Raw genomic sequence first — 144,179 nt, forward strand, 5'->3', positions numbered from 1 at the left:
CTTTCATTGTATCTATTGGGATATGTTGTTTTAGATGAAGTAAATAAAGAAAATCAAGCTCCACACAGATGGGGGTATGGTAATAATCTTTTCACGTAATTGTTGCCCAGTCTTAATGCTGAATAACCGGTTTATCTGCCAGGGTTCCTATCACCTGAAAAATGGGGTTCTGTGGAAAAACCCAGCTAGTTCAAGTCGTAACTCAAGCAGTCACACCACTGCTGTTCCCTGAGACATCATGGTTTGATAAACAGTGCAAGAACTTTTATGCGACACCTAGTTTGCCACACACAATTTCTGAAAGGTGCTCAAGGGTGTCATTTAATAAAAATTAGTAATTTGTGCGCTGCATCAGACTCCCCTTAAGTGAGTAAGTGAACTGGCTTCACTCGGTTGTTACCACCGCACAGAGCCTGCTGCCACTGCCAAGCTTAGTGCAGAGGCAACACCACTCTTACCCGCGCTGCTTCTGTTCCATTGCTGGAAATTCACACAGAGGCAAAAAGCAAATAATGTTTCAGTGTTGTTATAAAAAGTTTTAACCTTGCGACCATGGGCACCGGAAAGAGTCTCGGGAACCCTGAAGAGGATGGCGAACCCCACTGTGAGATTCACTGAGCTCAGGCACGCTCCTGAACCAAAGGTGGGAATAAAGCAGTTTTGAGAATTAAATGAAATATTATTTAACAAGAAATAATGCATGTAAAGTACATAGTAGCATGCCTAGGATATAGCAAGTGTTTATGAAATGTTAGCTATTAATCGATCTCTATTGGGAGGGTAGAGCTATCATTTATAACAGCATAATGACAATCTTTCATTTTTCTCCCCGAACCCATGCCTCCAGTATGTCTCCAGTTCCGTTCCCTGCTCCGTCAGTCTCCTGCAGCCTTTCAGTGCTCAGCCAATATCTACTCCCCCACAAGCCCCATGGACCTGACCTCTGTCCTGCCTTCAGGCCATCCCTTCCTTCCCTTCTATTCCTGTGGCTGTGGCTTGGCTTTGTGGAAAGAAACTGCTGTGAAAGGCAGTTCTGGCTATTGGTATTTGACCTGTTTGAGACTCAGTTTACTAATCTGTAAGTGGGATTAATAGTCTACACACACACACACACACACACACACACACACACACACGAGGGCTGACAATCAAATTTGTGAACTTGTTGCAACAATGTTGCTAACCTTTTGTGATATTAGAGGGATTGTTCATTATGAATTTGTGCCAACTGGACAAACAGGTAACCAAGTTTACTATTTGGAAGTGCTGAAAAGGCTGCGTGAAAAAGTTACACGGCCTGAACTTTTCGCCAACAATTCATGGTTCTTGCATCACGACTGCACCAGCTCACACAGCACTGTCTGTGAGTGAGTTTTTAGCCAATAAACAAATATCTGTATTGGAACACCCTCCCTACTCACCTGATCTGGCCCCCAGTGACTTCTTTCCTTACCCGAAGATAAAGGAAATACTGAAAGGAAGACATTTTGATGACATTCAGGACATGAAGGGTAATACAATGACAGCTCTGATGGCCATTCCAGAAAAAGAGTTCCAAAATTGCTTTGAAGGATGGACTAGGCGCTGGTGTCAGTGCATAGCTTCCCAAGGGGAGTACTTCGAAGGTGACCATAGTGATATTCAGCAATGAGGTATGTAGCACTTTCTCTAGGATGAGTTCATAAATTTAACTGTCAGACCTTGTGTGTATGTGTGTGTGTGTGTGTGTGTGTTTGTGTACGAAGGGTGCCAAAAAAAGTATACACATTTTAAGAAAGGAAAAACCTATTAAAATTGTAATACTCAATAACAAAAGATGAATACAAGTCACGTTTGACGTCTGCAATTATAAGAGGCGCTTAAAGTGGTTACGATTCGTGTCCAGACACTTCTGATTACGGCGAACTACTGCTTGAGCAACGCTGACCAAAGTGTCCACTTGTACACATTTGTTTGGCACCTCCGGTATAAATTACACACACACACACACACACACACATTTTTTGAGGTTAAATGAGATAATATATTTGAAAGCACCTGGCAGAGCGCCTCGTTATATCATGAGTTTAGCATTTCTTTCCCTTTCTCCTTTTCTCATAGTTTTCCTTTTTTTTTTTTTTTAAAGTCTTTCTTCCTTTCCTTCCCCTCCCTAATCTATCTAGAACGTTACCACGGAATTTTTTTTCTCACAGCCCAGCTGGTTCATTAAATCAGTGCCCTGCACCCAGGAACGGCTGGCTATTCCTTACGCGCTGGCCTCTCTGACGGGGTTGCAGACTTAGGACGCAGACAGTTCTGTAGGGGAGACTTGTCCTCGCCTGCCGACACGTCTTTCCCATCTGTCCACTGCCCTTACTGCCACAGTCAACGGAGGGTCCGTCTCCTTTGGGTGGCACTCCAGGTCCTCCTTGGAGTGGCCCGGACTGGGCCAAACTGCACCCATCAGTCTGTGAAGTCACAGCCCCCCCAGCTTACTTCCATGTCACTGCCACCTGTTCCCTCTGTGGTGTGGGAGTGCCCTTCCCCCTCTCCGCTCCTCTTTCTGCCCACTGCCTGTCTGTTCCTTCACTCCCAGTTCAACTGGCTCGTGTGGGAGGCCTTCTCCAGTCCCCTAGGGGATGTGTTGCAGTTCTCTCACACTTCCTTCAGGTGCTTCTTAGGGGACCTGGCGTGTGCTACAGAGTCTCATGGCTAGTTCGGTACGTCCGGGTTCTCTCAACTACTCTGATCTCCCCAGGAAAATGCATTTCTCTTCCCAACCTCTGCAGGTCATGTGAGGGCCTCCCACCTGCAGTGACTCTCTGACATGTTTGTTGATGGATAAATGAAAAACGTTTACTCATTTTGTTGAGCTTGTGAACCAGGAGCCTACATCTGAGAGCAGCTGTTGTAAAACGAGCAACTACTTACTAGCACCAGCACCAGAAGGACCAACACATTTCTGTAGGCTGCCAAACGGCCATGGCCCACACCGTCTGCCCTTAGTAACAGTCCAGGGAAGACACTTCCTGTTGCTCCTGTTGATACACGTGTTAGAAGCGATTCTAACAGGAATCTACTGAGAACAGGAGGACATGTGATTCTAGAACAAAACAGCCAAGTGGATAATCTACTTCTGATCAGAAGATTCTAGAAGATAGCTCATTTTTGTAGGAAAACCGCTGTACCACTCTGCGTCTTCCAAAGAACAGAAAGTTGCATGGCAACAGCTTTGCAGTTTTGGGCTTAGCCTGGGCGCTGGCCTCTGTTGTATTTCCTGGATCTTGGTTCAGGGCTGTGTCTGTACAAATCCTGGGGTTAAGCTTCTTTGTATAAAATCTTGGTGGAAAGTCTGGCTGGACAGAATGGGTCTCACCTATAATTTGTGAACAGCTCTGGAAGCAGAGACAAGCCCCTCTAGGGCACTGGGAGACCACCGTATTTCTGTCATCAGAGCTCTTCTTGAGCCCTGCTGCAGGGGGAGGCTGCAGCCACTGATGAAGGTGTTTGCTGGGTCTGTTTTCTTCCTGCCTCACTCTTCTCCCCTAGCGGGAAAAGGTTCTCTTGCTTCCCTAAAGGTTAGAGCATCAGGTGCAGTGACTGGCTGCTCTCCCATGGCCAGGTATGCACTGATTCTGGGGGTGTGGGGCACGGTTAGCAGAAGGTTAAATGTGGGCCTGATGATCCCAGTGACCTTTGTCCTAGAGACTCAGTCTTAGACATTCTAGTTCAGACCATCGGCCTGATTCTAGGTTTGGAAAGTAATTGCTAAGGACACTCATAATTCACAAGGACATACTTGTGTGCCAAGGGCACCCTGAAGCCCTATGAGGGATCCTGAGGGAATGGGGAGTTGGAACCTGTCCCTTGGTCTTTGCTGGTATAGAACTGGATGCCCAGGAGGCTTCTCACGAGGCACAGGAGAGGCAGCAGGCTGGGAAGGGCAGGCGGGGTGGACAGCCGCTGGGGCCACCGCATTGCACTCCCCACCCTCACCCTCCTTGGGGCTGATGGCTTTGTGTGTGCTGTATCTCTGCCTGGGGCGCCTTTCCTCTTTTTCTCAGCCCAGGACCCTCCTATTTCTCCCTAAGACCCTGCATAAAAGCCCTGTTCTGCCTTTCTGACAGATTCCCATGGCCATAATAGATTTTGTCTTTCCCTCTGTAAGTTCCAAATTGTTTCTACCTACCTGTGCTATAGCATTTATCATGTGGCAGTAAAATTACTTATGGACATCATTGCCTCCTTAACGGGACTGTGAGTCCTGTCGCCCAGTGCTCCGTTTTATGCTTCTTTGCATCTGCCCCAGAGCCTACAAAGGGCAGGCCAGGCATGTCTTAGCGTCCTCACAAGCACCTTCCATTCCAGGAAACTCTCGACTTGCGGTAGGGAGTGAGAACTCCCAGCAAGTCCATTTATCATAGGACTGGAGTAAGTGAAAGGTAATCCTTTTTAAAATGTGAGTTATGGAGCTTTGTAATGTGCCATTTGTCTATGTCTGTGTGGAGAGGAAGACGCCAGGGCAAGTTTATTACTTACACAGAGTGCACTGGGTGTTGTCCTTAAGGCCCCCTTCCCCAGCCCTTGTATAGCACACAGTCATACTCTGACCCGATGAATTTTGATGAAAACATTGATTAAGCACCCAGAGTTGCTTGTTACCAAACGTGGAAGAGGTATTTAAACACATACTTGGCAAGCAAGGTGTTTAATTATTAGGCTTCTGTGTCTCTTTATACCCACCTCGCTTTAATGTTTAATATCTAATATATGTGAGGCATATTTTCTTGGAAGAAAGCTAAACAGCTTTCGGAAATTGGAAATCTTCTAGAACAGGCAGGTAAGTTTTAGAAGGATAAAGGGGATCAATACAGTCAAACCACAAATTTGAAAAGCCTCACTAAAAAAATGAAAGGAAGGATTCTTATATTTCGTTTCCCTCCCCTACAAATGGTATTGACATGTAGCCACAGACCTTGGCTGAACGGGACAAATGGCATGATTTGCATTCACGCAAAATGGATAACACACACCTTATTTTGTTCCCAGTTTTAAGGAGTCAATATAAACCAGAGAGAGAAAACCCATTGTCTCCATCTTCCTCTTTTTAAAACACTTGCAGCAGCTGCTGTATAGACAAACCTGTCCTCGTGTGTCTGAGGTGACTCCCCCTCATGGCATTCATGTTTATAAGGCTCACGAGAACAAACATTTGTTTAGTACTTGCTTCTCTAGCTCCCGGAGCCTCACTTGCCTTCCTAGGGCACTGGGCCTCCTTTGGTGTTTAGTAAGTGGGCAAAAGCTGCATGTCCACGTGGCAGATACCGGTATTCACAGAGTGCTTAGCGCAATCCCAGGCACATGGTAGGCATCTAAAACATATGACCGAGTATGAAAGGAAAACATGGACAGGACCTCAGGAGGTCGTGGTCTAACCACAGGTAGGCGATGGGCCTTTGGTCCGTCTACTTCCCAAGACAGAAATGAGTCAAGGCTTGGGGGAGACACAGGGAGTGCGGACGCATTAGAGAGCTTTGTCGTCCTTCCTTTGTAATTGCTTTCCCCTTCAGTCCACTACACAACTTAAGGGGGCCAGTCCTGGGCCAGGGACACCACTCTTCCTGGAGGGAGGGAGCCCCTGGCGGGTCCCACGGTTTCCACATGTCACTTCCCCTGCATTCCGATTTAATTAATTTTTATAAGTAGTTTTGAACGACACCCTTCCTCTTGCATTATGGTGAACGCCTAAAATTACATTTATAGGGAATTACATTCACTCAAACTTATATTAAAAGCCAAATTCCAGGCTGAAGCTATTGGCCAAATGCCATTAAAAATGGATATTAAATAAATTAGCTGATTCAAAACAGCTTCATCAAAGTAGAACACTGGTACCAACAGTATTAAGAGTTGAATTACTGATTTATTTTTAATAGCAGGTGGTACAATAACAGGGAGGAAAAGTGACTTCCTTTCCCTTCTCCTGTCCTCCCATCACTTTGGGGGTCAGAAGGGGACTAGTGACCTAGGGCTGGAGATCCTGGAAAGAGAGGTGATGGCATCAGAATGGAGGGTGGGGCCTAAGTAAGGGAGAGGGAGAAGTGGAGACTAGTGGCCGGAGGGAGCAGAGGTCAGACGCCTGCCTAGTCCTCGCGGTGAAGCGGCCACCTCTCGGCTCACCGCGGGCCAGACGGGCGCTGCCGCTGCCGGCCGCCAGGGGGCGCGGGCGAAGCCGGCGGAGGGAGGAGGGAAACGCGGAGAGGGGTCAGCCGGGCGGCAGGGGCGGCGGCGGCGGCGGCAGCGCAGGTCCGCTCCCCGCGCGTCTTCGTCCCCGCGTCCAGGCAGGGCGCTCAGCCCCGCCGCCAGCATGCAGCCGCCCGCCCGCCGCCGCGCGCTCCCGGCACTGCTCCCGCTCCTCACCTGCTCGCTGGGTAAGTAGCCGGCGGCCGGGCGCGCATCGGCGGGGCGCGGGCGATCAGCCTGCCCCCGGACCCCCGCGCCCGCAGCAGCGCCCCCTCGTGGCGCCCGGTGGACCCGGCTTTCGGCCCCGGGCCACGCCGCCCCTGCCCCAGTCGGCTCCCGGATCCCCGCCGCCGCCGGCCCGCCTTGTCTTCCCGCCGCCTTCCGCCCCGCGCTGGCTGTCGGCCGAGCGGCGAGCCCGAGGCGTCACCCCCCACAGGAAGCGCGAGTAAACGTGCGACTGCAAGAAACTTTGGAACGAGGGACGCGGGCCCGCCCCCTGCCTGTCGCCCGCGCGCCCCGCACCGCCCGCGGGGCCCAGGGATGGCGCCCCGGCTCCGCTGGCCCCTCGGGCTCCCTGCGGGGGCCGACTGTCGTGCCCTGACCCCCGAGGCGGCGAGGCTGTGATGGTGCCAACTTGGCGTCAGCACCCCCACTACGGATTCCTGGACGGGGAAGGGAAGAGCCGTGCCGCCGGACCTCGGCGTGTGCGGCGCTGCGGAAGCCTCGCCGAATCCTGGCTGGGTCTTTGGGGGGAATGAGACACTCCTGGGAACCGCTGCCATACTATGCTGCCCCTTCTCTCTTGTCTTCCATTCTCATAAGAGCATTTTCTCCCGTTTATCATAAAATGTGATAAAAGTTTTTTTTAAAAAATCATTGTAATTAACTGTCATGATGAGATTTGTTCAAGTTAGAAAGCTTCGGTAAAAATGATTCCTGATTTTCAGTGCCCTCAGGGTTAATGTCGTCTAACCTAGACTTGTGCCTTTCCAGCCTAAGGCAGGAATTTCAGGTTTTTAGGAACGGCAGAATGGTGCATCTTAGGGAGAGACGTGGTGGTGCCGCACGTCGCTGTTTGCTAGCCCACCAGAACCTTTTCTGCCCGTTTTTCTTTGGATTTAAGCTCTCCTAATAAGGACCTCATTTGCGAACCCCTGGTATTTCTATAGGTGCTCAGTAAAGTGTGGGAAAATCAAGTGAGATTAATTGGTAATTAATTGTTCATACGCATGATTAAGTAAGCAACAATGTAATTAAAAGTGTGCCGGCATCTTGGGCAGAGAAGGCTGTAAGGGACGGTGGGGAGCCCCTGAATTTGGCGGAGATCTGTTTTACTGGGAGGAAGTGCCCTGCTTGGGGGCGGTCTTGGGAGAAGGGAGGGGTGGGGGTGATGGACGAGGTGACTGCTACCTGCATCTGTTGGCTTGCTGCCTGGAAGTTTTGTACCTCACCAAACCCGGTGGGTGGTGGCTGAAATTGGCATTCTATTTATAGCCCTGCACTTTATAATGCTGTCCTGGGGATGTAATGTTGGTACATAATATAGTCAACATAAGGGCTGAAATGCCCGTTTGTATATTGCTCTGTGTACCTGTTTTTTACCACCCTTGAGGGAATATCTGCGTTGTCCAAACTTGGTAATATATTAAAGGGACACTCAGAATGAACTAAAATGTCAACACATTTTTAGAGATGTTGCTCAGCATTGTGAAGTCAGATAAGCACAATAAAATAAGACATAAAACCTATGAAAAGTTCCCTGAGATATGTGACTTTATGAAATGGCTTTCATGGGTTGGTACAGGTAGGAAGTTGTAGTCTTCAAGGTCTGAAATACATCATGAGTTCATTTTATTGAACTCTGCTTTGATATGGGGAGGGGGCACCAGGATGTAAAAAGTTGGGGTACCCACTCTACAAATCTTGAAATCAAGATTCTTGGAATCTAGCCGAAACATGGAATATGATAGGAGTTCTGAGGCATGTGAACACTCCTGGTAGTTTAAATATACCTTAAATATTCCCTTAGAAGTTTAGTTGGCCTGGCTGTGTATATTTTATTGTACCCACACAAACTATAGCGTTTTCAGTAGAGAAAAGTCAATATAGAAAATTTATTTTAAAGCCATATGATTATGCAGATAAAATTCACTGCAACTTCAGTTCTAAAGTTCGGTGCCAGTTCTAGAGTCAGAAGATGTATTCACGCTGCTAGGCCAGTCACTGTGCAGTTTCTAGTTGTTTCTCATATAAAATGAGAGGCATAGACTAGATCAAATATTGGAATTTTGCCATTGCTTAGTTTTAACATACCGATTCTATTGTAGCAGAGACTGCTGTCTGCCTACACGATAACTCTTAGTTCCTTCTTTTCCTGACTAGAAAGCCTTTTCGATAATCAGGACTGTTACGGACTGAAATTGGTACATTGAAGTCTTAAGTCTCCAATGTGACCGTATTTGGAGATGGGCCTGTAGGCAGGTAATTAAGGTTACAAAGTTGTAAGGGTGGGGCCCTAATCCATTAGGACTCCTGTCCTTATAGGAAGAGACCCCAGGGGTGCCTGTAGGCAGACCACAGGCCATGTGAGGCACAGTGAGCATGTTGTCACCGCAGCCAAGCAGAGAGGTCTCAGCAGAGGCCTCTGTTGGCACCTTGATCTTGGGCTTCCAGCCTCCAGAACTGAGAGATACATTTCTGTTGTTTATACCGTCCAGTCTATGATTTCTGTTACGGCAGCTCTAGCAGACTAATAATACAGGGGCTGAGGGGAAGGGTGGAGGAATGGTAGTGGTGGTGGCAGTGTGTCCAGTGACAAAACATTTCTCAGTGTCCCTTGCAAGACAGTGAGCTCTCCGTAGAGATTTTGGGGGGGGTCTTCTTAAAGCTTCTTAAAGGTGGCTGACCCAAATAGGCTGCAGGCCTTTTTTTGGCCTTTGTTTCATCCTTCTTTCCATGGTCGATTATGCAAATCTGATCGCCGTAGCCATGGTGGCCAGCTTGTGACCATGAGGTGACTTTGAAGACGAGAGCCAGCGGAAAGGATAGCAACCACCAGTGGATCGGTGCCGGGTGGATAGGAGCACCCCGCTAGTCCAGGATCGCCTATTTCCAGACACGTATTGCCTGGAATTAGAAATGAACCTGTGCTTTGTTTAAGTCAGTTGTTTGGGTTTTCTATTAACATAGCCAAACCTAATCCTAATTGACACATCTGTGAAATTTATTTGAACCAATGGTAAAATAACACATACTAACTTTTCTCTTTTTTATACCCGTTTTTGCTCTGTATGGGTCAAGATTGTATGCCTTAGCACCCGCCAAAATGAAGGATGGTTTTCATTCTGAGCCAGCTCTTGCTCAGATGTGTTTTGCTGTAGTGAACCAGACATTTCAGGATACCAAGAGTCAGGCCTAACTCCAGGTTTTTTTTTAAATTTTTGATTTTTAGATCCTCCTTTTACTGCTTAGGCAGTACTCAGATTACTGGCATAGATTTTAACCATCTGGGTGGACTCTTTGTCATCCAGGACCCCCAGGTTGGCTTGGCCCCCTTGGTCATGGACTTGACCCAACAGAGTTTGCCTGTAGCCAGTGGGCAATACCCTGTTTCAGAGCTCTGTTCGCTAAGCCACTCCCAGAGAAACCCTATTCAGTGTAGCTGCTGATTTGAACTACTAGTAAAGGTTAACAGTTTAAAAATGGTTAAAAGTTTCTTTCATTTATTTAAAAAGTGTTGAGTATCTGCTGTGTGTCAGGCATTGGGATATTGCAGGAAGAGACTGATCTGGTTCCCCTCCAGCCTGTGGAGCTTGCCGTCGGGAAGGGAAGGTGACAGTAAGCACATAGGACACCGGAAACTATATGCAGCTGTGCTGGTGCTGCTGCAGGGCAGGGCAGGGCAGGGCAGGAGTTCACGGTGCTGTGAGAGAACACGTGGCAGGGAGATGTGTGGCCTTTGCCTGGAGTCGGGAGCTGCGGTTCTTAACAGGCAGCGATCTTGCCCTCTGGGGAATGTTTGTCCTTGTCCAGAGACATTTTGGGTGTCATAGCAGGTGGTTTGGCCGGGGTGGTGCTGAACATTCTGCAATGCAGGATACCCCTTCCCCACAAGAATCTCCCAAGAATCAATGACCTGGTCCAAAGTGTCACATGTGCCACTGAGAAACCTTGGATTAAGAAAGCTTCCTAGAGGAAGTGACACCAGAGATCAGACCTGGAGGGGAAACAGATGCCTTGTGGGGGTGGGGGAGGGGAAGCTTGGTGCTGGAGGACTGGAGTGAGAAGGGACAGCACTGGAGAGATTGAGAGGGGCTGGCAGCACCCGTAGGGAACCGGTTATGCAGGGTCCTGGAGACCAGCGTGAGGGTTTTGACTTTGTCCTTAGAGCAGAGGGAAGCTGTTGAAGGACTGTCATAGGAAAGTGACACGATTTGGCTTCCCTTGTAAGAATCTCGCTCTGGCTGCCCTGTAGAATTAGAGGATTAGAGGGGGCCAATGTGAAGGCTGCTAGAGTCACTACGTGAGAGATGATGAAGAATCTCTGACAGGGTGACTGATTGGTACAGCGGTACAGGGACACCCACCTAGAGAAAGGGTGGGGGCAAGGAGGAGTCAGAGGCTTCTGTCCTGAGCTGTGGTGGACCGTGTTGCTGTTTACTGGTATAGGCACTAATGGAGAAAAACTGGATTTAACCAAAAAAAAAAATGTATTAGACTTAAATATATATAACGTAAAATTTATCACTGTGATCATTTTTAAGTGGATAGTTTTGTGGCATGAAGCACCCAGATGTTTTTCTAAAATTTACTTTAATTTTATAGGGGAAGGTGAGGATGATGAGCTCAGTTTGGACAAGTTGAGATTGGGGTGCATCAGGTGTCCAGGTGCCATATCAGGTGGGCAGTGAGATCTGTGGGTCTCGAGCTCAGAGAAGAGGTCAGCTCGAGAGAGACTTGGGGGCATATTGAGTAGGTTTTTTTCTTTAGAAAGCCTTGATTGGTAGAATAAATTCATTTAAGTCTTTATTCAAAATGTATGTGTAACAAAGATTTGATAGAGGTTGGGGAAGAAAATCTTTATCTGTACAACATAAAGCTGCAGGTTTAGGGGAAAAATGCATGAAAGTATATCAAATAAGATCTGGATGTATCTCAAATGTAGCAATGCCGTTTTCTCCTAGGGCTGTGACTGATTTTCTCTCCTAAAAGAATATTTTATGATCTGTAAAGGTGATATGTTTTCGTTTACATCATTGCTTCCTGTGAGAAGCTCAAGGTTCTTTATACATCACGCTGAATTTATCTTCTCCAGGGCCTTGAGGGTGGAGATGCAGGAGCTTGCTTTTCCTTTATGAGATGCAGGGAGGAAAGGAAGGTAATAAACGGCTTAGGTCTGTTGTGACAATAGCCCCGTTCAGTGACAATAGCCCCGTTCAGTCCCCTTGAGGGCCTGTCCAGCTGTGCCTGCCAGTGTGTTTTGGCCTTTTGCATACATGGGCATCACCTCAGTGTCTTAAAGAGGCCCCTGGAAGGTCCCCCCTTTAAAATGCAGATTCCTGGATTCCAGCTCTAGATTTTTCTGATTCAGAAGGTCCCAGATGAGACCTGTCGGTTTGCATTTGTAATGAGGCCTGGGTGAGTTGTGCGTGCTGGCAGGCCACCCAGGCCCAGGTGTAAACCAGGACTATTACTGGATGACTTTCATGCACCTCTGTAGAATGGAAAGAGAAGATTGCCGGTGGCTTTGTCTTGAAAATGATGTTAGGGCTGTTCTGGAGAGAGCAGAGTGCGGAATTGAGGCCTCATGGTCAGCCGTCAGCTGTTTTGTCTCCTTGGGAAAGGAACCGGGAACCCCAGCATTCAAACTAAGGAGTCTTCCTCTGGTTCCAGCATCATCTGACAGATTTTCAAATGCTACCAGAGGGACTGTGTGGGGGGCATGGGTCTCAGAAACTGGGGAGTGGGTTGTGAGAGCAAAGGTTTTTGGACAGGAAAGTTCCTACAGGCGTTAGAATGTGGCAGACTGGGCGCCACGGACCTAGCAGCACTGGCAGGGGTGCATTTCAGACCCACGTTTTGTATTTCACAAATAAGACACCCGGAAGTGAAGCATACGTTTTATTTCTCTAAGTTAGCCTGACAGCTAACGGTGCAGTAGTACTCCGGCAACGCGAAGGAACTGACAAGTCGCTGAATTCCTCGTTTCCATGTTTGTGCTCCAGGACCTCTGCAGTGTGTTCCGGAGGAGGCTGTGTCCAGGGTCTCTGTGTCCCATACCTGTGACTCAGTGCGCGGGACATGCTTGCCAGGGAGCTGTTTTGAACCTTTGTCCCCAGACTCTGAGTTGGAAGTTTCTTCTTTTCATAGCCTGAGGGGTATGGGGTTCTCACATCACTTGTTTAAATGAGATATGACTCAAAGAAGCAAAGGATCTTTTCCTTCTTAAAATATATGGTTATTTCGGTCATTTCCTATTTGTATCCCCTCCCCTCTCCAATTCACTGTCCCTGTAAATATGTAAATATGGCACATACACTATATTGGTCCTGGCAAACGTGGTTACCAAGTGAAGACGTGTCTGTATGCCAAACTCCAATTCCCGTTGACTTCTTTGATAAAACAGGAAATACGTTTCAGATGGAGCAAGGTCAAGTCTGGGTAGGTAGTAGGTTCAAACCAGGAGGCACGTTACATGTGTTTGCTCACTGCCCTACTTGGGTGGGAGGCCAGGCCTCCTTTCATTCCTTCTCTCAGCCAGTGGATCACGTTGTAAGTGTGGCAGAACCCATGGAGCGGGGATAGGGGACCCTCATTTGACCAGCTCTCTACCTGCCCTGGTAGCAGCATTGGGTTGGCATTTTCCCTGGTGCAGCATGTCCGCTCCCTGAGAGCTTGCTGTTGGCACCTGAGCGAAAGGCTCTGTGGCGTTTCCTGTAGGCCAGACCCTGTCCCGACCTGCACACGTATCGACTTACTTGATTCCTGTTTGATCCCCCATTACAAGGAGAGAGGCAGAGGCTCCTGAAGGCCACGTCACCGGCCCCACATGGCTTAGCTGCTAAGCAGCTGGGCCTGCACTGCCTCCCTCCTACGTGGCGTGAGTCTGTACTCTGAGCAGTGAGCTCGGCAGGCAGGCGGGGCCCAGTCACTGTGGTGTGGTGTCTTCCCACTGCACCGTGAGCTTTAGGGGAGAGCGTTCCCTAAAGAAGACCCCACCTGCAGACCAGGCTGCTGCTGGACATTTCCACACGCATGTCCTGAGGCATCTCAGGGTGTTGGAAACCAAACTGAGTTTTCCCACACACCTGCTCACACACCTGGCTTTATTCTCTAGCTTGTGATGGCAGCCCAGCCTGCCCAGTGCCGCCCACCCGAACCCGGAACCATGGAACCACCTGCACCCCTCTCACTCACCAACATCTGGCCTCTCCCTTCCCCGCCCCGCAGATGTCTCAAAGCCCGTCCATTCTGCCTCTAGTACCTCCAACACAAGCTCCTGCTCAGGCCCCCGCTGTGCCCAGGCAGGGCCTCACCTTCATTCCTTCCCATATCTCTCATTGCCTGGCTCCCTACTCCCTGAGCTTCCTACAATGGCTTGTTTGTGCCTTTTTCTGTCCTTGCACACTCCACCCCACTTGCTGTCTCTAAAAACTTCTATAAAGCACGCATTCAACATGGCACTCCCCTTCTTAAACGCTGCAAAAAGCTTTCATGGCACTCAGAATAAAACCATCTCTCTAATACCAAACCCTTTCATGACATGGCCCCTGCCATCTCTAACCTCATGTCTACCTCCAGTCACTCCTCCCTCAGGTGCTCAGGCCCCAGTCACTCCCCTCCCTCAGGTCCTCAGGCCCCAGTCACTCCCCTCCCTCAGGTCCTCAGGCCCCAGTCACTCCCCTCCCTCAGGTCCTCAGGCCCCAGTCACTCTCCTCCCTCAGGTCCTCAGGCCCCAGTCACTCCCCTCCCTCAGGTGCTCAGGCCCCAGTCACTCCTCCCTCAGGTGCTCAGGCCCCAGTCACTCCCCTCCCTCAGGTGCTCAGGCCCCAGTCACTCCCCTCCCTCAGGTGCTCAGGCCCCAGTCACTAGTCACTCCCTTCCCTCATGTGCTCAGGCCCCAGTCACTCCTCCCTCAGGTCCTCAGGCCCCAGTCACTCCTCCCTCAGGTGCTCAGGCCCCAGTTACTCCCCTCCCTCAGGTCCTCAGGCCCCAGTCATTCCCCTCCCTCAGGTGTCCTTATTCCGGGCAGGTTGGACTGTCTGTGGTGCTTGGATGCAGAGGTCTGGGCATAAGCCAGTTTCCAGGCCTCCTTGGTCTTGTACTTGGAGTCTCTGCTGCCTGGAATTTACTTCCTTAAGCTCACTGCTTCCCTGTCTGGAAGCCTCCCCTTCCCTCTGATGCCCTACCTGGGTGAGGTGCCCTGTGTCCTCTCCCAGGTGCTCCCTTAGTGACTGGTGTCAGGATTCATATCAGAGCAAGCACATCTAAGCTGGGTGTTGACTGGGGGACTTGTGTTGGACATCCCGGGGGAGCAGCTCATCGGGTCCATTCCTGGCTCTCAGCATCATGCGTGGCTCAGGTGCACATGGCCACTCTCGGAGCTTCTGTTGAACAGGTGAAACTGAATTCATAATGAAATGCAAAGCGCTGCTGTCCGTGAGAGAACTTAGGGAGTGCCAGGCCCTGTCCAGGGACAGCACACATGCCAAGCCATTCCATCCTCAGCCAAGGACGGTGCTGTTCTGTCCCCAGCCTAGGGCTAGTTACAGGGTCCCCCATCCTGTTGCAGGGGCGATGGAGCTGCTCTCCAGCGTGTCCACACCCGTGGGGCTGGTGGGTGTGAGGACAGGCTCCCTCAGTCCTTGTTTCTGCCCCCCCTGCCCATGGATTATCTGCATAGCAGGTACCTGGAACCAAATAAATTGCCTGGGCTGTGCATCCTGGAGCTGAAGGCCCCCTCCAGAGGTCCTGGAATGAAACCTGGGAAACTTCAGGGAGCCCAGCCACTGGGGCAGAGTTGTGCTTATATGTTTTATAAGTAGGTCACAGGAAAGGAAGTCAAGTCCCAAAGGCTCCTACCTCCCACTGTGTGTCAGAGGAAAGAGTATGTGGCCCTGAGCCCTGGGGGGCACCAGCTGCCACATCTGGGGGTGCGCTGTGAGCCTGTCCTGATGGCAGAGCTGGGCACGCGGTTTTGTCCCCCCGCCCCCACGAGGGTCGGGCACACCAGCAAGGCCGCAGCCACCTAAGGTCTTGTCTTACCCGCCCAGCCCCGCACTACCCCTTATGCTTATCTCACTAACCTGGCAGCACCCCTAAGGTCTTGGTGGTTTTCTTATTATTTTTTTTGTGTTTCATGTGGTTTGTGTGATAGACATGACTGGGAGAGTTTGGGAGGACAGATTAGGGAACAGGAAGAGGACAGAACGAGGAGTTCTGAGGCTCAGGCCTGTCCTGCGTGGGCATGGGGTCCCGTGACTCTCCTGGGAACAAGGGTGGGGAACAAGGGTGATTGGGGTACATGCAGTGAACTGAGTCCTATCCTGCACGCTGGGCCAGGCGAGCCTATAAACCCCAGTCCCAGGTCCGTGGTCAAGTCCCGACTGATTTCTCAGGATGGGTGTGCTGACACATTAGTTGGCTTACATTATTTTACGTTGTCATGAAAAAGGTCTTATTTCTATTGCCTGCCCTAGTTCCCTGTAGCAAGTCACAGGAATTCATGTGCGAAAAAAGAACAGGGAAAATTACTTTTAAACAGTAGTTTGGTGTGTACCTTGCAGTATTTCTCCTGCTGCACATTGAGGCTGAGCTTTTGAGAATATTTTTCCCCACCGAGTCTGGAAATCCCTGGGAAGACAAACTTCCTATCTGGAGCACCAGGGGTCCCCTCCATTTGCTGGAGTGGGGGCACTTCCCTCCCCCATACTCCCACCACACTGCCACCCTGTGCTCTCCTCTTAGACTTTTCAGAGGTTGACGGGTCATTTGTTACCTCCCGTGCTACTTTTTCTCACTTCCCTCCTCTATTTGCACTGTTTCCCCTTCATTTCCCCCAACTGTAGATTTCATTGGTAGGAATTCTGCATATGATTCATCATCTTAAGATAGGGTTTATGAGTGGTGTAGTGTGTTCTGCGTCTTCAAAATGCATTTGCTTCCTTGATGCTTTCTTTTGTTTTATTTAGATTATGGAAATAGGAAGATAAAACCAACTAGTATTTTTTTTCATAGTCATCCAATGGGGTGATCTTGCCATATGACTTGGTTTTATGCCTGAAAGTAACTCTGATGCGTTTCTTATGATATTGCTTTAGATATTGTAAAATTTATTTTTGGCAGGGGAGAAGGAGTTCTTAATTTCACAGCAGAGTAATGGGGAGAAATGACAGTTTTTCTTTTTAAGGATATGTAACTGTAGGCCTGTGCCTTTTTGGAGAGACTGCAATGTAGTTTGCCCTCTCCTCAGTTAAGCTGTGTCTGGATAAAGGCACGGGGGCCTGAGTGTGACAAGCTGGATATATGGGGGTCACTTGGTTTATTCGGAGCGTCTTCCCTCTAATTCCTACTTTAAACAGTAACATGGCCAAATAATATTAGCTGCTTATTTATGAAAGGGACGCGTTAGTCGTTTTCAGAACTAGTACCCAGTAAAGACACTTTATCTTCAGTGTCTTTTTCAGGGGCCGGGGCTTCTGTGTTGACACACATTTCTTTTTCAGTTAGCCACCCAACCTTGCAAAAAAGTGACAGAAGACTACCTGCTGGTTGTCAGATGACATGTCACTGAACATGTTAAATAAAGGAGGTTCTTTTTCTGAACAGGGGAGTGAGCTCCAACCCAGAGAGCTCTGACTGTCCGTGCTTGGTGTTAGAACTGACGGGCTTGGCGGAGGTGGATTTGGGCATCTAAGTCGAGCATTAAACAGACGAAGTTTTTAGAGCCCGCGTGTTGTCAGATGTGCCGTTTTCTGGGATCCTGTGGTGCCGACTGACGTTAACATGTTGTGACCTCCCTGTGTGATGTGTGTTGGTTCTATTTGTGATATCTTCTTCACGGTTGTAAATGTGCATACTAGGTCGAAGGTAAATAAAATTTAAAAAAACGCCCCCAAATTAAGTACCCAGAAGCAGAATTGAAATGGCTAAATGGTGTTTGACGTTAAATCTCTCCTTTCTTCTTAGAACCTAATGAGTGGTTTGGGCTTTGTGTTTGCTGTGTGTGTGTTTGTGTGTGTGTGTGTGTGTGTGTGTATGTGTAAAAAGTGAGAACGTAGGTCAGATCCTAGTGAACAGAAATGAAGGTGGGGGCACTTCATTCTTCGGGGTTGACGCAGCCTAGTGTCAGGAGTAGACAGCCCTTCAGTGATGTGACCCATCATGAGGCTTGCATTCATTCATTCATTCATTCATGCACTCGGTAAATATTTATTGACCTTCCTCTGTGGGCTGGCTTTGTTCAAGTTTCCGCGGCAAACAGTAAATAAAACCACATTCCTTTCTTCATGGAGCTTACAATAAACTAATACATAAGACAAACAATAGACAAATAATATATATTATGTCATTGGTGGCACGTGCTCTGTAGAAAAGCCCAGCGGGGGTGGGTGGGGAGGGGGTCGAGTGGGGGATTTACTGTCTAGATGAGGTGGTCTCAGGGAGGCCTCCTGTAATACCTGCTGTATCTAAATTCTGCCCGTAGAGGTTCATTTGGCTTCTAATTCAATTTCATTCTGCCTTTTGAAATGTCATCCTGGAAATGGAAATGATTAAACCGCGTTAGTCATTGTCTTCTTAGTGTGAATATGTTTTAGATTATTTCCCTTGAGCAAATGTTAGTGGAGACAGAATGGGAGGCAGTGGAGGCTGGGATGGGGCCGGAGGCGTCCGGGTGTGACAGTCGCTCCTGCTCCTGTCACTCTGGGAGCCCCACTAGGCACTGCTGGTGCTCGTGACTGCTCCGTGCAATTGTCTGTCCCACGCTCAGTACATGCTTGCCCGACGGCATTGCCTGTTTTTCCTGGGAATGCTAATTGGAGAAAGCAAACTCTGAAATGCTTTCGAGAAATGCACTGTACAATTAAGGTATTAAGCTTTGTCTGTTTCACCTTCCTGACTGGTTTCTCATTTTGCTTTATATTTTGTTTTGTTTTTCTGCTATATATTTTCAAAGTGTTATTATCTTATTATTTTTCAAATGTGGAGTCTAGATGTGTCCCTAGGGATATCTCTGTTTATTTATGGGCTCCAACTCAGAGTATTAGATCATTCTGAATGGAGAGTGATTTTAATTCCTCTCACTCTCCTGGCCCCATGGCTTCAGAAGGGTCCGCTAGCTCTCTGCATGCAGGTAGCAGTGTGTACTCCACACTTTAACCCACAACCCCACCACGGAAAGCTTGCTGTAGGTTCAGCTCTGTGGCTCCAGGCTCTCACAGTGATTTATGGGAGTGGGGTTTGTGCGTCTTCCCTCTGGGTTCTCAGGAATTCCCCTTTGCTTAATTAAGAAGTAACTAACTAACTAACCAGCTAACTAACTAAATAAATAAATAACCTGAGATGTCCCAAATTAAATTACAGCCTCTGGAGAGTGAGAGAAAGAGACAAGAATAGTTAATTAGTTAATAGCTGGGGGCCAACCAGCAGTAGACTGCTCACAATTCCTGGATGTCTGTTGGAGCTTTGAATCAACTTCCAAGGATCTATTAGAGACCTCCAGAGGCCGCCACATCCCGCTTGTACATGAACTTGCAGGGCTATTGCCTGTACCCAGTCAAAAGCAGTAAATACAGAGGTGCCAAAAAAATGTATATACATTTTAAGGAAGGAAAAAACTATTACAATTAAGCCGATGGTAACCACTTTGAGCATCTCTTGTAATTGCAGAAGTCAAACGTGACTTGCATTCATCTTTTGTTATCAGTATATATATCGAGTATTACAATTTTAATACAGTTTTTCCTTTCTTAAAATGTGTATACCTTTTTTTGGCACCCTCTCTATTTCTCCCTTACAGACCATGCCCTTAGCTTAGAACTGCCCCGCCTCACCTTCTCCCATCCCCTTTATCCATAGCCAATGTCAATTCTTTCAAAACAACTACATCTTTCTTCCCCAAACTGTTGGCATAAAAGAGCCCGATCAACCCCGGGACAGGGGACTTGTTGCTTTCTCCATCCAGCCCTGCGGCTGCTGGCTTAGACTGCATGCCCCAGGACCGGGCCTTTCTGGCTAGCATGTGGCTCCATAAACTCTTTCAGAAAAGTTTTTGGCTGTGAAATTTTTTTTTTGTGTAACATACCGCACCGGAATTGAGGTTTCTAAGAAGTTGTATTCTGTGTGCATCTATTTTGTGGTTTATACCCGCGGGCATCAATTGTATAAACAGATTCTAACTTCTTTGATGTAGTATTTCTCTAGCTTGTTGGCCTCTCCCTGATAAATAATTTTAGGTCCAGAGATGAAGGCGGCGAGTGGCGCTGTTTTGTGGCAATGTACCTGCTTTTAAAAATGAGCAAAATGCATCTTGTTAAAGTATCATTTTTTTCTCTTTTTAAGCAAAACTGTTCAATGTCAGAATGAATCTTAATTGCTAATTTTAATATAAAAATGTGTCCTTTTTTCCAGCTTTGGCTTTGGCTTCTGAAGATGTAAAGAAAGAGATCACACGGTCTAAGGTACTGATTCTGATGATCAAATCTGTTCTTCTGATTTGACATTCGTTTGTGTTTTCTTTAATGGGAGATGTAATGATTTTATCTGTCAGTAGTTACCAAGTTTCTTTCTTTCTTTTATTTTTTTTTATGAATTAATGAAATGTTGATCAACATAAATTTTGAATCCATAACAGCAACCTATATACGGTCTGGCTTTTAAAAAAATCCTTCAATAGTTAAAGCAGATCCACTACGTTTCAAATTTCATTTTAAAAGGGGGGTGGGAGGTGGGAGAAGAGGGTAAGGGGGATCAAATATATGGTGATGGAAGGAGAACTGACTCTGGGTGGTGAACACACAATGGGATTTATAGATGATGTAATACAGAATTTTACACCTGAAATCTATGTAATTTCACTAACAATTGTCACCCCAATAAATTAAAAAAAAAATTCATTTTAAGAAAAAAGGTGTTTTAATGTGGAGTTAGACACCTGAGAAGTCTTGCTTGGGTACGATGATTTCTTCCAGTCTTACCACATGTTAACCTTGGGCTTAATTTTCTCAGTCTGTGAAAGGATTATGCTGTTTCCAAGGTCACACGTGCGTGAGTGTCCCTCACCTTGAAGGTGGCAGGCACTATGAGAGGGCATCCTGAGGACTGGCTGAGAGACCCAGACTCCTCGCACAGTCAGAACCAGAAACCGAGACCTGGGGGTCCGATGGAGAGGGGTGGGCACTCACCCAAATGGCGGGGCGCTTTCCTTTCCAGCATTTCAGCATTGGTTGCATTCTACAACCTCATCAATTTTACCATGTGGGCTTTACGAAACATCTGTGAGGAGAAACAATATTTTAAAATATGAGTTGTTTTCTGTTGTATTAATTAAGGCTCAGTTGACAATAATTTTTACCCCATGATTGGTGCAAAAGCATTTTTTAATAGAATGTTTCTTTTATCAATAGAGTATTATCTGTGCTAACTGTACTGTGGGATTTCTACACAGGGGAAATAATAATAATTCCTTATGGTTTTCAGATCCTGTATGGTTAATTAAGCATTTTTAGACATTTCATTTAATTTGATCTTCTCAGTGAGCCTGTTACTGCATAGCAAACCAGATGTTCTATGCAAAACTGAGAAAATTTACCCTCAGAGAAGTTAGTGGTTTGAATGACTATGAAAAGGTGAAGTCAGAATCCAAATTTTCTGAGTCCTTGAATTTTTCATACTGTAATTTTATATTACACAGTCATGTGCCTTATAACGTGTGTGTTTTTGCCACTAATGAGGCTCATTTAGAATGAATTTAAAGTGCTACCCAAGGGTTATTGAAATGGAAATAAAATGTTGAGTAATGAATTTAGAAATTATAGCACATACTTTTGAATACAGGTTTTAACTAATCTTTTCAAATGAGGAAATAATTCTCCTTTGCTTTAAATACATATATAGAGAGATAAGGTGAGTCCTGTATCTTAGTGTCATTTTTCATGCAAAGGTATGAAAGCCCTTGAAAAATGTCATTAACCCCATCAGTGCTTTGGCCACAGAGCCAAAAAAGCCATTAATCCCACGAGGAGAGGCAGGGATAAAACATCTCCTGTAGACCATACCCGAGACGGGCCGATGGAAGAGTCAGTTTGTCCAAGGTCGTCCAAAGTCTGTAGGTGACCTGGAGACAGGAGTTACAGCTCTTAGCAATAACCACGTTAACTTGGGGTTCTCAGTAGTTTATCACTCTCAGAAGACGTGACCAGGATCTGCCCCATCACTGCTGCTCAGAAACAGCCCCCTGTGTCCCCATCACCCCACTGCTGGCTCAGTCACACGACCCAGGAAGGGCTGGGGGCATCCCCAAACAAGGCTCAGATTCACTGGCTGGCGTCAGGTGACTTCACATCAAAATCGCGAGTGCTGTCAGTGCCCTGTGGTCCTGCTGGGACCTGGCCTCTAGGCCCAGCCTCTCTTCAGGGCTCTGGTCCCTGTACTGTCCTGGGTTGTGACCTGCCCCAGCTTTCAGGGGAGTCTGCCCACCCAGGCTCGTGCTCCAGGCCCTGGGAACAGCCACGGCCATTTGCCTGTTCAACCTGTAGTTTCGCTCAGCTTTATGTCCTGTGGTGGCTTGTGACATTGTGTCCTGTATGGCGGGGTTAGAGCTGGACACTGGAGCTAAACTGCTGCGAATCACATCCCTTCTCCAACACTGACCTGCTGTGGACCTTACTGGCCCCTCTGCCTCAGCTTCCTCAGTAAGACGGGATAAGAAGACCTGTCTCCAAAACCTGTTTTGAAGAGATAGATAGATGATAGATAGATAGGTGATAGATAGATGGATAGATAGAATGTGTCTGTGCATGTGCACGTGTGTCCACCATGTACCAGGCGCTGTTTAAATGTTTATGTGACATGACAGCAAGAAAGGTGTTATGCAGCCTTTCAAAAGGAACCTAAACAAGTCAACGTACAGAAAAGATCACAGACCTTCTGCTTTTATTTCATTGGTTCACTTCCCTTTATGTTGGCATTTGACTTCATATGAAGTAGACGATGACGATGGGAAATACTGAGTATTTGCTTTGGGCAGACACTACTCAGCCTTATATGCTCTAATTAAACTCTAACCACATCCCTGTGAAGTAGGTCTTGTAATTGTGATTCCTGTTTGACAGAGGAGACACTGAGGTCGGGGCTAGTAAGGGGTGGAGGCGGGAAGAACACAGACCCAGTGTATGGCCGAGCACCCAGATGAAGGCAGGCATGCGGGTTAATTCGTTTTACTCAGAGTCTGCGGGTGACGGGGAAGAAGAGGCCATTTTATCTGTTCTTAAAAGATTTCATATCACATGCTGTTGAGGATGTCTACTTTTCTTTTAAAGGATTTATAAACGAAGGCTTACATAGATGGGTTGCAGGTGTTCAAATCTGTTGCGCCTTAAAAAATAAAACTGGACCAAGGGTGACTTGGATTAGTCCTTTCCCGGCGATGGGGAACGCTGTCTGCAGGGCAGATGCATTGGTGAAAAGCCTTTTCTGATCTGAATAGCAGCTCAGTTGACTTATGAAATGTTGACAGCGAGCACATTTTGACTGATATTGATGGTCAGTGGAAGAAACATATGGCAACAGAGATAATAAAACAAATCGTGTTTATTTCTTGTTGGGAAGAACTAAGCCTTTTCATGACGGAAGCTGGAGACAGAATTTTAAATGTTCTGTCAATTCGTTCATTTAGTCTAATTTTCTTTCTTAAAGGGAAAATTACTCAAGACCGTTCTGGTTTGGTTTCAATTCATGTAGTCCAACTGTTTCTTGGATATTTTGTTTTTGCTGTTTACAAATTGAGCCATTTGAAGTGGCTAATCACTTCCTAGCTCTTGTGCCAGCCAGTCGGAGGGGCAGTGCTTGACGACAAAGAGAAAGAGGTATAATTTTGGTTGCTTTTCTTTGGTTTCACAAAGATCTCTGATGGAAAGTCCAGCGGTGTTCTAGCTTGTGTCAGTTACAAGTCTGGAAACACTGAATTCAGGATATTTTTCATCTTTCAACTTGTTGATAAGGTAGGTGACTGCTGTCATAGGTATTATTTTTAGGTTATTCTCAAAATTTGTTTATATCTGATGACTCACATTTTCTGAAGACCACCTCTGGAGGAAGACTGGACATGCATTTTCACGGGGGGGTATAAGAAAAGGAACACTGAGAAGGAGTCAAAAAAAAATCTCAGTTTTAATCATGGTTTTGTGGCTAGAATGACTGTTGGATATTAGGAAAATCCTTTATCTTTTCTCAGCCTCTGTTGTCTCATTTGTAAAAGGAGGTTGTTCGATTGGATCATCTTCAATGCTGTTTTTTTTTATTGTGATAAAATACACACAACATAAAGTTTAACCACTTTTAAGTGTGCAGTCCAGTAGTGTGAAGTACAGTATTGTGTGGCCAGTCTCCAGAATTCTTTTCATCCTGCAAAACTGAAACTCTGTCCCCATTAGACAACTGCCCCTTCCCCACCCCAGCCCCTGGCCACCACCCTCTACTTCCTGTCTCTATGAATTCGACCACTCTAGGGACCTCCTGCGAGTGGAATCACACAGCATTTGCCCTTTGGTGACTGGCTGATTGCTATGTTAACCTAAAAATAGGCAAAGTGAAGAGGCTACATGCATTTATTTGAGATCATTAAGAACAGCTATTCAGGATGCACTGATTCAGGCAGAAGCCCAGGCAGAAGCCCAAATAGTGTTCTGATTAGGACGGAAGGCAAGGGGTATTTATGGGAAGGGGAGGAGAACAATTAATAGAAGGAAGGCATTGTTGTTGGTGCAGATAAGGTAACAAAGTGATGCAAATTCTAAAGACTTGTTTTTACTTTTCAGTCCAGTAGTCCTAATATCAGCTTTCTTGTTATTTTTGTAAACACTTGTTTGGCATACAATGTTGCCTTAGGCCCAGTGCAAAGGTTATTTTGCCCTGTTTTAACATCCAAAGGTTTGAGGCGTAAGACATGCCAGGTGGTTCCGCTGGGATGACAGGCCCTGCTCCGTTTATATTATTTTTTACATCACTTAGCATAATGTCCTCAAGGTTCAGCCACATTGTAGCATGTGTCAGAATTTCTTTTTTAAGGCTGAATAGTATTCCATTGTATGTACATACTATATTTCCTTTATTCATTCCAATGCTATTTTGAGAGCTAAAATTTCCTGTTTTCCATGAGCCCCAAGAAGAAGACAGCAGATGAATGGTGGGAGCTGAGAGACCCCCTCTGGATCCCAGGCCAGCACTCCTTCCCCAGGAGCAGGATGTTCTCTGGGCCACGAGTGGCGTTTAGCGTATGGGAGACACAAGGACTCCACACATGCTGACTTAGGATGGTCCTGCCTTTGATACCACATTTACACAAGTGGGTTGAGCTTTCCAGTCTTTTTTTTTTTTTTTTTCTCTTCCAAAAAGTACGTGTTTTATCAGGAGTAAGTAACATGTCAGTTGATCCTGGGGTGAACCAAACGAGTATGTAGCTCTGGGGTTCTTTTCTTCACGACTCAGTTGTATTTCTGTTCTTGAGACAAAAATCATTTCAGAAAATGCTACCAAAGGCAGACACGCTCCTGTGTTTCACTGTCTGCCCCTGTCTGTTGTCACGGTCCCTTTAGCATTCTAAGAGACTGCAGCTGTGTGTGGCTGGCTTGGCGTTTAAGCTGCTCCCGGTTTGTTGGTGAGGGCTCAGCATCGTACTTCTCATTGCAGCCTGTGAAGAAAAGGGAAGGATATTTGCCACTGTCCAGCTGTCGTAATTATAGCATATGGCAGTTGAAAGCAGGAAAGGGCAATGAGAGAGAAAATGACTTCCTTGTCTGCCGGAGAAAACAATGGAAATGGCAGTTAGCTGCTGTCACTTGGCACTTTGTCAGAGAACCTCCATGCTTCTCCCTGATTTCCCTTGGATCAGGACCAGGTGTTTCTGTGCCCACATCCAGATTCTGTGTGTGCAGCGCTGCAGCCCTAAGACACCCGGTCTGGGCCTGTGGCGACCGTCCCTAGGGCCCCCGTGCCGCTCCTCAGGTGGGAGAGAACACCGCGCTGCCGGTCCTGCTGGTACCGCTCCACCTAAAAGATGAGAAGAACAGTCATTAGCAGGGCTCATCTTCACCAGGGCGCATTACCAGAACTAATACTATATCCGCTATGTTTGCAATACTTTAGAGTTTACAAGGGTTAAAAATAAAAAAAATAATAATAAAAAAACAAAAAAACGGAGCCACTAAAAAGTGGAGCTGGAGCTGCCATGCTGTAAGAATGGCCTTGCAGGTCTTAGGCCTCAAACCTTGGATGTTAAAACAGGGCAAAGTGACCTTAGACCTGGGCAGCATGAATGTGTCCCAAAGAACTGTTTGCAAAGAGAACAAGAAAGCGCCTATTATGACTATCGTGCTGATGACTACCGGACTGAAAGGTGAAAACATTCTTTAGAGTTAACATCACTGTGTCACGTTATCTGCACCAATAGCAGTGCCTCCCTTCTGTTGATGTCACTGTCCCTGTCCCCTTTGCATAAATACCATTGCCTTTGTCTCCTTCTCGGAACACTATTTGGCTTCTGCCTGAATCAGTGTGTCCCAGTAGCTATTCTTTTGGATCTCAAATACATGCTGTTGCCTCTCACTTTGAAAGGCTTTTTACTATATTTTGAGGTTAACGTGAGATTTCTAAATTAATCTCTCGAGAACACTATGAACCAATTACGCATTAGCTCCACGTCACAAAGGAGGAAAGAGCCTCAGCTCGATTAAGTGATGGCCAGGATCACAGAAGGAAGGGACAGTCCCTGGGAGGCGTGTGTCACAGTATGGAAGCACATCACTGCTGCTTTTCCCCCCTTAATTTTGGCCTGTGTTTTTAGGCAAACATTTCTAAGCTCTTATCTTCCATTTCTTCCCTTAATGTGTACCATACATATTTACTCGGTGTATTGTTTGTGACGTGATGAGATTTATCTTTTTCTCTTTTGTTTAAAATGCAGAATTTGGAGAAAAGTGGAATATCCAGGAACAATGACATAGGTCAGTAATGATTTTGTTTTTAACAAGTGTATTTCTTGTAAATTATGTTTCAGTGAAGTGCATTTTTCTTTCTGATTTTGTTTATGGTGTAAATATTATTGTCCGAATACGCTGTCTTTGGCCTAGCCCAGCGTTTGCCCCCCTGAAGACACAGGAGAACACTTCTCACATTGACATTCACATGTGGTATGTATTGAATTAACATCTTGTGTGCTGGATTTAGGTCCCTCTGCCATCAGTTATTGAGTTTCCAATAAGGGCAGATTAGCTGTCAGGTGGGCACTCTGGGGATGACAGGAGAGTCAGACATGGTGTCTGTGACTGGGGCGCACACCAGCAGGAGGAAAGGACATGCTGGGGCCTGCTCATGCCCTTCTCTGCCTGGAGCCCGGCTCCCTACTGTAGACCCACAGATACCCCGGGTGCTGCGGTCAGCCCTCCCACATGTCCTCTGTGCGGTTCCTGATCCCAGGTGCAGACGCGACTGCTCACTCCTTTGCAGACACTTCACATGCCTGTCACCGTCCATATACACTCTTATTTGCAACCTCTTTTAAACATCTCTCTCTCTCCACCAGTATATTGTGTCTTCAGGGACGTGGCGAAGAGTTAGTCGTTTTTGTATTCTGTGGGAAACATGCCCCAGTGTGTGGATGAGGGAGGTTAAGGCCACAACTCTCCCCAGAGGGTGGGAACCTTGTCACCATCAGTCATCCCAGGGTAGGCATGGGGACCTGCAAGGTGGTCCTGGACAGGAGGAAAAGGTACGCCTTCCTTTCTAGGCCTTATTTCCTGGGCCTGGATTCTAAGGAGTCGGGAAGGCAGGAAGGCCCCTGGCGGTCGGGGAGGATGGGGTAGTTATCTCTGAGGCCTGGCACCTGGGGGAGCACAGGGCCATGGGTGGGGGTCTGCGGGCTCTGAGAGCAGCATTACGTGAGGGGACACATTTCATCATTCTTTTTCTTCTCTCTGTGGAAACATTCTGCATGGTTCAGCCACTCCTTCCCGAGTGGAGATTTTCTCTCTGCTGCTAACCCTGTGGGTTTGGGCATTTATCTGTATATTTATTTTATGGGAGCTGATGGGTCTCCTCGTAATAAAATGGTTAATAAATAGAGTAATGACCATCGTTGGGAACACGGGCTTGAAAGAGAAGTTACCTGGGCCAGAAATCTACATTCTTGGAATTGCGAATGGCCAATCTGGTGAACAGTTCATCTAAAAAAGACCCTAGCGGGGCTTATTCGTTTCAATTCTTATGAGTCTACAGGACCGGGGCTACTAAGGCAGTTGCCAGTGGAGTCCGAGTGTTCAGATCATGTCTCAGTACTCAGGGCTGGGTGACAGCCTTCCAGCGTGGGAGTCTTGTCTTGTGGCTCACCGCCTAATCCATACATTCACTAGTAACATTATTCTCACCAAGTGACACGTGATTGGAGAGACTCTTCATGTGTGTGTGCCTGTATGTACATTTGTCCCTTAAATCATGAGGCTGCTTGTTATTCAGCATTTATCCAAAGAATGCCACATTGATGTTCATCAGAAGAACACCAGCCTGATGAGATCCGTGTTCCCAGATGATTTCTCACCAGGAGAGACCAGCGCTTTCAGAGTGTGTGGCACGCGAAGGTGCTCAGCACTGCAGGAATAGCGGGCCTTTGATTTCTTCACCTCTGCGGAAGAATCTCTTCTCTCACAGGCCGCCTTTCTCACGTCCCCGGTTCTGAACCCTTCACGTAACGCTCTTGGCACCTCAGCGCTGGCTTCGGTCCCTTCCGTATCCTTGACTGATTTCTTTATCTTTCCTGTCACACTCATCATTATTGTCAGGCACTTAGTGTACGACTCATTTGTCGCACTTTCCTGGAGGAGAAACAGTGACAATCTGTCTTGACTTGTGACAGTGTTTGGTGGAAGCAAATTGCACTGAGTTTAGGGACGTGCAAGACCAGTGGAAGGAGGCAGTGGGACTGTCCTATTAGGTCCAGAGATGGGGCAGTGGGAGGCGTCAGCAGAGAAAACAGCTACCCAGGTGAGCTGGGATCTAGACGCCCCCAGGAGAGGGAGGGCGTAGGGTGCATGTCAGATAGTATTTCTCGGTGCTGATACAGAAAGGCAGCAATTTGTGCACAGACGCTCTTTTCGGCACTAAGTGGTACCAGCCTGGTTCTCCTCTGAAAGGGGCTAGGGCTGAAGAGCACAGAGATGATTTTCTGTCATTCCTTATTATCAGGGTGTTGGGAAACGGATGCACCCTTCTTCCTTTGCCTCACCACTGGCAACTCCCCTATAAGCATCCTGTTCCTTAGCCATACCTAACAGTTCCGATTTTCAGGGCTCTGAATTCCACTCGTTATCCCGAACCTTTGCTGCTCTCTCTGTGGGGAGGGTCCTCCCCTGTCTTCTCGGGGTGTCCCCAGGACTGTATCCTCATCTCTTCCTCTGGGAAGGCTCCACCGTCTGGGGCCCCAGATGGCTCCTGAGCCCTTCTCCATTTGAAAGCGATTAGTCTGGAGCCCCAGCCTCTGAGCGTAGCCTCAGAACCCTTCATGATCTGGTCTGGCTGACCCAACCTCCGTCTCTGACTTTATGGCTGACCGTTCCCTATGCCCGGTTCTCAGCAATGCCCGACACACTTCCTGCTCACCACTCAGGGATGCTGCCGAGATAAGGCCGGCTGTGGGCTCGGTGATAACCCCATTTCTGTCTGCCGCTGACCCTCTGAGCCCGAGCCTGCACAAACAGCTGCTTTTCAAAGGCAACTCTGCTAACACCTCCCCCCAGAAGCTCGTCTTGCACTACCGCCCCCCTCCTCTGTGTCCCCAGGGTTCCCCAGGCAGGCTCTGGCTTTGCATTCACCCCTTTGTGTGATGGTGGCCTATCTTCTTTTTAAAAAAATTTTTTAAGTTTTACTTTTTTAACTGGAGTATAGATGATATACAATATATTAGTTATATGTATTTCAGGTGTACGATATAGTGATTGCACATTTTTCTTCCTTATAATGTGATCGCCTCCCTAATCCCAGGAATCGTCTGGCGCCGTGCACACTCAGCACAGTACTATTGATATATTCCCCTTCCCCTTCTCACCCTTCCCCCACCCTTTCCCTCTGGTAACCGTCTTTTTGGTTCCTGTTTCTGAGTCTGTTTTGTTTGTTTGTTATTTTTTTTTTTTTTGAGATTCCACATAAAAGTGAAACCATGCAGTATTTGTATGAGTTATATCACTTAGCATAATACCCTTTAGGGCTATCCATGTTGGTGTAAATGGTAAGATTTCATTCTTTTTTATGGCTCAATGATACTGCACTGTACATATGTATCACCTCTTCTTTATCCAGTTGTCTATTGACAGACACTTAGGTTGCTTCCGTATCTTGGAAGCAAATTCTGCAGTGAACATATTAAATTCTGCAGTGAACATAGGGGTGCGTTGTCTTTTCAAATTAGTGTTTTTCTTTTCATTGGCTAAATACCTAGAGTGGAATTGCTGGGTCATAAGGTAGTTCTGTTTTCAAGTTTTTGAGGAACCTTCACACTGTTTTCCATAGTGGCCTCATCAATCTGCAACCTACCCCCCACAACAGTGCATTAGACTCAGGTGCTGATGTGCAGGGACTGGGTTTGGTCACCTTTGTGTCCCAGAGTGTTGCACTTGGTAGAGTCTCGGGCGGAGATGTTTGCTGAACGAATGCACGGAGCATGTGTGACCGAGGCTCCTGGGCAAGGGAGGGGACGATGTCTCAGTCACGGAAGAAACACGTACAACTCACAGCCCATGAGCCAGGTGTGTGACAAACGGGGCAATTTGCTTTTTCTTCTCTTGTAAAGCCTCTTCCCTGCATTGCGCGAGCTGGGGACAGTGGGAGCTTGGCTGAGCTGGCAGGAGTGGCAGGAGCTGGTTTCTGTGCTGAGTGCTGGGGTGACCTTTGACAGATGGATCTGCCTTGTTAGAAATTGCATTATGAATTATTCTGAACATACAAAGCTACAAAGAGTAATATAATGGACCTACCTACCACCTCGCTGAACAAATGAAGCGTTGCTCACGGCTGGAGGCCTTGAGCCCCGACCTGGGTGTTGTGTATGAGTCCCGTTGGTCCTATACTCTCACTTCGTGTGTACACGCACACACGGATGCGCACGCATGTAGCACACGCCCACTTTATGCATGTTTGTGTTCATCTTTGTACACCAGTGACTTACATCATGGTTCCGTGGCACCTTGCTTTCCTGAGCCTTCTGTCTGTACGATTCGTCTCCAGTACCACCTGGGCTGACGTGTGTAGTGCTGCTTAATTTTTGTGACTGCAGAGTATTCCGGTCAGTGTATCTCGGTGGTGGGTATTTGAGTTGCTTCCAGTGTTTTCCTTTTACACAGTGCTGCTGGAAGCATGCTTGTTATGAATCCTCTTACATGCGTGGGGGTTTCTCAAGGACGGTTCATAGCATTGGGGTTTCTGGGGCACTCGGAATGTGCCTCAACTTCACTACAGTTTGCAAAATTATTCCGTGAGATTTTACTTCATTCTTAACAAAAGTAGATCTTTATAACTTGCACGTGTCAGTTTATGTTAATATTTCAGGCATAGTGGATGGAAGATTACAGTTTAGCTGAACTAGAAGACACCATTTAAGCCTTACTGGGGGGTCCGATGCACAGAGCCAAGAGCTGATTTAAAGCGGAGGTAGACACGTGCAGTCTTTATACTTACATAAACTCCTACCGAAAAACACTGAGGTCATATTCAGTTGGTTGTGCAGCAGTTCCTCTTACATTTTTTATGCAGTTTTAACCAAAGAGCATTTTGGATTATTTTTAGATCTAGATGGCTCACTGTGGAACGATTTGTTGTATGAATATTTGAGAGAGTGAATACATGAATGAAACTGTAGAACTGAACATAAGAGCAATAAAATATAGTAGAATAAAATTAAGACCAAGTTAGTGTTCCGGAGTTGAGGTGTGACAGGGAAAGGCTATGGTGGGGGAGGTCCCCACATTCGTTTCCTGTAAACCTGGCTGGAGGCTGCAATGAATGTGACACCTGCCTTCTGCCAACGCCCCTGTCTGGTGGCAGGGTGCTGACACACGGCTGTTTCTATTTCTCTATCACAAGCTCCAAGCCAGGGGAGGCCTGATGTGCTTCTCCATGGTGGCACCTGAGCAGCCGTGTCCCTCAGGACAACCTCCGATAGTCCTCCCAGTCAGGTGGGTGTGACATACCAGTGTCAGTCATAGACTCTGCTTGCTAAAGCCTGGCTGCTGTGGAATTAAGACTGATTTCCTGAACAGAACATTCAGTTCTGGCTGGGTGCCTTGTGAGGGTGGGCCGGGAAGACTTGAGTTATGTATTCGCAAGTTCTAATAAATGCCTGGGACATATGCAGTCACTGTTGAATGTCACCTTGAGGGACCATCCAGAACATTCTGGAGGTAGTATGTTAATTTGCTAGGGCTACAGAAACGAAGTACCACAAATTGTGTGGCTCAAAACAGAACTTTGTCTAATGGCTCTGGAGGCTGGAAGTCCAAGATCAAGGTGTCTTCTAAGGCTTCTCTCCTTGGTTTGTAGATGGCCGTCTTTTCCCTGTGTCTTCACTTCACTTCACATGTCCTCTGTTTATAAGGACAGCAAATACATTGGATCAGGGCCCACACTAACGACCTCACTTTAAGTTGATCACCTCTATAAAGACCCAGGTCCAAACACGGTCACGTTCTGAGGTCCTGGGGCTCAGGACGTCAACATAAGTTTGGGGGACACAAGTCAACTCCTAACAGGGAGGGGCACAATGTAGGGTTGTGTGTGCGTTGTTAAAAGGCTACTTGCGAACAAGATTTTCAGCTGTTGGGGGGTCAGTGTTCTAGACATGGTCATACTTTCCCAGGTTTGCAGTTGCTCCTTTTCACAGATGCAAGAGCAAATTCAGTGCGACCACAGGTGTGCTCTAATACGGGGAGCTGGTTTGCTTGCTGACTTCTAGGCAGGAAGTTTCGGAGATCAGTTTAAAAACAGATTTTATCATTGGAATTCTGTATACATTGATTTTTTTTTTTCCCCTAAGAGTTTTATTGTCTGAAGCCTTGCCTTATAGCTGTCTTGTTTTTAAACTTGTTTTCAAGTTTATTTCAGTTGTTAAAATATAAATACCTTTGGTGAACACACAATGTGATATATAGATAATATATTACAGAATTGTACACCTGAAATCTATGTAACTTTACTAACAATTGTCGCCCCAATAAACTTTAAAGAAAAGTAAAATATAAATACCTGAAAATAGTTTTCTTTTTTTAGTTCTAGATTTGAAAGGAATTGTATTTGTCATCCAGAGTCAAAGTAATTCTTTTCACGCAAAGAGAGCAGAACAGTTAAAAAGAAGCATCTTAAAGCAAGCTGCAGATCTTACCCAGGTATGTGGAGATGGTTTGGGATGTCCACTAATATTTATTGATACATTTATGTTCTCCAGAGCACTTGGTCTGTAGAGAATCAATTTTATTTAGATGAGAATAACTCTTCTGACTTGTTTTGCTTATTTATATTGACTGTTTATGGTTTAAAATGCACTAGTTAATTCCTAATGCTCAAAACATCACATTCTAAATTATTATATATATTTTTCAATTTAAGAGAATTACATAATTATATAGGACTGTCATGGTTTTGTCATAAAGTATGATAAAAGAAGTGGAAGAAATAACTTTTCAAAAGCAGGGCTTAAAATAGCAGAGATAATTAACGTTCAAAATTTTGGTAACAAGTTCTAAGGCAATTTTCATGTTGAAATACCATTTTGATTAACCTTAGTGTGAGGTTTCCTCTGTGAGTCTCTTAGTCTGTTTTTTAATTGGATATCATTAATTGAACTTTTGATTTGATTTATAATGTATTATCTCAGAAGGATCACGGAGAGAAAGATCGACACGTACAGGTCTATTTTAGTAAAGTTTAAAAGAGGCATGAAATGAATTTAATGCTGGAGGTTTGGGGCAAAGGGAGCTGCACCTCGAGTTGCCATGTTGGTGCTTTCTTCTGTAGCCAAGAGACAAAAATTCCTCAGGCTGCTGCACCACCCTGCTGTGGCCTCCGGATGGAAGTGCGTGTGTGTGGATGCGTGCCAGCCCTGGTCGCCTCGGCAGGCACGCTGATGGGAGGTGTGTGTGCATGATGGATTGCTATCTTTCTGTTGGTGGGGGCTGGGAAACAGGGTTGGACGTGTCAAAGGAAAAATGAGCCGCCCTAATGATACTGAAGGCTGAGACGCTGCTGGGATTAAGGCTCGTTGTTTCATCCCGAAATGCTTTACGTACAAGATTCATCCACCCTCCCCGTGTCCTTGGGAGGACAGGGCCCTGGCTCCCTTGCTTGCAGCATCACACCTTCTCAGGGGGAGGGAAGAATTGCCTGCTGTAGGCAGATGGCTTTTTTTCGGTGGAGATTGGAACAGCTGGATGAGTCTGGAATTCTCTATCTGGAAACCCAGCTTTTAGAGAGTTCTTCTATAAACCTTTCCTGATTTCCTCAGAGAGGCAGACATGCCGCCACCTTGACTGGCTGGGCTTCTTCCGTTTGTTCTACAGAAGCAGAATCCCTAGTGGATGGACACAGGAGGCCGTTGTGGGGGCGGGGGGCAGCCAGTGGCCCACACAGTTCCTCGGGTGGTCCCGGCAAGCACTGATGGAATGTGGGTCCATTGGGCCTTGGCGGCTACACCACTGCGTGCTCAGCGACGACATCAGGACAATTATGTGTCACTCACTCCTCCATGAAGGAAGGTCTGTGCATCCTGGTGTACCCATGTGTGTCCTTGCTCTCAGAAGTACCTTCTGCCTTGGACAGGCAGGTCCGTGTGTCTCAGATTGTATACCTTCCCCACTGAATCCGAACTAATCGTCCTCGACACTCAGGTGGAAATGGCAGCCTTTGCCAGCAAAGACCAGGCGACAGAGAGTGCCCCATATGTCCTCTACAAATGGTCCCCTTTTTTATGTTTCGGACTTTTTTGTGCCAAGGGGTACTAACGACTGGCTTTCTGCCTACCTTGCCCCCACACTCTTGGGAAGCGTGGCTTCCAGGGACCTCGAGGCCGGCCGTACGTACTCCCAGGACTGGGCTCAAGTGGGAATAAGGCGTGTGGGTACCTGTTGGTGGGAGCATGGACATTACAACATGCTCTTCCTTTTCGTCCCCTTAGGGAAAGTGAGACTTGGGAGAGCGCTGCTTCTTCAGGAGGCTCGGGACCTCCACAGAGGGTAGGGCCCAGGTACAAGATTCCTGGATGCTTAGGGCTGGCTTTAGGCTTGGCAGGGCGATGGTCACAGGTCACAGGTCACATGTAAGCTGAGCTTGTCAGTCGTGGTTAGGAGTGGAGGACAGTGTTGGCGAGAGCTTCTCTGTGTCTCAGGAGTGCAGGCAGGAAGGCGGGCCGTGGAGGGCGTGGATCCACAGAGCGCTGAGGACCGGCAGGCTTGCTGCCTTTCACCAGGACAGCCACACCAGAGCTTGTGGACCAAAGTCCCTGTCTCTGGGTCACCTGGCACTTTACTTGCCAGTCATTTAAACTTGTGACTGTTCCCAGGATCACCTTGCTCTGCTGGCCTCTGTGGCTTTGGCAGATTGTACACTTAAAATTTGTTAAGAAGATAGAGTTCATGTTAAATGTTCTTACCATAATAGAAGAAAAAAAATTCAATAAAGATTCAGTACTAGCTAGGTTCGGGGTGGGTGGGAATAGGAGAGGGCTTTCTGGATGGGCAGCCAGGTAAAGGCGGCCAGGTGAGAAGCAGGAGCACGGTGTGTGTGGGCGCTGCCTGCTGTCCTGGGGTGGGGTCAGGTGGGAGGTGGCAATGAGGGCGGCCAGCCTGGACGGTTAGGCCGGGACCTGACCACAGAGGAGCTGGATGTCCTCTTGAGGACCCAGGCCTTTCCCAGGGGCATTTCTGGTATTTTGAAAGAAATGTCTTTGATGTCCAAGACACTGAGTATGTCTGGCCCCTGGCAGTATGCGTGGGAGCACCCCCAGCCCTGTTAGTAAAAGTGCTTCCTGTGAGAATTACTGCTGGGGAGAGCGTTAGGGCTGCAACCTTAGATTTGCAGTTTAAAACCGACACTCTGGTGGCTGTGAGGCGGGCAGCTTTAAGAGAGCCGGGGGAAGGGGGCGTAATTCTCAGGTGGTGGTGGTGGGGTGACGTGGGGCCAGAGCTGGGGGACATCGGCCCGTGTGGGGCTGAAGGAGAAGTCAGGACATCCAGCGGGCACTGAGGGCGGGTGGGGCCAGCCACCGTCTTCGGTTGCAGGTGACGGGCTCTCAGGGTGACAGGGTGCCGATGACTCTGATGTCTGCAGATGAAATCTGAGTGGAGGGTCAGTGGTGGGGGCTGCATGTCTGAAGCTCAGGAGAAAGGTTTGGCCAGAAGATGGTGGGTCTGGGAGTCGGCTAAGAGCTTGTAGGTGCTGCTTCCAGGGGAGCGGTGGGACCCTGGGGACCCGCGTCTGGGGCTGGGCAGAGCAGGCGCAGCCCACCCAGGACACAGAGGGCAGAGAGCAGGGGCCTCGTGCGATGGCCTGCAGTGGTCAGGCCTTTTCCCCGAGGACTCAGGAGGGGCTCAAGCCGTCCATGGCACTGGACAGTCTGTGTGGACTCCAGCCTGTATCCTCACCTCAGCAGCGGGGGGCGCCGTTGTCACTGTGGTGATTATTTTCAATTGTGGTAAAAAGCATACAACATGAAATTGGCCACTTTAACCATTTTTAAGTTTTGTTCTGTGAGGCGCATTTACATTGTGGAACCCGTTTCCAGAACTTTTTCATTTTCCCAATGAAACTCTGTCCCCACTAAATAATTACTCCCCATTTCCCCTCCTCCAGGCCCTGGGGACCCCCATTCTCTTGTCTGTCCCTATGGATTTGAGGACTCCAGGGGCCTCATGTAAGTGGAATGACACAGGGTTTGTCTTTCTGTGACTGGCTCTTTTCACTGAGGACGACGACGTCCTCCAGGTTCACCACCCGCAAAGCTGTAGCATCTGGCTGCGTTTATCGTTAGTGTTGCTTTGACCGACTCTCCTCCAGGTCCTGCTGTCCTGCTGGTGACCTCCATGCTCATTTGGGGCCCCACGTGGGTGCCCCGTGTGCCCTTTGTCCTTTAGGGCGTCCGTCCTGCCCTCGGACCGCTCTGCGCCCCTCTCCTCCCCCGTCCCCCAGGCCACCTACTCGTACAGTGTCAAACACAGTATATCAAACAACAGGATCTTCGCTGGTGCGTTATTCTCGTCTTTGAAAACTTAGAGAACAGCTCCATTCATCTGAAGTACTTAACTTTTCTTGCGCTTCGTCCTAGGCTACTTAGTTGCAATGTGCTTAGTACTTAACTTTTATTGTCCTTGCCATTTATAATTTTCACTTCAATCTGTTTTGTAGGTGACTCACGTTGCCACTAGGTGGCAATATTGGTTTTGCATTTCCAGACTCGTAATTAAGCAGTATCATTAAGCAAACCCCTCTCCCCTAGCATTTAATTTCTGTAATAATAAGAGGAATATGGACTAAAGTAGTAAGGAAACCGCTCTTTAGTGATAAGATAGTCTGCTTTCCCTATTCTGAAATTCTTTCCCAGGACGGAAGCTAACTGAGCACTAAAGTACTGTAAGTCCTCACTTAACATCGTCCATAGGTTCTTGGAAACTGTGACTTGAAGTGAAAGTACGTACAAGGAAACCAGTTTTACCCTAGGCTGATTGATAGAAACAAGAGTTAAGTCCCCATGGCATATTTCTGCTCACAAAAACATCGCCAAACTTCTAAATAAAGGTCCAAAACCCTTCTCATATTAAGCACTGAAACCAACGTGAACTCTACATCCACTTAAGAAAGATGAATAAACACAAGATTTTCCAGCCCGCTATTCCAGTTCAGGGTTGCAGTGAATGGAGCCCATCCTGGAACCTCAGGGCGCCAGGCGGGACCCACCCTGGACAGGACGCCCTCCCGTCACAGGGCCTCGCACCCACTCACACGGGGACAGTGGGATGTGGGGACAGGGAACCAGAGTTCCTGGAGAAAACCCACAGGTTGTCTCTGCACACAGACAGAGGCCCTGGCAGGGAACCGATATTCGATATTCGGTTCTCATCAATATTGTTACAAAACATTGAACAGGCAGCATTATTCGAGGACCTGCTGTAGTTTGGAGAAAATGTCATCCCTCAGGTTCAGTTCACTCAGTAGATCCGAAGTATCCTGTTATGACTTAGATCATATATGTTTGGATTAACAGGTCTTTGGGTAGTTGAAGTAGCCCAAAAGATTTTAGAGCGGGCAGCTGTATTTGGTACTGGTTCCTTTCTTTCTCTTTATAGACTTCTTTATCCTACATGTGTGCTTAAAAGTTGAATTGATCCCACAAATAGCATTTTAGAGATCCAAAGAGTGTTGACAGCTAACACAGGGGCTGCAGACAATACTTGGGGCGATGATGAGGTACCCTGACCTAGATCTACATGCAAATAGAGAAGTGAGATTGAGTTCTGAGATGCACAGAAGGAGGATGCGTATTCTGGAGGAAGAATGGACAGCTCGGTCATCAGCCATGGAAGCTTTGAGACTTGGAGGTGGAAGATGGCAGGGCATCCCCAGCACCGTGGCAGGGAGTGCTGGGTTCTTCGAGGAGGGGACGGTCCCATGGTTTGGCAGGTGTGCACTATATTCTAATAAGCAGGCTGTGTGGAGCCAGAAGGCCTGAACCGGGAAGCCTTCAGGTAGCAGTTTTGGGTTTCTCCATTGATTTGTCCACCACGGGCATTCACAAAAGTGGCTCAGTCGGGGGGGGCGGGGGTGCAACAGCAGTCAGTTTGATAGTTTGAATATTTATCTGATATCCCAAAATATCTGTTCTCCCACACTACCAGATGTCTGGAATTATTGTTTGTTTATTCATTACTGTGGTCAGGTTGTGCTTGACTACAAAGTCTGCCCCAGAAATGAAAGTGCAAAAATGTAATGATTTCTGTGATTATTCATCTGCTTCTAGATGGTCTCTTTGCTTCGTCAAGTAATTACCTGTGCCCATTTGGCCTCAAGGCACCAGAATGTGGTCTTACTAAAAACACAAACATTTTTCATCCTTATAATGAATGAATATACAACTTTCTATGTGAAATTTAATCCTGTACTTGGAGTTGTTTCTAGAGTGGTGAAAGCGTTTTCGTTTTCTGAAATAATTGGGGTCATGGTAAGTTGTTATTCTCGTCTCCAGCTTTCAAACTGGAGTTTATAATGGCTTTGAAGTTGATAATGATGTGTTTCTTCCAATCAATAAGCCAGCAGACTTCACTAATGGTACTTTCGTGTGTGGAGTACCATTCTGGATTGTAGTGGAGCAAAGGGTTAGAGAGGAATTAGGAAAGATTCTAATTCTTTGAATTATTGACAAGATAGATGGTAACTCTTTCACAATAGAAAGGACTATGTCACTGAGTAGAAATTAGAAGTCCAGAGTAAGTAGTATGTGAAAATATTTATTCATCCAATATTCATTGGGCATCTACAGTGACATAGGTACTGTTGAATGTGAAAGGGCATCTCTAGGTAACTCATGGGGCCCTCGAGAAAGACAGTGCCCATTGGAAGCTGTTTAAGGAACAGAACGATACGTAAAAAGCACGAATTAGTATAGTGCTGACTGTGTGTGAAACCCAAGAAAATACAGAAGGAGGACTTGTCAAATCAGGTGGGAAAGACAGTGGACATGAGCTGCAGGTGTTGGTTTGGAGCATGGACCCGGGCCTGGATCATGGGGATGTGGATTGTCAAGAGTTTACTTTTGGGGGCCCAGGCAGAACTGGTATTTGAGGAGGCACAGTGTGGGGACAAGTACAGTGCATGTTAGCAGTGGAATGGCAATCTTTTTAGAGTGGAACAGAAGGAAAGCAAAGTGGGTGAGACGGGGAGATGTGGGGGACAAACATGGGGTTCTTAAGTGCACATCTGTAGATGTAAGGATACAGAGTTTGAAGAAATGCTGTTTTTGTCCTGAGCTTATGTCCCCGCATGACAGGTGGAAGGGCCATGTGATGTTACAAAATTGACTAAGGGTGCGCGGACACAAAGCCACTCGGATGCGGGGATCACAGAAGTCTGTAGGAGAGTTCCTGTGAAGACCTCCAAATTAATCAGGCACTTAATACATTTCATTTTAAATGCCTACTATGTGCATATAGCATCTGGGTGTCCCTTATGATTTGACTTCTGTTTTCTGAACTTAAAAAAAATCCTTTCCTGAGTAGATGTTTGCATGAAAAATCGTCTGTTTTGTATGTTACACGAAGTGGGCGCAGACAGCTCAGAATCTGGCGAGCTCTCCAGCACAGTGTCTTATGACGATGGGGTGGAGAGGTTGTCACAGGGAGAGTCTCTTTTACCTTCTGGGTCTTGGGGTCCAGTAACCAAGGGGATCCTACACTGAGAGAATTTTGACTGAAGCTTCAGAAGTGTGTCAACATTTGCCTAACATTAAGGAAACCATTATTGTCTCCAAAGGAGTTTCAAAATATGATGAAATCGGAAACAATAAAGGAAAGAAGATGAAGCATCATTTTGTGTGTGTATTTTTTTTAGTAGGTCCTAATAAAATAAGGATTTGTGCACCATTTTGAAGACCCTGAAGTGTGACCTTTAACCTTTGCACAGGGCAAGGGTCATGCTAGGTTGGGAAATCACTTTGTTGGGGAACAGGGAGGTGAGAGCTGGCAGAGGGAAGGATGGAGTCTGGAATGACGCAAGACCTGGGATAGGCCGGAACCACAGGTAAATTATGGTTCCATTTTTAAGGCAACCTGCAAATACAGAAAAACAAACTGAGAAGTGGGATATGCTTATAAGGTTTTAATTCTGGAGGTTGGTACAGCTGTAAATTACATTTTATGGTAGGTGTTGGAGTACATTTTTCGCTTTAGGCCAAATGGAGCCCGGCTAGCTGCTGCTTAGAAATCTTCCCCCTCTCTCACCACCCCCGACTAGAGAGCTTCAGATGGGAACACCCACTTCTAATTTTACTGCCTTTTTCTGTGGTATGAACTTTATTTAAAACCTGGCAGACTCTTAACCTTACAAATAAATGATTCTTTTTGCTTGCTCACAGAAAGTTTTGGAAATCACTATTTTCTTGAGAAGAGTTAGTCAGGCCTTGACTTGTTAGTTTAAAAAAAACCCCTCATTTCCATGAAATAAGCCAGGAAAGGGAGAGCAAAACCTTTATAGATCATAGAGCAAAGAAGCTTGAGAAAGATGGCCTTGTGTCTTCTATTTTTAGGGATTTCTTAATTGGCAAGGAGGCAGCGTGAGGTACTCCCTTAAGAGGTTGGCTTTCAGAGTCGTGTCATTCTCACTAAACTTTTCTTTTTAGGTGAGAGTAATTAGATACTTAATCACTTCCTAAAAGTTTGTTTTTTGTAGTCACTGATAGTTAAGTAATCACATTAAGTTATTTGTTAAATTGGAGATTTGATGACATCGCCGTTGAATACAAATGGTCATCTATTCATTTAATAAATCTGTATCGGGTATTTACTTTATGCAGAGGCTTGGGAAAGCTGCCCCCAGAGGCGGAGCAGTGAGACCACTCCTGGGGGCAAGAGTCGCTCAGCAATAACGATTGTCTGCTCTGTGTGGAAGGCGGTGCCGTGAGTGTCCGTCTTTTTGTCTGCCCAGCATTTGAACCCCTCTCCGGACCTGAGAACCTGGCCCCGTGTGTTCTGGTGGGGGCTGGGGCTTGGCCCACTAAGAATGTCAGAGGCCAGACACTGGTCTCCCCGAGCTCGGGAGGGGGCCTGTGATGGAGTGCGTCCGGGTAGACATTATTGCCACCCAGGATTCTGAGTCTGGAGCCAGGGACCCAAAGAAGCTGGTCGCTTTAGAACTCACTGTAGTGTCAGCTTGGTTTGGACATTTGAACTGAGCCTGGAAGAAACAGTAAGAGTTTGCTAGACTCCTGCCAGGGGCACCTGTGTGGACTGGAGCCAAAGTACTGGATGGAGGCTGTCCCTTGTGGGTCTCACCACTTTTAGCGAACGGTGCCTGCCAGGAAGGTGAACTGCTGTGTGAGCTGGCATGATGGTTCACGTTGGGAAGGTGGCCTCGGAGGGACGAGTGAGATGTCTCGTGCGTGGGGCCCAGGGCTGGAGTGGAGACAGAGACTTGGAGCCGGGAGACATCCCGGCTGGCTGTCACTGCGTGCGTGTCCCCATTATTATTTTATTTGGTGCTCAAAGCCACACAGTGCTGAGCTGTTTTCAAGCGTCAGCGCATGTAAGTCTGTGAAGTACTTACTGTTATCCTCCCCATTTGCAGAGAGGAAGCCGACTGAGTGACACGCCCATGGTCACATCACTAGTGAACAGTGCAACGGGCCTGTGTGTCCTTTCCGAGTGGCCCCAAAGCCTCTTCTGTCTGTGCGGCTGCCTCCTGACACGTACCTGGGGCTCTCGTCACCGGCCGGGCCAGAGATCAGTGCAGCGGGCATGTGCAAAGAACTCCACGCTGGTTAGGTGACAGTGTCCTGTTCATGCCACCCCTTTACCTGGCTTTATTTTTCTTATCCCATTTGTCCCTGACACTATCTTTTAAATTTATTTGCTTATTGCCTGTCTCCTTCATTAGAACGTGAGCTCCAAAAAGGCAGGCACTTGGCCCTGTCTTTTCACAGCTGTGTTCCTAGAACAGTGCCTGGCACACAGTAGTTGCGCCACAAAATAGTGTCAAATCCATAATAATAACAGCTGTCACATGCATAGCATGTGCCAAGTGGAGGCATGTGTTAACTCGCTGTTGTTATTCCTATGGTAGATGACATGAGACGATTTGACAGAGGCACAGACAAGCCAAGAAACTTGCTCAAAGTTGCACAGCCCAGAAGAGATGGACTGAGGATTCTGATTAAGTACTTTGGCTCCAGAAATCAGGTCCTTAAATACTAGGCTTTACTCCCTTTCATGAATGAATGGATGGTTAGTTAAACAGATTTATAGGAGCTATAAAAATGTACGTAGTAATGCGTTTCAAAGTAAATACGTAGTTTATAAAAATAAATTTTATAAATAATGAGGTCATATTTTTCTCTTGTTAAGAAAGGACAGTTAATGACTAAGGTCTGTCTCTGGAAAAAAAAAATTTTTTTTTTTTTTTTTTAAAGATAGGCTCAGATTCCTGGAAGATATGTTATTATAGCATCATATGTAATCTCCTGGTCCATAAATAATACTGGGTTTTTAAAGGCTAGTAAATCTGTCTGATCCATGCTTCAAACAGCACGCCCCACCTCTGTGCTATCATCCTCGGAAGATACACCAACTTCTTAGGGAAGAAATTATAACAGCAAACAGATGTTAATTTTCATCCTAATTTATTTGTTGGTCTAAAAGCTCAGTTCAGCGCCTGAGAAGTATATCATAGCTGGGATTTAGAAATGCAGTTGAACTGGAATCAGTCTTTAAACTGAAGAAATATCTTGACGTTTGCTTTCTAATTGAGTGCTTGGTCTGAATGAGACTGAATTAGCTCATGTACTGCTAAGCTTATATTTTAAATTAAGGTTTGGACAAGTTATAAACATTGGGAAACAGTCTGTGAAGAGGGGAAAGGCCAGATAATGGAGTTAAATGAGTTGAATTCTTTCCAGACACAGGAAGAAAAACTAAAGTGGTTCAGAACCAAACTTGGCCAACAATGAAACTTACTTGTGATATTTTCGATGTTAATCTATTTTCATCCACGTTCAAATGCTGCCTTTTTTATTCATAGTATTTATATTTCTAGCTATACATATTCATGGTTTTTCCTCCTCATGAAGAACAAGGGGCTGAACATTTTTAGAATGCTCAGTTATGGAGTCAAACCCCTTTCTCTAATGAAGATAATGAATGTGTGTAAGAACCAGGTACTGAATTAGAGTGTTGGTTGTGAGTTTGCTTGTTTTCGGTAATTATTAGCAGCTTTAAATGTGAATATGTGCCTCGATAACAACTAGGTTCAAAGAAAGTCCTGACTGAAAGTCCAGTGGGCTTTCTGAGTTCAAAGTGCTTGTTAGGACACAGGATGAAGCTGACGATGGAAATAAAGGTAGACTTTAGTTCAACGGGACAGGTGCAGAGGCTATAAGAAGTTCAGATCACTGTAATCAAGTTTTTCTTGTTTTTTGCCTTTTCTGTCATTTACCCACATGTGGTCATTTGCATTTTTAGCTCCTTTATGCTTACCTCTGCTATGGCGTTACCTCCTTGTTGAAAGGATTTTTCCTTACCTTTCAGTTTAGAAACAGTTAAGTGGCCTGGTTCTGTTGAACAGGCATCGTTTATAAGACAGGGCTGCATGCCTGACTGTCCAAATCTCCTACACCTTTTCTTCCTTATATTCCCCTTGATTTTTCATTTGAAAACTTTCTCAGTCATTCTAGATAAAAATGCTTCACCTCTAAAAATGCCTTACGGGGGTGATACGGCACCTTTACAGAGGTCTGAATCCTGTCGTGGTGTTAAGACAGATGGAAGGAACATAAATTATGACCATTCCAAGTGGTAAGAACTGGGATAAGATCATTTGATGGAAAATTTCACTGTGACCTTTTAAATTATTTTGTCTTAGAAGTGCTAATATATGAGCATGTCTGTAAGTATTTGAGTCTTCTGTATTCACAGAATTTATTCACACACACACACACACACCCCAAACAAGAATAAAAGCTCGTGGGGCTTTTTGAGGATTAGTAGACAAAAATCTGTTTATAAATAAAGTGACCGTGGCTTCATCAAGAATTGATGAAGACCAGATTCTGTGTCAAGGGAGAACTTACTCTGTACTTCTGAGACACAGGTATTCAGACCCCTGTGGACACAGCTATGAACACAGTATACTAGTTTTTGAAGTGTTTCTATTTAGAGATAAAGAGGTACAGAAAGCTCGATTGCCATTTCTGTGTTTACCAACTGAAGCAAATATGAAATCCAGACATACATGGTTTTAGTGAACAGGAAGTAATGGAGAGAGGAATGGCCATAATCCACTCGTTATCCACAGACTTTATTTTAGCTTAGACTTCAACTCGCCCTTGGTGCTGACTAAACCTTTGCTGCTGCATTTCCGTCGTGACAGAAGTTGTTCTTAGACCATCTTTGTGCCTCTGCCTTTGTGCCCTCAGGGCCTTTTTGCTGATGTTACCTGTTTAGGAGTGATACTAGTTTAGGTATGGTACCTGTTTAGGTGTGATGCCTGTTTAGGTGTGATACCTGTTGACATCACTTACAGTTCCTCTAACTAGGAAGGATATAGTACTTGTTTGGGAGAAAAATTTTGAGGTGCATTTATTGTTCTTCAAAAGCATTTTAAAAACTAAACCATGATTTAACTACATTAAAGGATTTTTAAAGCTTATATGTAATAACTTTTGTCATCTTGACACAAAAATTTTAATTTTCTGGCTCCTTTCCAGTCTCTTCATATGTGAATTTGTTTTACATTAGTTAGAATCGTGTCTGTTCCCATTTAACATAAAGATATTTCTGTGATTATAAAGTCTTCATTATATTTCAATTGCTACATAATAGCCCATTTACTACTTATTTTCTTATAAAACTCTTTTTAGTATTTACTATGTTTCTTTTCTAGCTAGTTCATATTAGCATGCTCCCATAATTATTTGAAGTTGTATGCGTTATTAGTTATTAGTTTATTATTAATGTTAGCGTTATTAGTTTTCTTCACACATGAATTTTGTTCTTATATAATCCCTCATGAATATATCTATATATCCATCTATACATATGTGTGTATATATATATATATATATATACATATATATAGATGGATATATATAGCAAGTTTTTAAAAACAATGAAAATTGTGGCATAATCCAATCAACAGTAGTAAAACCCTGGATTACATTGGGTAATTGCTAATTCAGCTTTAGGTTTACTTTTTCTCTCTAATATGCCATGTTGTCAGCCTGATTTCCCCTTTGATTACTGTTTTGCATTTCATATTTGTACATGGAAGTTAAAATACAAAATAAAGAAATGAGGCTTGTTTGATATCCAACTCCAAAGATTTATATTAAAAACCATTTTCTTCTTAAACATAAACTTATATGAACTTTAAGACTGTTGTGGAATCTATATTAGTGCAGTAATATTTCAAATAGTTAGACATTTGTTCTTAAAGTCTCTTGACTTTAACATAGTTACCAGGAAATAGTATAAAACACAGAATACACTGATGTTTGCTGGGGGAGGTGTTAAGCTTATTAGATATCTGACTCTTGGCTGGTAAAAACTTGAAATATATTGACTAGTGTTTTACTTCAACGCTAATGTGCATAGCCTTGAAATTATGCATCTCTCTTTTTATGTATGTGTGTGCATGTGTATTTAACCACAGTTGTGTCTCACTGCTGAATATTAGTTCCTCCTATATTTATAAATTTTGAAATTCTATCATTGTGCTATAACTATTGTTTCTTGAATACTTAAGGATTATATTTCTCGTATTTATACCCCAAATTCTTTATGACGGTGTTTTAGTGCTTTTATGGCCCTTTAAAAATGTTTTTTCCACATGAGGTAAATTGGATGTTATCTCCTGTGGTTTAGCCAAAGTGTTTCATCCTCCATGTGCTACCTGTGCTGTGTATCTGGTAGAAACTTTTTAGGCCTCTGAGTTTTCTCTGACTACTTTCCTTGGGCTCTTCCCTTTCTGTCACCTTTGCAAATACACAAATTTCAGGTCAGCTCCAGGATCACTGAAGACCCTCCCCGGTAGTCGCCACACTGCTGGGTGTCTGGATGTTGGAGCGGTAGTGTGAATTCAGGCACACTCTTTTATTTCTAGTAGCTCCAGAAGAGAGAAAGAAGAGAGTAGTGTGAAGTGTAAACTGTCAGGTCTCTAAAAATTCCTGCCTTTTAAAATTGTCTTTTATTCTTTTTTAAATTGGAGTGATCATGTTGTATTGTTATTTATTTATCTTCTTTGGTAATGTTTCTTTAGGAACTCCCCAGCGTCCTTCTTCTCCATGAACTGTCTAAGCAGGAAGGTGCCTGGACCATACTTCCGCTGTTACCACAGTACGTTTACCTCAAAATGTGTCAGGTCTCGACACTTGTATGATCCCTAGTTTTGTTATCAAGAGGGTATGTTTTTTCTCAGAGCCAGTCAGTGAGGTAAACTTGAACTCCACTTTTTATGATTACTACATGAACCAAATTTCTTGATGACTGACTCCTAATTATGAGTGGCTTTTATTTTTGAATATGTCCTTATTAAAAGATAAAATGTCTATATATTTGATATTTATATTTGAAAATAATCTAACTTGAAGAACTCTAGCTGTTGTAAAACCATTAGTATGTGGCTTTCTTATAACCTGAAACTATTAACTGAAGAAAAATATAGGGAAACAGTGTAGATTTCTTGCCATTTTATATGTCCTTCCTCCATTTCCTGCCTGTTAGTTTTAAACCTTATAGTGATCTCCCTTTATAAAGTGATTAGTATCATCTGTTTCCTTTTGTCAGCTTTTCTGTAACATATAGCAGAAATTCATCGTGGATTTTCTTCTGTGAAGAAGAGACAAGAATACAAGTTCCAGAACTCTTAGAAGTGCTCAGAAGATATGACCCATCAAAGGTGAGTACAGTTTCAATACCAGTATTTATCTTTTGGGGAAATGCTTAAAAGAAGATATAATTTTCATTATGAGGTTTTTCAGCCTAATGAAAACACTTAATTTTAAAGGAAAAAGAATGGAATAATAGTTGACTATCTGGAAGCAAAGTTCAATAATTCTCTAAATTTTGTAGCTTTTAGAGGGCTGGAACTTACAATGAACTATTTTTAAATGAAAAAATATCTGTGCTAGCAATTTCAGAGAATTTAGAAACTGTAACCCAGTTTAAATGGGTTATTTCTCTTTATGAACAATGACCACATATCATTTTAGGTAAGAGACAGTTTTTGAGTGCCAGCTGTGTACCAGGCGGTATGATAGCAGTGTCTAGGACACACAGACCTGCCCACCTGGATGGAGAGGGTGCAGGAGAGGACGGCCCATTAAAGCAGCAGTTACAGTTCAAAGTGAGACATCTTGTAATAAGGAAACAGAGGGTGCTGTTAGAAGCACATAGCCAGGCATCACATTTAAGTTGGGAGGGTCACGAACGAAAGTGACATTTAATCTGAGTCCTGTAGAACAAGTAGGAGTTAACAGGAGAGAAAGAGTGTTCTGAGCAGAGGGAACACTATTTGAGAAGGTCTGGAGAAGGGATGCATCTTGCATTAGAAATGCACAGCTCCTTTCATATTTTCAAATTTGATTTTGTGCAGACATAACATTGTGCAGATAAGACATTGGGTCTTGTTTACCTCTGAATCCCTAGCACTGATCAGAGTGTTGAACACTTAGTAGATGGTCGATAAATTTGAACACTTGTAGATGGTCGATAAATATTTGTGAAAACTGTACAACCCTGTAATGTCAGCTTTCCTGTGGGGCTGTGATCAGCTCCTCAGGAGGTTCAGGAGGTTTCGAGGGCTGCCTTGGAGATATGTCAGGTGTAAACCCAGCTTTTCCATTCTCTTGGAGACGCCCAGGTCACTTTTTAGAGTTCTTTCAACTTGGAATAAGCAGAATGGGTCCTTTCTGGTATTGCTGGGCCAGCTGTCCTACCCAAGTTCTGATGACCATTCAGAGCTGGACCAGGTTTGATGAGGACTTGGGGAAGAAAGGTGGCCTCTGGCTACCTGTCTGGTGTGTTGATGTGATGTGGGCACCCAAAGTTGGGCGACAGCGAGCACCAAATTGCTTTCTCAAACTCCGCAAGTGTGTTGTTGTCATCAAACCACCACTTTCGATGTTAAATGCTTGAAGGATGCATTATGATTTCTCTTCATGCCTTTGCCTTCTGGGAAGATAACAGATATCATTCAATGAGAAAGTTGTTAGGTTAAAAAAATAATTCCTTCAAAGGATAGAAAATTACGACCATGTCTCATCCCGTCGTCTCAGATGATGCTAACCAGCATCTATGCACTTTTTGCCATGTTTTATGTAAAACATTTGTTAGGCTTTTATGTTTTCTTTTGACTTGGGAAAAACTCCCAAATCTTTTTGAGGATGTAGGAGTTTTAATCTCCTCCTAGTGTTCATTTCACCTGCAGATTATTTTTCCATTATCCAAAGCTCTAATTCCGTACAGTGAGTGACTCACTGTGCTTTTTAATGAAAATTGGAATAATAAATTCAAAAGTTCAAAGCAAGTTCAGAGGCAAAATGAGATGTTCCCCCCTCTTTTCTGAACTCTCCCATGTGAAAAAAAAAACCTAGGATGCTTTATTTCTTTTGAAACTAGTATTTGGGAATAAAAATTACATAATGTTGAAATTTTAGAAAAGGAAGTATAAAGCAAACCTGGCTTTGATATTGACACAAATAAACTACATAAAAATAATATGATGCAGTATGTTAGAGTATCAGTTATTTTGTTTGAATCTGACATTTTTCCCTTCAATATCTTTCTGTCATTCTTACTAATACAAGTTTATGCTGTTATACACTATTTTAAATGGAAAAATGTAATCTTTATTAAAAGTAATTAATCTTTGTTAAATTGCCTTTCTAGGTGATTTCTATAAATTTCTATAGCTTGATGAAGTCTTTCTTCCTCCCCACCCCTACTCTGCTTTCAATATAAGTGTGTATTTACTCACATGTCTTGACTTTTTTGTTATTAGTAGAGGTGAAACACAGGTCTTGGTAAAGTAATTCTATGGTACTAAGAGAACATTGTCTGAGTTATTTTATTACAGTTTATCTTGATAATAATTGTCTTTGTTATGAAGTTATTAAGAAAATCATTAAGAAAGATGGGGTTTTGCCTCTTTTCATAGATTCTATATCAATCTGTCCCTTAATATAGTTTATAATATAGTCCCCGACAAAAATGTTAAAAAAAATCTTTTATACTAAATAATAGCTGAAAACTGCCATTAGCAGTTAAAACATAAAAACATGTTCTGCATAAAGTGATGTTTGGAACAGGAGATGATAAAAGTGAAAGATTAGTGAAAAGGGTGCTGAAATACACTGACGTGTGTCTTTTCTTTAGATAAGCTATGTTGACATGGTATGTTAAATGTGATGATTTTCGTACTGGTTAATGTTTAGTAGTTTGACAAAGTGCTATATTATTGATTTAGAAAAACGATGTTGAATTGTCCATCTCAAGCCAGGGCCATTTGCCTGGTAACTATCCCTCTTGCCTAGTGATGACTTAATATAGTTATAGATAAAGTACCAAGAAGAAAACCATCAGGTGGAACTGTGAACAGGTGGACTGTGAACCTAAGTGTACAGGTTGTGTCAATGGCTTTCCCGCCTCTTCACTCAAGACCTACTGCTGAATTGACCAAAACTAAGACTCTGGAAGGTATTGGGGACACAACCCCAAGCAGAAGGAGGCTCTTAAGAAATAGTACTCTATGCCTCCTGCTCTCATTTTCTGATGAGGAATAGGGAGTGAGGTGGTGATGGTTGGATAAGAGAGAAAATAGGTAACATTTTTAGAACTTAGGGTACTTGGTTTAAATTATATGCTTTAGTTTCCTTCACTGGGGTGGTTGCCCTTTTATTTTTTTCAAGTGTTTTTTTCCAGGACCCATCAGCTGCAAGTCAAGTAGTTGTTTCAGTCTAGTTGTGGAGGGCGCAGCGCACTGGCCCGTGTGGGGATCAAACCGGCGACCTTGGTGTTATGAGCACCGCGCTCTAACCAACTGAGATAACCGGCCGTCCACGGGTGGTTGCCTTTTAAAGCTTTCCTGGGCTTGCTCCATTCGTTTCCAAAAGCCAGTGAGCGCCTGGGTGTTGTTAGCTATTCTGGGGATACAGCAGTGAGCACAGCGGACAACGGTCCTGCCCACAGCAGGGGATATTCTTGTCGCAGGGGAGGTAAGCAGTGAGCAGATCGTCGCGAGGGCTGCGGAGACAGTAGAGCAGAGTGAGGGGTGACGGGCAGACGGGTGGGCTTGCTGTTCCATAGCGCGTCAGGGGCCAGCTCCTGAATCAAGGCACATCGCAGCAGAGTGTGAAGGAACGAGAGGGACGGAGCCTTGTGCTTCGCCGTCCTCCCCCAAACGCCTTCTTCATGCCTCCACCTCTGTCTAACAGGAGCCTCAAACTCACCCTGTTCAAAACGGAACTTTTACCCTTTCAACTCCTTCCATCTTCAGTCTTCCTCATCTCAGAAATGGCATCACCATCTATCCAGTTGCTCATCTGAAAAACGTGGGACTCATGACTGACTCCTCTTTTTCCATCAGCCCCCGTTGGCGTATCCAGTTGAGTCTATCTCCAAAACACACCTCTCATTCATCTGCTTTCTGTATTCAACACAACTCAGGTCCAGGCTACCGTCATCTCTTCCCTTGAGCATTATTAGCTGGTTTCCGGGTTTCCACTCTTGCCCTCCTAACAATCAAGGTCTCTATAATTCAGATGATAATCATTCACCTGTCCAAAAACTTCCAGGATTTGCCATTCCACCTAAGATAGTTTCACTAGATACAGCATTTTCGGTTGGCAGCCATTGTCTTCTATCCCTGCAAAGGTGTGCTACTGTCTTTCATATTCTGTTGTTTCTCTTGAAAAGTCAACTGTATGTCATTTTTGCTCCTTTGAAAGAAATGTGATACTGCCCCCCACACTGCTTTTTAGATTTTCTCTACGTGGTTTTTCAACCAACATGTACCTACGTGTAGTTTTCTTTGTACTTGTTTCGATTGGAGTTTACAGAGCTTCTTGAATCTATAGTTTGATGACTTCTGTCAGTTTTAGAAGATTCTAAGCCTGTATTTCTTCAGGTATTGATTCAGCTCTGGTCTCCTCCTCCTCCTCCTCCTGTTCTGCACTTCCAATTTAGACTTTTTCACTGCGTCTTACATTGCTTTTATGGTCATTTCTGTATTTTCCTCCTTTTGTTTTCTTTTTTGTGTATCAGTGTGGATATATTTTTACTGACTTGCCTTCCAGGTCACTAATCCTCTTTTGTGTCTAATATCCTTTTGAATTCCATACTTTAGTTACTGCATTATTCAGTTTTAGAATTTCCATGTAACTCTTATTTATATATTCTAGTTCTTTGGTAAAATTCTTTATCTTTCATTTATTTTCTTAAACACATGAGTCATAGTTATGTTTCTGATAACTACAAAATCTGATTTATCTGTGCGTCTTTCTATTTTTCATTTTTCTCTTTGTTTTCAGTTTGGTCTTGTTTCTTGGCATGCCTGGTCATTTTCTACTAAATGTCAGATACTTCATGTAAAACATTGAAGAGGCTGTGGATGCTGTCCCTTCCTACCGGGGGATTTCTGTCTGTGCCCTTCCTCGTAGCCCCTCTGCCCCCCGCCCCCCGCACTTCACCCTTGGGCTCCCCAGCATCCCTGCTGACATCTTTGCTCAGCTCTTTAGCCTCCACACTGCTGCTTTCCACTTGGTTCTTGGTTTTTCCCCTGGCTTTTGTACAGCCTAGGAGTTGAAGGGAAATCACATGTAGAATTTTGGACTCACTTCTTGGAAATCCTCTTAAATCTCTACCTTTTTGGCAGTCTCCAACTCCAACCTGTCCAGGGAGGTGGCAGAGTCCCCAGCTACTGCTTCCTGTGGTATGCTCTTCTCTGCTCTGGGAACCAGCCAATTCCTGAGGGTAAAAGGAGGTGAATATGGGGTTTCCAGGGAAGGGTGCCCCTTTTCTCTGGGATGTTAGCCCTCACTTTCTATCTGTCTTGTTTTCTGCCGCCCTCAATCATTTGCTATAAGTAATTCTCCTGCTTTTGTACTTGTTCTTGGTGGAGGAGTAGGTCTGATCCAGGCTGTTCTGTGGTGGCCGAAGTGGAAGTCTGCCACTTCACTTAGAATGCAAAGTCTCAAAGTCTACGTTGCTTTCCACTGGTGTCTAAAACCCACTGTGGTCTGTCTCCTGTTGCTCTCTTTCATTCCATGTCTCCTTACACCCACGCAAGTCTAGCCACACTGGATTACTTTTTCCGTCTAATATATCAAGCTCTTTCCCACCTCAGGGCGTTTGTATTAGTTGCCTTGACTGTTCCAGCTGCCCCTGGATGTTGTTTACTCTTCAGTTGTTACCTCTTTCCAGGGCCGCCTCCCATTCGCCTGTTCTGTTTTCATCATAGCACATCGCAGTTCTATCTGAACTCACTTTATTTGCTTGCTTGTTTCATGTTTCCCCACTGTTGTGTAAGCTGTGTTTCTGTCTGGTGTGGAATCTTTGTTAAATGCTAATTGATAACAATAATAAATTTTAATTGAATGAATGAATGAATGAATAAAATAGCACTGCTTCTGGAAGGAATCTTTCAAATTTTTCTTTGCAAACCTCAGTGGGGCACAAAGGAAACTGTTTTCTTTACCTTCAAAGTATTTTGATATGGAATATTGTATAAAATACCACTTTTATATATTTATGTTATAATAATGACTAACATTTTATTCATCCTGATGATATTAAATTACTCTTTTTATATACAAAGATTATGTTCTGTTCATTAGCATATGAGTATCAATTTTATTTTTGTTGAAAGTTTTAAAAATATATAATCTAATTTTTTTATCACCTAGAATATGTAAAACTAAAATTAATGATATGACTTTGTTTTGGTCTTATAGGAAGTGGCTTTTTAAAGAAATGACATTTCATATCTTTATTTAACAGGAATGGTTTTTAGGAAAAGCATTACACGATGAGGAATCTACAATCATTCACCATTACGCCTTTTCTGAAAATCCTACAGTTTTTAAATATCCAGACTTTGCTGCTGGCTGGGCCCTTAGTATTCCACTTGTAAACAAGTAAGAATTTATTTGATTTTTTTTTTTTTTTGATGTGTGGATCAACGTTTATTTCTCTGTGTGTTATAATTGATGGATCTGAGATGAGTTTTCAGCCAGAGCCGTGTGTGCTAGAGCAGGAGCGGTCCGGTCCCTGAGGGTTCTCGCTTCTGCCCCGTCACCTGCTAGTCCCATCAGACTCACCCCGCCACCTGTCTGTGCGTCCTCTCACTCACCTGCAGATTACGGTGAATAGCAAATTGTGACTCTGAGGGAGGGCACGCAGATGGTCTGAGAACTCTACACCCAGTGGTGTTGTTACTATTGTTCGTGGACTAGTTAGCAACAGGTATGACTTTGATGGTCGATACAATGAAAACTGAACCTGACACACGCGTGGGGCTGGGAGTTGACACTAGTCTGTGCGTGGGTATTCACGTTTAAACACAGGCCAGGTGGGAGGGACAGCTCCCAGGAGGCACTGGTGATATTCGTACCTGGTTCTTTGTGTGTATAATCGCAGTCATGCTTTTTTAGATGTAAAAAGTGAAGATAATTAAGCTGTACTGCAGGAGAAATGTGGTTGTCGACCGGCCCTGTCAATCTGAATACTTCAGATTAATTATTACATGTTTTTGTTCTTTAGGGAATGGAAAGTTGATAAAGCACTTGTGGCCTTTAATGTCTTTAAAGGTGAAAAGGTTTCCATTATTTCTTACATGATGTGTGCTGTTTCTAGGATTTGGAGTCTTAATAACTTTTTAGCTCATTGTAGGTACACGAAGTAGTAGATCCCTTGTCATTCATGGCTGGCCGAATGGCTGGATGACTTCTTTGGCATTTGAAAGTTCCTTACAATGTAATCCCCTCCTTTCCACTTAGAATCCAGAAATGCCGTCAGCACCCCCGTGTTGTCCAGGCTTCCTTACTACTATGGGACAGCCTTGGGAGGCAGGTTCCAGTAGGTGGATGTGCCCTGGAAAATTCTTTTTAGGCACTGAGTTATATCGGGTTCCATTTGGATTGAGAGGGCACGACACAGGAGGGGTCGTTTGGGGGCTGGCCGCTGAGACAGTGGCTTCCTGATGGTGGCGGAAACCACAGCTCCTTGCCACCCATTTCTGTGGTATGAATCTGGGGATTGTTTTTACAGTCTCAGTCTAGAGTCTCTTTCCAGTAATTCTGTGAGCCATCTATATGCCTTAATAAATGCATTTTGTGCTTAAACTGGTCAGAGTGGACTCTCCAACTGAAAATTTTGTCCTGTGTACCCTGTCCTGAGACAGCTGGGCAGGGCTGCCCTGCTCCCAGCCTGTACCAGATTTGTCCAGGAAGGTGCTACAGTGTCCTGCGCCATTCTCAGGAGGGCTGGGCCGGGGAGGGACCGAGGAGAGAGCTGTCATTCTCTCTCAGCCTCTACTGATGTGCCTGGCCCTGCTCTGTCAGAGCGAGGGGAATATGTGGTGTCCGCAGACCAGGGTCATGGTTATTCTCAAATTAATTAAACTTGTGCTTGCTGGCACTCGAACATCAGGTGCTACCAGTACTCTCTTCCCATTGTGTCCAGCGGTCTGGTGCCAGGGGCCAGTTCAGTGCCCTTTGTTTGGCCTGAACCCTTCAGAAGCTGTGAGCATCGTGTCCCACACTGGGCTCTGTATCTTGTCCCTTCAGGAGCCCAGAAGCAGCAGCAGCAGCCGCAGCAGGCTTCCTCTAGTCCAGCCTCACTCTCTTTTCACTTCACTTCGTAGTGTGGATTATATGGGCTGCCTTCTCTGCAGAAGTCCCGGTGGCCGTGGCTTCTGTGAAGCTCTGCTTCACTGTTTCTCTCCCTTTTCCTGGAGAGCCAGCTGAGTCCCCTGAGAGAAGGACAAGTCCAGCTATAGCCTTCCCCTGACATTCAATGAGCGTAGACAGCGCCTTCTCTCCCAGGGCTAAGAGGAAACCAGCAGACCCACGGAGACCTCGGACAGCAGTCCCGGGAATACAGCCAGGTGTCTGAGGCAGTGTGAGCTCCTTCTCCATCCCTCCCTCCCTCTGGTCCAGGAGGCCTCTCATCCTGAGGCAAACCCTGGCGGTCTCAACTCTCACTTTTCTGCTTCCATCCCAGTTTCCCCATCTGGCAAGGACCTTAGAGACCTCTTTTGATGCTGAATGCAGTTCACCTTTTATTGAGCTAAGTGTGAGAAATAGCGAGAGCTCTGGCTTCCCTTTGGACTTATTTTTAAATCATGTGGATGGGAGTGATGAACACGCCTTTGTCACCCAGGATCCTCGTACAGGACAGCTGTGTCCAATCCTACTGCTTGTCATGCTGGCATGGAAGCATCGCCTATCCTATGAAACCTCTTAGGTCTGTGACTGCCCTCTGGGTGCAATGCTCATAGGTATAGAGGCCACCAGGTCCCGGCAGGTGCCATGGCTCTGGCTTATGCTCACCTCATAACTACCTTGTGCTTATCATGTGAGAGCTGCCAGAGGCTACACGTCCTGCACCAGCCAAGATATTTGTCTTGTTAAGGGGACACTTTATGTTGTGGATTGCCTGGCATTCTGTAGAGATAGTCCCATGGGCACATCATTCTCTTTCTTGTCGTGTTTATGAGGTCATTGAAAACATCTGTTGACAAGTGCCGACTCACTCCCTTTCTGGTCAAGCTTACCAATATTTTCCTACAGAGATATGAGAGAAGACGGAGGGCCTCACATCACTGCAGTAGGGTGTATAAGGAGCCATAGCCAAGGGAGTTGGGGCCAAAAGACTGATCTTTTGCACGAGTTCACAGAATTTCCAGCACTTCCCCCACAACTGCTGCATGATCGAAGAATGAGGCACCACTTAACCGTCTGCATTGAGTGTCATCTGCTTTCACGGCACTGAATAACTACCTACAAACTGTAGAATATTTGCATTTAATTACTATCCATGGTCTTCTCTGCCTGCCGTCCCTTTCCCTTGCCAGCAAAAACAAAACAAATTAAAAATGCAGACTCTACCATAGGACCAAATTAAAAATTCTGTTTATCTTAGACCCTGTTTCCTTTTTCTTATGATATAGACAGGTAATCAAACAAAAAAATGATATAACCCATCTAGAATAGCAGCTGTCTGTGGCCAAAATATTATACACCTAGTAGGAGATTCTTACTTATTCTTTAAGAAATTGGTATTATACTTTGAAGTAAAGGAAGTGTAAGTACCAGTTAGCCCCACCAACTGCAAAGCTGGGTCTTCCCATTTGGTCTCTCCGCGTTCCAAAGCTGATGTGCTGACTTAGTTTCCTCTTGTTATTGGGAAAGCTATCAGTCTGAACACTGAATTAAGGACATACTATTCCTGTACTTGGAAAGTGAGGTCTGTGGTTTGGTTGTTGCAGAAATCCAACAGTTACTGTGGACCCTGGTTCTCTCTGTCTCTCCTGCTTCAGACACAGAGTCAGTTCATCCTAAATCTGGTTTCCTTTGTGGTTTCAAGGCAGTAAGGGCGACATGTGTTTATTTATGTCCAGCAGTTGAGAACCTCTCTAGCCATGGAAGGTAAGTGCTTATCTTCAGTCTCTAGTTGGATCTTGTCCAGTTGAAGTTGGTTGGATCAACTTTAGGTGTGTACCAACCCCTGGACAATTAACAGTTGCCAGGGAATGCCATTATTTTGGTTGGGATCAAACTAATTCCGATTCTGGAGCCGTTTATTGGGCTCAAGAATTAATCAAAATTGGACTTCTCTTTGGAAGAAGGAAAGGGAAGGAAGTATTGTGTAGGCAACTCACAGCGCCCTCTAGAGGAATGCTGAGTCTCCTTGTCAGCATTTCTGGACTTTCTGAACTACTTAGTAGGTAAGACAATTTACAGTTATACTTATGAAGGTATTTATCCTGCTCAAGTCACCAGAAAAATTGGTTCAAGACCTTTCATGACACACTCTTTCTTATACTGTTTCCCATCAAAAATTTTATTGGCCCCAGCAGTCACCCATGAATTTTGAATTAATACGGCTCAGCATTTCCTGGTGATCCATCTGTGTGTCTTCTAACACTAGCATCAGTAACAACACGCTTGTATCTTCGGAAAGACCGTCTCTAATTTCCAATAAGGTGATTTCTTTAAATAGGTGTTATAACAGAACACTTACTGGTTTGTCTTTGTTTTTGTTTTTATACCAGCAAACCTTGTTTAGGTTTCCCTCAATATCCCACTCTGTTGACTGGCTCACAAGTGGACTAGAAGTCACCTAGGAAGATTTCCTGGTAGGGAGTTGGAGGGGCCCTATGTAATATGCTGTTTCCCCGAAAAGAAGACCTAGCCGGACCATCAGCTCTAATGCGTCTTTTGGAGCAAAAATTAATGTAAGACCAGGTCTTATATTTTATATATATATATATAACATAATACATTATATATAAGACCTGATCTTATAGTGTAATAAGACCAGGTCTTATATTAATTTTTGCTCCAAAAGACCCATTAGAGCTGATGGCCCGGCTAGGTCTTATTTTTGGGGAAACGGGGTAGTTTCCATTCTAGCCGGTTGTGTCATTACAACTGTGTTATTGAGACATGACATACTTCTTCTAAAAACAGGGAAGTTGAGTATCAAATGTCATATTTGCCAGGAACTGAATATTTAGTGAGGAAATATTTTATCTAAGCAATTGAAATTTCTGGCATTAATTTTTTTTTTTTTGGCACTTATTGGTTACTGAAATTAGCATTTAAAAACCCTTGTGCCATCTTGCTTGGTGCATAGAACAGTGAAACCTAGTTCCCACTGCTAGGACTAGCCCTTTAAGTTAGGACAGTGCCCTGCACACTTTTAGAACTTGAACTCATTTGCACGGTGACTGCCTTCGGCTTGGGATCTCACGTGGTCACATGAGGCGACCCACCAACCTGAAGTTCATGATGTTGAGGTAACCATCACTCCATGGGCTGTTAGACATCACCACTTAAAAATGTCAGTGTGTGCGTTTGTTTGTCTTCAAATCAGTCATTATCCACCTGAAAGGGCCTCTACCCATGGTCTTCACTGTTCCCCTCTCTAAGTTTCTCCCAAAGGAAAAGTTTCAAGAACTGAATGAGAAAGAAGCTTAAAGACAAAGAGCAGACAGCACACTTGGGCTAACAATTCAGAGGTGTGTCTGTTGTGTATTGAGAAGGGGCATGGGAAGTGTGGCCATTCCCTGTGGATGTCACATGCGATTGGGTTCTGATCACAGCTTTGTGTCCCTTGCCTGTGACTGTCGCCCAGGTGTGACCTTTTCTGTTTTTGGAGTCTGGATGTGGTCTGCTCGGATCTTGGAGGCACTTAGCATGAGTCCACATTCCAAATTTAATATAAGACCAGTTAGTTTATACAAACTGGCTCCGAGTGAGCAGAACTTGAACTGGTGAAGACCCCACTCCGGGGCCGAGTTGTCTTACCATATGTCGGAATGTGTCGGGGAATTGCTGTCTTCGTGAACCCTCACACTCCGACTCACAAATCTGGAGGCAGACACCTAGCAAGGTGACAGATCCCACGGGCTTCCTTTGGAGCTAGCTACCTGTCACCAAGCTACATTAATATCAACCAGAAGACAAATGCTTTAAACCAAACATCAATTATAACCCGAGTCCTCCTCCTTTCTCTTCCCTCTAATAAGGAATAAATTATTAAAGAAACCTTTGTGGCTCAACCAGGCTAAAAACTCAGTACAGATGTTTGATACTTAGGACTATTTTTCCTTTTAAAGTCAGTATTATTTCTTTATAGTGAAAAAATGTAGTAGGAGGTTTGTAACTGAAACTGCTGGCCTCATCTCTAGCCCTGCAATGACTATAGGGCCAGCGGTCTTGGTAAGTATGTGACCCTACCTCGCTTGGCTTGGAATCGGAGAATACACGGCCCCTCTAATCGGGCTGCTCACTGAGCGCTTGTTTGGGCGGGGTGGGCGGCCCTGGCAACACCGATTATAATGCGTGTAACACAGCTGACGGGGCTGTGCTTCCTCTGGTAGCAAAGGAACTTTCCATTTCTTCTGATGGGCAAGTCTGGAAAGGTTTCACAGAGAAGGTGCCCTTGAGTCTGGTCTGGAAGAAAGTTTGCAAAGTAAAGGTTGGGTGCGGGGGTATGTGGGTCCAGGGCCTGACGGCTTTGTTCTGCATTGCAGGAGCCACTGAGGATTTTTCAAGCAAGAAAATGATGTGAAATGAAACTGTTATTTATTCTTCCCCGAAACCACATGTTCTCGCCCCCTAAAAACTCCACACACCAATTTAATTCATTTGGGTGGTTAAAAGTAGGAGAGTGGAAAGGAGCAACTTTGGGTTCTCTGTCATACAAGATTTTTGCCTTTCTTTTTCTTTCTCTGCGTTATTTAGTGTAAGGATTATCAGGAGTCGACAAACTTAGTGGCTTTTTGTAAAGGCACTTAATGTGTTGTATTGTTCTATGTTGCATTTGATGTTAATAGCCAGATGTTGTAATAATGAATGCTACATTTGCAGCAGGCCTTGCCATCATATCCCCGTCAACATGTAATTGCATTTTCACAGCCCTCTGCCTCTAGGAAATTAAACTGTTATTGTTTATCTGAAAATTTGTATTTTTGCCTGTTTTCAGACATTAGAACGTCTCAAGAATGTGTTATTCTTGTTTAACCCTTTTTCTGGTTTCAGAAAAACCCTCAAATTGTCTCTGTTTTTTAGGCTTACCAAGAGGTTAAAGAGTGAGCCCTTGAAGTCCGACTTTACAATAGATTTAAAACATGAGGTATGTTATGGTTTGTTTGGTTAAAAGTCTTACTAATCAGGAATTCATATCTTCTGATATAACAGGTGTCCTGTATTCCCTAACATGGCTCCGCCCCCCCACCCCCAGGCATCTCGTCCCCAAGGTTGTTCCACTCCCCAGAATCAAGTCCTTCTCTGTTAAGCTCTTTTTAGTCACATGGGTGGAAAAGGATCAGTGAAAAAGACTGCATCTTGTGATTCTTGATTCTTAGTTTTAAAGCTAGGTGGATGGGTCCAGCGGTGGATTTCTAAAAACATGCAAAAGTGTCTTTAAAAGTACCTGTGGTCTTATTTGGTGCATTGGTCGTACATGAGGCCTTCGTCACACCCCTGTGCTGGATCTTCTGGGGCAGAGCTGAGCCAGTTGGTCCCAGGCAGGAGCCGTGGCATGCCAGTCTGGACCCTCAGCACCCCTGGCATTAACTGGGTGTCTGTGACCTATCGTCCTGGAGGCAGGGGCAGGTGTCCCATTATTGATCATTAAGGTCTGTGTGCATTCATTGATGGGCACGTCTGACTGCCTACCACAGACAGCCTTTCCCTCTGCAGGAATCTGTGTCTTAGGACCCTGGGGTCCATCTTGACACGTAATAGGTCCAGCCATGTTGGCAGCCTGCCAGGAGCAAAACGGGAGCTGTGCTGTAGATCCTAGGTTCTGGAACCTATTAAAGATTGAATGCATACAATCAAGCATTTCTAACGTATGTGAAAGGGATAAGGATTGGGCAGAATGTCTGTGTGGTCCCAGATTCCTGAACCTGGGTCTGTACCACAGCTGACTTTTGTTACAAATCTCGGCAGGCCCTGGCTTCCCAGTCGTCATTCCTTCCTTTTTGTGGAAGAGAAGACTGATTTTTCATACATGTATTTCTCGTCAAATGAGTTATTTCCTCATGTAGAAACAGCCAAGGAGTGAACGTCTTGCACGTGCTCTCTTGCTAGCACAGTCGTTGCTTCTGTGAGCATTTTGATGTGTGGCATGTGGATCGTCCGCAAGGCTTTCTCCAGGGCAGAGGCTTTTAAACTGTTGTTTTGACTGTGACCCCCTTTAAAAAAATACATTTTTATTTGTGACCCAGTATATTTGTGTGTTGTACTGTGTTTTGTTACTGATTTCTAACTTACACTTATTGTGGTCTATGTAACAGTAGTTTGAAATATTTTTAGGCTTTATGGCTTAGTTTGTGTTCATGTTTCATAAATGGAGAAAGGCATGTGTATGCTCTAATTTGGGGGGTATAATATTATTTTTACATCAGTTAGATTAAAGAAAAATGTATTTAATCTAATAAGTTAGCCTGTTAATGCACAATTAATATTGTGCTTTGTAGATACCCTTCTTCCCTCCCTTCTTCCTCTTTTTGTCTGTCTGCTGGATGTATCATTTCCTGAGGGAGGAATGGGAAAATCTCTCGTCATAATGGTGGATGTGACACCGTCTCCTTGTGGAAGTGAACACTCTTACTTTTCATGTTCTAACTATGTTAGTTATATGCGTACAAGTTCAGAATCGTTACCTCTTGGCGAATTATCTTTATCTCTAGTAATGCTCTCTTTCTTAACGTTTGTTTTGCTGATATGAATATTTCTATACTAGCTTTCTTTCGATGTTTGCTTCATAACTGTTTTTCATCTTCTTCTTTCAACCCTTTTGTGTCCTCATCTTTTAGGTGTGTCTCACTTAAAGAGGATACTGTTGTTGTTGTATTTTTTAATTTAATTTAATTTTTTAAATTAGTTTCAGGTGCGCAAAACAAAGTAATACTTAGACGTTTATCCTTTATATCCCTCACACTGTGTGACCCCCCTGCCCCCATCCACTACCCCTCTGACATCACACACAGCCATTACATTTCCACTGTCTCTATTCCTAATGCTGGACTCCACTTCTTGTAAGTACATACATATACATATATATACATATATATATAAGCTTGTAGTTGACATTCGTTATTGTTCAGCTTCAGGTGTACAGTGCAGTGATCGGGCATCTACATCTTCCTTGAGGTGGTCTCCCTAACGAGACAAGTGTCCATCGGACACCCTACAAAATCTTTACAACATTATTGATTACATTCCCCAAATTAAATTTCAAAACCCCGGGGCCATCTTGTGGTTACTGACTGTGCTTTCTAATCCCTCACCTTCCCCCTTATCCCCACCCCCCGCCCATCTAGCAACCCTCAGTTTTTCAAGAGGACATTGTGTTTTAACTCCTACTTGGACAATCGTTATCTTCAAACCAGTTGGCAAATGTACATGTATGTTGATCATGATTACCAACATATCTGAATAAAGCACTTTGGTTTACCCCTTTCCCCCCATTGTTTCTTTTTCTTTTTAAAACTTCCTTGCTTTCTTTAGATTTTTCTTTTTCTTTTTTCCTCCTCTGCTGTGTTGGAGGTCAGTATTTATGCCTGTACTTATTGGTTATTTTAAATATTTTAACATGCATTCTTAACTAATGATGGCTAATTAATCAGTGTCCTGAAAATTCAAGGGCCTTAAATAATTTAACCCTGATTACCCCATTCCTAATTTATATATCTTGTTGTCTAATATTTTTGTTGTCTTTTTTAAAACCCGGCAACTTAAACATTATCATTACTTTATGGTTAACATTTGTATTAGCTTAACCATGTACCTGCCAGTATCTTTGCTCACTACTCTGTCTTGCTTCTAAACCTTCCACCTGGGATCATGTTTATTTTTCCTGGAGTAAGTACATCCTTCAGAATTTTCTCTAGTGAGATGGTTAATTCTCAGTTTTGTTTTCTTCAAAAAGGTTTATTTCTACTTTTTCTAGAAAAAGTTACACTGTGTATACGGTTGTAGGTGTCACCACCATGGTGTTACTCCACTGTGTAGGCTGCTGCTGTTGCTGTAGTTAGGAAGTTAGCACGGTGTCATGTGGTTCCTTTGTGCGTAACGTGTCCTTCCTCTCTGCCTATTTTTACGATTGTCTTTGGTGTTCGCCGTTTCCCTATGAGATGTCTAGGCATAGACTCTTTTCTCTAATCCTGCTTAGGATTCTTTGGCCCTTTCTGTAATAGGATATTTATGCAGTTTTTGGAAATTTTCAGCCATTGTCTTTTTCACTATTTTCTCATTCCTGTTCTCTCTTGTTATCTCCTTCTGGAATTTAGATGCTGCTAGCAGTCTGAACTTCTCTTTCACATTTTCCATCTTGTCATGCTACATTTCAGATAATTTGGGGGCTTTGTCTTTTAGTTACTTGATTTGTTTTTCAGCTGTGTCTAATACATGGTTCATCCTGACCATTAAGTTTTTCATTTTAATAATTATTATTTTTCATTTCTGGAAGTTCTAGTCATTTCTTTTTCAAGTTTGCTTTCCTGTTTTGTATAATCTTTTAAAAATTTGCTCATGTTTTAAAGTTTTTTGTTTCTTTGTAAAAACATATTAAACGTGGTAATTTTATAATCAGTGTTCGGTCATTCCAGGACCTCAAGTTTTTGGGTCGGATTAAGTTGTGTTTGCTGGTGCTTGCTTGTCGGCTCAGTTCTTTGCGCTTCTCTGAGTGCTGCTCCTGTGCCTTTGGAGTTTTAGCTGGAATCCTCTGAGTCCTGCACTGAGGTCCTGGCTCCTTAGTGAGGACTCATACTTGCTTTTGCTCCCGAGGGTTGTGCTGACATGGAGCCGCTTTAAATGCCTCTGTTTTAGAGGCTCAGACCACATAGGTGGCACAAGTAGGGAGGCCTGGCTTTGGTTACAAAAGCCCAGAGGAGGTTTGGAGATGATTTTCCCTGCCATCAAGCTCCGGAGTCCCAGCTTCCTGTGGGGTTTGCTGTTAGACACCCCCACTTTGGGGGTCCCAGGCAGTGTCCTCCTAACACCTGCCAGAAACTGAGCATGCCCAGGGCTCAGCTGATGCTGACTGAGGAAAGCTGCCTCTGGCGCCCTCTTGCCAGCTTCTCACTCCTGCATTTTTGCCGTCAAAAGTGCCACACTTTTGTGCCAATTTAGCCATTCATTTAAAATGATTTTAAAGATATTTTGTCCAACATTTTCGATGTTTCCAGCAAGTCGGTTAGTCAGGATATATCTTTTCCATACTGCAGGAGACCAGGGCAGTGATACGTTTTATTTCATCTTACTCTGTGATGTTTGAGAATTCCTAACACAGCTTCCCCACAATGGCTTATGACAACTTTGGAATGTTTTGGAGGTTGAAATATTGATTCTTAGTTAATTGTTTGTTGTTAGTAAAAGGTAGATTGATGATTGATTGACATGGGATTATTTTTGTAGGTAAAGAAAACCTGTTGAATATTGACAAATTAACATGGCTGTGTGTAATGTTCTGTATGGACGGTGTGGCCACTTCTCCTTGAGATGTTTCGTATCTTCTCATAGGTGGGGTGCCGGTTACATTCTTTTGCTCACTGTCCCCTGTCCCCTGACAGGTTGCCCTCTACATCTGGGACAAAGGTGATGGGCCCCCCCTTACTCCAGTGCCTGAGCTGTGTACAGATGGTGAGGACACCCACTGTGCTACCGCATTCCACTCTTTCCTACCCCTTTGTGTAAGTAATTGGAGAAAAACTCCCTTGCCCCTCAAAGGACAGTGCCTGCTGTGTATACCAGCACTTTACACGCCGAAAAAAACTAACATTTGCCCTGTGCCAGGTAATAACCATATATCACATTTCTATGAATGAGAGCCCTGTAAGGTAAGCACCACTGTCACCCCATTGTACGCAGGACACGACACAGGCACTCAGGTCACACAGATTACACAGCGAGTGGGCCGGAAGGGAGCCTGTGACCAGTGCAGTGTCCCTCCATGGCCTTTGTGCAAGACCGCCTGCCGAGCTCTCAGGGCGCCCGGAGGCATTTCTGTTGTTGATGATGTGGTTTGTGTGTCTAGGGGAATATGAGTTCCATCTCCGCACGTTTCCCATGATTCCCAGGTCTCTCCTCAAGCCCATCTCATTACCCGCTCAGCTGCTGACCTTGCTTCCATCTCACCTGAGGCTTTCTAGAACTTTCAGAATGCACTACTCGTTAGGGCAGACCCTTGGTCCAGTCCCCAGGATGAGCCTGAAGACCCCGGAAAATCACTAGGTTGTTACCAGTTCTTTCTTCATCAGGGAAAATTGACTCACCAGACTCAGATGGTGTCTGTTATTCTCAAGTCAGTCACACAGAAGTCTTGTGAGTTGCATTTTCACACACACACCCCACAACAATGGGGGAGAATCTGTAATGTTTGCTCACTTCCTGAAGGAACACCTGCCTTCCTAGGCCTTATGCCTGCTTGCTCGTTAATGCTTTTCTAGGGAATCTGGGGGTGGGGTAGGGAGGTAACCTCCTAATGTCGTGAGTGACATGATCAAGCTGTGTTAGATGTCACTATAAACCACCCCCAGGTGATGTAGGAGTCAGGACTGAATTTTAATAAAGGCCAGAGACAGGTGACGAAGGGCTCATGACACCACATGCCAGTCCATGGCCTTGGGTGCGGGCTGCCCACAGATCTCTCTGTGTGCCCGCTTTTATCTGAGTGATCAGCTTACATTGGAGCTGGCTCAGGGCTCCAGGACCCCCCGCCCACCCCCTCCCCGCCCCAGTGTTTGGAGTAATCCCGCCACTATAGCCTAGACTTGGGGAGACCATACAGGGGCCATGAGAAGACTTTAGACGTCAAGGTAAGGCCAGGCCCACCAAAGGGGGGTCATCTGTCATTTTACACTACAACGCTCCCTCAGTTCTTTCTCCCTTTGTCAAAATCTTCACCAGCTGGGAAAAGGAAAGGGAAGGTTCCTAAGAGTTATTGGGCACCTTTGACACACTTAATAAATAGTCGTGATAAAAACAGCTTCACTGGTGGTTATTCTTCCCGCCTTCTAAATGGCAGACTGCAGGTCAGAGAGTGAAGGGACTCGTTCACATGACACGGTGTGAATGGCAGAGCTGGGATCAGGCCCATCCAGCTGGCAGGAAAGGCTTTGTTGTTAGCTGGATGACAGTTGCTTTTTCCCCTAAAACTTCATCCTGGAAACAGGCTTGATGGCCCTGAGGTGCATTTGACCTCTAGCGCATAGGACATTTAACGTGGGTATGGAGTTAAGATAACATGGACTCATGTGCATATATTTTTCCTTGTTTTTTAGGGAAGTCCAGTGAAGAAGGAGGATATTTTTGTTGCAGTGAAAACGTGCAAGAAATTCCATGGTGATAGAAGTATGTTTTGGGTTATTGATTTTTATAGAACTTTAAAAATCCATACTGCCTTTTCAAAAAAGTATAAACTCAAGAAAGGGATGGTGACACATGCACAGTGGAAGTGAAAGATGTTCTTATTGAATCAGTATTCCTATTCCTTGTCACCCTACTTCAGTCACCAAGGCCAGTTAGAAAGAACAGTTTTATACTGAAACACGGCTGCTCGCAGCCCTTCAAATACTGTTTAAAGCTCAGCTGTTGCAATCTTGGAGACAATGTGTGAATAACAGTCCATTTTGCAAAACAATGTCCCATTAGGTCGCTGTACAGTCTCTGAACTGCATGAGAATGTTAGGGGGGATTTCAAGGTGACAAAATGCCAAGGAAATGTTTTTTGAAGACTGTTCTTTGTTTTTACATTTATTTCAAATGCACACATTGGAACTCTTAAATAAAGCTTTGTATTTGCTCATGAGTAGATACATAAAAGGGAAAAGGTGCCTTATAAGCAGTGGTCCCTTGTTAAGGAAATTCTGGCTTTCAAATGGATGTTGTTTTTACTCAAGTTTTTGGTATCATTATAGAATTTTACTAAGTTATGGTAAAATGTGGAAAAAAGCCCATCCTAAATACTATATATAGACAATTTCTCTCCTTTCACCTTATTTCAAGCAGCACTTTTCTGAAGTTGAAAATTAGACAGTCTCTTGCATTTGCTAATTTTAGCACATATTTAAATCTTTTTCCATGAAAAGACTGTCAATTTCACCAAGAGTGTGATATTTATATAGGAGAGATTTCTAACTAATGTCATTTTTGTGGGATTGGAGTTATGGGGGAAATTCATTTATATAATTTATGTGAAAACATGATACTTACAAATTGTATTTTAAAAGGGAACATATTTTCCAAATAAAGGAGTATTATAATTTGGGATTAAAGTGTTGTCTGAGACACTGGCATCAGTTAAAATCTGCTTATAATCAACAATATCTTAAAAGTACATTAACTATAAGCCTTTAAGTTTATCAAAAATAGTCATGTTAAGTTCCCAGTCCAGTTAAATCAGCCTGTATAAACATATGCATTCATTATACCATGCGTCCTAAAATGCTATTAAAAATCAACATAGCAGTTAAAATAAAAATTTCCATTTATCACAAATTTAACCTAGATTTAATATCCTTTTGCTTTTTTTAAAAATCTGGAAGCTTTGTGGGACAATTTTTGGCAAGTATCTTTTACAAAAAAGTATCAAGGGAAATTAACTGGCTGCTTTTTTTATTAACAGCAAGCAGAAGTGTTTGAATTGATTTCCTTGATCTTGAAGCTGCACTTGGAGCAGTGAGTGCTTTCATAATATTGATGTTAATGGTGGTGGGATTTTCTCTTTTGAAACACATTTTTCAAGTGACAAGAAAGCAGTAAAATTAGGGACTGTCCTGTCATATTTTTTGTATTCTACGGAAATGAAAAAAGGTTGCTGATTTTAAATTAGTAATTTCAAAGTTTCTTGTTTTCTTATTTGCAGAAGGTTGAGGTCAGCTTTCAGATGTCCATGGAATGCATTTATATTTTGAGTCAAAGCTCTTTAAAATGACAAAATCTTAAAAGCTTGTTAAGAGCATTACCCCCCCCCACCCCACTCCCAAGCCAGCTGGGTTGATCTGCTGCTATTAATTAGGTCATTGAAGCCTGAGACCTAAAAGCTATTGAGAGGCTTTCACAGTTGCCTTTCTGTGGCAAGCCATCTTGAAACTCAGATGTTTGTTTGAAAAGATAGTGTAAGGCAGAGGGTTTCTGGGCTTTGATGTCCATTTGGCTGGACAGACGTGAAGCCTGCCAGGCCCCTGGGTTCTGCCTTCCTTTTGGAAGTCTAGTCCAAAGCCACCAGCGGGTACAAAGCATTACCCAGTAACCATGTTAGTTATAGTGACAACGCACGGTAACTGCTCTTACTGTTGTCTTTTTCTGGTGTGCTTCTCGTGTACAGTCATACAGACGCGTACATCTAGCTTCATGTTGACAGCTCCTCGCGGTGATCGTTAGTGTTACTCACGTGATACTGCAGAGAAGGCCGAGCTGGGCGGGACACAGCTGGCCCGACTTCCTGTGGATGGGAGCTGGGCAGCTGTGTGACCACAGAACAAGCGTTCTTAGTAAACGGCAAAGGAAGGAATTCGGGGACGCACCGAGTAAGCCACGCAAACAAAGCCAGGCAAGCAGTGGGTTTACTAAGAGAAAAGAAACAGTACAGTACACTCTCAAGCTGGCGTGACAGCAGGCAGGCCCAGAAGAAGAGCAACTGCCCAAGAACACAGACGTTTAGTGTTATATTCAAATGAGGGTGCAAAATATTTAGGGGTGGCATTACAGGTGTTCCCAGGGCGAGTCTTTGTTGAGCACGCCTTCCCGTCGGGGGAAGGATTTTGTTCTTATTTGGCCCTCGTGGGAACTGTCGTGCTGACACAGGGAGTGGAGATTTTTCTTGGCTGCCATGCTAATACTAGAATCCATTATACTTAGCTCAAGTTCACCTTGAGGGGCAAGGTGGCGTCCTGGGTCTGCTCTCGGCCGCCGGAATCCAGTTCTGGCCTGTCTGGTAGCTGCACCTTTTCCTAAGGATGGTCTCTTCTCCTTCCTGTGTCCCCCTCACATCCGTCTTCCTCTCCTCCCCTCTCTCTCTCCGAGGCCCTCTTCTTTCTGTCCATGGTAATAGCTGGAGCTCAGGTTTCCTGGCTCCACACCCCATGTTCTTTCTGCCGTGCCACAGCTATATTGTGATCTTGGATGTGTCACAAACCCAAGACTTGATAAATAGTATTTGATATTGGTGTTGACGTTCTGCTCAAGGTCACTCTTGACTTGGCCGTGGAAGTAGGCTTTTCGTTTTCAGCAGCGATGGGGATAGGAAGGGATTGAAATCCTCAGATGGTCTCAACTGTGGATCAAGCTGGCAGTTCAGACTGCCACCCTCCCCAAGCACATCACTGCTCTACTTGGCAATACATGGACTGGTGTCTTTGTTTTTTTCCTTTTCTCTTTTCCTGTGCATTCCGTGGTAGAAACACTTGAAGTTACAAAGGTCAAATGACAATGAAGTGAAAAAAAACATAGAGAAGACTGTATGTATCTTTACAAAATTGGCAGTGGCATACTGTGAGTGGCAGGTTGTCACCTTGGGTGTGCTGAGCACAAGGTACTGAGCACAAGGTGACACTAGCAACGGCCTCCACTCCTGGCTGCTTACAGTGTTGGCCAGCTCCAGGGAGGAGGCTGAGGGACGGGACATTCTGTCCAAGGCTCTAGTCAGCGCAAGGGGAAATATACATTGAAGTCATTGTTTTATACTCTCATGGAAGAATTGAGAATAAAGCCAAGTTCCAAAATGAAAAAAAAAAAAAAAGATTATTTTACCTCTTGTACTTTTTTCTTTTTTTTTTTGCCTTACAGTGAAACAAATGTTTATATAACTGCTTTTGGCTGGATTCAGATTTAAATGGAAAAAAGAAGCAAACATTCTTAGGACACAGTGAGCCAAAGTATTTTCTGTCTTCTAGCTTAAGGAAGGAACACATCATGACACCATCGAAACAGCAGCACTCTTCTGAGATGCAAGCATGTAGTAGGGTTTTAAAGAAACTTTAAAAGTATTATATAAAGCAAGGAATTGGGCTGAGCATGTCAGATTATATTGAGGCAAGGTTGTCTCTGGAGTTTAATATTGAGCTTGATCACTTCCTCTCGGGTTCTGTGTTTTTCACTGTGTGATGTAGGCTGTCAGAAAATGTGAAGATGTCTCTTTGCACCATTTTGCCGTGCAGCTTTTGTGCCTGTCTCAAGTATCCTGGGGCAGCCGCTGTTTCTGTTCATCAGATGGTGAGCTGTGAGAAGCCCTCTTCCTGCTGTCTCCCTCTAAAGAGGTTAAATTGCTCTTTTCTCGGCCTTTAGTTCCCTTTCAGCTTCCTAAGCTCCTAAAAATAGACACTTTATTCCTTTTACTGTAAAAAGACACCTGTTTGATATCTTTACTGCAGTGATCTTGTCTAGAAGAGGCAGATCTGAGCTGATTTATTAGGAGTGTGTGGTAGCTATGTTCTCTTTGATGAGAGGGGCTTACAATCTGCTTATTTAATATGAGGCTTGGGTGAAAATGCAGCCCCAGGGGAAGTCTCCCCGTGTGTTAAATGGAGTGATTAGATCAATTAGTAAAGGCAGGAGGGAGTCAGGTGTTGCCTCGGTCAGTTTTCCCCTGGCTGTGGAACAGATGAAGGTGTCCCAGATTGCCCTGAAATGTTTCAGATTGGCTGTGAGGGGTGCTTTGCAGTCTCAGGTACAACTCCTCTCTAAAATCAGGAGTTACGGCACACTCTAGGCAGCTGTGTCTCTAACCCGCTCCTGAGAAGAGACAAGCAACCAGGGTTTTATTTGCGGTCACTGACTACCATGCAGCAGGTCCATTTGTCAAAAATGGCAGAGTCCTTAAAATCACGAGTCAGTCATATTTGATTGTGTGGGGTTTTTGTACAGTGTTCAAGTGTCAAGTTCATGAACATTTGTAATCAGTTTCACGGGTAGATTCACTGGGGGGGTAAAATGTGTGTTCTGTGCCTCATAACGAGACTCGGCTCCTCCTGCTTCGAGTCTGTACAGCCACGTGGAAGATTTATACCTTCTGAGTATGGGTTTTTTTTTATAGTCCAATTTTTACTTTGCTCCCATTTTAAATGGTTTTGCAACAAACCTTCTTGAAAGAGGCATTCACTATTTTATTATGTGGTAGAAAGTGTGCTTCTCTTTATCGAAATTGAAATACTAGATCATGTAACTATTTTGAAATATTTTCTCAAAGTTTAATGTCATTAGGGGTGCAGTCCCTCAATATAGTAATATCAAATATTTTATAAATAACAGAATGAATTCAATTTAGAATTCAAAATGCTGATGAAATAGGCCAATCATTTAACAGTGTTAAGTAATTTAGAATCAACCCTGGTTGAAAATAAAGCCTTAACCTGCTGGTATAGAAAATAAGCGTTAACTTGAAATTCTTTATAGCTGGTAGAGAGGACAAATGCACAGGACTTATAGTGACACATGACACAAACTGTTGAATGCTTTTGGTATTATAGTACCATAACACCTCACTCTATTAAAATGGTTAGTCTAGTTTTAAATGATGGGTAATGGTGGTACCCTCTTGTGCCAAAGGATGAATTGCTGGTATGAATAAAACCTTCCTTTCATCTAATTCCAAAGCTAGCCCCAGGCCTCTGGTTGGAATTCCTAAGAGATTCAGTCCTCATTCAAGTATTTATTGAGCACCTACTACGGTGTCCCAGGCACTGTGCTGTCGGGGAACCAGTCATACAGTAATTCTTACTTTTCCTGAAATTTCTGTGTTGACTGTTTCAAAGGAAAACTGGACACATGTAGTTAGGTATATCAAAGACCTAACTCACACTTGATTTTGACTTTAATTTCATGAAGTTAGCTAACTGAGAAGACACACTTGTGCTATTTAATAAAGCCATTAGAACCAACAGGAGCTGACAGCTAAGGGCTGAGGAAAGTGGAAGCAGAATTTGTAAGGCTTATGGCCGAGTAACAGTCCATTGTGTATATATACCACATCTTCTTTATCCAATCACCTATCAAAGGACACTTGTTATTTCCATGTCTTGGCCACCATAAATGCTGCAGTGAACATCAGGGTACATATATTTTTATGGATAAATGTTTTCAATTTTTCGGATAGGTAGCCAGCAGAGGGATTGCTGGGTCATATGGTAATTCTGTTCTTAATTTTTCGAGGAACCTCCATACTGTTTTCCATAGCAGCTATACCAATTTACATTATTACCAACAGTGTGTGAAGATTCCTTTTTCTCCACAGCCTCTCCAACACTTGTTATTATTTGTCTCGTTGATGAAATACTGCCATTTGTGACAATATGGATGGATCTTGAGATTATTATGCTAAATGAAATAAGTCAGACAGGAAAAGTCAAGAACCATGATTTCACTCATATGTGGGATGTAAAAGTGAAGGCAACAAAGGAACAAGACAAACAAATAAAAAAACAAAAACTCATAGACACAGATAACAGTTTAGTGGTTACCAGAGGGTAAGGGGAGAGGGGGGATGGTAGATGAGGGTAAGGGGGTGAAATATGTGGTGATGGAAGGAGAACTGACTCTGGGTGGTGAACACATAATGCAATATATAGATGATGTAATATAGACTTGTACACTTGAAACCTATGTAGTTTTGTTGACCATTGTCAAACCCCAATAACTTTTAATTTAAAAAAAAGAATTTACAAGGCTTGCAGGACCCAGTGCTGGGGACCCAGGAGAATTCTCGGCCTGTGCAATGGAGCACATTTTACCCGAGTGTGAACATTTAGTGGCTGCGAGCTGTAGGGAGCCTTTTCTGGGGTAAGTCCTCCTGCTCAGTATGTGCCACGTCCCCTGCCACCACAGCGGGAATGTGGGAGTGGAACAAGGGAGGACTTCCCCCACTAGCAGCCTTACCATTATTTCCTGAATGTGTGTCTGTTTTGACATGTGAAATCTCTATCTGCCTTTTTTATGATTGCAGAAAAATTATATTGTAATGTATAAAAATAACATTTAGAGGTTAAAATAGGCAATTTGGAGATTATCATAGCCAATGTCCAGAATTCATAGGTCTTTTTCTTTCTTAAAAGCTGGTAAGTAATGGACTATAAAATGGTGCACTTTTGTATTTTATATACAAGGGCTGTCAGTTTGACTCACATAGCCAAACACTTAAATTTGGCATTGCATGGGCAGTTTTTGCGTATGATTTATTTTTATTTGGGCTGCAAAAAAGGAAAAGATAAATGATCTGATAGAGTCTCAAAATACTGGCCTAAAGATTTAGTTCATCAGAGTTGAGATTCTTGACCTAACAGGGTATAAAATCTAGATAGGGTGATCTTTTCTACGAAAACAACAACAGAAACCTTTTCTTTTTAAAACTTAGAGATGTACAGACAGTACCTTTTAAAAAAAAAAGATATACAAGAAAATAATTATTCAGCTCACTGCTCTAAGTGAATTAATATCAAATAGTGATCAGGCAGAATTCCACGTCAGGTGTGGGTACAGAGCTGTCTTTTTTTTTTTTTTTAATTGGGGAATATTGGGGAACAATGTGTTTCTCCAGGACCCATCAGCTCCAAGTCATTGTCCTTCAGTCTAGTTGTGGAGGGCGCAGCTCAGCTCCAAGTCCAGTTGTTGTTTTCAATCTTTAGTTGCAGGGGGCGCAGCCCACCATCCCATGTGGGAATTGAACCAGCAACCTTGTTGTTGAGAGCTCGCGCTCTAACCAGCTGAGCCATCTGCCCCCCCACCCCCACCCTCAGCCCCCCGTCCCCCAGAGCTGTCTTTGAACCTGTCACCTGAAAACATAAAAAACAAGGAAGGTTTTCCATTGTTTGTGTTTATTGTATTGAAACAATTTATCTGTTAATGATAGAGGTTTACAATCTGCAATGCTTCCCAAGGTCTTATTTCCTCCACCTTTTCGCAAAGTGCAGCGCAGTAATACCAGTCTTGGTGTGCGGTGAATCTCAGGGGTGGGGTCATGCCCTTTCTACGGTGGGTGTCCTGTTGGAATCTGCGGGTGGGGACTGTAGAGTTTGTAAAGGTAACCCCCTCCTCATGCCCTGGCCCATTGTAAGAAAAACGAATTTGCATCTCAGAACCACAGAGAATATTCCACTCCTTGGAAGTAATTCTATTCCCCATCTCCCTAAAAAGCATTTTGAAATTCCAGTTGTGAATTTTAAATGAAGCCTGTTGGGAAAAGAGAAATATTAGTTAAAACTAATTTAAATGCAACAGTAGAGTCAGACTGTTGATTATATACTGATTAAACACAATCAGTATAATCAGAAAATTTATGATATGGAAGCAAGTGTATTTGTCACCAGGAATGGAAAGTACTTGGCTCTAGAGTAAATTGAAAATGGCTTAGGAAAAGGGTTTTATTCATGTGCATCTGACATTTCTCAGGTAGAAAAGGGAGCTCAGAGGCTTCGAACACCTGAGGAAGAACAAGTCACGGTTCCCTTTCTTTACAGGTGCTGGCCCTTTGAGATTCCAAGCTTCTCCTTATAACTGTGCCAGTGACTGTCATCTGTCTCATTTTTTCAGTCCCCATTGTAAAGCAGACGTGGGCCGGTCAGGCAAGTCGCATTGAATACTACAGTGATTATGCAGAAAGTTCCATTCCTACAGTGGACCTGGGAATTCCTAATACAGACAGAGGTGAGTCCTTCATTCTTAGCTCCTCTTATTCAAATGTGCATTCTGTAAAATACAGTCCATTCAGTTAGGATAGAAATAAATTTGTATACATACTTGAATTTTTGCCTTCCTCCCCCAACATCTTTACCCAAGGATATGGACCGATTCTTTTTCGATTAAGAGCTGTGTTATAAACACAACGAAAGGGTCTAAGTTTTAGTAGCCATGTAGATGACTGAGCACATCACAGTGACAGTGGAGTTCTGAAGCACATCCGACCTTCAGAATGCATCATGGCGCGGATGACGTGCTCAAAGTTAATCATCTTTTCACACAAAGCTTCTCACTTAGTTTTAGCCATTTCACCAGCCAGGATGTTGTCTGACGGCTGTGTGCCGGCTGCTGTTGGACACTGGGGGAAGTAGGAGTGAAGCTGACAGTTTCTATCCTCAGGAAGCTGATGGTCTAGCTCTCATTTTGTGTGTGCCTCTGAATGACAATCACATTCCACACTGGGTATATGTGATATAAGCACTCTCTCTCTCTCTCTCCATATATATATTAAAATACTAAATATAATAAAAATACTCCCATATATCTTCCATATATGGGAGTATTTTAGTATCATTGTTGGAAGTACACCAGCTTTTTTCTTCGGATTGCAGGCTTTCTAATCGAAAACATTTTTTTATTTCACAAAATGGATGTAGAAATTTGGCCAGCTCACCCACAGATGCTCTTTGTTCATCTTAATTTTCATCCAGTGTTTCTGCCACATTTTTTCTTTAGTTTTCTGGATCCCCGAACCCGTTAATGAATAAAAAACATAAAAGTAGTAAGTTGATTGTCTAGTTCGATAGTCATTTGTCTTGATGAGTTTATGGGAATGTCACTCCTAATACCTTGATTGGTTAAATACGTATAGACTCAGATACACTGTCCCCATGGCTGTCGGTTCTTTTGACAAAGTTGAATATATTACTGAGTCTGTTGCTGTCTGGTTTGGAAAAATGATTTTAGATGAATTTTCTTTTTGGTTAATCTTGCTTTTTAGACTTTAATTTAGCTCGGCATTAATATGAATTTCTTGATTCATGCTTTCCTTATTGACGTCTTTATTTTTAGCCCGACCTTATTATTGCTCATATTTATATTCTACTTTATTCCAAGAGGAATTTGCGATGGCTTTCAAAAATATATACAATATGGTTAAAAATACAGAAAGAGATCAAGAATAACAAAAATAAAGGTGAAATTGAGTGGCTTAATATTAATTAATATTAGTTTGTTCTCTGTTGTGTCACCAAATACTTTGTTGAGATGAGTCAGGGCATCTTTCTATTGATCGACTTGAGTTCTCTTCCCTAGCGTTTTATTCCTATCTTGGCCCAAGCATCTTCCATTAAGGCAGCGACGTTTATCTGATGGCCCCTGAAGGTCTGTGACTGTCTTAGCACTGTCTTTAGTGCATAGCCTAGAAACTACCGCAGTACCTGGCATATGAAAACTTAACAGCAAATATTTACAAAATGAGTGAATGAAGGTATAGTATTCCACTTTTGCACCATTGTTTCCCTATGGGTGCAATCCTTGGCGATCCTTATGCTGACAGTTCCTTCAGAATAAGTATATCTAAGGGAAGATGCCAGACTTGTAATTTCTCTGAGGCTTACAATGTTCCTGTTTGTCTGGAGTGAAGATAAGTCTCCTCTCTGCCTCAGATTCGCTACATGACCTTGTAATTCCCCTCATCTCTCTAGTCTCCCATTTCCTCGTGTGTAAAATGAATGGCTTAGACTTCATGATCTCTAAAGTTGCTCCTGGTTATCTATGTCTATGAAAATTAGAAAAGTCTAATTTTTAAAATTTCAAATTATTAAGGCACATGCCAGCATTTAAGCTTTTACTTTTAAAACTTTAGCACTAACAAACATATGTTTTTAAATGAGTTACGTATATTTTAAAGAAAATAATACATTGTAAGTTTTCCTTTCGCCTTTCCTAGGTCATTGTGGGAAGACATTTGCTATTTTGGAAAGATTTCTGAATCACAGCCATGACAAAATAGCATGGTTAGTCATTGTGGATGATGATACCCTAATAAGGTAAGAAGTCATTCTCATCCTAGGGTGACTTGAAATTCTCCATATATTCGTATTTTGAAACTATGTTGGGTACTTCTGCTTCTGGCCAAGATGGGATAAGGACTTGATTTACTCTCACATCTGAAACATCCCCCCAAAAGGACAAAATATATGAAATGAAGGTTTTTAAGATCCTGAATATAGGCAACAAAGAACAGTGATTTATGAGACACACGCAGCAAGTGAGGTGAGTCCTACACCTGCCTCGGCTAAATGCCCTAAGAAGGTGCCCAAGTCACTGCTCAGGGAGGGGAACCCAGAGGAACCTGGCCAATTCCTTGAGTTGAAGAGATGAAGCTGAGGGTCTGGGAGACTGAGGCCATTGAAGTTTGCAGGACAGAGCAGGGGAGAGGACAGAGCTGCACAGGAGAGTGCGGGAGAGCTGTGGAGGTGCCCCTGAAGTACTGGTCGTACGTGTGTACGAGGAAGCTGCCGGAGGCTTGGGAAAGAACCAACAGAAATGATGAGAAGGAAGGGGCCCGACATCACACAGGGCTGAGCACAGTACCTCTTCACAGCAGCCAGCCTGGAACACCCTTCGTTCACAGGGTCGTGCTCTAATAGTGGGGAACGGCTGACCCCGCACTAAGCACTGCTCTGGTCCTGCCAGACAAATCTTAAGAGAAGGATCATGAAAGACCAAACTATTCCCAAGTAACAGCCCACATCCGAAAAAAAAGCTTGAGAGCATTTATAGAAGTATCAAAATATCCAACTCTCTACAAGGTAAGGTTCACAATGCCTGAAATCCAGTCAAAAGTTACCAGGCACGCAATGCAGCAGGAAAATTCACCCAACAACCAAGAGAAAATTCAGTTAATTGAAATTGTCCCAGAAATGATGCAATGTTAGAATTTGTTGTTATTAAGCTGTTACTAATAAATAGTTAATTCTAACTCCATTCCTTATGTTCAAAAAAGAGATGTGGAAGGTATACGTGAGACAGATCAAACTTCTAGAGATGAAAACTACATTGTCTGAGGTGAAAAATCCACTGGATGGGATTAACAGCAAATTAGATGTTGCAGAAGAAAATATCACTGACCTTTGACACTGCAACAGTTGACTACCCAAATGAAACACAACGATAAAAAATAATTCTGAACAAATGAACAGAGCATCCCTGAGCTGTGGGACAATTTCAGGTGGCCTTGTATAGATGCAATTGGAGTCTCCCAAAGAGAAAGGGCACATGACAAATATTTAAAGAAATATTTTCCAAATTTGATGAGAATGATACAGATCCAAATTTGATGAGAACCCACAGATCCAAGAAGCTTGGTGAACCCCAAGCACATCTGTGAGCATCAGAGCAGCGCATGACACCTCCAAGGATGGCGTCCTCGCTGACGGCGTCTCGTGCATCTGTAACCGCATTACTTGTACCGTCAGTCTTCACCTTATTCCACCTGGAAGTTTTTGCCAGATGTTCGTTTAGTTTTTTTATTTTTTGTTTTTTCCTTCTTATTAGCAATACTTCTAACTGCTCAGTGATGTCCTAAATATGTTTTTGAGTTTGAACCTTGTCACCTTTTCCTTTTAAGACTCTGGCGTCATCCTTGATTGCCATGAACACCCTAACTTTTCTGAAGTCACAAGGCTGAATAATTGCAAGTCCACTCGGATAGAATTGGAGATTTGCCGGTTTCGGCCACATTTCCTCCAACTTTTAGCAAATATGAAGTATGTGATAGTTTTCACACTCAGTTTATGTTTCTTCAGCTTTAAAATAATATTGTGAATATGGAAACGGTTAATGTCATCAGGAGAAGAAATCCAGAGGAGATGCTAACTCTCTTATTTTAACGTTAGAAATCGAAGGTTGAGGGTTGAACTGATAATTTTATAACATGCAGGCGGAAGAGGAATACTTTTCATTCCTTCACTGGTCAAGAAGTAGGCATAAATTGGCCCCAGTGGGTTTGAAGTTTTACAGAGCCTTTTACCAACCAAAGGCTGCAGTTTCCTTGGGGACCTTTAAGAGTCCGTTCTCTGTAACTGAATGGTGTTTTACAGGTATCCACACACTAGCCTTCCTCCACGGAGCTATTTGTTAGATGACTTCTTCAAGATTGATTCCCAATTAGGTGTCTAGAATGTTTAACGTATGTGCCCAAAACAGGATCGTTCCCAAAGATAACACTTTCTGGTCATTCAGAAACTGTCAGCATCAGAGCAGCGCATGACACCTCCAAGGATGGCGTCCTCGCTGACGGCGTCTCGTGCGTCTGTAACTGCATTACTTGTGCTGTCAGTCTTCACCTTACTCCACCTGGAAGTAAGCAATGACCTGCAGACAGCTATCAATCCGATTCGTACACTTGTAGACTGTTTCAGCACCACACTCATAAAGGATTTTTTTCATATAGTTAATTTTTCTTCACTTTCATCCTTAGCCTTATGAACTGGGATACTTTTGTAAGCTGCACGAGCATGGATGGAAAAGATCTCCTTTTGTACATCTCTACTTTGTTTTATTAAAAAGAGGGACAACATGATGCTAGATTGCTAGGTTCTAGATGTTAATATTGCTCTGTGAGAAAAGAATTCATGATTAATAATTTAGAAAAATGTTTGCTGTCCTATCTCCCTCATGGAAATGGCATGATGCTCGTGAATCACAGGCTTGAGAAAGATTTATTTAGCCAGTTAAGAAAATGTAATCCAAAGTTATGGACCATGTGAAAGCTTTTTTTCAAGGAACACTGATTAATATCATGAGGGAACCTAGGATTGGGTGGTGTGTGCCCTGGAAAGCCCTAGTTTAGATAAAATACTGGAAGGACTTTGTAAGGCATTTGTAAGTGGGGTAGGCTCTTATCACGGAAAAACTAGGCTTTCTTAACATCAGCATTTCTGTTGCCTTTAAAAAGTTACTTCTAGATTTTATTTTCCCATGAAATTTTTTCATCCTTAAAGCAGCTCTAATTTAGACATTTTCTGAGCAGCTCTCAAATGTTCTCGTTTTGCTTTGTAAGCTGTCATTGTTGACACATGACGAAGAAGAATTGGGGCCAGAGGTATAGACAGACAGACATAAAAAGACCATGGACCAGGATGGCCTTACTCTAGGGAAACCTCAGCAAGGCCGTGTATCACAAAGGGAAGGTCGCTGGAACAGCACCGCGCAAATTTCCTTCCTCACCTGCCGGCCACATCCTCACATGGCCTCAGAAGTTCCATTATTAGCCATTAAAAATTAAACAAACAAACAAACAAGTACATCTGAGGAAATGTGATGATTAGTTCACACTCCCTGGGCAACAGACCTAGTAGAAGTGAGTTATCTGGTACACCTGCCACCTTTACTTCCACCCAAACTGGGCAGCCACGTGCCTGCAGGGGCTTGTTAAAACTGCGGAGGAAGCCCCTTGTTTCTCAATTTCTATCCTGTTTTCAGAAATACATAGTGTTCATCAATTTCTTTCTTTTTCTTAAAAAAAAAAATCCATTTCTTCTGTGAATCACTCGAATGTCATCACCAAGTGATTTCAGTATCGTATTGTATAATAGAAGCAGTGGGGTGTAAGGTCCATAAAATAGTTCCTGAATTAGAGTTATTGCTTCTGTCCCCTCTGGGATCCCAGCATCTCCAGGCTCCGGCACTTGCTCAGCTGCTACGACTCCGGCGACCCGGTGTTCCTGGGAGAGCGCTACGGCTACGGCCTGGGCACTGGCGGCTACAGCTACGTCACAGGAGGCGGAGGGTAACTATGGGCGTGGTAACTATGGGCGTGGCTTTCTGCGCGTGCTCGCCACAGTGCACTTCCGGTTCTGGGTGCCAAGCTGGGCCCCTGGCGGGGGACGGGAACTGATGTGGGAGCGCTCTGTACGTGGTAGCTGTTACTGCAATAGGAAGGTGAACGTCACATTTGTAAATATCAAAAGAAGCCCGTGAAGAATATTTTACCCCTTGAAGAGACGATATAAAAATGTATGTCAGGTACTCGGTAGAAATGTCCCTACAGCAGTGATTGCTTCTGGGTAGCCAATTAGTTTTGATGGTCTGTTTAAATGAAAAAAAATTGGATGTGGATTTTATTTTCAGAAAGTAAGTCATTAGACTTAAATTATCCGGTGCTTACAAATCACATTTGGGAAAAGAGTAGTGTAGGAGTTTAGACTCAAGCAATTAAGTGATATTTGGGTAGGATTTATAGGTTTCAAGTAACAGTTAAAAATCAAATGTTTTTAAATGAAACATCTGCCACATCTCTCAGGGGGAAAGATTTTAACTTGATTTATACGGGTAAATCCACCGAGCAGTTGTTTCTGCAGTCTTTGCTATTGAGGTAATTTAGGGAGGCTCTTCACTTAGTTAACTGTAGCAATTTAAATCCATCCCAGAGGAGTCTGTTGAATGTCCACTCTGTGCTGGGCATAGTGGATTATAAACTTGTGAAGGGCTAGGACTTTCTGTTTTTACTTTGTAGTCCCCTAGATTAGAATGGTTCCTACCGAAGGGTCTCAAGAATCACATTCCGGGTGTTCCAGGTTGGTCTAGCCAATTCAGTGGCCTGTGTAACACAGTCATGGGCGTGGCCCTTTCACAGTGATAACCAGGCGGGGGTGGGTGCTCTGATCTTTGCTGAGCAGTGGCATTCGTCCACCTGAGGCCATAGTAATAGGACATGGGCATCCATCAGGCCTTTGAAAGGACAGTAAAGGGTGAGGCCAAGGAGTATTGACCTCTTCAGTAGAAAAAGCTTCAAACTGCTCGCAGCTTAGGTCACCAACATCTCCTGCATGGTGGCTTCCTGCCCCAGCCTGGTCCCCTACGTCCCATGCTGTTGTCCGCATGGTTGTCAGACCTTTCTCCAAGCACATCTGATCCTCCCCCTCCTGCTCAGAGGCCATACTGGCTTCCCATTTTCCCCCAAGCATGTGAACCCTTTCCTACTTTGGCCTTGAAGACTAGGAGCTAACCATTCGGACTTCAACAAGAGCTAAGCTGATCAGGGATAACGCTTCATTTTAGTCACCTCAAGTTGGTCTAACCACAGTCTCCCACCTGTGAAGGCCTCTTGCTAGGAATTAGTTCATCTAGGTTTCCTATCATCCATCTCTTCAACAAAAATGTGATTTTTCCTGTTACCACAGGGGAGTAAGTCTTTTGCTTCCTTTTATAACTTCCCATTGCTTTTAGGATAAAGTCCACACTCCTCATCCAGGCTCCCAGGCCTCTCTTGGCAGAGGCTGTGTACCCTTCTAGCCTTGTTCATCTGTACCCTCAGCTTAAAGAGTCCATGCTGAATTTATTTCAGGTGCTCAGAGGCACTGTTTTTTCCTGTTCTTCAAGATACAGCATCTGCTGGCCTCGACATAGCATTGTTCCCCCACCCCAACCTTCTGCCTCTGTCACCTGGCTAATCCTTCTCATTGGATTCGATACAGCTATCATTTATTTGTTCCTGGAAGCCTTCAGCCTGGTGTATCCTCTCAAATCTGGGTTGATGCCTTTTTAATGTGCTTTCATGGCATATTATGCAAACCATTATCATTTAATTGCCTATTTACTTTTCTGTTTTCCACCTAAATTATGAATTATTTGAAGGCAGCGCCTGTGTCTCATTTCTCATGATATCCTCACTTCCTAGCATAAGGACTCATTTTTCTTCTTACAAGGTACAATGAATAAACAAATGCAGATCACTGGGCATTGTTCCATAACTAATGTTGGCCAATGTAATATTTGTTTTTTAATAACACATTTACAAAGATGCAGAAACATTCTTCGTGAGATTGTCTTATATCAGCCTTCGAAAAAGCTGCAGACGCAATGTTGAATAGTTTTTCTAGTATTACGGTAGGTGTTTCTGATGGTCTAGTTGAAGACCAATATGTCTGCAAGTCAGGATCAATAATGGTTGTAAAGCCAATGAAAGGATCATGGCCATCACTTTAAAATAATGTGATATAGAACGGAATAGAACGAACTAGTACTAGTGTAATACATGTAGTTAAGGGCAAGTATTGTTTTGTGAACTTTCTGTTTCAGTTTTATACGCACACAACACATAAATGGTTGCAATAGGAAATGTGTTCCTTGTTTCCTCACCGTGGTTTACAGTCAAGCAAGTTTCTAAAAACCATTGCCTTAAACCATCCCTCTGAGCCCCTCTGGTTTGAGCTAAGTCGGGAGTGTGGATTCCAGTGATTTACATGTAGATTTTCTGTATTGTTTGGAAAATGAAACCTTGCACTATTTAAATCCATGTGTCTTGTTTTTCACTTCATGCTTACTCCTTGAAAGTTTGGGCATTTGGGGACAACTGGTTCAATAACTGTTTTCTTTTTTGAAAATACTTATATACACATGTTTGGGTAGGAAACTGGTCAATATTTCATGATTCTTCTGGGCAGCCTCTTGGAAGGGGCTGTGGTTACCCAGGGTTACCCAGGGTCATGCCATGACCATGACCTTCCACCTGCTGGAGGACAGCGGGGGCACACGGTTCTGAGGCGCTTTATCTTCTGCAAGTGTTCTTGACTCGGTGGTACACCCTCACACAAGCCCCTGCCTCCCAGCTCGGTTTTTCTTAGTTTTAAAATTAGTGTTTTACATATGAAAGGAAACCACGTTATTAATTTTAGAGCCTTTCAACATCTTTTTAATATTTAAAAGTTGGCAGACAGAGCAGACATACCCTGATATAACTGGCAATTTTCCATTTTGGGGGCCAACTTCATCCTGAAAGAACCCATCCGCATACTAATAAAGCAGTGATATTAAAGGCCCATGTGTTCCGAGTTTATGTGAATAATTAATGTAAGAGTGTTCTGTGTGAGTAGGCACAGTAAAAATACTTACCAATAAATATTTCACGCTTACATTTTACTTTCTGTAAAGTTAATTTTCTAGAAAGTGGGCCAAAATAAAAGGCCTTCCTTTTCTTTCTTGTCCTACTAGATGCTGGCAAAAGAAATAAAGTATTTTTATTTAAATTGGGTTGCCGATGACCGAGATTACAGTTCTGATTGGAGTACAAGGAGTAGCATTAGGAAATTTTCCTCGAAGTGGCATCAGATAGGTGCCATTTCAGGGGACTGTGTTTGTAGTCGATGCATGTCCCCTCACACAGACCCTTTTCCTGGGGTAGTTACATGAGCTGGAGTTTGACTGGGCCACGTAGGTATAATGCCCAGGGTCGTGGGTGGACACTAGACTTTCTAAGAGAAAGACAATTTATGGTGAGTTTCACACCTGCAGCTTTGCTCTTTGTAGAGTTCATCTGGTACAGCCACATTTTCTCATATGATCTTAAAGAGCTTCTTCTGTCTGCTCATATTTTATGTCATTGTATCTTCTGACATCTTAGGGAGAGTGTCTTTGTGTCGTTGTGTTGCTAGCGTTTGGTTACTCGTGTGAGTTAAACTGCTTGCTCTGACCTGAGCCTGGAATCAACATTTTTGCCTCAACGATTGTGTCCAAGCTCTTTGTCCTTTCTCCTTGGCTGCTGAATCATGGAACTCTTCCTCCCTCGGGAAGAAGGTCTTTGCAAAGGCAGCTTCATTCTCACTTACTTGATGCATCAAAACTTTGAGTGCTTACTATGTGTGAGGCCCTATATTTGGCTGTGGGAAGATATGGATACATTTTAGACAGTTTTGCCTTTGAGACAGTTATTGCTTATTGGAAATGAACTTGTGAATGAATCGTACTTGTTTCATCAGCCCTATCAGCTAGTGTGTTATTGATAATATGAGAAGATCCATTACTACCCTAGGACTAGAGTGGAAACCAGAAACCAATCTGTATGTTAAAAAGGGGATAGTTGATTGCAAGAACATGGTACAAAAGTATTGGAAAGCGCCAGAGGAATGAAAGGGAGAGGTGGCTTTACTTAGAGCTCGGTGACCATAGAAAGCTGCTACTGCCCCTAAGGCTGGAGAAGGTGCTGGAGCCCGTCCGTGTGGGCTGCTGTGGCTGCTGCTGCCAGTCATAATGCTGCATGTGGGCAGACCAGGACTGGCCCGTCACTCCTGCTGTGGGACCGCCATTGATGCTCTGTCACTCCTGTGGGCTCTGCTGCAGCCTGTGGCTGCCCGCCATCCCCTGTCCCCGCTCCAGAGACCACCAGAGCCAGAGGTGCATGGCCTCCCCCAGTGTTGTGCGAAGGAAGCCAGGACTGGCTGGAAAGGCAGGAATGGGCTAGAGTTCCACCAGGAAGTACCTGACACTCAGGGCAAGTGCTGTCAGAGCACGACTTGAGGCAAACCAAGCTCCTTCCCCTCCCTTCCCCTCCCTTCCCCTCCCTTCCCCTCTCTTCCCCTCCCCTCCCCTCTTCCCTCTCTCTCCTCTTTCTCAAAATCACCTCATGGAAGCTCTGTAGACTGACATCACTTGGACACTGCATGGCTTTTCAATTCGATTTGATCTCATTGTGGGTCATCACCTGTGTGAGTGAGGTACCTAGTATTTCTGGGCCCTTCTACCTGTTGGGACTGTAGCAGATTTTGTTGTCACTCTGACAGAGTGTTGAAAGTAAAGAATGGTTTCAATCCATTGGCATCTCAGAAAAAGAACATGGCGTTGTAGTATTAGAAAGAGATATGTAAAGAAGCAGAACTACCTATTAGGTAGGTAAACATCTCTTAAGTGATTTCCTTTCAGAGAATGCACACAAACATTTTCCTCAGAATTTATATTGAAATATAAATGCTACTGGCGTCAGTGTCTTTGCTCTTTATCAGAAAGGTGGCCCCTGGACACTGCTTCTTCACTCAGATGGCTGGAGTCCAGGAGCGGCTCTAACCCCTTGTCTGCTCTGACTTCCCGCTAGAATGGTCTTCAGCAGAGAAGCCATCAGGAGACTGCTCGCCAGTAAGTGTCGCTGCTACAGCAATGACGCCCCCGATGACATGGTCCTAGGCATGTGCTTCAGCGGGCTGGGAATCTCCGTGACACACAGCCCACTCTTCCATCAGGTGAGGAGGTGGTTGTCATTTCTCTCTCGGGGGAAGGCTCATTTCTTTTCATGTCAGGATCCTGCATCTTGCCCTTCACATATTTTCCTGGAAACAATCCTAAGAACTGGGTGGACAGGCCTTGTGGGTGTCCTTACAGACCGCTTGTCCAGAGGTTGGTGTTGTACCATGAACCGCATGAAGATGAAAGGCAGAAACATCTAGAAAACGGAATGGTGTTTGACCAGTATCCTGGCGTGTAGGACTGGGAAAGCCTGTTGTTTTTTTCCCTTTATTTTGAGTTAAAGAATTGATGATGTTTTAAAATTATTAAATACTGTCTAGAAATATACAGAACTGACCCAGTACTGTCCTGCGGGCCACCAGATGCATGTACTTCTACACTGTCCTCCGTTTTGACACTGTCCATTGGCTGCCTTTTTATTGGGCTTTTCCCGCTTTGGTGCTATTAAGCTGAGTGGCTAAACTTTATTAAATTCCAACATAGTATCTCAATAAGCGTATATTCTGGGGTCATAGAAGAGGAGAGATGATGTTTACCAGGGCTGGTTGGTGCTAATAGCTTCACCATTCTGCAGTTTGGGGTAGAGAAGTACATTTTTCTGTGTGATTTTTAGTTGCTTTTTAAGAATCAGGTCAGTGAATGTCTGACATTGTAGGAATAAAAGCAGACATACAAGGTGTGACAATTAAGTACGCGAACTCATTGCAATGATGTTGCTAACCTTTTTTGATATCAGAGGGATTATTCATTATGAATTTGTACCAACTGGACAAACAGTTAACCAAGTTTACTGTTTGTAAGTGCTGAAAAGGCTGCATAAAAAAGTTAGACGACCTGAGCTTTTCGCCAACAATTCATGGCTCTTGCATCACGACAGTGCACCAGCTCACACGACACTGTCTGTGAGGGAGTTTTTAGCCAGTAAACAAATCACTGTATTGGAACACCCTCCCTACTCACCTGATCTGGCCACCAGTGACTTATTTATTTACCCGAAGACAAAGGAAATAATGAAAGGAAGACATTTAGATGACATTCAGGACATCAAGGGTAATACGATGACAGCACTGATGGCCATTCCAGAAAAAGAGTTCCAAAATGAGTTTGAAGGATGGACTAGGCACTAGTGTTGGTGCATAGCTTCCCAAGGGGAGTATTTCGAAGGTGACCATAGTGATATTCAGCAATGAGGTGTGTAGCACTTTTTCTAGGATGAGTTCGTGAACTTAATTGTCCAACCTCGTACTAAAAATAAATATAGCCCTCACCCATTCAATACCTTCCTTCAAGCAATTCAGAGCTTTTTGAAATGTATGAATGCATGTGTAAGTGCCCTCCCTTCTATTGAAAATACTATGGTTTTCATGCTTTAGTTAGTAACTAGCAGCAAATGCTGTCACAACAATATAGAAAATTAAGCGTGACAGAAATAGCTCTATAGAAAATAATGTGAAAAAGGTGAAGATGGCATTTGTATCATCAAGAAAGGCAGAATCCATTTCTGTATTCTACAGGACCGCAAGGGGAATAGAAACAAACCTTTAGTGATACAGAATGTATGAGAAGCCTCCTTCCTGGTACGAGGCAGAAGGCGCTTATCGATTTTTTTATACCTTGAGAGTTCTAACCTGTGTTGAGCCTGTGTGTTGTATTATGATGATTTGCAAAAGCAAGTTATTCCCTCTTGCTCTCTCTCTCGTGTCTCATAATGTTTCATAGAGAAGGAAGGGTGACTAGGACTGTTGGTGTATAAGGGGAATAATTTATCATTCTTACTATGACAGTCGTTGGTTTTTATGGCAGCCTTTTTCACTTAGGGAAAGAATACATTGATAAACAAAATGATAAGGAGAAAAGAAGGAAGATAATCCTTAAGCAAAAGTGCTTTCAAGATAATTTTTTTAAAAAGTTGTTTTCCATGCTTTAAAACTCTTGATTTCTCTAATCCACATAATAAATTTTAAACTTTTCCAAAATTGTAAATCTTGCTTCAACTCTTCCAGCAGGCAATGTGGTGTCTTTCCATTCTCAAGCCCCTTGTACAGAGTTTGCTGTGATTTGGATGTTACTTTCTATTTGTAAGGCATGAACCCTGATCCAAACAGTGTATTTGTTCATACTGGGAAAGAAAGATGAGGCAAAGAAGAAAATTTAGGATTCCTGAGGAGTTAGAGTAGGCATTTGGAAGCTGTCACAGAGGCAAAGTTGCCTGGGCCACTGTGTTTCTTGTATCAGTCAGGGAAGGTTATGGTGAAATTTTAGGATTATTTCAAGGGGGGCTTCAAGGAGTGTCTGTCCTAGTATATCCCTTTGTTAAAAACAAAGTATCCAGAGCACATGGTTTTCTGTTCTTCCGAAATTCTTTGCCACTAAGGGTATGGCAGGGTGCATTGGCCAGTGAACCCTCTGCACAAAATTGTCAAAATAACCATTTCCCGACTCTGGAAAAAGCATTGAGAAGCATTTATCCATGAAAAACTGCTACAGTTTTGGGTAAGAAGCCCAGTGTCTGAGGCCTTCTGAGGCTTCCTGCCTAAAGTCTGCCTAAAGCCCCTGCTCCCCTCCGCCACCGGCTCGGTCGGAGTGAAAAGCAGCAGTTTCCCCAGTGTGGACCTGGCTGCAAAAAGCAACAGCTGTGCTTTCAGAGGGGCTGGGCTTGATTTGGGGAGAGGAAGGTGAAACGCACGGATATGTCAACTAAAGTGATCAAATTTGGTAGGAAACAAATGAAAACCTGCACCTTTACTGACCTAACTTTTAAGTCTCAGACACAGTGAAAGGTTTATTAGCCAAAGCTGTAATAGCTAATACCCTTGAAATAAAAGCAATCGTGGGCCTCGGAAAGCTCTCCACAACTCTGTGGCCCGCTAGGAAACTGTGCACGCACGTGGGGCAGTGGATGGGTCTGGCAGAAAGTAAGAGCCAAAACAGATTTAAAACCCACTGAAGCTTTGAATGTACTTTCCAACCCACACACAGGAAGAAGTCTTATGGACTCGAGGTGTTTGAGTGCAACTTCTGCCAGTATCCTAAGTTGACTACTAAGCTATTCAGATGCAAGGGTGACTTCTAGAAAGCCAGGCTGAAAAATAGAAATAAGAGCTAAACTCGAGTGGCTCTGTCAGCAGTCACACCCTGCAGGGAGAAAACATTCTACAGTGCACGTCCAGCCAGTTACTTTTAAAAAAGTACTAAAAGTGAACTGCTTTGGGAATTGCTCTAATATGTTATGAAAAATAACTAATTTCCAACAGATTCTCATGAGACAGGCAGAGACGTGCTCAGGGGAAAATGTAGTCAGTAGAAACTGACTCTCAATGGGACCAGATGTTGGAATCGATAGACCAAGACTTCAAAACAGCTGATACAACTATAGTCACAGCATTAAAGCAAACGGTCGTCATAGGATGGAAAGAAAACATGATGACAATGACTAAACAAATAGCAAGTCTTAATAGAAAAATAGAAACAATTATAAAAAAACCAAATGAAAATTCTATAGTTGTAACAACACCCAGTAAGTGAAATGAGAAATTGTCTACATGGACTTAACAGTAGGTTTGAGATGGCAGAAGAAACAGTGAGTGAGTTTGAAGGCAGATTAATAGAAATTACCTAATTCAAAGAATAGAGAGAAAAAAGACTGAAGGAAAATGAACAGAGCCTCCTCAGAGACGGGGTACACCATAAAGTTTATCAATTTTTTTTGAAGAAATAAGGGTTGAAACTTCCCAACTGTGATGAAAAACATTAATCTGTAGACCTAAGAAGCTCAACAAAGCACAAGTAGGATAATGATGAAAAGACTCACACATAGACATAAGTATAGTTGCAAGGCAATGAAAAAGTGAAAATCTTAAAAACAACAAAAATCCTAATGAAAAGGGAAACAAAAAATAAGATTATTGGCTGATTTTTCGTTAAATAGAGACCTGAAGGCAGAAAGAAAAAAAGAAACTTGATGATTGGATATCAACGAAAACTATCCTTCCAAAATTGAAGTGGAATAAAAACATTCCCGAATAAAAAAAAAGTGAGTGAATCCTTTACTAGTAGACATTCCCAATAAGACAAACTAAAGGAAATCCTTTGAGCTGACAGGAAATGACAGCATGGTAACTGGAATATATAGGAAGAATGAAGAGTACTGGAAAGGGTTAATAGGGAAAATGTAAAAAGAATATGTATGTGTTTGTGTGTATGTATGAGTATATGTATGTATATATGTGCATATATATATAACTAGGAGAAGAAAAAAATGTGTGTATGTATAAACACACTTAAGCACATATTTATGGACTGGAAGCCTCAACATTGCTGTGGTGGCAGTTTTCCCTGATGAATTTTAAATACTCTAATTTTATTCATTCATTTTATTCTTTTAAAATCAACGTTATTTGTTATATTCTGAATGCCCACATGACATGTTCTTGATCAGAGACAGATTTATAAGTTAATACCTCACAGTAAATAGTAAGCACATCTTGCCCCATCCCTCCTGCCACTGTCCCTCTGTCCTCGGGCAATATAATTAGAGCCAGGTCAGTTGTCCTGTATTAGTGGCTAGATACCCAAAGCCAAGGGACATGGAAAGGTTATTTTCTCTGCTTATAAATGTGAAGGAGGCAGCTGTTCCTTCCCTTTCCTTACTCCAGCCCTTTGGAAGGAAAATGAAATATCTCTAGCCACCTCATTCCTTCTTGAAGTATAGTTGTGTCCCAGGGTCTTCCTGGCACCTTGAGGCTTAACCTAGGGACCTAGTTCAGGCAGGTGACCATTGGCCTTCTCCAAGAGATGAGGCAAGTTTTCCTCTTATTTTGATTCAGAGCAATTAACTAGACAAATGGCTACAAATCTGATTCTCAAGGCTTTTTTTTTTTTTTAATATACTGAAACAGAAATTTTTTCTACTGAAACAGTTTTAAAACAGAAATTCAGGGATGTTTTCTTTCCCCACACTCCCCAAATTGGTCTACACATTCAGTGCAAATGCATATCAAGAACATAGCAGGCTTCTTTATAAAAACTGACAAGCTGATCCTAAAATGTACATGGAAATACAAAACAAGTTTTAAAAAGGAGATCAAAATTGGAGGATTTACACTTACATGGTTTGGAAACTTACTATAAAGCTACAATAAATAAGACAATGTGAAATTAGTATAAGGATAAAATACGTATCAATGGAACAGAACAGAGATTCTAGAACGAAACCCTCCTGTTTACGGTAAGATGCCAGGGCACTCAGTGCTGGAACGGTTCTATATATATCCACACAGGAAAACTGCAGTCAGAACCCCACAGCACACACAAAAATTAACTCAACATGGATCATAGTGCAAAGTAGCAGAGTCAAAGCCATAAACTTCTGGAAGTAAACAGGATAATTTTTTGTGCCTTAGTTTATGCGAAGAGTTCTTATGGCATCAAAAGCATGATCCATAAAAGGAAAAATTCATGAATTGAACTTCATAAAAATCAAAAAACCTTTACTCGTCAAAAGGTATCATTAAGAAAATGAAAATTAAAAAATCCAATTCGTAGACTAGGAGAAATATTTGCAAATCATATATCTGATAAAGGACTTTGGCCCAGAATATGTAACAATCTTTCACAAGTCAGGAAGAAAACAGACCACTCAGTTTAAAATAGGCAAAAGATGTGAAGAGACATTTCACTGAAGATGCTATGTGAACGGCTCAGGAGCATGTGAAACGGTGCTCAGCGTTCTCGGTCGTCGGGGAGCTGGTGAATAATATCGCTGTGAGGCGCCCCTACGTCTGCTAGAGTGGCTCTAAGCAAAACGACAGACGTGCCAAGTGTGGACAAGGGTTGGAGGACACAGGCTCATCTGTTGCTAGTGGGAAAGTGACCGTCACACGCAAACATTCTGACTGTTTCTTAAAAGTTAAACATACGCATGGTAGGCAGTCTGTGACGTGGCTCATGGCCGTGTATGGTCCTTCCCTCTGGAGTGTGGGTCAGGGTAGTGTGGCGATGGAGGTGGGACATCTCCTCTGTCATTAGGTTACAAAGGCTGTGACTTCCATCTTCTTCGCTGACTCCCCCAGGACCGCCTTGGTCACACGCGGTGAAGCAAGCTGCCGTAGGGGCAAAGAAGTGAGGCCCTGGGTCCACCAGCCCGCAGGGGACTGCCTGTCCCTGGACCACCCTGTGAGGATGCAGCTCTTTTCCTAGTTGAACCTTCAGATGAGAGCGCAGAGCCGTGGCTGACATCTCGATCGCCACCTCGTGAGAGCCTGAGGCAGAGGTCACAGCTGAGTGGTTCCCAGATTTCTGACCTGTGAAAGCTTTGCCGTCAAGAGTGTTGTTTGCGTTGTGTCCATATAGTATGATACTGCTCAGCGGTAAGACTGATGAACCACAGACACACACAGCGAGGCTAAGGGAAGGAAGCCAGGCACAAAATAGTCATACCCTATGATGCCATTACGAAGAAACTTCCGGAACAGGCAATGCTATAGAGGAAAAGCACATCAGGTTTCCTGGGTCCGCCCGTGGAGATGGGGACTGACTGCAAATGCTTGCGAGGGATTCTGGGGTTAATTACAGTGTTCTAACCCTGGATTTTTGTAGTTCTTACTCTGGATATTTACTAAAAATTTTCAACTACCATTACTCTGCATGAATTGTATGAATGTGTGTGTAAATCATACCTCAGTACAGCTGTAAAACGTGTGTACCCAAGGAAATACAGTTCTAATCTCTGTTTGTTGTGCTGTTCAGTGTGCTCTCATCTTTCCAGATACAAAGGTTTCCGTTTTGCCACAGTGTCCTTCTCGTGCAGTTTGAGCCATCTCTTCCTGCACGTCTGCCGCAGGTCCTCCTCCCTCCTCACCCTGCCCGTTAGTGTTTCCTTTGGGCCCCTTGGGCTCCGAGATGTGCTCACTAGCGGAGTACAGACTTCTCAGTGTTTCGGATCCGTGCTGGGATGCATCCCACTTGTCTGCTTTGTCTGGTTCTTTTCCATGACCTCATGTGTCAGAGACGGTTAGCACCTTCTAGTGCTCAACAAGCCAGCTCTTCACCTGCATACATGGCGCCTGAGAGGCAGTCAGTCCCTTCTGGAAGGTACATTAATAGAGGGAAAGATGTGATGGGTTTATTTTTTTTCTGTTAGGTGTATTTATATCTGCACCCTTTCTTTTTTAAATGTGGAAAACAAGCAAAGATTTGTTTCCATTGCTTTTCTTTCTTTCTTTCTTTCTTCTGGGGCCATTATGGAATTATCTGAGGACTGAGAGTATGTTTCTCCTGGGTTTTTTTCCCTGACAGTAAACTCTCAGAGGGCCTTGCCAAGAAAACATTGCGTAAGATATGAATTCCCTCAGCTAATATTCAGAACGTTCCCAATTCAATTAGAGTTTGTTTCAGTGTGCATTTTTACTCTGTCTCACTGTATGGCCTTTAAAATTTCCTTCTTTAAATTTTAACTCCACGAGCGCTTAGAATTTTTAAAGGGCAATATAATGGCCAGTGTGAAAATTTCCCCCTACATTATTTTGAAGTCTTTCTCACAGATGTTATTGTTATTATAATTGTGCCACCAGTGAATAACGGAGGCCGGGGTGACTGAAGCAAGGTCGATGTGCCAAGCCTGTGCCCTGAGGACCCGCTGCAGGTGCCTTGGTGGGACATGAGACCAGCAACAGGGCACCTGCTGTCCCCGTTCCAGCACGTGCTAGTCATGTCACCCCAGGGAGTCAGAACTGCTGTGAGCTCCGGCTTCCTCATCTAAAAACGAACTCTCTTACAGGGTTGTTTCAAGGACTGGATGAAATAAAATTGAACGAAGGTATTCAGTGAACCACTCATGAGAGTTTGTTTAACTATTCATATCAAAAATTTGAGCAGAATATAATAAAATAGTAGCCTTGAGAAGACTTGTTTTTTAAAGTGTATCCTATCTACTTTTAACTAAAGTCGAGACTACTTTAGAATTGATAGCCCAGTGAGTTACGGTATAACACAGATGGGCTGTATGTTCATAAACAAGATAAGCAGTGAGAGAAGATGGACGCTTTGCTCAGAGCAAACAAAGTAGGATCTGGTGACAAGTTTCCTTCCAAACCCTGCAGGTTACTTCTTCAGTCTTGTCGATCCAGATTATGTCTGATTCTGTTTAAATTTCGTTTCTTAACTTTAGAGAATTTTGAAATGATGATAATGCAAAAACCTTCAGTCCCTCTTGCAGACTGTTCTGGTTACTCAAAATGCCCGTTCATGCTTCTGGAACGAGCTGAGAAATTTAGGTAGGAGGAGAGAGAAGTCACTTGATTCTTCTCCCTGCTGAGTTCCACGTTTCTTCCTCTGAAAGACATATTTCTAATGACATGTGAGCAGTGGACGGGCGGAGGGGACCCGAGAATGGCCTTCCCCACCCCACGCAGCCCAGTATGGCTAGAGTTCTTTTGACAGACTGGGAAGTGATGATTTTGTGAGCCTTTTAGCAGAAGTCATAACAGGAATTTAAATGACTTACCACGGAAAGCCTTTTATGTTTATTACCCGTGGTTGAGGGGTCTCCCATAGCTGTGACTATGGAACACAGAAGCCAAAAGCGATGCATTTGGGATATTAAAGTAACTGAGATGTAACAGCAAGAAGCCTGCAGTGAGAAGGGAGGTTTTAGTGGAAAACATTTTCCTTCTTGCTTCTAGGTTTCCATAACCACTATCAAATATTGAAGGAATGCAATCGCATCGTACCTTCAAATGCTGTTCTGGGCAAGACGTCCTTGATGAACCAGCATAACTCTTCTCCCTGCAGGCCCGGCCCGTGGACTACCCCGGCGACTACCTTGCCCACCATGTCCCCGTGTCGTTCCACAAGCACTGGAACATCGACCCAGTGGAGGTGTATGCCACGTGGTTGGCACCCCGCGTGGAGGACAAAGCCAGACCCGTGACACAAAAAGGCTTTAAAGATGAGTTATGAAGCCTGGTCCTGGATACACAGTCTGGGCAGGACCCGGAAGTGGAGACGGTGGCCTCGACCAGCGGTGCCATCATGCCACTGTGTACCACGTGGCTTTGGGACCTTCCTGACTTCCGGTGGAAACAGTGCATGGTAGTTTTTGAGGGGGGAGGAAAAGCAGTCATGGGGGCAACAGATTTTTTTCCCCCAGGAAAAATCACTTGCTTTTTTGTATTATGCATTATTGTATTACACAGTGATTCCTGTGTGGTTCTCCAGCTGTGACACAGCAGATTTATTACTGTCATGGGAAAATAAATGGCACCAGAAATCCCCTTCCTGTTCCTTCTCTTCATTGTAATGAAAGTTTCAGGTGAGCACGAGACTGGAGAGATGCGACTGTCTCATTCGATGTGTAGAGAGAGAGCAGAGGGAACGCCGACTGATGTGGATGTTACACTGGGGTGAACTTTTTAACCATATTATTGATGATGAAAATGACATCCCGGTCACTTGGTGGGAATGATGCCGTGCTAAGGAGGATTCATGGAACATCATCCAAGTCTCGCTCTGAAATTCCCTGGAGTCTGTAGTCGGGGTGATGTTTTATCTAGTTTTTCTGTTTATGCCTCATAAAAAGAGAAGAGGTCTTCTGCGGGAGCGTTCCACCTTGTTAGAGGTTCATCTGTGTCCTGTTTCTCCCTATCTTTTTTTTACCTACTAAGAACAGGAAAGTGTACTGGACGTACTGGATGCTGCCAGAAAAGACTGTCCTCGATATTTAAAAACAAAATTGTCATGTTTTATTCAAGTCTTAGTGAGCTCTATGTAAGTCTCAGGAAGTGAGAAATTAAATTAATTTGTACCTGGTGTTTTGCTCTTGTTTTTTTCTGAATGTTACTGAATGACTCTCCTGCTCAGAATAGATCCCCCCAGGGTACCATCAAACCCTAGTGGCAGGAAAGTGGAGATCTGGCAATTTTCCTGGGTTCTTAAAGAATGAAATTGGAACATAGTATTTTGAAATGGCTCTAATTTTCAAATCATATCTTTAATATACAGTAATTTAACACATTCATTTGTAAAAAGTACTCTATCTTTTAATGTTGCAATTATATAATTCAGTTTTCTAAAGGTATTTGCATAAAAATTGATTTTGGTATAGTAAACTAATTATGGTATAGTAAAATGCTTTCCTTTTTTCTTTCTTTTCTGAAAATAAAAATTGCTATTCATTAACTTTGCTTGTAGTGCTTTTATAGCCAAGCACAGGTTTTAAAGCCATATCACCAAAAAGTACCCAGGTGTGTGCTTGTTAACAATATCTTTTTCTTGTAGCTTAGAATTTGACTCATTTCCCAAATGATGTGATAGCGTTGACCATTTTTCCAAGTGCGCAAATACCAGGACTGCTGTGTTTTCAGTGATACCTGAATGCACTGCATTCATTTTCTGGGAGTGGATTTTGTGGCCTGTCCAAGTGATGGATCAGGGACCGTCTGCTGTGTGAGAAGCATCCTAGGGGTTTATCGCTCCTGTCAGGCTGTTGCTGATGGCATCAGCATTGTTATCACAGCTGGATGGTCATCGTCACCATCATGTGATCGTCACCTTCGTCATCTCTAATAATACTCCTGGAGGGCCTGGCTGCCTACCCTAGTGGAGAACAGTCTTCAGTTCTTCCTGGACCTGCCACCGATCGTCACACTCAGAAAACAGCATATTCGTTTGACAGGAGCAAACTGGTATCTGTGTATGAAGACACACGTCCATCTTTTCTGTTAGAATCCGTGCCTTCCATGGGTACTTTAAGCGTTTTGTGTATTATATTTACTTTTGGAACCATGTAAGCCTAACGACAAAATAAAAGATCTTTGCCTAAGGTTCTGATTTCTTATATGTATTCATTAGTCTAACCCAGAGCGGGAGTGTGGAGGGGCCTGGAGAAAAGGAATGAGTGAAATCAGAGAAAAAAGTTGGCAGCTCAGCAAACAGGTTTCAGAGAGAAAAATTAATGAAAAGCTATCCTGTTAAGAGGAAACGATCAGACATTGCAGATAGAGTTACGCAAGGTCTATAAAACCATGATCCTTATTATTATATAATGAATTGGCGATGCTATCTTGGAACTGGTTGCCATACAGTTCATATCTTAAGAACCAAGTTTCGAATTTGAACTTCCCAGGACAGATACTGTCCTATTTGTATTTCCTTTGCCTTTTGAACAGGAATTTCCAAATGGCTGTTTTTATCCTAGGGATGTCAACATTCAAGGAGTTATATGTGGAATCACTGGAATGTTATTTTGGCTTTTAAGCCACTTCTGCTGCTATAGCCAAAGCAAGCTGCCTGACTGTGTAGGATTTTTTTTATATCCTGCAGCTAAGTCAGAAATCCGGACAAACAGCCTTCATAGACTGGGAGTATGAAACAACAGGAAGCCAGCCTGCAAGTGGAGCTGTGCGCAGGTGTGTAACTACCAGTGCTCCCCGAACGTCCTGCTTACTGAATACCTTTAGTGCCTCCACATCCATACCCATTACAATGGTGTATGTATTTTTCTGCAAAAACTAACAATAGAGTAGACCTTTGTGAGAATGCTTCTCTTGTCTTCCATTCATAAGCAGAGATGTAACTGCTGTGAGCTAAAATGAATAGATTCATTCAGCAATTGTTTAATATTAAACATCCTCTATATGCCAGACATCCCGGGATGCCGTCGTCTGTACCATTCACCACTCTATCCCTGGCATCTCTGAAGGCCTGGCACACAGTCGGGGCTGTTGTTTTATGTTCCTAAGCATTCTACAAACATGTCTCCTGCAAAACATAGTTTCCTATGTAGACAGCGAAGGCTTTGTTCTGGCATTGTCTTTTAGTGCATGTTTTCACTTTAAAGGTACTTAAATTCCCAGAGGAAGAAAGGGTAGGTACAAAGAGAAGGGACATAAAATAAACCAGTAAACAAGTTAATGAACAAGATGACTTCTAATAATGGTAAATGCTATGAAGGCAATAAGCCTGCCTGGGGGTCGGGGACTTTGGATGGCATGGTCTGAGGGCGTCTCTCTGAGAAGGTGATGATGGAGTGAGGACCCAGCTGAATAGAAAAGTCAGGAGTGCAGAGATTATGTGCTGGGTGTTCTAGGCAGAGGGGACAGCAGAAGTGAAGGCTCTGAGGCGGGCACAGTTTGGCAGGTCAGAAAAGCAAGCAAGCCTGTGTGACATTGCTTAGCTGTCTTCGTTATTATCGGACGTCCAGTTGTTGTTAAATAAACAGCTGATATGGAAGTCTGGAAACTCAATGGAGAAGTCAGGGCTGAACACACAAGTCTGGAACTCCTCAGCATTCGAAGGTTTGAAAACCACATGACTGCACGAGATCGAGTAGGGAGAGAAGAGCACAGCCAGACAGACAGTTAGTGAGGAGGGAGGGACACCAGCAGAGTGGTGTGGAAGAGAAGCCAAGGATACAGTGTGTGTCGCGAAGCAGACAGTCAAGTGTGTCCCATGTTGCCAAGAGGTCCATTAAGAGAGGACAGAGAAGTGACCATGTGATTCAACAGCATGGAAGTGACCCTGACAAGACCGCTCCCAGTGAATGGGGCAAAATGGGGGAAGAATGGGTGGTTGAAATTGCAGAGCAATTCGAAACAAGTTTTTTTGGGTCTATAGTTTTTTATGGTTATTTTAAAGACAGGGAAGGTAGCTCAAGAGGAACGTGAGGCTTTAGGGAGTTTGTGTTTTAAGATGGAAGATCGAGGGAATGTCGGTTTGTGATGAGAACGGTAAGTAGAGAGGAAGGGTGATGGATGATGACACTGGCAGGTCCGGATGAAATGGGGTGCGGTCCAGAGCTTAGTGGAAGCACCTCCTTTGACAGGAGGACCCACTGCCCAATGGAGGCGAGTGTAGGCACAGAGAAAGATGTCAGATTTGCTGACAGGAAGGTGGGGGTGTTTGCATCTGATCACCTCTGTTAAGTGCGAGGCAGTGTTACCTGCTGAGCGTGTCTGAACAATGCTCGCTCTTGTGGAGAACTGTGGCAGGGATGCTGAGAGCCTTTTCTGTGATGCTCACTGCCTGGCACTGCTCAGTGCTTCACACGTTAATCTCAGTCCTCACGACATCCCTCTGAAGCGAGTGCTGCGGTTTTGCCACTTTACACTGGGGGTTACTGAGGCACAGAGAGATTAAGTAACCAACTCCAGGTCACACAGCTGGTAAGTGGCAGAGCTGGGTTTTGAACCCAGACAGTTTGGCTCCAGAGTTTATTCATTTAATCCCAGTGCCCTTTCATCTCTATCAAGAAGAACGTGGAGTCCACTCATTCATCACACAAATATATTTTGGGAAACTACATTGTGCCAGGCGTTGTGCTAACCCTGGGAACTCAATGATGCCACCTAGGTCATCCACATCAGGACACAGCCACACCCACACACATTCTCTATGACAGTGATTCTTTAGGCAGAGAGGTCAGGTGACAGACCCGCCTTGTGTTGTTCTGGGCTTTTTTCCACACCAGCCTACTGGATGTTTTCAGACATTTCTAAGTCTAGAATGTCTTTTCACTATTTCCCTGCCTGTTTCATTCCTCTTGCAAATTTCTACCGGTTTCACAGCTGGGACTGGGTGTGTTCTGCTCCTTTACGCTGAGGTGAGATGCGCGCGCGCTGGCTCAAGAGCCCTACTGCCGGCTTCACTGTGCAGTCCCGGGTAGCTTGCTTGGTGTCTCTGGGCTTTAACTCTGTGAGGAAATGAAGCGCCTTGAACTTCAGAATGTTACGCTTCTATGGTCTCATAGGGAATGCACATAACTGACTATTCCATTAATGACTATCTGTACCCCACCACAAAAAGACCTTAAGTTCAAGACCTCGAGGTTCTCTAACTATGAATTATCTGCTCTATCAATCTGGAAAATCCTGTCATATTGAGTTTAATCAATTTGAAATATATTTGATTTTCATTCATGGGTTTAGCAACGCAGGAAAACTCTATAATAAAGATTTAAGATGATCTTTCTTTAGGGATGCAAAACGTAACTTTGGCTCATTCAATAAATATTAAGTTTTTTGTTATGCTCCAGTTCTGGAGATGCAATGGTGAGCAAAAGCAGACAATTCTTTGTCCTTGTAGAATTTATAATCTAGGGCATGGATAGTTATCAAAAACTATTACCATTACTACTACTAAAACGTAGAATTATCAACTTCAATAAGTACAAGAAGGGAGTTGGGCTTTGATGTGACGTAGAAAAATAAGCAGTTAACCAAGAAGAGCGGTCAGAAGATGAGCAGTTTAGGAAGAAAGAGCATATGCAAAGGTACTGTGGTACAGGGACCGTGGCTTCTCTGGAACACTGAAAAAAGCCGGTGAGCTGCGCTGCTCTAGGACACTTTTTTTTTTTTTAATTTTTATTATTATATTTATTTATTTTAAATTTAATTTTTAAAACATTTATTGGGGTGACAATTGTTAATAAAATTACATAGATTTCAGGTGTACAATTCTGTATCACATCATCTATAAATTACATTGTGTGTTCACCACCCAGAGTCAGTTCTCCTTCCATCACCATATATTTGATCCCCCTTACCCTCATCTCCCACCCCCCACCCCCCTTACCCTCTGGTAACCACTAAACTATTGTCTGTCTTGTCTATGAGGTTTCTTTTTTTTTCTTAGACGTTTATCATTTATATCCCTCACACTGTGGACCCCCCTCCCCCATCCACTCTCTCTCTGACATCGCACCGAGCCATCCCATTCCACTGTCTCCACTCCCAATGCCTGTACTCCGCCTCTTGTAATGTATACATACCTATATATACATATAGGTATATGTATATATATATATATTAAATATAATAAATATATATTATATTTATATAATTATATAATAAATATATAATTATATATTATATTTAATATATAATATTATAGTTGGCATTCATTATTGTTCAGCTTCAGGTGTATAGTGCAGTGATCAGGCATCTACATCTTCCCTGAGATGATCTCCGAAATGGGACACGTGTCTATCGGATACCCTACAAAATCTTTACAACATTATTGATTATGTTCCCCAGATTAATTTTCAAAACCCCGTGGCCATCTTGTGGTTACTGATTGTTTCTAATCCCCTCACCTTCCCCCTTACCCCCACCCCCCACCATCTAGCAACCCTCAGTTTTTCCTCTTTGTCTCCAAAACCATTTCTGATTAGTTCATTCACTTATTCTATTCTTTAGATTCCACATATAAGTGAGATCATATGGTATTGGTCTTTCTCTGTCTGACTTATTTCACTTAACATAATGTTCTCTAGGTCCATCCATGTTGTTGCAAATGGTAAGATTTCTTTCTTCTTTATGGCTGCGTAGTACTCCATTGTATAAATGTACCACAGTTTCTTAATCCAGTCATCTACCGATGGGCATTTCGGTTGTTTCCATGTCTTAGCTATTGTGTATAGTGCTGCAATAAACATGGGAGTGCATAAAGATTTTTGAATTGGAGTTTGGATTTCTCCGGATAGATACCTAGGAGTGGAATTACTGGATCATAGGGTAGTTCCATTTTCAGATTTTTGAGATACCTCCATACTGTTTTCCATATTGGCTGCACCAATCTGCAATCCCACCAACAGTGCACAAGCGTTTCCTTTTCTCTACATCCGCGCCAGCACTTGTTGTTAGTTGATTTATTGATGATACCCATTTTGACTGGGATGAGGTGGAATCTCATTGTGGTTTTTATTTGCATTTCTCTGATGATTAGTGAGGTTGAGCATTTCTTCATATGTTGTTTGCCATCTGTATGTCCTTTTAGAAAAATGTCTCTTTCAAGTCCTCTGCCCATTTTTTAATTGGGTCGTTTGTTTTTTTGGAGTTGAGTTGAGTGAGTTTTTTTATAGATTTGTTGATATTAATCCCTTATCAGATATATTCATTGGCAAATATCTTTTCCCATTCAGTAGGATCCCTTTTTGTTTTATTGATGGTTTCCTTTGCTGTGAAAAACTTTTTAGTTTGATATAATCCCACATGTTTATTTTTTCTCTTACTTCCCTCGCGCGAGGGGATATATCAGTAAAAATCTTACTCCAGGTAATGTCTGTGATGTTTCTTCCTATATTTTCTTCTAAGAATTTTATGGTTTCAGAGCTTACATTTAAGTCTTTAAGCCATTTTGAATTTATGTTTGTATATGGTGTAAGGAGGTGGTCCAGCTTCATTTTTTTGCATGTGTCTGTCCAGGTCTCCCAGCACCATTTATTGAATAGACTGTCTTTACCTCATCGTACATTCTTGCTTCCATTGTCGTAGATTAAATGGCCATATAGGCATGGATTTATTTCTGGACTCTCTATCTGTTCCATTGATCTCTGTGTCTGTTTTTATGCCAGTACCCATGCTGTTTTGATTACTGTAGCCTTGTAGTATAATTTGAAGTCAGGTATTGTTATACCTCCCACTTTGTTCTTATTTCTCAAGATTGCTGAGGCTATACGGGGTCTTTTATGGTCCCATATAAATTTTAGGATTATATGTTCTATTTCTGTGAAAAATGTCGTTGGTAGTTTGATAGGAATTGCGTTGAATATGTATATTGCCTTAGGCAGTATGGACATTTTAACTATATTAATTCTTCCTATCCATGAAAATGATATGTGTTTCCATCTATTTATATCTTCCTTCATTCCTTTCTTCAGTGTCTTATAATTTTCTGAGTACAGATCTTTTACTTCTTTGGTTAAATTTATTCCCAGGTATTTAATAGTCTTTGGAGCAATTGTAAATGGGATTCTTTTTTTAATTTCTCCTTCTGATGTTTTATTATTGTTATATACAAATGCAACTGATTTCTGAATATTAATTTTGTATCGTGCTACTTTACCAAATTCATCTATCAGCTCTAATAGCTTCTTGGTGGAGTCTTTAGGATTCTCTATATATAGTATCATGTCATCTGCATATAATGATAATTTTACTTCTTCCTTACCAATTTGGATGCCTTTTATTTCTTTTCTTGTCTGATTGCTGTGGCTAGAACTTCCAGCACTATGTTGAATAGAAGTGGAGATAGTGGGCAACCTTGCCTTGTTCCTGATCTTAGGGGGAATGGTTTTAGCTTTTCCCCATTGAGTATGATGTTAGCTGTGGGTTTGTCATATATGGCCTTTATTATGTTGAGATATGATCCCTCTATTCCCACTTTCTTAAGGGTTTTTATCATAAATCGCTGTTGGATTTTATCAAATGCTTTTTCTGCATCTATTGATATGATCATGTGATTTTTATTTTTCATTTTGTTAATGTGGTGTATCACATTAATTGATTTGCAGATGTTGAACCACCCTTGCATACCAGGGATGAATCCCACTTGATCATGGTGTATGATCTTTTTAATGTATTGCTGAATTCTGTTCGCTAATATTTTGTTGAGGATTTTTGCATCTATGTTCATTAAAGATATCGGCCTGTAGTTTTCTTTTTTTGTGGTGTCTTTGTCAGATTTTGGGATCAGGGTGATAGTGGCTTCATAAAAAGTGTTTGGGAGTCTTCCCTCCTTCTGGATTTTTTGGAAGAGCTTGAGGAGAATAGGTGATAATTCTTTTGAACATTTTGTAAAATTCACCTGTAAAGCCATCTGGTCCAGGGCTTTTGTTGTTGGGAGATTGTTGATTACTGATCAATTTCCCTGGTGGTAATCAGTCTATTCAGGTTTTCTGTTTCTTCTTGAGTTAGCCTTGGAAGGTTGTACGCGTCTAGAAATTTGTCCATTTCTTCCAGATTGTCAAATTGTTGGCACATAGTTGCTCATAGTAATTTCTTAAAACTTTTTGTATTTCTGCGGTGTCCGTTGTCACTTCTCCTCTTTCATTTCTGATTTTATTAATTTGGGTCCTCTCTCTCTTTTTTTAATGAGTCTGGCTAAAGGTTTGTCAATTTGTTATCTTCTCTAAGAACCAACTCTTGGATTCATTGATCTTTTGTATTGTTTTTCTGGTTTCTATTTCATTTATTTCTGCTCTGATCTTTATTATCTCTTTCCTTGTGCTCCCTTTGGGCTTATTTTGCTGTTCTTTTTCCAGATCCCTTAAGTGTGAAGATAAACTGTTGATTAGTGATATTTCTTGTTTCTTTAGGTAGGCCTGCAATGCTATGAATTTCCCTCTTAGGACTGCTTTCGCGGCATCCCATAGATTTTGGGTCATCGTGTTTTCATTTTCGTTTGTCTCGAGATATCTTTTGATTTCTTCCTTGATCTCCTGCTTGACCCATTCATTATTTAGTAATAAGTTATTCAGCCTCCATGAATTGGTGTGTCTTCCAGTTTTCTTCCTGTAGTTCATTTCTAATTTCATAGCATTGTGATCAGAGAAGACAATTGGTATGATTTCAATTTTCTTGAATTTATCAAGACTTGTTTTGTGGCCTAACATATGGTCTATCTTGGAAAATGTTCCATGTGCGCTTGAGAAAAACGTGTATTTTGCAGCATTGGGGTGAAATGTTCTGAAAATATCGATTAAATCCAAGTGGTCCAATGTGTCATTTAAGGCTGTTGTTTCCATATTGATTTTCTGTCTGGAAGACCTGTCCCTTGTTGTCAGAGGTGTGTTGAAGTCCCCTACTATGATAGTATTACTGTTGATCTCTGTCTTTATGTCAGTCAGTACCTGTTTTATATATTTAGGTGCTTCTATGTTAGGTGCATAGATGTTTACTAGGGTTATGTCCTCTTGTCGGATCGATCCCTTTATTATTATATAGTGCCCATCTTTATCTTTTAATATGTTCTTCATTTTAAAGTCTATTTTGTCAGATATAAGTATTGCAACTCCAGCTTTTTTCTCATTTCCATTTGCTTGAAATATCTTACTCCAACCCTTCACTTTCAGCCTGTATGTGTCTTTTGTTCTGAGGTGAGTCTTTTGTATACAGCATATGCAAGGGTCTTGCTTTCTTATCCAGTCAGCCACCCTATGTCTCTTGATTGGAGCATTTAATCCGTTTACATTTAAAGTGATTATTGATAGGTACATAGTTATTGCCATTTTTAAATTTGTAGTTAGGTTGTTTTGATCTTTCTTCTATTTACAGAAGTCCTTTTAGTATTTCTTGCAATACTGGCTTGGTGGTAATAAATTCCTTTAGCTTATTCTTTTCTGGGAAGCTCTTTATCTCTCCATCAACTTTAAATGATAGCCTTGCTGGATAAAGCAATCTAGGTTGTAGGCCTTTGTTTTCCATCACTTTGAGTATCTCCTACCACTCCTTCCTGGCCTTCAATGTTTCTGTAGAAAAGTCATTTGATCGTCTTATGGGAGTTCCCTTGTATGTAACCCTCTGTCTTTCTCTTGTTGCTTTTAGGATTCTCTCTTTGTCTTTAAGCTTTGCCATTTTAATTATAATGTGTCTTGGTGTGGACCTGTTGGGTTTATCCTGGTTGGAACTCTCTGCACTTCCTGGGCTTGTATGTTGGTTTCCTTCATCAGGTTGGGGAAGTTTTCGGACATTATTACTTCAAATATGTTCTCAATCCCTTGCTTCCTCTCTTCACCTTCTGGTATTCCTATGATGCGCATGTTGTTGCGCTTGATGTTATCCCAGAGGTCTCTTAAGCCATCCTCACTGTTTTTTATTCTTTTTTCTTTCTGTTGTTCTGTTTGGGTGATCTCTGCTACCTTGTCTTCTAAGTTGCTGATTCGATCCTCTGCTTCATCTAACCTGCTGGTAATTCCTTCAAGTGAGTTCTTAATTTCAGTAATTGTGTTCTTTAGTTCTAACTGGTTGTTCGTTATGATTTCTACATCCTTCTTTATGTCTTCTCTAAGCTCCTTAAACATTCTTATCACCAGTGTTCTGAACTCTGTCTCTGAAAGGTTGTTTACCTCTGCTTCATTTGGTTCCAGTTGTGGAGGTTTCTTCTGTTCTTTTATTTGGGACGTGTATCTTTGTTTCCCCATTCTGGCTGACTCTCTGTGTTTGCTTTGATGTATAAGGTAGATCCCCTAGAGTTCTTAGTTCTTGCTAGGTTATCTTATGTAGTATGTGTCCTTTATATTTGACTTGCACTACTTTGTTCTTCTCCTCTGCGTGTGCTCCAAAGGTGACTCTTGTGTTGTGTATATTGTCCTGTTCAAGAAGATCTTTAATCGCTTTTTGCTTGTGAGTAGGTGGGGTTAACTCCTAGGCTGACTCGTTGTGAGACATGGCTCTGCCCACCGCAGGGCGTTCTGCTGCGTGAGGGTTGACCACTTAAATGTGGTTTGGCTTCTATGGGCTCTAGTGCCTGCAAAGAATTCCCTCTGGGTGTGTGACTTGTAGGTCAAACCCAGTAGTACTCTGGTTTGGTCTGGAGTTGGCCTCTGGATATGTTGAATCTTGTGCCTCTTAAGCTGGGCCCTGGTAGGGTAGTTTCAGAACAAAGCAAATCACCAAGCACAACAACAACAACAATAACAACAACAAAAATCAAATACATTCACATGTAAAACACCCGATAACCCCCACTCAACACAGGCAAAGATATCAAAGATATAAAGACAAAGCAAAACAAAACAAAACAAAGCCAAACAAAAAGCAGCGCCAGTCTTGGCTTAAGCCCACCAAGTAATGTCCAGGTTGTCCTCTGCTGTACCAAAGAGCCCCCTGCTTATTGCGCAGGCAGAGCCTGTCACCTGGTGCCCAGAGTGACTTTGGGACTGTAGACTTAAATGCGTGGGCCTGAGGGGTCTGCATGATAGTTTTACAAAGTCAGTGCAGTTTCTGCCCTTGCCTGCACATATGCACACTGAGAGTAGCACCACCAGCCCCGTGTCCAGTACTCCTGAGTCTTAGGGCACTTCTTCTGTGTGTGTGTGTATGGGGGGCGGTGCGGGTGGGAGATTTTGGAGCTGCTGAAAGCCCAGAGCTGCGTCTGCTGCTTACTGCTGATCCCTGGGAGTGTCTCTGCAGTTGCACTTGCCCTGCCCTAAGCAGGCCAGAAAGGGTGGGGGCTGGGGATGGAGGGGTCTTCTCTCTCCCAGCCCAGCCGCGTGTCACCCTCTTCCCGCAGGCCAGAAAAGGTGGTGGCTGGGGGTGGAAGAATCTCTTCTCTCCTAGCACAGCCAAAATCACACTCTTCCCACCCTCTTCCCTGGGTCAGGGCTGCCTGTCAGTCTTCCCAGAGCCTGAGCACTACTATGGCAACTCTGTAATCGTACACTACTCCTCAGTTCAGGGGCCAGTTTAAGTCTCTGGAAGGGCGGGGGTAGGTTTGGAAGGGGGGTTGGGGGGGAGGGGCCCAGGTATGGAATTTGTGTTCTTTGTCCGCCCTAGGGCCCACTAGCCACCCTCCCGGCGGGAGAAATCAGCCGTGGGACGCAGGGAAAGAGCCCACCTCCTGGTCTCTGTGCTCTCCGTTCCGCCCTGGGATCCTGTGCGTGCCCGGAACTGCGGGTGACACTGCGGGTTTTTGCTGCCGCCGCTGCCTCCACCAGCCGGGACCCCGCCGCAGGCCGTGCGTTTTCACTCCGCTCCCTTCCTTCCTTCCCCTGCTCGCCCAATTAGCGCACCTTCAAGTAATCCTTCCAGGAGTCTCTTAGCTGTTCTGTGTGATGAGCAAAGAGTTCTTTGATGGGTTATAGGTCCCGTTTGTAATAAGACCCGGAGGAGAACTCAGAAAGTGCGCCCCGCTGCCGCCATTCCTCTGACGTCATCTTAGGATACATTTTGCATACCCCTTTGTAACTTGCTTTCTGCACGTACTGTATCATGGACCTCTTGCATGCTATTTAATATTGTATAACAAAATCTCCACATAGCATTCACTGTATGTTTACACCACAATTTATCTAAGGAATTCTCTATTATTGGTTATTTTGGTTATTTGCATTTCACACTTTTTTTTACAGTCTCACCAGTATGTCATTTTTACACTTTTAGTTAATTTTATAAGAGCTTAAATTAAAGCAAGAGAAGTAGAATGGCTTAGCTAAGATTAGACAGTAAGGCTACGATCTTGAATTGCTTATATTGGTCACATCAATAGATGGGCTAAAGAACTTTCACTTGCTTTTATTATTAAAGGTGTTACTTTGAAGACAGTGAAAAGAAAACAATAGCCATCTCTAATGCAACTCCCAACTCTCTTTCCCTATGCCTTTCTCTCCCACTTTCTCTTCTTTCCTTCCTCTCTCCCACCTTCCCCCACCTCACTGCTTCTCTCCCTCCATCCCTTCATTTTTCTTTCTCTGTTTTTGTGAGCCCTTTTGATCAAAGTCTTGAGGTTATTCACAACATTTTCTACCGTAAACTTATGTGAAGAAGAATCTCAGGCAGCAGGGTTACAGAAGTCATAATGTATTTTGATAGAATCAAAATACGACATCTGACAATTAAGTTCGTGAACTTGTTGCAACAATGTTGTTAACCATTTTTTTAATATCAGAGGGATTATTCATTATGAATTTGTGCCAACTGGACAGTTAACCAAGTTTACTATTTGAAAGTGCTGAAAAGACTGTGTGAAAAAGTTAAACGACCTGAAATTTTGGCCAACAATTCATGGCTCTTGCATCACAACAATGCACCAGCTCACACGGCACTGTCTGTGAAGGAATTTTTAGCCAGTAAACAAATAACTGTATTGGACACCCTCCCTACTCGCCTGATCTGGCCCCCAGTGACTTCTTTTTTTACCCGAATATAAAGGAAATACTGAAAGGAAGACATTTTGATGACATTCAGGACATCAAGGGTAATACGATGACAACTCTGATGGCCATTCCAGAAAAATTCCAAAATTGCTTTGAAGGGTGGACTAGGCACGGGCATTGGTGCATAGCTTCCCAAGGGGAGTACTTCAGAGGCGACCGTAGTGATATTCAGCCCTGAGGTATGTAGCATTTTTTAGGATGAGTTCACGAACTTAATTGTTAGACCTCATAAGAGAAAGGCAGGAGGGTCAGAGGGAGAGAAAGGTCTGAAGATGGAAGGAGCCAAGAGTCAAGAAATGCAGGTCGCCTCCAGAAGCTGCAAGGAAATTGATTCCTTGTTTAAAGGGAAGGAAACATGCTCCCTTGGAGGCTCCAGAAGGCAGGCAGCCCTGCCAACACCTGAATTGTCAGTCTAGTGAGAGCTCTCGCAGACTTCCAACCTCCAGAACTACAAGATATTAAGTTTATGTTGTGTGAAATCACTAAGTTGTGGTAATTGGTTATAGCAGCGTAGGAAAGTAACACAGACAGCACCTGGGAATCCCTGGCTAGGTGGAAAGTTTTCATGTTCTGTCGCATGTTCTTCCCAACCGGAAATTGAAATTTTGGGTATATACTTTTAAGATAAACGGGCCCCAAAATTCTGACTAAAGGTGTTCAGAGAGCTTTATGATTCTGTTGCCTAATGTGAAAAGAAAATTGAAATTCTCATTTAGTCCTTTGGGTCATTGGAAAAGTCATCAGTTAAACAATGCCTGGTACACCTCTTCTACAACAAAGGAACATGCAATTCTGTAAGCAAATAATTTGCACCTTTGTTAGAACCGGCAGCGCAAGCTAAGAGGTCTGACAATTAAGTTCACGACCTCATCCTAGAAAAAGTGCTACATACCTCACTGCTGAATATCACTACGGTCACCTTCAAAGTACTCCCCTTGGGAAGCTATGTATCGATGCCAGTGCCTAGGCCACCCTTCAAAGCCATTTTGGAATTTTTCTGGAATGGCCATCAGAGCTTTCATCGTCATATTACTGTCGATGTCCCAAATGTCATCAAAATGTCTTCCTTTCAATATTTCCTTTATCTTTGAGTAAAAAAAGAAGTCATTGGGGGCCAGATCAGGTGAGTAAGGAGGGTGTTCCAACACAGGTATTTGTTTCCTGGCTAAAAACTCCCTCACAGACAGTGCCGTGTGAGCTGGTGCATTTTTGTGATGCAAGAGCCAGGAATTGTTGGCGAAAAGTTCAGGTTGTTTTCGTCTTTTTCACGCAGCCTTTTCCGCACTTCCAAATAGTAAACTTGGTTAACCGTTCGTCCAGTTGGTATAAATTCATAATGAATAATCCCTCTGATATCAAAAAAGATTATTGACATCGTTGCAACAAGTTCGCAAACTTAATTGTCAGACTTCGTAGAAAAGCCTTTGTGATTACATTGGACCAACTTGAATAATCCAGGAGAATCTGAAAATCTTTAACTTGAACACCCACGTACCTTTTGCCATGTAAAATAGTAGTCATAGGTCCTGAGGATTAGGATGTGTACATCTCTGGGAGCCGTTATTCTGCCCACCACACCATCCTAGGCTTTTTTCACCTGGCTGGAAGTCAAATTTACCTGGCTGTGCTTCTGTGCAGTGCTACTTAGAGCTACATGAATGATTATGCTGAATGTGTGACTGGTGCTTTCTCTGCCAAGTCAATTCCACATGCATTTATGGACAATTTGAATGCAAAGGGCTTTGTCCTAAAACTGTTTTTAGTGACAGTTGTATACTTTCCTCCCTGTCATCACAGAGAAAATTTAGAATCTACAGACTAGAGACCCACTAACATTTCTGTAACAGCTCATCAACTTATCTGCTTACACATGGTTATCATTGCTTGGTGTTCTCACACTTCATCACAAAAGGCAGAGCAACTCAGAGAAATGTGTAACAATTAGAGGTCAGGATCGCTTGATGGTGGAGTTGGAAGCCAGTCTTTTCCATCATGCTCGTGTTTCTTACGATTTCAAATGATAAAGTCTTCGAGTTGACACTTAAGATGCTCAGCCCAGCTAGTTCAGAAAATTTCCACAGTGGCTCTTGTCCACAAAGTTTGCTGCCACCAATCTAATGTCAACAAAGGCCCCAATTTGGCGTGCATAAAGAGGAGAAGCTTTATTCAGATAAATAGCTTGCAAACTGAAGAGACACAGTCTTCAGTTGAAACTGAGAGTGTGCCCGCTGAGACAAAGACAAAGCTGCTTTTTATAGAGAACGGTCCTGCCTCTGTCACTGATTAGTCCATTTTTATGCAAATGAGGAATCCAAATTTCCAGTTTTGTTGTTCCAAATAGCACTGTCCCAATTGGTCAGAATTGCGTGTTTTGATTTGTATGAAGCTGCTCTGATTGGTCAGTACAGATTCAAATCAGGATATAGCTGTGTGGTTCTGATTGGAGGAGGCAGGCCTGAGCCCATTGGTTGAAAGACAATATCAGGAACTCCTTTGTAAGGGTTAGTTTAGGCAGCAGGAGCACAGTGCAGGAGGCTGGCAGCTCGGTCTGTGGCTTTTCCCTGAAAGCAGTGAGTGTGAGAGGTCTCTGTTAGCAACGGCTGCTAGATCCTGGTCATGATAATTGGGCCTTATTAACCATGGGAAGTCTTTCTTGGTAGATATATTTGTTCTTGGGGTCAACATTCTTTTTTAAAAATATTGTATTTTATTTATTTATTTATTTATTTATTTATTTATTTATTTATTTATTTTTTAATTGGGGAATATTGGGGAACAGTGTGTTTTTCCAGGACCCAGCAGATCCAAGTTAATTCATTGTTTTCAATCTAGTTGTGGAGGGTGCAGCTCAGCTCCAGGTCAAGCTGTTGTTTTCAGTTTAGTTGTGGACAGCACAGCTCACTGGCCCATGTGGGAATCAAACCAGCGACCTTGGTGTTATGAGCACTGTGCTCTAACCAACTGAGCCAACAGGCCACCCCTGGGGTCAACATTCTTTAGGAACCAAGAGTAAGGGAAAATAATCTTATGGATGAAGTCATAGCTAAATTTAAATAAAGTTCCAACAAACTATTTTTAGAAGCCTTTGCAAAAATTGAATTCATTGCTGTTTTTAAGAGGGATTCTATTCCAGGAGATCAATCCAACTGCATTTCTCCCAGGAAGTGAAAAATGGAGTATGATTTAAACAGGAATGTTCTGCAAAGCACATTTTAGTACGGTGCTTCTTTTTCTCTTATGTGCTGTGAGTGACACATGCCCTCACCGTAAGTTTGATGAATGTATTTCCCTGGGATGAAAACCGGGGGGTCCAAAAGATAAAGACAATATAACTGTTTTTAAATTACCCCTGTTAAGTTCTATGATTTGCACTTTGAGGGAGCAGAGAACCAAATCCATCATTGAAGAAACTGACAAGCTTATGGGGACAATATGGTGTCCACCATCAGATCAACCAGGCCCGCAGACATGGAGGAAGGTCTCCGTAACAAGGGACAGTTGGGGGAAAGGACAGATCAGAAAAACACCATCACAAATCACAGCCTTCCCTGAAACAACCTCTTCTATATAAAATGAGGAGCTGGAATCTCGCAGTGACTGTGCAGAAAGAAGAGAAGGGAGTCAATCAGGGTGCTAGTCATGGTAGAACACACAAAAACATCACCCCTAAAGGAGGGAACCCCACACCAAGTGGAGGAAATACTAACAGAAGGCCTCAGGCCTGGAAGATCCAAGTACTGACTGCTGAGAAATCAAACAAAATGTTGGTATTTCATTTTCACTTCTACCCTACGCCAAGGTAGGAGACAGACAATGTCCTTATAGCCCCTGGGGGAAGGTGGAGGATTATTACTTCACACATTTTGCCCCCAGTGTATTATGCTTTTGTGTGTTTCAACCTCATTCAATTTTACTGTAACCTCTTTCAGCTTTTGTTGTGTCTCGACTAGGGTAGATAAAATTTTGCAGTCGGCACCTGGATTTCAGCTGCTCTCTTTGATATGTAATTAGAAGAGACTGACTTCTGTATATCCTATTGCGTATTAACCCTCTTCATGTTTCATTCCATTATTTTCCCAAACCTGATGGGGAGAAAATATTCACAATACTTGTATGTGACAAATTACTTATATTCAGAATATATTGAAACTCCTACAAATCAGTGATAAGAAGACAATTCAATTGATAAGAGGGTAAAAGATTTGAACAGACACTTCCCAAAGAATATATATGAATAGCGAATAAGCACATCAAAAGATGTTCAACATAATCAGTCATCACTGTTAAACTCTCAAGCCAGGGTCTGTGAAAGCTCTGACATTTATTATCTCTGCAAGCTAATGAGTTAGCTTGTCACAGTTTTGTGGATACTGGCAGAAAAACACGGGCAACTGGGTCAGAAACAATAAATAACTTATTACTCTCAGCCACAGAAGTAGCCAGAGTCACATTTGTGTCAGCTCCCTGTGCCTGGACTCTCTCAGGACCATGTGATGAAGGTCAGGTGTTCACTGTATGGAGACTGGTAGGCATTCCAGGAGGAGAACGCAGAGACTAGAAACTTCTTGCGGTCTGGTAGAGGGGCTACTGGCAAACCTTATCTTATTACTCTGGATTGTAAGAAAATCTGTTCTGGGGAGAGGAGATGGACGTCGCTACCTTTACTACACTGTAACAGTAATGTAATGTATGCAAGAGATGGAAAGAAATGTGCTCCAGAGTCACTGTCTCTACCTTTCCAAGGCCCTTTGCTCATACAAATATTCTTGCAAAGAGAGTTCGAAGCAAATTGGCTGCTGATGCCTAGATGTTTAGAAATGTAAGATTTCAGGAGGACTGACTCACAAAAATCATTTGGGGTCACTCATTAAATCGGTGGGAGTATGACACCCCAATGTGCCTATTTTGTGTGGTGGGGGAGCCAGATGCAACAATTTATTCTTCACCTTAGCAGGGATATCTTGACCTGCCCCACCACTGGCCCTCTAGAAACTTCTCTGAGGTGCAAGGCCCCTGAAAATTGGCAAAATTTCTTTTCCACCCTCTGACACGTCCATGTCTTACCAGTATATCTAGGATAGTTGCTACTTCCTGATCACCAGGCCCAATCAGCAGAATGTCATCAATGTAATGCTGTTTTGTGGGAGGGAAAGGTGATCAAGGTCCCTGCCCTACGTACCACTTTGTCAGCGAGATGGAGAAGTGATGTGCCCCGGGGTAGGACAGTGAAGGTGGGCCGCTGGCCTTGCCACTGAAAGCAAACTGCTTCTGGCAGTCCTTGCTAACGTGTGGAGAGAAGGCGTTTGCATACTAGCTAGCAGGGTATGTGTTAACTTGCTCGAGCAATAACATTACATCTGAACAGCAGTTGTAATTGGAGTCCCCACCCGGCAACCCACTGTCATTCTCCAAGATCCATCTGTCTTCTGCACAAATAGACCAGTTGAACGGGAATCAAGTTTGAGGGCACTAATTCCTCCAGAAATGTGTTATTGTTTTGGTTTACTCTTTGCCTAGGCAGAGATAGTTCTAGTTATTCCACTTGGTCTTTCCTACCTTAATAGCCCTCGCTCCATTGGCCGGGAGCCAAGGTGTAGATTTTGCCAGTTACTAAGTAGGTCCACTCCATTTATGCATTCTGGAACTGGGTGGGTTTGGGGACCCACCGGGCCCACCTGTGAGACTGATCGGAACTAAATCTCATATCGATCACCTGACCTCCATAAGCCCCTGTTCTGATTGGTGGGCCACAGTAGCATTTTGGGTTCCCAAGTATTAGTGTTTGTTCGGAGCCAGTGTCCACTAATCTCTGAAAAGTCTAATTTTTTCCCCTTGCCCGATTCACAGTCAGAGTAGGTCCCTTTGTGGAAGGCTGAGAGAAAGGCTAACAGTGTAGGTATCTGGCAGTTTAGTGAGCTGCTTCCTGACGGGGAGTCGTCTCCCCCTCCCTTTATCCAGGGTTCTGGGCCTGAACTGGGAGTTCATTGAGGGGTTGTGACTTTTTTTTGGTGATTCAAGTCAGACTTCTATCTCTTAGACTTAGAACACTTTCACTTACTCAGGTCAGGGAGGAATTTGGGAGGCTGCCCGTCCAGTTCTTTCTAGGGATGCTGAGATCAAGTAGCCAATTGCATATGTCTTGGCCAGTCAGACTCTTCTGACTCCTGCTTTGGTCCCACTGCCCATTACCATAACCGTGCCCACATTGTCTTTGGCAAGTAAGTGCCACCTCTTTCTTGGCCCTGCTCCCTGGGGTCCCATAATCCACGCTGCTTTCAGAGATCCTAGTTTGGTGGTAGCAGTTCCCACTGTAATTTCTGACCCACAGAGAAGATACTGCGGCTCCCCTCCCAAGTCTGTTTCTCAGTCATGATAAAAAATGTCTTCTCTGGACCCTCCCAAGGTGGGGGGATTGAGATTTACATGATAAAGCCACGTTAACATTCTAATATCCTTAAGTCTTTGAATACTTTCCTCTCCAGCATACCAAGGCCTTTCTGGCATTCTGCCACCTTTGATCCATATTTCAATCAACTGAACAGCTCTTCCTAACCCCTCAAGCTAAAACACTAAATCCAGAATTTTGCGTAGTGAGCCCATTTTAATAATTTCAGCCTCATCCAACTTTATATTCTTTCCATCTTGATCCATTACCACATATATTTCCCATTTTCTGTCTATATAAAGTAGAAAGATCACATAGTTCTTTTGGGATGCATCACACCTCCTCACTTATTGGACCACTGATGGAGAAAATTGCTGTAAGGGCTTCACTGGGACCACTGATGAAATCTGAGTCTGAATCGTGGGATTAGCTATTAGAAGTCTATGTTAAATTTCCTGAGTTTGACCCTTGTGCTGCCATTATCTATGTTCTGTTCTTAGAAAATACAAGCAAAATCCGGGCAAAAAATCACCTACCAAATCTTAAAAACAGAGTGAAAAATGAATTTCACTCTTAAACTTCAATCATAGCGTTGTTGTTTTTATGTAGCTTCAAAAGAATTTTGAAAAATTAGGTTTCTCTTATCTTTTTAAGTTGACATTTAAAATGTTTTATCATAAGTTATACTGAGAATTATCTAAGACTTATAAATAAGAAAATTATGTGAACTTTACATGTCTTGTTAAGCATTTTCTAATAAGCTAGTTTGAAGATAATCTGATTCTTCAGGGAAAGTTAGTTTGACTTAGTTTTGTACTGATTAGGGCCCAGCCCTTTTATAATTTTGTAAAGTTAGAGATTAGCTTGTAGAATAAATGATAAGGTGTGTAGATTTTTCTTCTCTGTCTGCTTATTGTTCCTGGAACACATTAACCAGTTTTGTTTCTAATTTAGCAGTCTTGTTTCATCATTCTTACTTTCACTGACTGCATATAACCCCAGTTTCTCACATCATTTTTTTAATTAACTTTTTTTAAAAATTGGTTTCAGGTGTACAAAACAATGTAATAGTTAGACATTTACACCCCTCACAAAGTGATAACCCCCCGCCCCCATCTACTACCCCTCTGACATCGTATACAGCTGTCACAATACCATTGACTCTATTCCCTATGCTGTACTCCATATTTAATTATAATTGACATTCAATACCATTCAGCATCAGCTTCAGGTGTACAGTGCAGTGGTCAGGCATCTACACAGTCCATGAAGTGGTCTCCCTACTAGGACAAGTGCCCATCTGACACCCTACAAAATCCTTACAACATTATTGATTACATTCCCCAAACTGTCTTTCATATCTGCCTGGCTACCCGCATACTCTGACTCCTAATTTGTACTTTCGAATCCCTTGACCTTCCCCCCTCCCCGTCCGCACCCGCCCCCCATGTAGCAACCCTCACATCTTTTTAAAAAAGGCTTCGTTTCAAGCTGGTTCCTCTCAAAGTTCCAACTAAAACTTTGGCTCATCTATTTTTATGATATTTAACTTCTATTTGTATGATAATTAGGTTTTTAACATTGTGTGAGTTATGCTTTCACCGTTCAAATAGTCATAAAACATGTAGTAATAGTGTATTGTAAAAAAATTAAAATAAAACTGCTAAATCACTTTTGATTTATCCAGAAGAACCCAAATACCATGGCAATTTAATACCTACCATCACTCATTTAAAAAATACAGGAATGAGGTCTTCTTTAACAATCAGAAGCTGCAAATCATTGCTTTTTCTCCTTAAACTCATGCCCAGAATTCTCCAGTCATTTATTAACAATCCATTACACTTCTTGGCAACAAAGTGTATATGTATGTATGCATAGTTGTTTTAAAAAATTTCTTTTGACTCTGAGGCTTTAAATGTTAAAAAATTCTGAGTTGATTTATCATGATAATTACTATGAAGACATGAGTGATTTAAACAGCCGTTAAATTTTTGGTAAGTATTAAATATAAGAAAGTACTTTATTGGAAATGCAACTCTTAATGAGATTGGTGGAGCTTTATAACATTTTTTATTCATGGATGAGTATTATTTATTGCTATTTTAATTTTTATTGATGTAATCACATCAATAAGTAGATGGAAATGGAAAGACTATTATAATATTGTCATTTAATTCTTTGAAATCCTGAGTTATATGCCAAAAGTTACATAGTAATTTATTCATCCAAAAAGATGTTTAGTGATCTAGCAGCTAATAACTCCATTAAGTCATCCTTCAATTTTGTTGACCACAAAGAACTGGAAACCACCTGACTTATATAAGGATTTTTACTTAGTCATTTCCCATCAGTGATACCCAGATTTTGAGTGGATCCTTTGTTTTGCACGCAGAGGTTTACCCAGAGTAATATATCATAGTGAGATAAGGGGTGGGAGAGCCAAAGGCCTTTCTTTAATAGAGTGAGAAGGGAGATGGTAAAAGGGGGGTGGGGGGTGGGCAAGGAGAACCTGTATGTACCTGCAGGACAAAGTTCAGAGTACGGAGGCAAGTGCAGATCTGGAAACTGACTCTGTTAGACATCATAACCACTGATATAGTTTGAAGGCTGCTACTCTAAAAAATTTAGCTCATGCTTTTGTGACATTGCAAAGCAGGTACTATCTATGACAACCTTTTAATGGGTTTGAATGACTTCCTAGTACAGAACTGAACCCAGCATATCAGTGGTGTAATGGGCTCAAACCTGCCTGCCTATACGATTCCAATGACAAATTCACAAAATGAAGAACACACAACCTAGGAATTTACATCAGCATTTGACAAAACCTTTGGGGGTTAAAGCACTTTAAGAAAGATGAAACTATCCCCTACCATCAGAAGATAACGATGATATTTTGCTCTGACTCGTTAAGGCCGAAAGACGCATTGACTCACTCGCCGACACTTAAGAGGCAGAAATATCATATCGTGTCCACAGTGATATGAAGCAAGGCAGTCGACCAAGAAAGTTAGCAGAACACACTGATGTTTGAATAGTCTAATCAGAGATAAGACCATTTTCTGATAATCCGGTCAAACAACTCGAAAGGAGAAAAATACATTTGCTGCTGCTTCTCCTTCCCCTTCTCCCAATAAGCTTTTGAGGAGTTTATACTTCAATTTCAGTAAGTGATCAGTTTGTAATCTCCTCTTCAAAAATGTAAAAGAAACAGACTTTTACTTTCTCTGGTCACAATCCATTTCCAAACCATTTTCATTCTATAACCTTACCTGGAAGGCAGGGCTAATTTAATCAGAAAAGGAAATACCTGTACCTACAAATTAAAGCTCTGTAAACTCGTTTTAAGGCATGCTATGTCCACTTATAGATTAGATCTTGATAATGAGGCAACGTACACATTCCAGTATTTCAGATTATAAGATTTATCTGCCCACTGATGTTGTGAAGGTTCTTTTAGTGCAAGAAGATTCAGAGGAATAGGGTTCATTGCCAGTTACCTTCAGTGGTTTCCTCCTCTGAGAGATTAGTGATCAATATACTCTCACTTAGTTCTTCCTCATACCGTGACTCCCTGGTCAGCACGTCAGGCCAGCTGAGAGGGAAATGAGGCGATGGTCCCCTGCTGCCCCTGCAATAGGAACTGGTGAGCGGGGGGCCTACCGATGGCTTCATGTGCCCTGTGGCAAATGTGAAGCAGAACCATCATCGTGGCTGGGGGTCCACGGCAAAACACCTCACTCGTTCGTACCTCTGACCTAGGGATCAAGGAAGGAGGAAGGTAAGTGTTTAATTTTCACCTCCCAACTGGAAAAATCTCTAGGCCACTATTTTCTTCTCAGCCTCAATGTTTTTCACTGAAAATGATCAATTCCCTGAGGAAAAGAGGGACACAGGAAGTCCAGCTCATCTCAGTACATTGTCCTTCACGCTGGGCTCTTAGCTCTTTGTGTTAATTATTGCTATGTAACAAATTATCATACACTTAGGGGTTTAAAACAACATTTACTATTTCACAGGTTCTTCGGGTCAGGAATCCAGACATGGCTTCCTGACATGGCCTTAGCTGGCTGGGTCCTCTGCTTGCTGGTCTCTCGTGAGGACGCTATCGAGGTATCAGCTAGAGCCCACAGCTCATCTCAAGGTTAGACGAGGTAAGGGGCCAGTTTTAAGCTCACTCAGTGGTTGCTGGCAGGACTCAGTTCCTGTGGGCTGTTGGACTGATGGCCTCACTGCCCAGCCAGCTTTTGGCCACAGGCTGTCCTCAATTCCTTGCCACATGGGCTCTGGCGACATGGCAACTCACTCCATCAAAGTGTACAAGCTGAGAAAGCAGCAGAGAGGATTTGCTAGCAAGATGGAGGTTACAGTCTGCTATAATGGAATCAGAGAAGTAACAGCCCACCACCTTTGAGACATGCTGGTTACAGACAAATCACAAGTCACAGCCATACTCATGAGGAGGGGTTGCACACAGGCATGGTTACCGTGACATTGGGGATCGTCTGAAAATCTGACCATCACGTCCCTCATGTCCTGCCTGCCTTGGCCAATTTTTGATGACCAGATTCCAAAGCTGTTTGCTTTCTTTTTTCTAAATCTTATTCTGTTTTTTGAGTTTTTCTTGGTGGAAAGTGTGGTTTAATACAAGCTACCCTATGAGCAAGCAGTAAAACAGTGCATATATGCTTTTTTTTATCATGGGGAAAATACACACAAAATATACCATTTTAACCATGTTAAAGTGCACAATTCCATGGCATTTAGTACATTCTCAGTGTTGTGCAACCATCACCACTGCCTAATTCTAGAATGTTTCTTCACCCCACATAGAATCCCGATACCCCTTCCCTCTCCCCCAGGCCCTGGAAACCACCAATCTGCGTTCTGTCTCTATGAACTTACCTATTCTGGATATTTCATAAAAATGGAATCATACACTATGTGGCCTTTTGTGTCTGGATTCTTTCGCTCAGCAGAATTGAAAACAAGGCTCAGCGACTTTGGAGCATGTGTCAGTACCTCTTTTCTATTTATGGCCGAGTAATATTCAATTGTACAGCTGTGCCATGGTTACTTTTAATTTACACTAATACATTCTGCCATAGGTCTCACTATGCTTCTCACTTTGTTTTGACTCAGCTCCTTTTATAAAACGTTATTTCCTTGACATACAACGTACCCCAAGGTGCCGTGAGGTATAAAACTTTCCAGTGTTAAGCGTACAGTTGGATGAGCTCTGACAAATGCATTGATGACACCGTCACCACAATTATGACATCCAACATTTTTGTCTTTCAAAACGTCCCTCATGTTCGCTCATGGTCAATCCTACCTGCCCACAATGGGCCTTAGGCAGATGCTAATCTGCTTTCTGTCAGGAGAGTTTTGTTTTTCCTAGAATTTCATACGAATGAAATCATTAGGGACAATATCCAATGAATGGATGGGGTTTCCGTGATAACACAGAAATTGGAGGGGAGAGATTATCGGAGAAATAATTTTCCAAAATTTCCCAGGCATGGAAAGAGACTTCAATTTTCCAACTGAAAGGTCCTATTCTATATCTAGCACAACAAATAGAAAACAAAACATAACAAAGCAAAACATACAAATTCCCACACTTAGACATGGCAATGGGACATTTAATAGAACTGAGGATAAAGGAATGATCTGAAAGCTCCATGAAGAAAACCACAGGACGCTTATATGGAAGGGAGAACGAGATGGGCGGTAAGCTGTACTAGCTGTTGAAATCACATGGGTCGATGCCTTTCCTGGGCCGAGAGAAAGAGATTTAGAGCGTGGAATGCTATCTACGCAGGCCGTGCTACCAATCAAGTGTGACGAGCAGTAAGCAGGTCAGTAAGTATGCCAAGGGCGGAGATTTTACCTGTAAGGACTGTGCACTCCTCCTTAGGAAGTTACTGATGTTCCGGCCCCACGGGACAGTGAATGAAGGGAAGAGTCCAGAAAACAATGGCTGTCCTCGGATGAGTGACGGAATACAGCAGGAAGATGGACAACTCCGGGACGGAGCTCCCGGAGGGAGACAGGATCCACAGAGCAGAGGGTGCCACTGGGCTGCCGGATGGGCTGAGGATAGACTCATGGCAGGAAATGCGAGGACGGCCATGAGGTAGTTCAGAACGTAAACGCTGTGAGGGAAAGCAGCACAGTCACTGCATACTGGCTCTGCAGTGAGCAGTATTTACTCTGGCACAATAATGGGTGCTACTGATACTGAAAACTGACAGGCAAAGAGCAGAAAAATGAATTACTGTTACCAAATAGCATGTAAAGATTGTAAAAATACAAGTGCACATGACACATTAGACAAGGGAGTAGGGCGGGCAGGAGAGGTGAAGGGAATGGAAGGAAGGCTCTTGTCCTCACGTTACGATCTGAAGGGTTGGAAGATAATGCCTAGAGTCGATGCTGTAAGACACAAACATTTACTTGTATTATTTAAAGTTAAAAAAATGTAATCAATAGATAAATGGGTGATATAAGTATATTGGGAGGAGGTGAAAATGCAGGTAAGGGATCCCCAAAGGTGTTAAGTAAAAAATGATAGCGAAAGTCTATGATCTAGAAATACGCTGGGAAACAACAGAGGAGTTAGGGACAAGTGATGGAAAGCACTCGCCCTGGGGATCTGGACTTGGGGAGGAGAGGATCGGGGAAAGAACGTTCACTTTTAGTTATAGGCCCTCTGTGTCGTGTATTATTTTGTATAAATGCATTATTTTGTATAAATGTATTATTTTGATAAAATGTGAAAATAAACATCTCAAAAGTGGTGAAATTAAGAAGATGATGCTGATATGAAAAAGATCCAGATTTATGAAGAACTTGGCGGATTGTGAAAAGGAGTTAAGAGTTTGTCCTAGGGGATGGTGAGATCAAGGGAAAGACTGGCTACCATCTGCATACTAGAGACCAATGTTGATGGATTGATCGATGTGGTCTGAGACCAGAGACAGGCAATAGTAAGGGTGCTGTGGCACTAGGTGGAGTCAGAGGTGACCAGGACCTAAGCCAGGGCGATGGGAATAGCAGGTGAGGAAGGAGGTTGGCTTGGGCAGTGGGATTGTGGGAGCCATTCCCAGAGCTAAAGGAGGGCAAGCTGATTAGGGAGGAGGGAGACAGAGTTTACCGCTGGCCACATCGCATTTGCGGTCCTAGAGTGGCCTCTGGGAGGCCACGGGGCTAGCCAGAAACACTGGCTTTTCCCGAGGAATGTTTGGGGTAAGAGCACAAACCTGCCTGGTATCCTCCGAGGCCACGATTATGGGTTAAATCGCTCAGACTAAGAATACGGAAGCAGGAGCCATGGGCCAAGATAGCATCCTAGAAAACAAAGTTATGTGGTGGGCAAAGACACGGAAATATCCTGGGGACTCGGGGCCTCAGGGGACACCTGGCCCATCCTGACTGGGCACAGCTCCCTCGACCTAACCACTTCCTTTGAGGTTAAGGTTTCTTCTTTATTTCACAACTCATGGCACAGACACTGTTTGAAACTCACTTTATTTTCTCATTCTCTATCACAGTTGTCTTGTTATATGACACAAAATTGCAGTTATTTAGTGGGAAACAGAATACACAGGCTGTAGCAAATAACCAGAAAACCAAGTGAATTTTTTAATCTTTTGCATAATTATTACATAGCATAGAATTTTAGTTGGATAAGTAGGACTAGTTGGCGCTCAGTCACTGTATTGACTGGCACTTATTTTTCATGCGGTGCTGGGCCTCACTGCCTTGGTTACCTATTTCAATACAGGCAAGTCCCCTCCTTACTTCTTATATGATAACCTGAAAAGCAACTGCACTTTGGAAAAAGTAACACCACTCTGGACATGAAATCCACCTGGGAGAAGATAATCTGAACAATTTATTGATACATTTAAACGTGAAAATAAGCAAAATTAAAATGTGCCACTGCATTTCAACAAGCAAAGAGTGATAATATCTCTATAGAAACCAATTACTGCTTCATTTTCTCATGGGCACTGAGACTGGGAGAGCTGGGGACATAAAAAACAAAACGAACTTTGAGTTGAGGATGGACCATAAATATCAAGGCTGTTCTCTCAGTGGAGGCATGAAGTCTCCTGCACGATGATCTATGCCACAAACATTTGGGCACACGGCTTCCATATGTCAAATGCGTTGTATGATTGCTTTACTTCCTTTTGCCCAAACTCGGCACCCAGCCTCATTACTGCAGGCCAGCAGTTTGATGAATGGTGTTTCCTTCATTATTTCATAGCACCTGATTTATATGTTTTCATCTTAAATGGGTCTACAGAGATAGGGGTTTAAATCATTTTATTGACCTGAGGTTGAATTATATGTCATTCAAGTCAACACACACACACACACACACACACACACACACACACACACACACCAGCTGATAAGAAACAACGGTAAGATGAAAATCCACAGCCAGCACAAACATCAACAAAGAAAGAACTCTAGTAGAAGATCATGTAGCATTAAGTAAGCTAAGCTTTTCCAAACAACCATTTTTCCAATTGACATATACAGAAAGGAATAAATATTTTGACTTTGTAGTTTTATGAGATCTGACAATTAAGTTAGCAAACTTGTTGCAACAATGTTGCTAATCTTTTATTGATATCAGAAGGATTATTCATTATGAACTTGTACCAACTGGACAAACAGTTAACTAAGTTTACTATTTGGAAGTGCTGAAAAGGATGCGTGAAAAAGTTAGATGAGGGCCGGCCCGGTGGCTCAGGCGGTTAGAGCTCCATGCTCCTAACTCCAAAGGCTGCCGGTTCGATTCCCACATGGGCCAGTGGGCTTTCAACCACAAGGTTGCCAGTTCAACTCCTCAAGTCCCGCAAGGGATGGTGGGCTCCGCCCCCTGCAACTAAGATTGAACACGGCACCTTGAGCTGAGCTGAGCTGCCTCCCAGATGACTCAGTTGGTTGGAGTGCATCCTCTCAACCACAAGGTTGCCGGTTCGACTCCCGCAAGGGATGGTGGGCTGTGCCCCCTGCAACTAGCAACGGCAACTGGACCTGGAGCTGAACGGCACCCTCCACAACTAAGATTGAAAGGACAACAACTTGACTTGGAAAACAGGCCTGGAAGTACACAATGTTCCCCGATAAAGTCCTGTTCCCCTTCCCCAATTAAAAAAAAAAAAAAATCTTTAAAAGTTAGATGAAAATGACCTGAACTTTTCACCGATTCATGGTTCTTGCATCACGACAATGCACCAGCTCACACGGCACTGTCTGTGAGGGAGTTTTTAGCCAGTAAATAAATACCTATTGGAACACCCTCCCTACTCACCTGATCTGGCCCCCAATGACTTCTTTCTTTACCCAAAGATAAAGGAAATATTGAAAGGAAGACATTTTGATGACATTCAGGACATCAAGCGTAAAACGACAACAGCTCTGATGGCCATTCCAGAAAAAGAGTTCCAAAATTGCTTTGAAGGGTGGACTAGGCGCTGGCATCAGTGCATAGCTTACCAAGGGGAGTACTTCAAAGGTGACCATAGTGATATTCAGCAATGAGTTACGTAGCACTTTTTCTAGGAGGAGTTTGCCAACTTAATTGTCTAACTTCCTAAGTGGCAAAACCAGATGAGAAAGTCCATAGAGGAGACAGTGGGAGGTACAATCTTGTGATAGGATTTTGGCCTTGTGCTCATTCAGGAGCCTTTTTGGGCTGACGAGGTCAGCATACGAATTTTGAAGACTATAGAATCAGTAGCATGAGGGTGCTCTAAGACTGATTTTAAAAAAAGATTTTTATTAAAAATTTAGTTAGCATACGATATTATATCAGTTTCAGGTGTACACCACAGTTATTCAACATTTATATACATAAAGAAGTGATCACCATGATAAGTCCGACCACCATCTGACACCGTACCATGCTATCACAATATTATTGACTATATGTTCCCCATGCTGTACATTACATCCCCATGACTTATTTGTTTTATACCTGGAAATTTGGACACCTTATTGCCCTTCATCTTCCCCCAACTTTAAAATTTTTCAATTATAGTTGACATTCAATATTATTTTATATTAATTTCAGGCGTACAGCATTGGTTAGACATTTATATAATTTACGAACTGATACCCCTGACTAGTCTGGTATCCATCCGGCACTATACAGTTATTACCATGTTATTGACTGTATTCCCTATGCTTTACTTTACATCCTCATGATTATTTCGTAATTATCACTCTGTACTTCTTAATCCCTTCACCTTTTTCACCCTGACCCCCAATCCTCCCTCCTATCTATCACCCCAATAAACCTAGTACTCATCTGGTACCATAGGTAGTTATTACCATATTATTGACTATATTCCTTATGCTGCACTCTGCAACCAATTTGTACTTCTTAAACCTTTCCCCCTTTTCACCCACCCTCTTAACCCCCACACATCTGACAATCATCAAAATGTTCTCTGTATCTATGAGGTTTTTTTTCTGTTTTGTTTATTTTGTTCTTTAGATTCCACATATAGGCAAATTCACATTGCATCTGTCTTTCACTGTCTGACACACTCCACTTAGCACATACCCTCCAGGTCCACTCATGCTGCTGCAGATGGCAAGAACCCATTCCCTTCCCTGGCCAAGCAATATTTCATTGTATATATGTATCACCTCTTTATCCATTCTTCCATTGACGGACACACAGGCTGCCTCCACATCTTGGCCACTGTAAACAATGCTGCAATGAACATATGGATGCACATGTCCCCTCAAAGTCGCCTTTTGGGCTTCTTAGGATAAATACCCAGAAATGGGATTACTGGGTCCTTCTTTGTGTCTTGCTACAGCCTTTGTTTTAAAGTCTATTTTGTCTGGTATAAGTATTGCAACCCAGGTTTTAATTTTTTTTTTCATTTCCATTTTAATGAAATAACTTTTTCCATCCCTTTGCTTTCAGTCTGTATGTGTCTATCCCTTCTGGCCTGCAAAGTTTCTGTTGAGAAATCAGACAGTCTTATGGGAGCTCCCTTGTAGGTAACTAACTGCTTTTCTCTTGCTGCTTTTAGGATTCTGTCTTTGTCTTTAAACTTTGGCATTTTAATTATGATGTGTCTTGGTGTGGGCCTGTTTGGGTTCATCCTGTTTGGGACTCTCTGTGCTTCCTGGGCTTGTATGTCTATTTTCTTCATCAAGTTAAAAAAGTTTTCTGTTATTATTTCTTCAAATAATTCTCAGACCTTTGCTTTCTCTCTTCTCCTTCTGGTACCCCTATGATGTGAAAATTGTTATGCTGGATGTTGTCCCAGAGGTCTCTTAAACCATCTTTATTTATTTATTTATTTTTTTATTTTGCTGTTCCAATTGGGTGTTTTCTGCTACCTCGTCTTCTAAATCTCTGATTCAATCCTCTGATTCATCTAGTCTGCTGGTGATTCCTTCTAAGTGCATTCTTCATTTCAGTTATTATATTCTTCACTTCTGACTGGTTCTTTTTTTATAGTTTCTATGTCCTTTTTTATGTTTGTTATCTCTTTGTTGAAGTTCTCACTAAGTTCCTTGAGCATCCTTATGACCATTGTTTTGAATTCTGTATCTGGTAGGTTGCTTGCCTTCATTTTGTTTAGTTCTTTTTCTGGAGTTTTCTTCTGTTCTTTCATTTGGGACATATTTCATTGCTTCCTCATTTTGTCTACCTCTCTGTGTTTGTTTCTATGTATTATGTAGGGCAGCTATGTCCCCCAGTCTTGCCGGGTGGCCTTATGTAGTAGGGGGTCCTGTGGGGCCCAGTGGCACAGTCTCCCTGGTCACCTGAACCAGGTGCTCCAGGAATGTCCCTTGTGTGGGTTGTGTGTGACTCGTGTTATAGTTGAGCCTTGATTGCTGTTGGCATGTCAGTGGGTGGTATTGACCCTCAGGCTGACTGGCTGTGGGATTTGGCCACGTCCACAGCTTATGGGCAGCTGTGCAGGGGACTTAGCCCATGAAGCAGTATTTGCCCCAGTGGGCTCTGGTGCCTCTTGAGACCACCCTTTGTGTATTCTTCTTGTGGGGCTAACTGGGGGGGTGCTCTGCTGTAGTCGGAAACCAACCTCCAAGTATGGTGGTTCTGGGACCTTTTGTGAGGTAGTCTGGTGCAAGCCCAGGTTAGCCACTGCCTGTGAGTGGCCAGGGAGTACCTGGTAGGAGCTACAAAGCAATCCATGGTTGTTCACTGCCTGGAGGCATGTGGGAGAGGCCACATTGTGAACTGAGGATGGCTGCCACCAGTACCGAGTCTGGAGTTGCACCGCAAAAAGCAAGGACACTCTGAGGCCTGCTGCCACCTGTCGGCTCCCATAAGGTTCATAAAGTCTCCTGTGATTCATAAGTTGGGCGAGGCAGGGTTTCAGGGAGTCAACACGGTGGAGTGGCAGAGCTCACCAGGCCAATCAGATTCAGATTTGGCCTGTGGGGGATGGCTTAACACAGGAAAGATAGCGCCCTCCTGCTGGCTGCACAGGAGAAGGGCCCCAAAGAGGGAAAATTGGAACTGTCCCTCCATTCCTCACTCCAAAATTACACAACTCAGTCTCTCTCCATATGTCTCTGATGCTCCCAGAGTCACCACCATTCCTCTGCCGGAGACCAGGGTGAGTGCCTGTGCAGGCCCTTTAGGAGGACATCTGTGTTTCCCACAGCCTTCTGTGCCACCCAGATGGTCAGAATCCCCACTGCTTTTCACAGCCAGAAGTTAACAGATAAACAGCAGCAGCTTCTAGATGCCTGAACATTATTTGTGGGAGAAAAATCTTAAAAATTAAGAAAGTATGTCAATTCATCTGGATTTTTCTGGGTAATTGGGAAAATGCTGTTGTTAAGTTTGAGCTCTTGAACACACTAGCCCATCTCATTGGGAAACTGCTCTGTAGGAGTACCTTTCTGGGAATCACTGTTTCAGCCAACACAGAGAGCGATGTCAAGGCATCACAAATGTGTGACTCATGTTTGCCCTTCTTTACTCGGGTAAACATTTGCTTAACTCACTTCAGAAAAGTTATTGAGTCTTTGATTTGTCTTGTTTACTCAAGAGCCAGCAAATTCTTTTGTCTGTATTAAGTGGTTGAATTAATAGAACCGTATATCAACTTTCTCTAGAAATTCAAAACCCTTTGAAGTATTACTGCCACTTAAAGTAGACAGTAAAAACTGCTGTCATTCTTCTCAAGCCTGTTTACAATATCTAAAATTCAGGTAAGAAAAGTGATATTCAAAATGTCAACATACACAGGATAATGCAGTGAGTTTCAGGTGAAACATTGAAGGAAGCTGGTGATGTGAAGGGCAGAAGGAGGAGAGGATGGCAAGGATGTGAAGAGGGAGGGAGAGAACAACGATAAACAGGAGACATTGAGTTTTGGAAAAAGATCATAGCAAATTAGAAAACAACCCATGTTTTCATAAAAATATGATGCTGTTTGTCTCCCCTACAAATTTGGCAGGACGAGGAAAGGCAGGTGCAAGATTTTGGATCTTAAAATTATAGGAGTTACTTGAGTGGAAATCAAATCCACAGCAAGTACAGAGAATTTTACAAAATCCATACGAAGAGAGGGAGGCATATTAAAGACAAATTGTCTGCCCCTTCCTCCCTCCCCTTCACTCCTGTGAAGAAACCACTGATACCTTGGCCTTCTCCTTGGACTGTCAGGGCTGGCTTTGCAGTGCAGGATGAGCAGCTCTAGCAAACTCTGCCTCAGGCCAGCCAAGACTTATATCCAGAGCTGTCCATTCAAGACACAAACTTTTAGTTTCCTTCATGGAGGCAGTTGGCCTGGGAACAGGTCAAGTGTTCTTGTTTTCCTGATGGGAGAGAGAGCTCTAAGTCTGGGCTGACTCCCACTGGCTAACCTTTCCTGAAGGCTTAGCTATCCCTTTGGTCAACCCCTCTGAGTGCACTTAAACTCAAAATGGAGAGAAGTACTCAGACCAGTGGTGGGCTGGGGACACCCATATTCATTTTCTTCTTCTTTCCCATCCTCCTTTTTTTCAGCATAGCTATTTTGAGTCCCTAACATGTGCTAGACCACTGTTCATGGCACTGAAGAGGGTGTTGGAGACCTTCAAGGAGTTTATATTCAAGAGGAAGAAAGTGGAAAATTAAGATATGATTTTTCAGATTTGTACAATTTCCATGAAAGAAATAGACAGGATAGTGTGGTAGAGAATAACTTGTAGGGAAGTGATTCAGGAAAGACCTCTCTGATGAAGTGACAAGGATGAAAGTGGCCCCACTGTTATATAAGGCCCACGTGAGTGGGGACCTTCTTTGTCTTGTGACTTAGCCTGCTACAGTTTCGTGGATGCTGACAGAAGACACAGATGCTGGGTCAGAGACAGCACAGAAAGCAGCAGGAAGTTCATGTTTGTGTCAGTTCCCCTTGCCCTCAAGTCCCATAAGGGGTGATGTGGGGATGCTGCCTACACAGTGGGTTTGCATCACAAGTGAGGAACTCAAAGCTTCGGGAACCCCAATCTTTTTAGTGAGCTCCAAACCAACTGGTACATCTGTTTCCCAGAAAGACATTATTTCTGTCACAATAGACAGTAAACAAACGTGAATGAAACACAATTTATATCTTCCAAGGCTTTGTGCTATACAGACACCTTAAAGAAATGGTATGGGACAAAAGCTACCAGTGCTCTACCTGTCACACACACAGAGACAGGAGAGACCTTGGAGCACTGTCTCCCAACAATGTGCTTTTACTTAGTGGTGTTCACAGAGTGGTGGCGGGAAAGGGGGCTAAACTTCCTGGTTTCCTGGCTCCCTCATGGTTAAGAGGGCCATGTGACTACTTCCAGCCAATGAGTTTGAGGCAACCTTTGCTGATGCAAACATTCTGGAGCCCTTTTCACCTGGGCACAGTGACTGCCATGTTTGAGATTGTGGCTGTTCTACTGGCCTGAATCTTGTTGAGTCGCTATAGTAAGCAGAACCCTCAGTGGACCCAAGATTCACATGGAACATAAGCAAGAATTAAACCTTTGTTGTTTAAGCCAGGGATTGGCAAAATGCAGCTCATGGGCCAAAAGTGGCCTGTAGTCTGTCTTTGTGTCACCCATTAGCTAAGACTTTTTATATTTTTAAAGTGTTGTTAAAACAACAACAACAACAACAACAACAACAACAACAGAGGAGATGATGGGCCAGAGTCCTACGTGGCCTGCAAAGCCCAAAATATTCACTATTTGGCCCTTAACAGAAAATGTTCCCCAACTATCTGTCTAATATGAAAGAAAACCAAGAAAATATGTTATCAGGGAAACCAAGGTAGGAAAAGTGTTTGAAAAAGCAGACAAAGGCTACCAAATTAATTGAATGAGGTAAGTTTCTGAGAAAAAGCCACTGGATTTGAAAACATGGACGTTACTGGGAACCTGACAAGTGTGGTTTCATTTGGAGACTCAGAGACAAAAGCCAAGCAGAGTGGGTGACGATGTTGTCACAGAATAAATACAACTATTTCAAGAGGGTTTGCTGTGGACAAGGGTGGAGAAGTGAGAGGATAGTTGGGATGGGCTGTGGGGTCAAAGGAGAGTCTCTTTACTCAGATAGGAAAGACTGGAGCACATGAATACACTGATGGGACCAGTCAAGCGGAGAGCGAGCACTGATGCAGCAGAGCCGGAAAGAGAGAAGGGCATTGAAAGAGTGACTCCTGGAAGAGCAAAGAGCGGAAGTTCTCTGAGTACACTGGAAAGACCTGCCATTGTTAGAGGAAAAGTCTTTCTTCACTGCAACAGGAGAAAAATATGTTTGCAAGTGCAAGAGGACCTGTGGATTTGATTGTGGGAAGATGAGGGAATTCTTGTCTCATGACTTCTTTTTTCAGTAAAATAGTAGAAAAGTTCGGAAGGGAAAGGGCTCCTGAGAAGAGGGTGTGGAAGACTTGAGGAAAGAAGCAAAAGTCGATATGCCTCAGGTGTGAGAGAACCTCATAAGCTTATGATGAGGGAAACAGTAGAATTAGTGGGGAGGGTTGAGGGTCCCTTTGAGATGGCTGATCATTGAGTTTAAACTCATTCTGACAGTGTGGCTTTGTAACGTCTCTAGCAACATTTGGTGTTTGGATGCCAACTAGAGAAAGTGCATCTTTGGGTTCAAACAGATCTGGAGCGTAACTATTTGAGTGTAATGGAGAACAGAGTGGCTGAGCTGTTGTGGGCGCTTCTGAGGGCTGTCTCGAGGGATCCCTCTCACGACACTCTGAGTTTGACCACCAAGTACCTTGCTTAGGAACAGTGGTTAAGAATGTGTGTTCAGGAGCCAGAATGCCATTTGAAATCCAAGCTGTGCCATTTGCAGAGCTGAACCAAGTTATTTAACCTCATTTAGAACAAGGCTGCACAGACCTCACTGGAGTGGCGAGTGAGAATGAAATGAGTTATTCTAGTACCGTCTGTAGAACAGTGCCTGATACATAGAAAGTGTTCCTCAATGACTTTGGCATCTAGATGGATGCCACAGTTTTGGGGAACCTAAGAGCCAGCTTAACATTCAGTTTTCCAAGATCTCCTTAGGACCTTGTACTACCCACCTTCATTTCTCTCAGTCCTTCCTCCAGGGAACAAGAATGGGGCAAACATGTTGAGAAATGTAGGTGTTCCCTAAGGCTCACCTCTGTTTTAAAATTCTTAACCATTTTCAGAATCTTTGGCAGGAGAAAATGTTCACAGTGAGTGCTGTAAGTTTGGCATTAGAAAATGAGTATTTGCTATATTTTATTGGAAAGCAGACTCTGAAGGTCCAAGGGGAGTGAGCTGGGGGAAGCCTGTGATGGTCAGGTGTCCACCAGAAGCATTCTGCAGCACAAGTGCTTGAGGTGGGTGACGGGGGACGATTCCCACCAAGAGGGGCCACATGCTGCTGGCCCCTCAGGCACAGCAGGACAGCAGGGAAGAGCACGCCCAAGTAGTCGTCTAATGAGATGAACATATTGGAACCAGGAAGAGAAGCCCCTTCCTCCTGCGATGTCCCTCCACAGTGCTTTCCTGACAAAGCTCAACATCATGCTCGCTGTGAAGGAGAAATGCTGCAATGGCCCGGCTCCACTATGGCAGAGCAGGTACTGAAGGGTGGACTGGAGCGAGAAACAACTGGTTGGTAACTGGCACTGTATATGAAGGCTTTTGGGCACCAGAAACACTGATGTCACCAGCCTAATTAGGGCCTAGAAATAACCCTTTGAGAACTGTCCAGACGCTTTTTCTGTTGTGTCTGCCGTATAAGAGGAGAGAGAAAACCAGACCTGAGCAGCCTACTCTACAGTTCAAATGTCAAGATCAGGGGTAGGGGCTGTTTATAGAGCACTGAGTAAGCTTGAGATAGCAGACATGGTCAGCGTGAAGGACTGGGCATTCAGTCGTTAAGGTCAAGCCTTGAGATTCAATTTCATTTACTGTTCTTTGTAATATCTAAAAGCAAGATAGATAAAGGTTCAGAAATGCTCTTCTTTTCTCTAAAATTGAGCAATATTCTAGCTCCCAGGATTTCCCCTTCTGGCAACCTGTTTACCATTAAATCTTATCTACTTTGACTCCTCTAATCTACGAACCAGGTATGGTTTCAAACAAAATGTAAATAAGTATGCCTCTTTCTAGGGCTACCCCTAGGGTGTGTGGGGATATGGGGTAATCTTCCTGAAGAGCGCCTGTCTACATAAACAGGCATTTGCTTATCTTCCAATCAGAACACATGAACAATCTATGTCCTGTGTCCTCTGAGAGTGAGAATTACCCCAAATCAGTGTCTCAGCACTATTCTCGTGACTCAAACTTGTGTGATCCGGTGAAAAAACTATGTGCTGGCCAGTTGGAGCACCTTGCTCTCCAGGCCGTCATCTTGGGACTAGGTCCCTGTATGGGGCTGACTCCATCTGCGTAGCTTCCAGAGCTCCATAGGGCTGTCGGTCTACCCCATGTATGAGATCAAGGGGTAGAGAGTACCCCAGAGGAAATGAGGACTGGGACCCGTGTAGGCCATGATCTGGGCTTGGGACCCCAACAGCAGATGGCATGGCTGGTCCTGGCAGGTGCCAGGCTTTAAAGAGGGACTTCTTTCATGGAAGGCACTCCAGGGCACTGGGTCTAGAGGCATGGGACAGTGACAGGGATCTGCTCCCGTTGTCTAAGAGCCACACTGCCTCTTTCTACGTCTGCCTCACTGTCTTTGAGCGTATAGATCACCCATTCATTCTTTTCATTTTCCCTGGAGATCTGCAAAGTGGCTGAGCCATTGTCCCTCACATGTCATGCCACATGGCTGCTTCGCGAGTTTCAAGAGAAAGTCCTTCCCCTCAACTTTCAGTACCTCATTCTGTTCCCTAGTGTTATGGATTGAATGTTTGTGTCTTCCCAATGTTCATATGTTGAAGTCCTAACCCACCAGCGTGGGTGTTTTTGGAGCTTGGGCCTCTGAGGAAGTAATTAAGGTTAAACGAGGTCAATGCGCGAGCACCAGGGAAAGGTCACGTGAGCCCACAAGGAGAAGGCAGGCATCCACAAGGCAGGAAGTGAGGTCTCACCAGACACCGAATCTGCTGGCATCTTGATCTTGGACTACCAGCCTCCAGAACTGTGAGCAAGTAAACTTCCATTGTTTAAGCCCCAGTCTGTGGTGTTCTAGTACAACAGCCTGAGTCGACAAATACACGTGGCTTCCCAGGGTATGATCTACCCCTTGCCTTTCCCAAACTATCTTTCAAACCTCTCTTTGCAACCTTCCTTCCAATTCTACCTCTGTGTCATCTCAATCCTTCAGTAGCTTGCTGTCATTTATCAATAATGGTTATTAATGTTACATCTTCGGGCTAAGATATTTACTTTAATCAGGACCACTTCTGGATAATTCCCTAATTCCAAAGAACGATCTTAACAGTGGGCTTTCAAAACACTAGACGGGGCAGGCTGAGGAATTCATCTTGGCTTACACAGGACTTCAGGTGGGCATTAGATCCTTCCACGAAAGCAGCTGCCTTCTCCAGTGTGAATGGCATCGACTTTAATCTTCAGACTGAAGCAGTCCTTTCATTTTCAATATCCAGGCAGGGAATATTTCTTTTCCCAGAGGGGATAGGGAAAATAATTATATTTAGAAATTTCAGTTGTTCATTATTGTATCATTTATTTGAAATGGACTGTCATGTATCATTGTTCATTTTTTAATGTTTACTGATATGTTTCTCTATTTAGTTTGCAAGATAGTATCGTTCTTCATGGTAGGAATTGTGTTGTGAACTAACTCCCTTTTATATTTTTTAAAGCAAAAGTTTAACGAAACCATTATGTACATGGTAGGTATTCTTGCTTTGGTTTAGCTGCTCAAAAATGCCCTCTGAGACTCAGTCTCTTTACCCTGTCCTCTTTAGTGTGTTGGCTTTTGTTCTCACTCTTATGCCTCATGAAAAATGGCTGCTGCAAACAGAGTTCATGTCTGCATTCAAGGCAAGAGGGAGGGCATGTTAGAAGTGTGTCTAATGACCACTACTAGATGCTAAGGAGGCTTGGAAACTGCGTATTTAGTTGTTTAACCTAACAGAGGTGGTAAAAGAGAAGATGATTAGAAATACGTGTCAGGTGAGCCACAATTGGAAGAAATCATGTTGTGTTTAGAAATAGTGATGTTATCAAAATCAATCTTTAATGCTAAAATGTTTGGAGTAATTTTTGTATGTGATGTATCTTGGGCATTTTCTGTAAATTAATAATTTTGATTGAGAATTACTTCCTTTCCTCTGAACATAAAATTAACACAAACTCAACTTTTGCTTTTGGTTAAGATAGAGAAAGTAGCAGCTGACCACTGTTTCCACAACAACAAATAGAAGAAACTGGATGAATTACAAGCGTTTTATAAATGACTGTGGATACTGTGAATAAAAAAAGGTATAGAAGAACTGAATTTCAGAGTAGAAAGATCTTCTACTTGAGTGTTGATCTGTAACTTTCAATTTTATTCATGAAGAGGTAAAGTGCTAATTTATGGTAGATGTGAATCAAAAATGAATATTGTTTAATTGCTAGAACAATTGCTAAAAATAAACTAAAAAGTAAAACTGAAAGTCTAGTAGAGGAGATAAAAATGGAACATTAAAATACTTGATTAACCCCAAAATAATTATAAAAGAAAATATGGACAAGAAAAACTAAATAAAAGACCTATATCCAACTATGTCAGTAATTACCTTAAATATAAATTGACTAAAAACTACCTTCAAAAGGAAAAGATTGTTTCAGTGGGTTAAGAATCAACACCAACTTTATGCTGTTTAAAAGAAATACACATTAACTATAAGGATCCATAATAAATTGAAAATAAAAGAATGGAAAAAATATGCCATGCACATATTAACCAAGAATACAATGCTTGTTATATTAATATCAACAAAGCAAATTTTGGGGCAAAATACCACTAGAGTAAAGGCAAACATTTTATAACCATACAAAGGGCAATTTAACAGGAAGACATAACTTTCTTAATTTGAATGCATCTAATAGCATAGCTTCAAAATATGTAAAGACTGACAAAACTAAATGGAAAAACAGACAAATTCATAGTCATATCTTTAAATTTTAACACACTTTTCAGTATTTTACAGTACTAGCAGACAAAGAAATCAGTCAAGACTCTGAGAAAACTACGAATAGAAGGCAAATTCTTCAACATCATGAAGCGTATCTACAAAGAATCTACAGCTATCATAATATTTAATGTTGCCATCTTGAATTATTTCCTACCTAAGTTTGAGGAAAAGGGTAGGATTTTAACCACTGCCTTCTATTCAACATTCTTTAGGAGGTTCTAGCCCAGGCAAGAAGACAAGGAAAACAAAGAGAACTGTCTAAAGGATGGAAATAAAGAAGTAAAATTATATTTGCAGATGAAATGATTATATACAGAGAAAACCCAAAGAAATCTACTAAGTATCTCATCTAGTAAATGAATTTACCAAGATCACCAGATACAAGGTTGATATAAAAAAATTAATTGTATTTCTACATACCAGAAACAAATAGTTGTAAAATAAAACTAGAAAAACAATGTCATTTACAATAACATAAAAATATCAAATACCTCTAAATAAATTTAATGAAATAGTTGCAGGGCACCTATAAAATTGTGTTGAGAGGCGTTAAAAAGGAACTAAATAAACGATTTGTTATTTCATGTACTGCAATATTCAACATTGTTAGGAGTATAATTACTATAAATTGATTGACAGATTCAATTACAATCAAAAGTAGATTTTTTTGGTGTAAAAATTGACATATATATATATATATATATATATATCTATCTATCTATCTATCTATCTATCTATCTATCTATCTATCTATCATGGACCTAGCATAGCCAGGCAAAATGATGACAAAGTTTGAAGATTAACATTGCTAGATTTAACAAAAAAATGATTGTTTTACTGGCATAAGGATAGAAATTAGATAAATTGAACAGAATAGTGAGCCCCAAAATAGATCCATACATATATGGGCACTTGACTTAAGACAAAGACAATAAATGTAATTCATGAGGGAAATGATGGTCTTTTCAATAAGTGTTGTAGAGAAATTAGATATTTAAAAAGAACAATATGAAGCAGCCACACAAACTTTGATGGATAATAGACAAACTACTAAAAGCATAAACTATAAAGCATCTAGCAGTTCTCAACCAAGGGCTTGTTGGCCCCAGGAGATATTTATCACAACCTGGGAGGAGATGCTGTTGTAATCCAGAGGCTAGGAATGTTGTTAAATGTGTGACAATGCATAAGAGAGTCCCTACAACCAAGTATTATCTATCCCAAAATGTCAATACTGCCAAGGCTGGCAAAACTGGCTCTAGAAGAAAACATGGGAGGATGTCTTTATGACCCTCGGTAGGTCATGAACTGTTAAACAGAACATAAGAACTGCTATCCATACAGTAAAAAAATGGGTAAGTTTGATTTTATTTGAAATAAAACCATTTTTTTTCTATCAAAATGTGAGGACAGAGCCAGGAGTGCAGTTTCCAGGGTCTCGGCCTCACGTGGAAAGGTGCTCACTCGGGTAGTAAATGGCCATCAACTGTGATTGGATGGCCATCAGCTGCGGCTAGTTGGCCATCAGCTGTAACCAGTGAGCCATTGGCTACTGATATAACTGCCGTGGCTATGCTAGCAGCAAATGGGGGCTAGCAAGAAGACGGTGGTTGGCAAGCGTGGATTGCAGTTAGCAAAGAGTTGGTTGGTTGGCAGAGAGAGGTGGACGGCAGGTTGCGGATAGTGTGGCTCCTGCTTCCTGTGTCTCCAACCCAGCCGCCAGTGAGACTATAGTGGTATGACTCCCCTACCTATGGCTCCGTGGGTGTTCCTTTTTGGCCTCACCATATCCTGCGTTCTTATGTGGGGAGCGGGACCAGAGACCCCGCAGGCCGCCCCACGTGACAACGCCACTGGGCTTGGGTAATAGTGCTGTGTCCAATAGACAGTACAGATTCTTAGCCCGGACAGCCTACAAATCCAAGAAACACAAACCGATCAAATATGTCCAAAATACTTGAATAAGCACCTCACACAAATTCTAATGGCTAGCAGATCTATATTTTAAGTGCTCAGTATCACTAATGTCATGGAGTAACACGTTAAAACCACACACGTGACACTGCAATGGAAAGAGCATAGATATGATGCTGGGCCCTCTCAGTGCATCGTGTCAGTGGGCACAGGAGGTGGGCTGGTCCCATGAAAAGGCCAGTCGTGGTCACCTGGGCAAGTCAGTGTCTGCCGGCTTCTTCACATAAAGCCCCTACTTTCCCCTTTGTGTCTGACCAGTGTTTTGTGGAGAGTTCTGAAATGTTCCTGTTCCTTAGACCTCCATCCAGCAAACCTCACGCCCATAAACTGTGATGGTTGCTGAGTGGTGATTATTTTCATCATTCCTTCCACATGGATTAGTCACCGTTCTATTATAAAGAAGACTTTCCTTTCTCCCCTTTATATTTATTAACTTACTATAGTGGCGTAGAACAAACCCCTGGTCGTTCACAGAATGTATAAGCATTTACGAGACTCTACAAGAAGAGTAAGAAAAGATTTATTGAAAGTCAAAAAGGGAGAAACAGAGAGTTCTGTTTGGAACTAGCAAGAGGAATTTTGTCAGTTCAGTCTGATAGGAAGAGCTGCCGAGACAGAGGGGTAAGAGAGATACCTGCAGAAGTTTGCCAGGGCAGAGTCTGGTGGAGACAGCTGCGTCGATGAGGGGTGCTGGGGTTTTATAGTTTTCCGTGCAGGATGTAGGGTGCTTGTCAGCTTGCAGGGGAGCTGCCATTACACTCGTCTTCTCCTGGGACCTGTCCTGTTCCCATCTATGATGGATGTAAGGCGCTTGTCAGCCTGCAGGCGCGGTGCTAGCCGGGGGAGTCAGAGCCACGTGGTTTAATGTTTAGCTCGTTCCTGTTAGCCCACAAGCCGCTCCTGTTAACTCTTTAACTCTTTGTCTCAGCCTTTATTTCTAGTAATATGGATCTATTGGTTATAATTTTATCAGTGGGTTGTAATCCCACACTGTGTGTGTATTTCAAAATAGAGAATTACAGACTCAATCCATTTGGATTGTTTCAAAAGATACAATAGTTTTCTTCATTTATCAATGATAGAAGTTAGAAAATAACTCTCAAAACAGCCCACTAGATGTCCAAAATTACGTTCCAAAGAGTAATCAGTGAGCAGTTTCAACAATTCAGGCCAAGAATTCATCTATCACAGACTCATCACAAGCTGGTCTTCTTTTTAAACGGACAAAACTTTTAAACAAATAAACAAAAAAACCCCGGTACTGGTCACTTTTCTTACAACACACAGTTACTCAACATTAAGTAGTACTTGGACTGAGTCAGGAGAGGAAGGGGCCTTCCTGACGGGCCTTGTCACAAGAGTACACGTGGGTGGGAGCAGGGCCTCTGTCATCACTGCAATAGCAAGTTTTAATTCTAACCTTTGGTTTGACTTAAACATTGCTTTTAGGAGCAGGCCGACACCACCGGGGCACAAAGGGCTCGTGAGGGGTCTGCAGAGCAGCACACACCTGTCGCTCTTCTGCTCTGGAGGCTGCGGGCCAGCTAATGAATAGTGTTAGTTATTTACGCCCTCTTTAGACCTTTCTGCATGAATGCAGAACACTCTACACCCATGACAGCCTCCCGGCCGTGGGCCTGCTTCTTGGCAGTCTCCGGGGTGACAGGCTGTTGTTCGTTCTTAGCAAGTAGGAGGATCATTTGAGGTTAGTGTTGGCCCCAACCAGCAAGAAGGAAGTGTTTGAGCAGTGGTGTCTCAAGTACTCACTTTCCTTTCTTATTCTCAGATGAAGACAGAGCACCAAAAATCAGACTAGGGTCCATCTGTGGCCTGGCAAGAGGTGGGAACCTGTCCTAATCATCTTGCCAGTGGGATCGAAATGTCTGACAGCAGCCGGCTCTCTACCCACCTTCACTGTGTAGCATAGCTGTCAGGTGTGGCTGGAATTTGCTTGTCGGATAGGCTGTCAGGTGACCTTTCTTACCCAATGGCTTTCCCTGACGACACAATTGTTTGTGTTGCTAAAGGATTTCTGTGCCCACTTTACACGTTTCAAATTCAATGCTGGCCTCAGATTCTCCAGCCAGGCCCTGGAGACTCCATGTAGGGTCTCTGCACTGCCCACATGGCGTGAGACAGTGGCATGCCCGCGATGCATTTAGATGCTTGCCTTTTTCTAGTTTTGGCCAGTGGGGGCTTTCAAGCTGGCTTTTTTTTTTTTTTTTTTTTTTTGGTCCTTGTAATTCTTTGGCCATTTTTACATTTTCTGGCAAAAAAAAAAAAAAAAAAAAAAAAAGTTGTGCTCTTCTTAACCCAGAGATAGAATTAGCTGTTTCTCTGAGGAGCTCTGGTTCCTTTCCAGTGAAGGATGACATTTACACACCAAGTTTGATTTGAGCACTCAGTGTGCTTGTCGCTTCTAAGGCCCCTTCAGTGGACAGAGCTGAAATATATGTATGTATACACATATATCTTAATAAGCACATGTCTACGACATCTGTCACTATTTCTATGTCTAGCTATGGATTAATGTATTAAAAATTCCCAAGTTAAGCACAATACATCTAACTCCAATTCCATACTAGAGTTATTTCTAGTCTTTCTCTTTTCCTTGTGGGTAAATCCCTTTGCAACTTGATCAGAAGGTTTTTTCAACTGAGATTTAAGTTGAGGTGAGAAGAGTCAAAACTGCAGGTCTGGACATCATAGATGCAATAAATATCACATGCAAAGAAATCAGGATTGGCTTTCTGCAACTCGTTTATGTACAGGTGCCCTTCTCTACGTGTAAGTCCTTGCTGAAATCACATGGCTCAGAGTTGCATTGTTGCACAGAATAAAGCCGGGTACACTGGAACCGCATGTGGGGCAGTTTGGCAAAAGTATGCAGGGATCCAGGAGGTAATGAGGTCAAGGGGCCCCTGAGGAAGGGATTCTGTGTACCCCGTCTCCAGCCTAACCTTGGCATGCTCTGGACTGCATGCACTAGAGGTGGCATTTTATTTCTGGCACTTTTGGGCATCATTCAGCATCTAGTAGTTTGTTTCAAGGTCAGGTTTATCAGTGGTGCTTCTCCTGGGTGCATTTGCCCCTTGCCCCAGTTCCCTTGCCCTTGTCATGTGGCTACTCAGGGAGCCCCTCTGGCCTCTGAGGACTACAGTGGTGAGGAAGTTAGAGTATCTGGAGTCACATCACAGAATCTAAACTAGAGACAGAAAATAGTTTACCCTGGGGTCAAATTGGGCTCACAATTTTGTTTGAGCCCACTTTATAAAATTATGAGTTTTCAAATAAAAATCCAGATTTTGGTTTTTTTGTGAAAATTGTGAAGATCTGGCAACAAGAACCCGTATTCCTATGCACTGATGCTCAGCTAGAAGTTTCGAAGGGGCAAGTATCCCCAAAGTCACTTCTCTTACTTTGGGGCCCGTGCAGAGCCACCAGTCTCCTGAACAGAAGTCCAGCACTGCAGGTCGAGGCCAGCTGTGTGCCGGTCTGGGGAGACGGGGCAGGGGAGAAGTGCGGCCTACACCGGCACTTGACTTCAAGTTCATTTCTGAGATGCAAGTGGAAAAGAAACCAAGGTCTCTAAGCATCAGAATGCCTTCCTTCTACCATGTACCCAGTGAGCAGAGGAAGAACAGTCAGGGCAGGGGGCTCAGACAGAGAGGTCCCAGCTGTGCCAGGCACACCCCAAAACCACATTCCCCAGATAGTCATCCGGCCACAGCCTACCACCTGGAAGCCTGGCCCTTACTCCTCCGTGCTCCCCGTCTTCCACTGCAATCTCTTTCCTCGCCTCAAGAGTCATAGATTCAGTAGAGGATACTGAGGTCTCAGAAGATGGATGAGCCATGTGCTACAAGTAACCCAGATTTTTCAACAACTCTGTGGAGCGGGGAGCTCCCCCTCCCTCCACAAACCTCACTGGACTCTAATGAGAGCAAGAAATAAGCGTCTATGGTTTTAAGCCACTGAGATTTGGGGGTTGTTAAAGCAACCAGTGTAGCCAATCTAGTACACTGGCTTGACGAGTATGTAGATTCAGCATTTACAAAGGGACTTCCAGAAAGTTCAGTTTCCTTTGAGGTCCAATGTCTTAAATAACTGCTGTATATCCAACTACTTCTAGGTTCTTTCCATCCAGTCACTGCCTTGTCACCAATAATCTGGTTTCTGATTCTGTGACTCAACTTGAAGTGCACTTTCCAAAATTTTTAACTGCCGAATCCAAACTGCTTCCCAGTTCTCATTTACTTGTGTTCCTGGGGTATGTGACACTTTCACCCATACTCTTCTTTTACACACAGCTCTGGGGCCATCACCACCACTTACTAGTTGTGTGGCCTTGATCACAACTTGTCTTCACTGGGCTCACCTGGGGGCTCGTGTGAGAATCCATGAGAATGAAGGCAGCTCACTGAATGAGTGCCGTGGACAAATGTGAAGGCTCCCTGTCACCCGGCCACTACGATGAGCATATACAGTGTCTATTATCTTCCTTCTCTGCAGGGTTCTCCTTTCTCATATTGTTTGGCTCTTCTCTCTCTGCTCACTGATTTTTATTTTTCCAAAAGTTATTGTTTTGGATCTTTTCACGTCGCATTTCTCCTTTATGACTGACAAACTTTTATGCCAGGTTCTGAATGTTCTATCAAGCTTTATGTCCAATTTGCTTCATTCACACCTCTTCTGTCACATGTCATCAGAGCAATCAAACACAAGTATACAGTAATTGAGCTTTTTCCACTGGAGCTTTGTGGCAGACCCAGCCAGAGACTGGAGCAAAAAGAAAGAACTTCGTAAAGACATAAATTGTGTCACGTGTTCTATTAACTAGTATTAAGTGACTAAGGCACAGCACATCCCAGTGACTCAGAGAGATTTCTCGCTGACTTCTGAGCTTTTATATGGGCCTTCACCCATGGTCCTTCTATTCTTCTCCCCGAAATACAGTCCAATCTAGGATTCTTTCAGCTGGTCTATTTCTCCTCAGAACGGCTTTCCCAGCGTATGATCCACACAATATTTGACCTTTCACAGACTTCTCTAAAGGAGTCTTTCAGAGGGTAAGTGACTTTAGGAACATGGACGTCAGCCAGCAGAGCATCTTCCAAGTTTATTGGGCCACAGAACCCCCCGATCCTGCTCTTTGTGTTGAGCCCAGTTTATTCAGGTTCCTCAGCCACCACAGGAGAGCCCAGCAGGGACACAGAGAGAAGGGTCCCAGTTACGTAGGGGCCACCGGAGGAGGGGTGACTGAGAGCCAACAGGGCACAGGAAGGACCAGCACTGTGAGAAGCAAGGACACACGTGCCGTCTCTCAGAAGTCAGGGCATCTGGGAGATTGGAAGAAGATGGTATGGTCAACCACATAAAGTGGCAAAATGCCAAAGGGAATTTATTCACTCCCACATCGAGAGAATCTAAAAGAACTTTATGGGTTACTGGCCCCCATCTAGGGATTTGTGTTGGACACCTGGCCAAGGTTAATTACTCAGCGGTGACCCAGAAGGCATGATCCCGGTGATGGAAGGGACTGGAGGGACCGTGGGGACACCAAGTGGGACAACCAAGACTGATGTGAGCCATCAGGCCGGTAGCCCTGGGAGACCCAACGATGGAGTCATGGAGCAGAAGCTGGCAGGAAATTAAGCTGTTCTGAGTCATTTATGATAGTCCTCAAGTCAGAAGACGAATGCCAGACAAACTGGTGAAGAGCGTGCACTGGAACTGGTGAGAGAAACCTCAGAGTCATCTTGCTTTTGATTATTGGGAAACAATTATGCAGTGTACTGTTTACTTCCTCTCCCACAGATTCCACAGGAGTAAATGACGCTGGCACCTTTCAAGAAGTGCTTTCAAATGTTTGGAAAGAAATCTCTGTGCCCACTGCAGTCTCGTAGAGGGAGCATGACGTGCACACAGTTTGGAGACCTTGACGGGCTGCCGCCAGGTGGCCAAGGCGCAAAGGCCACAGGGCAGAGTGCACAGTGGCACCCAAGACCCAGGACAGACCAGCAGACTTGCTTTGTTTAACCTACACAGTGTTATAAACAATTGAATTCATTGTCCACACTTAACAATATGGAGATTTAACATAAAATATGGATTTGCAACTTCTCTTGGAAAAAAATGGAGAATTTGAGCAAATTGGCTGGAACTGAGAGCTGTTTCCCTCTTTATAGGGGGCAGGCACTGTATTTCTACACCAGACTAGAAACATTCGTCGTGTTACCTGCCTGGCCCTTGCAGAAATCTGAGTTGGTGACCTTTGCTATGAAGCATTGTTGGAGTTGACACTATTATTTTAAGTCATGTTTTTAGGCAACATGACATCTGGGTTCCTTACGTCCCCAGAATCAAAAGTATAAGTGAAGGGGCCAATCCAGCCACTTCAAATTCTTCCAAGATAGACTCAGAATACCTTTGGAGGTGTGTTTCATGGTTGTATGTACTCACGTCATTCACTTTTTCTCTTATTTTTGTTCAGACTTGTGGGAGCTACTAATACCCAATGACTATGGGTATTATGAAATGATTGAAGGTCCATCTGAGGTGGAGCGTAAGATAATCCTCACTTCATAGTCATCACGACAGCGAAATGAGTGATTATTTGTAAAGTGCTTCAGACAGGGCCTGGTAAATAGTGAGTATGGTTTCTGTACTTATTACATGAAACAACTTAAATGCTGTCAATGTTTAATGAGGTTGCCAACTCACATTTACCTCTTCCTCTCGTTTTTTCTCTAGTTTTGGTGGCTTAGTCCACCGGTCCTAGTAAGAAAAGGACCTGTCATCCTACATATTTTATTCTCTGTATTCATAAATTGCATAAGACTTCACTCATGAGTCCTCATGCCTTATAGAAATTTTTAGTGAAAGAGATGTTTT

General features: G+C 43.3%; 1 protein-coding gene across 2 annotated transcripts; it reads left to right on the forward strand.

The window, feature by feature from the left end:
- Nucleotides 1-5,997: 5,997 nt before the first annotated feature.
- Nucleotides 5,998-95,280, forward strand: B3GLCT (beta 3-glucosyltransferase). Of its 2 annotated transcripts, none has more exons than XM_033104554.1 (15): nucleotides 5,998-6,410; nucleotides 19,852-19,901; nucleotides 26,402-26,441; nucleotides 32,746-32,861; nucleotides 46,480-46,556; nucleotides 47,007-47,118; nucleotides 53,217-53,353; nucleotides 60,017-60,080; nucleotides 64,528-64,647; nucleotides 66,238-66,307; nucleotides 74,477-74,590; nucleotides 76,575-76,674; nucleotides 80,301-80,420; nucleotides 85,497-85,641; nucleotides 94,327-94,445. In XM_033104554.1, exons 1-15 carry the CDS (start codon nucleotides 6,347-6,349, stop codon nucleotides 94,351-94,353), a joined length of 1,356 nt encoding a protein of 451 aa, XP_032960445.1. In that variant the 5' UTR covers nucleotides 5,998-6,346; the 3' UTR covers nucleotides 94,354-94,445. The 2 variants fall into 2 exon arrangements, with proteins under 2 accessions (XP_032960445.1, XP_032960444.1); XM_033104553.1 differs by having other exon boundaries at nucleotides 6,008-6,410; nucleotides 94,436-95,280.
- The last annotated feature ends 48,899 nt before the right edge of the window (nucleotides 95,281-144,179 follow it).

Source organism: Rhinolophus ferrumequinum, chromosome 4 (genome assembly GCF_004115265.2).
Source record: "Rhinolophus ferrumequinum isolate MPI-CBG mRhiFer1 chromosome 4, mRhiFer1_v1.p, whole genome shotgun sequence".
Lineage (NCBI taxonomy): Eukaryota > Metazoa > Chordata > Mammalia > Chiroptera > Rhinolophidae > Rhinolophus > Rhinolophus ferrumequinum.

What these genes read in the sequence shown, in the direction of transcription:
- B3GLCT (XM_033104553.1), top strand. Translation starts at nt 6,347, where the DNA reads ATGCAGCCGCCCGCCCGCCGCCGCGCGCTCCCGGCACTGCTCCCGCTC. An exon ending in AGTATTCCACTTGTAAACAA is followed by an intron (nt 53,354 to 60,016) that starts GTAAGAATTTAT and finishes TCTGTTTTTTAG; the next exon opens with GCTTACCAAGAGGTTAAAGA. An exon ending in AATTCCTAATACAGACAGAG is followed by an intron (nt 74,591 to 76,574) that starts GTGAGTCCTTCA and finishes CGCCTTTCCTAG; the next exon opens with GTCATTGTGGGAAGACATTT.